General features: G+C 31.1%; 4 protein-coding genes and 1 long non-coding RNA gene across 9 annotated transcripts; 2 read left to right on the forward strand and 3 right to left on the reverse strand.

The window, feature by feature from the left end:
• Positions 1 to 1,851: 1,851 nt before the first annotated feature.
• On the reverse strand, positions 1,852 to 35,845 carry LOC134710239 (uncharacterized). Of its 3 annotated transcripts, none has more exons than XM_063570511.1 (5): positions 35,464 to 35,845; positions 27,550 to 27,616; positions 23,638 to 24,128; positions 20,081 to 20,164; positions 1,852 to 3,024 (listed from the first exon to the last, which is right to left on the reverse strand). In XM_063570511.1, exons 1-5 carry the CDS (start codon positions 35,569 to 35,571, stop codon positions 2,905 to 2,907), a joined length of 870 nt encoding a protein of 289 aa, XP_063426581.1. In that variant the 5' UTR covers positions 35,572 to 35,845; the 3' UTR covers positions 1,852 to 2,904. The 3 variants fall into 3 exon arrangements, with proteins under 3 accessions (XP_063426581.1, XP_063426583.1, XP_063426582.1); XM_063570512.1 differs by having other exon boundaries at positions 1,853 to 3,024; positions 20,081 to 20,143; positions 35,464 to 35,842; XM_063570513.1 differs by lacking the exon at positions 20,081 to 20,164.
• Positions 35,846 to 40,433: 4,588 nt separating this feature from the next.
• On the forward strand, positions 40,434 to 48,168 carry LOC134710240 (uncharacterized). Of its 2 annotated transcripts, none has more exons than XM_063570515.1 (2): positions 40,434 to 40,730; positions 47,383 to 48,168. In XM_063570515.1, exons 1-2 carry the CDS (start codon positions 40,723 to 40,725, stop codon positions 48,089 to 48,091), a joined length of 717 nt encoding a protein of 238 aa, XP_063426585.1. In that variant the 5' UTR covers positions 40,434 to 40,722; the 3' UTR covers positions 48,092 to 48,168. The 2 variants fall into 2 exon arrangements, with proteins under 2 accessions (XP_063426585.1, XP_063426584.1); XM_063570514.1 differs by lacking the exon at positions 40,434 to 40,730 and adding an exon at positions 45,727 to 45,877.
• Positions 48,169 to 51,678: 3,510 nt separating this feature from the next.
• On the forward strand, positions 51,679 to 86,588 carry LOC134710241 (mirror-image polydactyly gene 1 protein-like). Of its 2 annotated transcripts, none has more exons than XM_063570517.1 (12): positions 51,679 to 51,811; positions 56,502 to 56,744; positions 68,017 to 68,078; positions 68,741 to 69,333; positions 69,982 to 70,090; positions 72,419 to 72,548; positions 72,841 to 72,901; positions 75,109 to 75,273; positions 76,161 to 76,241; positions 82,033 to 82,127; positions 82,692 to 82,883; positions 84,592 to 86,588. In XM_063570517.1, the coding sequence occupies exons 2-12, from the start codon at positions 56,713 to 56,715 to the stop codon at positions 84,662 to 84,664; spliced, it is 1,593 nt and encodes a 530-aa protein (XP_063426587.1). In that variant the 5' UTR covers positions 51,679 to 51,811; positions 56,502 to 56,712; the 3' UTR covers positions 84,665 to 86,588. The 2 variants fall into 2 exon arrangements, with proteins under 2 accessions (XP_063426587.1, XP_063426586.1); XM_063570516.1 differs by lacking the exon at positions 51,679 to 51,811 and adding an exon at positions 53,306 to 53,511.
• Positions 86,589 to 111,640: 25,052 nt separating this feature from the next.
• LOC134709257 (uncharacterized) lies at positions 111,641 to 127,089 on the reverse strand. Its single transcript, XR_010105936.1, has 3 exons — positions 126,771 to 127,089; positions 116,715 to 116,797; positions 111,641 to 111,881 (listed from the first exon to the last, which is right to left on the reverse strand). It is a non-coding gene; the product is annotated as an uncharacterized LOC134709257 (long non-coding RNA).
• A 7,606-nt stretch (positions 127,090 to 134,695) lies between these two features.
• On the reverse strand, positions 134,696 to 136,363 carry LOC134710243 (hepatocyte nuclear factor 3-beta-like). Its single transcript, XM_063570518.1, has one exon. The coding sequence runs from the start codon at positions 136,290 to 136,292 to the stop codon at positions 135,063 to 135,065; it is 1,230 nt and encodes a 409-aa protein (XP_063426588.1). The 5' UTR covers positions 136,293 to 136,363; the 3' UTR covers positions 134,696 to 135,062.
• Between the last annotated feature and the right edge of the window lie 7,816 nt (positions 136,364 to 144,179).

Genomic DNA, 144,179 nt, shown 5'->3' on the forward strand with positions numbered 1-144,179 from the left:
CCCTTTCCCTTATTCCAAATTAATCTCAATTAAATTTCTAATGGAGTTTGCAACAATAACTACTCATTTAAATACATCATAAAATATTAAGATGTAAAAAAACTGCTTGTTATCACTGAATGGTAAAGATTATTTTAATTTATCAGTTGGTAGTAAAAAGTGAATATACATTGAATATAACAAAGATTTGAGTTGATTCTGGACAAAGAAAGATAACTCCAATTAAAAAATAATATTGCTATTTCACAATATTGGGCAATTAGATATTTCTTGCTTACTATTCTGGACAAAGAAAGATAACTCTAATTAAAAAAAAATATTGCTATTTCACAATATTGTGCAATTAGATATTTCTTGCCATTGTGCAATACTGTGCAATTGAAAAGACTTGCTATTGCACAATACTTAATATAATATTTTAGATCCTGATTTGGACCAACTTGAAAACTGGGCCCATAATCAAAAATCTAAGTACATGTTTGGATTCAGCATATCAAAGAACCCCAAGATTTCATTTTTTGTTAAAATCAAACTAAGTTTAATTTTGGACCCTTTGGACTTTAATGCAGACCAATTTGAAAACAGGACCAAAAATGAAGAATCTACATACACAGTTAGATTTGGCATATCAAAGAACCCCATTTATTCAATTTTTATTGAAATCAAACAATGTTTAATTTTAGACCCCGATTTGGACCAACTTGAAAACTGGGCCAATAATCAAGAATCTAAATACATTTTTTGATTCAGCATATCAAAGAACCCAACCGATTAATTTTTTGTCAAAATCAAACTAAGTTTAATTTTGGACCCTTTGGACCTTAATGTAGACCAATTTGAAAATGGGACCAAAAATTAAGAATCTACATACACAGATAGATTCCACATATCAAAGAACCCCAATTATTCAATTCTTGATGAAATCAAACAAAGTTTAATTTTGGACCCTTTGGGCCCCTTTTTCCTAAACTGTTAGGACCAAAACTCCCAAAATCAATACCAACCTTCCTTTTATGGTCATAAACCTTGTGTTTAAATTTCATAGATTTCTATTTACTTATACTAAAGTTATGGTGCGAAAACCAAGAAAATGCTTATTTGGGTCCCTTTTTGGCCCCTAATTCCTAAACTGTTGGGACCTAAACTCCCAAAATCAATACCAACCTTCCTTTTGTGGTCATAAACATTGTGTTTAAATTTCATTGATTTCTATTAACTTAAACTAAAGTTACTGTGCGAAAACCAAGAATAATGCTTATTTGGGCCCTTTTTTGGCCCCTAATTCCTAAACTGTTAGGACCAAAACTCCCATAATCAATCCCAACCTTTCTTTTGTGGTCATAAAGCTTGTGTCAAAATTTCATAGATTTCTATTAACTTAAACTAAAGTTATAGCGCGAAAACCAAGAAAATGCTTATTTGGGCCCTTTTTGGCCCCTAATTCCTAAAATGTTGGGACCAAAACTCCCAAAATCAATACCAACCTTCCTTTTGTGGTCATAAACCTTGTGTTAAAATTTCATAGATTTCTATTATTTTTTACTAAAGTTAGAGTGCGAAAACTAAAAGTATTCGGACGACGACGACGACGACGACGACGCCAACGTCATAGCAATATACGACGAAAATTTTTTCAAAATTTGCGGTCGTATAAAAATGTTATATTGTAAATTCAGAAATTATTGCGTGCATTTATGATTGCGATTTTGTCATTTTAGACTTAAATGCGATTTTAATTTTTACGATTTTGAGAAAAATCCTGTTAAATTCATGTAAAATATTATAAAATGAGAGTTTAAATTATTGCGTTTACAACTCAGTCGCATTTTTCGCAATAATAAAAACCTCGCATTAATTTCTGAATTTACAGTATGTCAAAAAATAGATTGTCTTCATTTCAAAAATGTAATATGTGAGAAAATAGACTCTCAGACTCTCATTAAAAAAAAAATCTTTGAACTTTTATCAGGTACTGACACACTATTGAAACTAGAACTTACAATATTATAAGATTGTATTGCTTATTAATTATTGAAAAATGTATCATATTTCTATACTGCCCAATTTCAATCATAGATTTTATCGTTTATAAAAGACTTTTTTTGGTGACATCAGCAAAGCTTGAAAACAGATATTTGTGATTATAGAATCTATGATTGACATTTGCCAGTATTAAAATACATTACTAATTCCTAATATAACGCACTTACTTTATCTGAAAGTTATTTAAATTTTAAATAACAAATGTCATCCGTGAATGTGTTCACTAATATTAAATTATAAAACTAAAGGACTCAGGCCTGTGCCATTAATTGATAAAAAGTTTTTATATTATTTCAAAACTTCCTCCCATAAAGGGGCCTCAAACAATTTTTATAGATGCTATCTCCCCTATGATATTTTTGAAATCAGTGTCCTAACTTTCATAAATCATTACCCTTTACTTTTGGTTGTAATGAAACATAAGAAATGATCTAGATTTAACAAATATTGAAATCCAATTTGATCATATTTACATATTTGAAGAATTTGACATACATTACAAATATGCCAAATAGACTGGAAATTGATGTTCTGAAATTAAATAATTTTTGAAAAGAGAACAATTGACCTTCCTCATGATTAGTCATATGATAATTGTAATGATGCTATGAAAATCTCGTGATTTGAAAAATTAAAACTATCACTAAATGTTTTCCTCCTCTGTACACAAGACAAATAACAAATAAATAGTTAATAAATAACACATTTGTTCATTGAAGGAGTAATTGTTTTAAGTTTATATCTGATCTTGAACTCTATCACAAGCCATTTTTCAGTCTGTAATCCTGAACTTCATCATTAGACATTATGATAATCTTGAACATCATACTGTTATTATGATAATCTTGAACTTCATAATGTTCAGTATGCACATGATGGTTCTTCCACAGGTGTCATGGAACTGTAAGAATTACTACTGATGGATTTAAATGTAAACATTCCAGGATCTGATTTGGCAGATTTGCTATTTGCATTTACCGTCTGAAACAGAAAATAAAGAATATTAATTTAATGTTACATACAATAATATAAACGTTCTATAGATACCTTTACATCATTACATGATCACAAAAATGTTGTGGCAACATTTGGTGTGGGTGTGTTTTGACATTTATAACCAAGGATTTGTATAGTAAGATTCTTACTATATATACAAATCTTTGCTATAACTCGTCTTCATGTTTTGCCATAACTTTGTTTCTATTTAATTCTGTCCATTTATTCAAATTTTCTTGAAAAATCTGTTATTATATATTTTTTGATTTAATGGTTTAATAGATTTTTATAATACACTTTTTTAATACTTTAATTTGTGTTGTAACTCTGTTACCCAAGACATCCATGAAAATAGTACACCATATAAAATGATGAATCCACAGTAAAACAACTTCAACATGATAAACAAAACATTTATATTACCACTACCCATGGAAGTATTATATATACAATGTATTGGCATTTGTAAATAAAATACTTCCACAACATTCATTTGCTTGTGCTGCTTTTCAATGTCACAGTCATAGTATCTTCTTTGACATATAATGAATCTTTTTCTATGAAAGCCTGTTGCCTGTTTAAATAGCTCTTGATACTTTTAAATGAAAAAATAAATAAAAAAATCTTCATTATTGCTGATATTTTCAAGTAAACAATAAAACACAGAGTACAGAAAATTGTTCAACTTGCGGAATTTAGCATAAAACAGTTTGTCTGGCAACATTTCAACAAGAAATTTACTGAGACAGATTTATGAAATGATTCAGAGAAATTCTACCAGGATTAATAACTGGGAAGATTAATAGAGATAAAATCATTATTGTAAATTACGAGTAAATCATTTAGGAAATATGTTAGTTATTAGAGCACTATTAACAGCTCTCTAATATTACATCATAAAACCTAACGACTCTCGGCTCTGTGCCATCAGTTAATATGTTCTGCAGGCGTTCTATCTATAGTAACAGAGATGTATCTCCGTGAGAAAGTTTGCTAAAACCACCTGGAGTTTACAGAGCACCTGTCAAAGAATTACCCAATCTTACCGAGAGAGATGAAAAACTAATGCATTGCTTATCATCAAAAGTCTTTAGAGATTCATCCTTCAGTTTGTTTTTGTTTGTCTTACAAATAATTTTGTGAAAGAAAAGAGTAGCATTTAGTTTCAATACATCAAAGAAAGTTTACTTTCTTTTTTTATTGAAGAAAATAAATTTCATAAAACTTATATCTCTCTATGATCCAATAAAAGCATAAATGGTTGGTTAACTAGAGGTCAAGTGTATGCTCAAGGTCGCAGAAGTCAGAGTGTCAAAATAAAATGCTTCCCCATAATAAATGACTCAAGTGGAGCTGGTGGTTTCACCTGCTCCCCAAGGGGCAGCCAACTTAAGTTCAACCAAATTTAATCTCAATTGTTTTTTTTTACAATATTGAAAACAAAAGCTAAAACCATGTTGATTCCAAGGTTAAAAACGTTGATAAAATAGAATTTCAATGTTCACTCTACAGAGTGGCCAGAGAGTATACTTATATCAAAGAAATCTTGTTCACTCAAAAGGATGAACAAAGAAGATAGTCATTGTCCACTCTGTCCTGAATCCACTGTGAAAAGGATTCACCTGGACTGTACTGTAGAGTAATTTGTACAGGTAGTTGTTCTTTGATCTCGGATGTCATTAAACAGGAAAAAGAATCATTTTGTATATCAAGTCTGTCAATTTCCACCAATTTTTTTTTTTTTTTTCTTCTTCTCAAAATATTGCTTTAACAATTCTCAATTAGCTCCAATAAATTGTAAAAATTAAAAGTTTAACAATTTCATTAAAGTATTGAAGTTTCTACAATCCCATTTTCTTCATTCTTCCTTTCTTTATATATTTTTTTAATTTTTGTTTTTGTTTTTCAACTATTTACTGCCTAAGTACTTCTTCTTCAAAGTGATAAGCACTGATGCAATCTAAATAATCATTTACCATAAAACTAATTATCACTAACACTAAACTCTCCTTTCCACAGGAGACTTCCTTTTGCACTTAACATCAACATCAGTTGATACAAGGACATTTGTTTATGACATGTTTTATTGCCAAACTAAGAGTACATGTCCATTTGCCGTTTCCCACTAACTGTGATTACCAATCTGACATTGAAAAATGGCTTAATTTGCCATTGTATGTATTCTTATTGTTAACAATTATTTTCACTAATGGCACCAAATTCAATTTTCAAAAGTACAATTTTCTTTTACATAACAATGGGTTAACAGTGCTACAGATTTATCACAATGAAATCCATAAAATTTACACAATTGTGGATTTTTGTATTTTGATGTTTACAAGTAAGATTGTACGTACATTACTAAATATGATAAACAAATACACAAGTTTCCATATTTATTTAAAATTTATTAATTTGTGTTGTAATATTTATGTGTTTTTTTTTTTTGTCGGCTCAAATCTTAATAAACTACAAATTTACATGTACAGTGTATCATTGGCATGTAATTTTGCTCTTCACAGCATGTTATCCCCTTTAAAAAATTACCCCCACTATTATGTATATTTGCAGCACACTATCATTTGTTTTGTTATTTTTGTACAAAATTGAAAATTACAGGAAACTTTTTTTCTTAAAGATAGGTGTCAAATCTATTTTACTAATTATCAGAACCAGGCTACTTGCAACAAAAATGGTAAAATATGAATTGATAACTTAATACAAAAGGCTAATATAAAAGTGCAAATTGAAAGTTTCAAGATGCATCATAGTGCATGCTACTAATCTACTACAAACTACTGGTAAATTAGAGACTGTGTATACTCCTAGTAACCGTATTATTTCAACATGTACTGCTGTGTTAATGAATACGAACTAATTCACATTCTGAGTATTACAGTGAGTAGCCTCCCCTTATATATACAGTACACTGCACAGTCAATTTACCAACAAACACAAGTATACTTCTGTACCATAAACATGTAGCTGTAGACCAATTATTGCAACTATTAATAAGTTAGAGGGATGTGAATGTTATGGTTTGCACTTTACAAATATAATCAGCATCAAGTAACATAAGTTCTGTAGAATATCTCAATTTTATTCAAAAACCATTGCCAGTTTGTAACATGGATTTGAGCAAAGGGAAAATAGTCATTGTATTAAACCTGATTTACTAAGATCTGTCAATAAATGATAATTAATTATGAGTACACAAAAGTAACAGACATGTATTGTGACATATATATATGAATAACTTATTTTTTTATCAAGGCTAAATATTTCTTCATTTGTTTGTTGTCATAACGGATGTCTTTCTTGCCAAAGCCTTGAAAAGTACAGAGATAGAGCATTGTTGCACTAATTGGTAACAGGCATTACAAATTTAAGGCAACTATTTTCCAAATGTTTCTCAGGGAACAAATGATTGAAACCAGTGGAATAGGCTAAACCGTAGCACTGTTTTAATTCTGTAAACTTTGTTATAAATCATGATGAAGTTCAAACCTATATTTATAACAACAGCTAGCCTGGACACCAAATCACAAAAGTACAAAATCTGACTGATTGGTTTTCTCCTCTAAATATGTTACACAGTTTGATATCCAGGGGTCTTTCCAGTGAATTTCAAACAATTGCTTGAACATGAGTCAACATCCAAGCACTTTTACACTTTTTCTACAGGAGTGTAAAACAGCAGACAGGAACTAGCATGTACAACAACAAAGATGGAGAAGATGACCTCTATCTGACATTTGCATGTGGGTATGCACTGACATGCCAAGTTCAGTGAGATTCAGACAAGTCTGTCTCACAAACAACACGAACATGTATTGTAATGAGCAGGAAACTAATGGAGAAATGTTTAGAGATTTATTTGATTAACATACAGGCAGATTGCCGACACAGATACCGATTTTTTGCTGTTCATAATTTTATAATAGTACTACAATGTCTATATTTTCAATTACTTATTTCCTGCCTTATTGATGATTTTTCAGCACTAAAACTTGATGATTTATCAATCTGCAATAAAATTACAGCAGGGATTAAAACCATGAACATAGACCATTTTGCAGACCATTTTTATTCTTTTTCCTAAGGTATATCCATTTCCAAATCTGCTTTTACATTGTAAGAATGAATGGGGAATTACATCTAATTGAAACCTATGAAAGATATTTCTGGTGTATATAAAATTGTATATTAGAATAAAAAGAGTATTCCTTTAGTTGTTTAAGGTTATCTTACATGATGCTCAAAAAGTAGCAAAGTTGCTGGCAGGCTATCTGGCTATAGGCTGTTAATTGCTATTGCTCCTTACTTGTTTATACTTTGGGCAAATAAACACTTAACAGTCTGTTAGCCTTGGACTGTTATCTGCTCTTTGTTTGGGTGTTGTCTCTTGGAAGCATTGCCCATTTCCATTCTCAATTTTTAATTTTTCAAGCAGATCAAATACATAACCTATACTGCGCTTATTGTTTGCATGCTCCCAGCAGAAAGCAGTGGTTTTGGTATCTGAAGCAGTGAGTCCTAATATTTACAGTTCCATTTATTCAATTTGCAGTCAGTTACAGACAAGATTATAATAAATCTGACATTAAAAAGCGTCAATTTAACATGTTTTAAGATTAAATGGATTATTTGGTTCAGATCTCCTTGACAAATAGGATACAGTTTTAAGATCAGCAGTTTTACAACATGGACCACTACTCCACATGTAACTTAATGAGCAGGAAGCTAATCTTAAATTAAGTTAATTTGGAAGGTTTATAGATTAACATACAGGCAGACAAACTCGACAGATAAAGACTGGTGTGTTTAGTGTGTAAGCTTATCCTTAGTCCTGACAACCTTTTTAGCTCTGACAACTATGCCACGGTTCATTTTAATATTCATTTTCTTAATGTAATCCAATTCTGATCTTATTTTAACACGCCACCGATCATTTGCGTAATAAATTTGACATTAGCTGCTGATGCTTATTGCTATTAGGAATGGCTATTTTTGAAAGAAATTGAATGTAACCTTGATTTAAATGATATATTCTTATCATGAATTTTCAATATATAAAATGTATTAATACTAAGTTTGCAGATCCATTAAGGATTTCTACATTGATCTTAGATGATTTTCATGCTTTTATATCTTTAATATTTGCCCTTTAAATCTTTTACTAATGAAGGTTATTCCACAAATACATCTAGTGTAGTCTGAAAATGATTGAAATACTCTATTAATTAAACAAAATGTACCAATTTCTATCAATAATTCCAATTTATTTATTCCTCACCATTTCTCGTATGCCAGTACTATCAAGAAAATAGTAATTGAAACATTATAAACTTGTATGTTGTTTGGCAGCAATGACAAATCTAAATTATTTTCTTGCTGTTTGTCCAATAATTGTTTCTAGCTGGTCAATTCTTTGTGGTCACTGGCTATGGCATTAACCTCATATTATTGTGCTATATCATCGTTAATAAGAGAAAAATCATTAACAAGTAAGACGTTCAGTTGTATATCAAAACTGTTTCCTGTCGATATCTAAATGAAGTACGTTAATGTACAAATATAAGAATAAATCACATTTTTGTTCCGTTGTTAGTAATCTGGCCCTAGATAGCGAATTCCCAGACAATGAACAGCATGTATCAAAGTACATGTAATAGCAGTTTTAATTACTATCAATAATGAATTCTCCATCTACATTTCCTTTGCTATGTGGAGGATGTAAACTGCACATGTTTCAATTCTTTGATTGATTCACTGTTGGAGTTTAATGCCACTAATACAACACCTTTAGCTATGATGCCTACATGTATGCCACCTTTTTTTAATAAAGAAAGCTGGTGAGCCCCGAGAAAACCTTTGGCAGGAAAACAAGCAATCTTAAGTTATAATTGGAATCAATGCATAAGCAACATGCAGGGTTTTCAACTATCAACCTCAGGCTAGATGGTGACCCACTTATACCAGTGGTCATCAAGGCCCTCAAATTTATTGAGACAATGGTATAAATTGCAGATCATGTCTATTTTATTCAGTCTTTTAGTTTTAATCATTAGATAATATGTCAAGGTTTAGCCTTGTGCATGTTACATATTCTCCTACATGTCTAGTAATCTTTTACATTTTGATGATCATGCATGCTTTCATTACAATTTGATGCAGGTTATCAATTCAATTTGATGCATGTTATAATTTCAATTTGATGCACTTTAGCATTTCAATTTGATGTATGATTGCAAATTTCAAATAATGATTGCACCACTGCAATATAAGCATGCTGAGAACAGTATATCTAACAATATATATGTTCCTGGTGCATGATATAAATATTCAAATCTCTCTGGGGGTTGATAAAACATTTAGAATTTTAAAATAAGTTTGATATATAATTTCACATGTTTTTGGGCTAAAAATCCATGTGTATTGTCTTTATGTCCAAAAATAGATACATTTGTAGATGCATAATAGAAATGTACAAATTTCAAGCCGAAAAATTTCTTCCATCCATTTTGAAATTGCACATACACTATTCATTTTCAAATTTCTTCCTACAATCACCCTTTACACTAACATTACATGAACAAAAAAATTGGTAACTTTTATGTGTGGATAATGTGCTCTTCCAGATTTTATATGAGGAGCTTTTCTATATATATAGTCAATCTTTATTAAAATACCCTAAATAAAACTTTCTAAATCTATACGGTACAAAATGCATTGAACATATATGTGAAAGTACCAGGTACCACCTCTTAAAGAAATGCCTTCAATAGGTACTAATTGTGCAAGCATCCAGAAAATCCGACTCCCCATGTTGATATATGTTTAATATTAAGCATGGATCATATTATATTATATCAACATGTTTTAATCCTTAAATATATAGTTGAAAGATTGCTTGATGTACCATATTTTAACATTCATCTATTTAATTTCATAAACCATGATATTAACAACTAAGCTACGTTAACTTAGTCCTAAAAATAAGTTTGATAATAACTTAAGGATGTTCGCTTGTCACATTTTGGAATTTTTGTCAAATATTCAGAATCCTCTGGTTTTATCCCTTTGAATCTATCAAGAAAGCTTAAGTCTGCCAAAGGGATGACTCCTGGCCCTGATAGTCTGACAACCAATTTACAAAACTGACTAGACCATCTGATTCATTTCTTGTAGGATAAGCAGTCTTTATATATTATCTTGTCCATTAATACTTTGAACTGACCCCCAGACTAAATATCCTTGACCATCTAATTTAAGCTAGCTATATTTTGTTTCTGGAAAATAATGGAACTGCCTATCAATTTTAGAAGGGAGGATTACAGCATTATTTCTACATCTTTTGTAGGATTAAGTTATATAACATGATCATTTTACTGATAACAGCAAATCAAGTGTCCAGTAGTAAAGACAATGGAAGTTTTTAACAACCTCAACTGGCTATGCAGCTCTTTCACGGGTCAGTCTAGTAGTGTAAAGACAATTCAGAGTCATTATTAAACGGGGTTGAAAACAGTGGACAGAAAGAAAATGCACCCACAAAAAAATAAAACTTAAAAAATCCATTTTATTTTGAATCGCAATGAATTATGATACGATATAATTCTGTTAGTGTGATCAATGACCACAATTTTTTTTATTTGATATAACTTTTAAAGAAAATAAATAGCTTGGTGATAATTTTTAATAATGGCCATTAACTTATTTTACACTTGTCAAATAAAACTCTATTAAATGTATTTCAAGACCATTTATTCATTATCTTTTTCTACACTTGTGGTCAAACATTTCAAAAATATACTGGACTACTTTGATGTTGACCATAACTCTTGACCAAAGCCATTAACTAGTTTTACACTTGTGGTCAATGGCAATATAATGCCTTCGATCAATATAAAGGTGCAAAGTTTAATTTATCAAGACCTAATCTCATGTCAATAATATTAGCTAGTTCATCAATATTCCAATTTTCTGCCAAAATCTTTCTGACCATCTAGATCTACATACAAAACTAAGATTCATGAATAACCAAACTTAAAGCATTCAGAGCCAAAATACCAGGGTTTATCTCTGTGGTCAGTTATCTCTTTGGTCAGTACCACGATAATATACCAGTTGAAAGCCAGATCATTTTATTCTGGGTGGTCAATGAAAAAGATCTGTTGATTGTTTATAGAAAACAAACAAATATCTGTGTACAACATCAAATTATATGAATAGCTATCCCCAGTGTAAATATACAATCGGGTCAATCTGTTTCAGGATGGTACTATCATATATACCATCATTATCATAGTGAGTTGTTGGCTCTACCAGTGATTATAATGATACTAAGGGTAAAAGCCACTTTTACAGTACTTTGCCATATCATCCTTTACAGCTAATTTCCTACTGCATGTAGAGCAAGACTTTGGTCAACTTGCTTGCTTTGTTGGTATTTTGTACAATTATATTAATAGGATAAAGTCCAATTAAATTTAAATATATAATATTTGAAGATATCAATCTTAATAACAAAGTTTGAATAAACATTTATACAAACAAAGCAAGCAAACCAAGCAAAGTTTTACTCTACAAGCATTATGAAATTAGCTGTAATATATGCATGAAATAGTTGCTACTAGATCTATAGTTAACAATAAATACTTTTTGAAAACCCACAATTTTGCATCCTTTCTCTTATTTACCACAATAGCAATATTGTTTACTGAGGTTGCCCCCTACATCAGGACAATTTACTTTTAATCCCTGACAATGCAATATTATAACTTGTCTAAAATTGTCACTAGCAAAAAAAAAACGTGAAGATTCAATAACACAAGACTTTCATCTATAGCTAACATCAGTACAAATGGCTTAAAGCAACGATTTTTTTCCCTGTGTTATAAATGACTCCATTGACCAAGCAAAACCTAATTAGTATTACCGGTCAGGAACAGATTAGAATATACATCATTGCTTTTTTCCCTTTACTGGATAAATAACAAAGAATATTAACTATTCCAATAGATCTTCCTTATTGAAAAAGAACTTAATTTTGTTCGGCTGGCCTGCTTCATTTAGAAAAAAAAAGATTTAGCACTAATACAAATGGCAAGGACTTGCACGAACATAGATTAAATTCTACACCATTGGGTTTTTTATATTGATAATAGCAACCTTATGGATATTACCCTTGGAACAAGATGTCTTGATTAAAAAAAAGACTGTTTGTTTCATATGTTTGCTTGACTGGCAAGGAAAATACAATTTATACTACTTTACAAAGGCTACAATATTGGTTTGTTCAGTTCATGGGGGAAAACAAAGAAAACAAATGTATTTATCCGTTGACTTGGGGACTGTACAAATTAGTTTTGTTTATGAAAAAAAGAAAACATTTTGTGCCATTTACTCAGCTTTTTTTATAACTGAGCCTACCGTATGTACATTCCATGTGGTGAGCAAATTGCAAAGTGGAGCTCATCCGTTCTAAACAAATTCTTGTTTCATTAATCATGTTAATTGGCAAAGGAAAAAAAAAAATTATTTTGATGGTTACAGTATATAATTGAATAGAAACTAATATTCCACAACATTTTAATAGTATATGTTTCATTTTCACACCATTTGACTTGTTTTTCATTTGGCCGAAAAATTCTAAACAGCATAGCTGCACAATTCTCATGCAGGATGCAAATGAAATGAAGATTTCAAGAATTCAAAACAAATACCTGGTGCACATGTAAACAACAAAACTATAAATAATAGTTTTGAAATGTAAATATCTAACCTTAACATTCAGAGATAGATAAAATAATATTTTTGTAATTGTTGAATCAGCCTTTCGTTCAGCCTTGGCAGTTATCCTACTAAAGTTGGCTTTCTATCAAATAGTGTAACAATCCTATAGTAAACTTATCTAAATATTTGTAAACCGATATAAAACGTAGTTCTCTTATTTAGCCCATACTTCTATACATAACTCTCTTGTTTTGGAAATATTTCTAAAAGTTCACCGACAAGTTGTTTTTTAATTTATCTACTGAATATGGAAATAACGTAATAATAGTTTGAAGTCTAGATAAAAGGCCAAAGGCAATGTGGAACGTTATTTGTATAAGATATTTGATTTCACGCTACGATAGTACTATTTTGAAAGCAGGACTATTTATATAAAGGTGATATTTAAGTTAAAAGTTTTCAAGTGCTTCATTTAATATTCTGATTTTTATTGCATTTTTTGAAGAATAGATTTGTAATAGAACTATAGGGTGATAAATACATTAAAGTGTTGTCATACATAACTAAAGTGACAGTGGTAACAAAAGTGCCGACTGCTGAGACCATAATACGTTACACAATTAGTGACAAAAGCGATCCTCTGGGACCATCGTACATTATACAATTAATAACAATAGTAAGGAAACAGAAGACTATTGAACCTAGGGACAGCTGCAGATACTCCGCAAACTGCAATTTACATTCTAATTAAAGTAGGCCCCTATACACTGACGACTTTATATGAAATTAATGACTGATGATTACTATGCAGTTTTACAAAGCCGAAATCAGCAGTTTCATTATTCATAGTCCTCACCAGCCTAAAGGCTGCTTGAACCAAGCTGTCATCAATTTCCGTTGATAACAGTTTCTGTCCGCTATTGTTACTTTTACAGGAGAAGATTAAAAATTATTTCTGTATAAAATTATGTGTCCCACGGGGAGTAAAAGTGTAAGACACTGCCGTGACAAATGATAATAACAGTACAATTCAGACAAATCTAGAAAAAAAATCTAATTACAGCCATTGATATTATTGTCAATGTAACACTATTGGTAAGGTACAGAACATGTATTACTAGAAAATAATCATAGATTAATATCTGATATAGAACTAATTCACTCCTTCTATTTAATTATATATCATATAGTACAGATAGACTTGACATGTAGTATAATTACTAATATATATCATTCTATTTATTGTCCCCATAATTATTTTTCTTTTTTCTCAAATTGTACATTAAGCAATTTCTTTTTTCTCAAATTGTATATTTCGCAATGACACCTATATATACAAAAGAATTTTAAGATCCCTTTTAAATTATTACCATTAGTTAAATTTTATCAATCAAATCTAATAAAGGTCTAAAAATAGGATTTTGTAAATTAAACATATGCATTATTGTAAAGAACAAACACATATGCTGATATGGTGCACCACAAAAGCTATAAGCACCCAATCAGATGATTTAACCTATGACCTTGATATCAAACATTAAACAAAATTCCTCCCCTTCTACTCAATTTGGAATCCCTTTACCATTATTGGCAAACACTGCATACAAGTTGCAATCGTTGTCCATCAGGTTTAAGAATATATGAAATTAGTAAATTGTTGACACAGACATATGCCTCACCTTAAGGCCTGTGAAACATATAAAAGTTTCACTCATTATGGCCCCATTAATCTCAATGGTAATGTGATGTGCCATTAGTTATGTAAAAATGCCCTACAATATATCATTGACTTAATTTACCATTAGTGGTTACCATTAAAATTGACTTAAAATAACAAAGAAACTCAAATTATTGTTGCAAGTTGAAACCACCAAGGCCAGAAACAGCAAGCCTAACTCGAAGGAACAAATCTGTCACAATAAACTACTGATTCAACTGTCATAAATTTCATTAAAATCTATACAAATCATGCTGTTTCTATTTTACACAGAACATAATAATTCAAATTGTGTAAACTTTTCAAACAAACCGGATACTTTTATCAATTAAGAGGATTTTTACAGTCTTAAATAATCATTAGGAAAATTGAATTTTATCAAAATATTGAAAAACTTTGGTAATGAGGTGATTTAAATGCATTGAAATAATCATCTCATTTTTCAACTGCAACAATGCATATTGAATTATACCAAACTATTGAACTTTAAAACAAAAAAGTTTTTCCTAAATTCGATTTTCTAAAAACTTAAAATACATGATATGTACAAGTATATGTATGAATGTCAATTAATAATATAATTGTATAATCTTTAACTGGCAACCTCTGAATTCAATATTTTTATCATATTACTGAATTTTTTTATGGGTGTACTTGTCTAAAGATAATTTGCATTAAGTTTATCATTTTATCATCTTTTTTTCTGCAAATATAGAATACAGTCAATAAAAGGTGTCCATGGACATGATGCAACAAAAGTCAAAAGCTTGAGACGAAGAATAGATAAAGGAAAATACTGAATTTTATCAATACTTATAAGAAATTAGGTCACCATCTTATTTAAATACTACATTATGTTTTTATCTCACTACTGTAACATTAAATTTTTATCAAATTATTGAATTTTATCAAAAATTCTAATCCGAACTGCACTCCATAAACCACTTCACTGATTGAATCCATATCAGACATTATCAAACCAGTATCAGTTAAGGTATCAGTCCGATCAAGGTGACATGGGAAAATTTCCAACTATCTTTTACCGAATGTAAACAAACACCTGATATTTTTTTACATATTGACCCAAGGTCTAAGGGAGATTAGAAAATATTTATATAACCATGTACCATCAGTAAAAGTAAGAATGATCGCTGGTTCTAAACAAAGCAAAGAATAATATGATCAATATAGAGAAATCTGTGGGGTAAAAGTGTCTTATACTAGTTAAACGATCTATTATTATTGAGTGACAAGCTATAATCTGCACATGGACTGGTATCTTAATCTCTCTCTCTCTCTCTTAAGTATACAAGTACATGAATTAGTATAAAAAAGTCTCCATTATGTTTACTAGTGTGCTCATGTTAATCTTGCTTTATACAGGCTCAATTCTATAATAACATGTACCATGATCTCTCTATCCCCAGGATACATGTACATGTAGTTAATCTGTTCACTTCAATAAGGTCTAATATATATATAAACCTATACAAAATACATGTACATGTATGTAATCTTTCACTCTATCCATGTTCTCATTTTTATAAATCTCTCTCTCTCTGCTTACCATGTACATTTTTCAAAGAAAAAATTCTTTGTAAGATTTTTGCATACATGTACTTCGGAAGTCTCTATCAAATGTTGACTATTCACTATAGACTTAATGTACAATTATGCAGAGAGGTTGAAACTTAAACCTGTTAAGGCTGACATCGCAAGTTTCAAATTCCATTTAACATGTTAATTCAACAATTCCACACACTTCCTATTTTGAGACTGGTCTCTAATATCAAATGTATCAAATGGCTTAGAAAATGACCTGCAAGTCCTAAAAAAGGTTATCAAAAGGCAAAGATATTTGCTTTTTCCACAGTGGGAGCACATATGTCAAAATGGGTTTGAACTCTAACTTATTATAGGTCTTCAACTGTAGGGAGCTATATTTAACCAGATTGGCAACCTGTAAGGGCAGAAAAAGCAACAAGAATGTATGTCAACCCCAAGATGACTTTGTTTTTTTGTGTGTATGTGTCTGACATTGACATACATGTATATACCCCATATCTTCAGTCTATCCGTCGTCTGTTAAGAGGGACAAAGGTTAATTCTTAACTATTTTATATCACTGAGTTACGCACATACATGGTATCAATATATGTAAAACAAAAACTCTTAACACTATTTGTGCGATAAAAGTCCGTTTATTTTTACGATATTAATCTTCTCTTGAAATACTTGACTGACAAGGGTAAGCCCACACAATCTTATACTGCTGTGTCGGTAAACAATTTAAATTAAAATTTCATGTTGAAATTTTAATAATGTTCCAAGGGTTTTATAAATGAAAACAAATTTAAAGGAGTCTTTAAATACATTTAACAGTACATGCCTACAAGTCTTTTGTCTCACACCCTTCTCTTTATTTCTTCACAATTTTCATGGCACCAATTTGATGTCTGTTGTAGAGGAGGTCTTGCATTTAAAAAAGTTGAGTGATAATCTTTATTTGCAATTTTACATGATAACTGTTTTGAATTGAGGTGTACTTAATTTTTTTTTTTATCATTGGCAGAACAATTTTTAACCAGAGATCAAGATTTTTTTTTTTGAAAGACTGCTATGCTTCCTTTACTAATAAAATGAACTGCCATGAAGGCTAAATATCATGTGCAATGCCCAAGAAGATTAACACCAGCATGCTCTTTATGGGAATACATTCCACACAAGGTGATTTCTTTAAAAGTCACTCACTGACTCACTCTTAGTGGTGAATTTTCACAGTGAATTCTGGTAATTGTTGGGTAATTGTTGGGTAATTGTTGGGTAATTGTTGGGTAATTATTGGGTGATACTATCATGAGGGTCTGGATGGGGGTTATAGAGTAGAGAAAAATCTCCCATCTTCTTTATGTTTTAAAGACCCACCCCCACCCCTTTTTCATGGGAAAAAAATTGGTTGATTATATAGGGAATGATGATTACTGAAGCATGACTGGAGCAGGCCCTACCATAGGTCAGTCAGTGGGCCCCCTTACAAAAAGTTCTAGATCCGCCACTGAGACCTTTAGGGTCCTCAAGTTATGTCCGATTAATATTTAAAATTTGAAGGCTGAAATTTGATGCAATAGGTATACCAGATCAGGAAGTAAAACATAATGTTGTCATATATCCTTTAATGCTTAAGCTTTGACATTTCAGGAATAATTTGATTTTGACTTATTTTTTCTTGCGCCATCAAAGTTGCACATAGGAAGAACAAGTTAAGTATTCAAATGTTTTACCAAAACCTGAGTAAAAATTTGATTGAGCAGAAGTTAATCGCCTAAAGTGGGCAGGTGGAAGATAACATTTGACTTAAGCTGTGCATTTCTTGTAAACTCATGAACAATACTTTTAATCAATATAATGGTAATCTATTTACATGTATGAACAATTCTTTAATATAATATTTGTAAGTTAATAATCATATTAATAAACCATTTTTCCTATTTATATTTGTTGAAGTGGCATCAAAAATGAAATTTTACACTTGCTTTATTCTAATTAATCAATATATCAGTAATCTATTTACATGTATGAACAATTTTTTAATAAAATATTTGTAAGTTAAAAATCATATTAATAAACATTTTTCCTCTTTTTATATTTGTTGAACTAGCATCAAAGATTAATTCTTACACTATAGAAATTCCCAGCTATTTTTACCCGCTGGCATGTCACTGACATATGTCATTCAATTAAAATTCAAAGCATGTTTCAAAACATTTTAAGTATTACATATTGACCATTTTTATTTGTCTACATATTTTTTTTCCATTTGTGACATCTTGTATGTGTATGTTTATACAGTATTTTCTCATCATGAAAATCCAAATGGATTTTTCTATTGAACAATGGGATTCAATTACAGATGTTAATATTCAATTTTATACTCTCTTCTTTATAATACATGCATTCAAAATCTCCTGCCAATAAATATTGGGATTAATAAAAGTCATCTAAGGCAACTACTATTTAATTTTTGTTCTCCAAGGAAGCACATACAGAATTTTCAATCCAAAAATAATTCTTTGCGTTGCCTTGTCCTACTAGAAAACATAGAAATTAAATTATGGTGCTCTTTACTATAGTGTACTATAATGATGTTATAAACAATTTCATTGCCAGATTGCAAAATTTCTTTTAAAATATATATACACCTTACTTTATATTTTCCAATTCATACCCGTAGCCAGGGGGGTTCGGACGAACCCCCCTTGAAAACAAATGATCATTGTTAAAGTCAATGTTCTGTTCGAATTGTGACTGTTAAAGTCGAGTTTGTGAGTCCAACGACCCCCCCCCACCCCCTTTGAAATTCCTGGCTACGGGCCTGCAATTGACTACTTTATTTGAAATTAAATATCAAACAGAATTTGTGCCTTTCAATTGTTCATACCACAATCTGAAAACAATGTCAAGTTTAATTTGCATTGTTTTGACCTTTTATGGAGAAAAAACATTTTTAAATAATAATATTTTTTTGCTTATTTGACAAATTTTGGAAAAAAAGTACTAAATGGAAGAGACACTTAGTTCATTTCCTTTTACACAATTCCCGATATTATACCGAAAGTATATTTGTTTCCTTTCCCCAATTGATTTATATATAATGTTCCATGATATATTTGTCATTTTAAAGTACCGTTAGATATAAGTATTTGTTGACTTCGACGTTGACTTCCACGGTAGGTGATTAAGTTCAATGACCAAGTTCTTTTACACCTCAACGAAACCATCCATAAAACTTAATTATCATATAAATCATACGAACAGACATTTAAAAAACAAACCGAAACCTGCCCATATTACCATACAAGTGTTCAACACTCTCCGCCTAAAGGATCAAAGATAGATCTAGAATAACTAAATATTAAAAAATCCCATTTATATAGCATACCAATATATTTTCTTTTTTCAACCTATAAATTCAATTTTCATGTCCAAAGTCAAAAACAATGGAGTAATATACATGATATATATAGTATGTTCAATCATACATCAATACAAGGAGAAGAGACAATTGCCTGTTTTTCATCGTAGTTTTTTTTTCAGTTATTGTATTTCAAATGTTTAAAGTACTGATGTTTACATCATTGTGAACTGAATATAGATTATTCTTACTTTGATCCGCATATAAAAAAAGAATTCTTCTTAAAAAACAACAACATGTGGAACTCATATGATAAAGACATGAATTCTATATTTCAAGAAAGTTGTGCATGGTCATTTCAAACAGAACTTTTGTCATGTGTGTTCTTTTAACACATAAATTGTACATTTTATCCATAATACTCTGAGTTTTTGTCTTGGTACCATAATTTGACACTGGCCATAGTCAATTTTCATGGAATTTCATCTCGGGTGATTTTGCTCTCTTGAACCCAATACCAAGGGAGTCAGATATACATGTACCAGTATACATGCAGACAGCAAAACATCTAGTTTGTCCATTCTGTAGAACATTAGGCTTCATGGACATGTACTCATTGGTTTTGTTCACATGGCAAAGTCTTGTAACATTTACTACATACATATTGAACTTACCTTAATTTTAACAATTTTTGCTCTACCTAAGCCATGAGTACACTGTTTTTTAACTGCATTTTTCTGAAGATAAAAATTTAACAACTGAAAAAGAAGTCATATTTTACATTGCTTTTATATAAATTGAACAACCCGGGAATTCTGAAAATGACTCGTTATTATATAATTGAAATAAAACTTCTTTAAACATGTCATGAGCATAAATATTGATTTGAACTTGTAAACTATTTTGATTCAAACACCACCGATGTGTCTAATGTAGACAAAACTTGTTTTAGGTGTAACGAATTATAAGCCTGGCATTTTTTATGAGTTTCTGCACTTATTGCTATTAGATGAATTAAATCTATATTTACAACAAGACATTCACGTTTTTTTCCCATTGTTTACTGAACCATCAAGAATAGAATTTTTAACAATTCGTTTGCTTCCTCTCAGAAAAAGGTCAGAAGGACATAAACTCGTTGAAAAGATTAACTATACTTAATCAATCTTGGAACAATGTTTGATATAAAACTGTTTCGTATTACTGAAAAATCCATTTTTATTTTACCCAGGAAAGTCATACATCAAACATGGCAAATTAAAGAACCACTTCAACTGCAATTTAACTGACTGCTGCTTTCCCAATGCCAAGGACTTGATAACGCAATGTTCAAAGATATTAAAGATATTAAAACGGCAGAGTTTCTAATTCTTCTAGCAAAAACATTAGATTGCAACCTTGGGAAAGTTGAAATACAATACGCAAAAGTTGGTCTAATTATTCGTTACATGTCAATTGTAGCGATTTTGCAGAGTGAATGTTAGTGATCATAGAGGATACACTCTGAAATTAATATCTCTCTTTACTCTCATATATATTAATTCAATGCATACAAAATAAAATTGAGAATGGAAATGGGGAATGTGTCAAAGAGACAACAACCAGACCAAAAAAAAAACAACAGCAGAAGGTCACCAACAGGTCTTCAATGTAGCAGGAAATTCCTGCATTATTTTGAGCTATTACTCACTACTGAAACCCCCCATTCAGCATTCAGTCCTAGAAAGGTTGAAGAAAATTAATCTGCCATAAATTCTTTACTGAGGGACAAACCGGGTTGAAACAGTTTACCCCTTTCTACATGTACAAAATCGTCTCTTTCTTGTATTTTTTATTACAAGTACATGTATTTCACACTTTGTTAGCTTGGATGTAAATTAGTTTTATAAGTGAAAGAAAACTAGACTGCCTTTTCTTCATTTTTACATGAACATTATGTACAACAAACACAATATTTAATTTTCTTGTTTACAAAATAAAGTAATAATCTATACTAAATCAGCAAAACTAACAACTATTTGAGAAATGCAAGAAATATTGAGTTATTTTTGTTTTGTACAGGAAACAATAAAGATTATTTGTAATTTATTAATGTGATGTAACTATTTGCCATAGGCTGAGGCAAATCATCTTTCTTCATGAAGACCACCATAAAAGATCAAAGCGGAAATTCATCCCTATTTTTTTAATTTTGATTGCAGAGAGAGGCATGCTAGCCAATCCAAATCCTTAGTTAGACAAAATTATAAAAAAACATAGATTTACATTCTTATTCTCATGTAAATTATAACACATCAAACTCAACAAAAAAAGGAGATTAATTCTTCTTTTTGGTAAGATATAGCATCAAGACCTAGAACTGAATAAAATGAGCATTTGAAAAAAATAAATTAAACCCAACAACTGCATATATATATTTATATATACTAATTATATATTTAATAGAGTCAATGAATACCCCCATAAAAAGATGATGTGCAAGTCAATTTCAACCAACATTTACTTTAGCTAAAATGTGTCTCGAATCCCCAAAACAAAATATTTAGAGTGTCATCTACTGTGACACAACAAAGAAATCTATTTATAGAAACAGAGTCAGGCTGCCTTCAGGTGACACACTGCCTTTAATTAAGACATAATGACCGGAGACTTTTATCTCAAATGATGGACAAAGCAAAGTGATAAAACGGATGTCACTGGTTCTCAAGTATTGACAACTGCCTCGGAAAAAAATCTGTAAATTACGAGCTGAGAATCGACTAATGTAAAAACTGGCAATGATTCAAGTACGGAATCAATAATATCCAATGAGAAGGTATCGTGTACTAAATTAATACTCCTACATAAAGGGATATCTATCGAAGCTTGTTGCTGATCTTATGGTATGTAAAAGAAATCTTGCCAAGGTCAATCAAACATCTACATACCACCCACTCAAGCCTTTTACAGTTATTTATAACCGACGTTGCATATACTTCTAAATTTATCAACTTCCTTTGAGGCCCAAGGGCAACATTCCATTATCTACATAAATAAAGAGGTAGTTACTTGTAATTTGTACCTATCTAAATAATAAATGTTTCCGTTCTCTTTGTTTGGGGGAGGTAAAGTTATTTGAAAACAAAGGCAATGCTTAAATCAAATTAATACACTATTCTATCCAAAGTTGAGAAAATAAACTGCTTTATAGAAAATGGTCCATGAGGACTTTTTAACCTCACTTCTTAGAACAATATTGATTGGTTGTTTTTCAATGTCCAGTGGCAAGTATTACATGCATTTGCAGAACCAAAACTACAGTTCAGCAAATAAACAAATACAAATAGTAAATAAAAGACTATGACCATATATAGAAATATTTAAGCTAGCAAAGTCAGTGAAAAAAGCTGAAGAGTTTTTAACTTTGCCTATCGAACAACAAATTTGTGTGGTCTCCAAATTAAAAGACTTATAAGTTATAATAATTGTTTCTATTATAATTTTTTAAAAAGCAATAATGCCACATTTGTAACAGTCACCTCCTTAAAATAACAGGGAGTTTTACTGTTTGATAATTCATTTAATATTTGTTAGTCAAGGCCATTGGCAAAATACAAATTAATTAAAATAGACAGGATATGTAAAACATACATGTGTCAAATGACTTAAATATAAATCCTCACATTACATCAGATCTATAAACAAATACAGAACCAAAACAAACTTGTAAAATTTGGTGGCAGTTGTCATTTAATGACTTTTAATGAGTTTAATTCTTCACCATAAAAATACGTTTTTTTGTTGTTATTTTTTGATAAATTAACAAGTTCCATTAAAGGCTTTTATAGCCTTATTTTCCAAAAAATAATTTGTTTACGAAAATGTTGTTATAAATGTTTATACTTTAAAGTATTACTGGTATTTATATAACACAAATGAAGTCTTACTAATAACGGTTTCTAAATAGATTTTTAAGTAAGACTTTAATTTGATATGTGTGATACTAGCGAAGGCATATATTGACATATTTGTATAACGTACTGACTTTTATTATCTATTCAGGCGCTTAGATATTTTAACTTGAAACTGATGGTGTGCATATATTGACGGAACAAATATAGATACAGATATAATTGAAGCAGAATAAAGACAAAGAAGCATCATTGGTGCCAGTCAATATGGCTTTAAGTATAATATGGAGCTAGATCTACAACATGATTCTAAATTTACTTATATGTAATTTCATTAGTACCTGCATTTTTTCAAAATCCAGAGAAGGTCGATGAAGAGAAGAGTCCATAGGTGAAGAATCAGAGGTAGTATTTTGACGATGTCTTTTCCGTGACGATATCGTCATAACTGTTACAGGAGTAATTTGTGTGTGAACAACTTTTGGTGGGGAAGAGCTGAAATTGATGGGCTGAGGTTGTAACATGAATTCTTTCACTTCTTCGTCTGACGCACTATCACAATGTCGATTTGGTTGTAAACGTTTTCGTTTTTCCGCTACGAATTCCTTATGAAGAATTTCTAATTCCTCTTCTGAGCTATGATGCTCAAAGTCTAAACTTTGTCTCTCGTAGTCAGATGTACAACTAATACTGTCCAAGTTGTAGTCAGACGTACAACTTATTCTGTCCAAATTATGCTCACTGATTTCATGTGTTGACCCCCATACTGTTGTTGAATTCTGGTTTACGGGTATTGGTAACGATCGTCTACATTTGTTATTATTAAATTCATCTGAAAACAAAAAATGTTTGAATAAATATCATTTTACTAAATATATTTGTACATTACAGCCAATTGCATTGAGTGTGTTGGCAATGGCAATGTCTTTGGTTAGCTTGCTTGCTAGCTGAACCGTGAAGTCATTATTACCTAGTCCAACAAATAACCAATCTGTCTGTAGGAATAGGCTACTTTGAAAGAAGGGTAGTATACCTTACCTAATAATGACTTCATGGTTCAGCTAGCCATCAAGCTAACCAAAGATATTACCTTAACCTACACACTCAATGCAATCAGCTATAATACATGTATATATATTGATTGAGGGCTGATTAGCAGTCAAATGTCAAATACTACCTGCATACAGGACATATATCAGACTGAAAACTTGATAATAAGATTATGCAATAATCTAGATCTGCTTAGTAGTAAACAAAGATGCTTAATCAGATTTTTAACATCTTAGGTCACAGTCAGGCTTAGTGAGTAATCTTCTCAGTGTTTTTGTGAAAAATAAAATAACACAAATGTAATAAAATAGCACTTTTTGTCATAAGATTATAGCATACATTCATAATTCATATTGAAGAGATACCAGATCAACAACTTTGAATGGATCTTCACACAAGAATCAAAATTTACTTCAAAACTTGAACTCAATTTTATTTTTTTTGGTACGAAAAAACAAAATATAACATAATAAAACAGAATCGAGCAGAACCAGAAGAATATTGTTACAAGATATGAAATGATTTTTACATTAGATTTTTATAAATCACATTTATAAGGACTGTTACTTTCACTACATTGTTTACATGTGTAATTTTAGATGTGTAAACAAAACAACTGTATTCTCTGATTATGTTTTGGTCCAAAGGGTTCATATAAAGACAGGGTTCACTGTTTTATGTATTTAACAATTTTTCTCTCCTTTTTGATTTTAAATGAATTCTTTCCCAATGAGGTATGCCGAAAAATTTCTAACTGTGAAGGTTAATTTTGCTGACACCTTTAATTATTATCAACAAAGTTCACTGTTTATGCATACATGTACATGTATTCAAGAATTGTTACTGATTTTTAACGAATTTCTTTATGATGAAAAAATTTGTTCTGACTAGTACTGTGAAGGTAAATATTGCTGACACATTTAATTATTATCAGGCCAAGATATCATCATACAAATGTATTGACTGCATATCTAAAGAATGTATTGATCGCTCGGCTAATTGATTTAACTGTGCAGGTTCATTGTATCACTTTGGTCAGTAGCAAGGACAAAGACTGGGGTCAAATCCTAGCGTGTCATGCCATCATTACCTCCCCTTCTCACTCAATAACCTGTTTGTCAGGTAATTTTATACTAGACAATAAAACCGTTATTGAACATTAATTTTTAATCAGTTAACGACTGATTTTTAACAAAATCTCAATACAATTCTTTATACAGAATGACAAATATATAACAGATGTGATTTTTTAGAAAAATGCCTGAAGGCCACACAGCTTCATTTTGTCCCTGCTCATTAGAAGTCAGAGCACTTTTATTCTGTCAACCATGAGCTTGGACCATTATCATAATTTCAAATTCAATATCCGTCTGCTGAGGAAAAGGAGGGATAATTAAGTGGGCTTGACATCAATGCCCTACAACAATGACATTTACCCATAATTCTTATAATTAAATGTCTGATTTAATGGCTGCACTTACAAACTCAACACCTGACTAGAATCAATTAAACATTGCATGTTCATTAGTGAAGTGAATTTAGCTTTTATTTGTCAAAATAAAGTAATTCATTATATTTCTTCATTTCGTTACATCAATCAATTTAAGAAAACATCATTTTGTAAATCATTTTGCATCCAACTTTATGAAAAGTTCACCATTCAATTCTGATTTATATCTTCAGTTCATATTAATGATTTACATTGTTCATTCTTATGATTTTTTGGGTTTTTTGTTATGCATCATAAATTGAAGTATATGCTCTACATGCACATTGTTGTCAATTTTAAATTAAAGACTAATGCACAGAGGCGGATTTAGGGGGGGAGGGCCCGGGCCCCCCCTTTTTTCGGAAAAAAATTGGTTGCTTATATAGGGAATCACTGAAGCGTGACTGGAGCAGGCCCACTCTTAGGTCAGTCAGTAGGCCCCCACTTGTGAAAATTCCTGGATTCGCCACTGATGCACATGAAAATAAAGTTTAGTGAATGTTGGTACAAATTGTTAAATCAAATAAAGTTAGGAGCAGAAGTAAATATAAAAGTTGGTAGGATTCTTAAACTTCCACATCACCGTAAACGTATACAACAAAAATTATAACGATTATAGAAAATTTATCATTTAAGCACATTGTACACCCACAGTTCAGGTGTACAATGTATATTGTTATTTCAACAGACTCACTGCCCACTCAAAATAAATTAAATATTTGTAGAAATATTGAAGCATACTTAGCCTAAACACTTTGCAATGTGTAATGTATGTGAAAATTTCATAATGAAAGAAAAAAAATTAAATATTTTCTCTGTAGGTTGGGTAATAAGGCTAACAGAAGTTTTGCTCTTTCTGGGGACAGTGAAAAATGATATAATCCACTTAGCTGCAGTTAAAATTAGTTTAAATTTATTCAATAACTTTAAACACCCAGATAAAAACAAATTGTGTAGATGAAGAGTGCAACAGACATATTTACACCTGTATGCAAATTTGACTGAATTATTTAAAGTCACACAAGTTCCCACAAATATTGCATCACAGATTAAATACATTTTAATCTGGTAATTGAAAAGCGATTGTTGCATGACTTAAAAGGTTATTCTGAGCTAGTCTCTAGAATCATTCATAGCAATGCAAATTCAGCTAAAAAAGTGTATATACATGTATGTATTTCTATTAATGAAAATAAGCTGCTACTTTCCCAGTCTGCGCCAAAAACATTTTCATCTACTTGTCCGGAAACTAAATATCAAACTTGTCCCTATATGACTATATAAAATTTCGAAAATTTTCAGAATCAATATTTACTAGTCAGCGGCATCAGACTAGTGGCTTACTGTGCCCCCACTATCCACTTCTGTTTGAAACAGTAACAAACGCAAGTGGATAGAAGGGGGACTGGTTTTAATCAACAAATGGAAGTTTTTAAAAACCTTGACTGGCTATACAGCCCTTGAACAGTCAGCAGGTTTTAATGGTGATGCAATTTAACCCCTTGCAAACATTTATGGGCCATATGTATAGTCCATCCATGAGTGTCTACCACATTTTTATAAAGTCGGTAAAGTATTTAATACAATTTTTATATTTTTGCAGTTTTTATATTTTTGCAATTTTTATATTTTAAAGACTGTTCCTTTCCTATTATATACAATTATATTATCTCCCCTTCTCTATTATATACAAAATTATCTCCCCTTTTCTTACCTGCTTCTATACAATCATCTTCGTTTTCTTCGTCCGATTCTGTACCTGAGTCTCGATCATCATCTTCCTGCAAAAATATAAAAATTGTACTTTACAGACTTTATAAAAATGTGGTAGACACTCATGGATGGACTATACATATGGCCCATAAATGTTTGCAAGGGGTTAAATTGCATCACCTTCAGAATCATTAAACACGATTAGAGTTAGAATTCATCAACTCTAGACTTTCTTTGGAACTAAGACATCCCTTAAACTCCTCACCTAAGAAAAATTGCCCCCCCCCTCCACCCCAACAAAAATAATTTGTTATTTCTTGCCTGATTATTGTCCCTGTTCATCAAGACAATCAATATCAAGGTTTTGGCAAGTCAACAAAGTCTGATAAACATACATACATATATAAACTAAATAAACAATTAAAGTTGTGTGGGTTTTTTATTTTATTATCTTAATTTGGCCAAGTAGTAAAACCACAGAAAACTTATTAAAGGATTGTCACTATCAAGGATTTGTATAACTTGTCACTATTAAAGTAAAAGTTTTATCTACAGTAGATATTTTTTCAGAATAATTTACAAAATTGAAAAACCTTGATATATATACTGTTTTCTTTGTCCAATAATGTCCAAAAGGTCATATGCAGGTCAAACTGAACATGCTGCTTCTCAAATTAAACAGTCATCAACTTTTTTTTATCTGTTACAGATACACTTTGTAAATTCCTCCATGCAGAAATAATTTTATTTACGACTTGGACCCTTGCCAGTTCTAATTCTAGTATTGCTACTGGTGATACATGTAGTATTTGTACTAAACTATACTGGAACATTGTAAAGATCTGTAATATGGATGATGTTCGAGAGCCTTTGGGGGTATAGTACTGATGTTTGGAGGGGCTCGAGAGCCTTTAGGGTATAGTTCTGATATTTGGAGGGGCTTGATACAGTGCAGGCTCTAAAATTCTTATAAGGAAATCTCTGTAAATTAAGTATTAATATTTTTTAATCGCTATTAAGAGGAATTTGATGGAATAACTATTATTTTAGGGAAACAGATGATAAGACAAGCCAACCTTCCCCCCTCCTCCCCCCCAATTATCATGGTTGCTTGGGAGTAAGTGTTGATGATTGATTGTTCATTGCTTAATACTAGTGGAATATATTTCATGCATATCAAAGACCCAAGAGGGTGAATAAAATCCATAAGGAGATTTAGCGTTTGGCCTCACCCTCTATGGAATTTACTAACCCTCTACAAATCAGTAGGGGTTAGTAGCGAAACCATATATAAATGTTACTTATAATATGTATATATTATAGTTTTCCCCTATTGGAAGTTGACCTAACCAAACTGTATTGATCATACATGTATATGTACATCATACATGTTTAAAGTAGGGTTCAAGGACTGATCAATGATATAATGACTGAAAAAGGTTGTTCCTGGTACTGCGGGGCAGTGTGCCATCTCTGAAGTGTTTGGATTTGTAACCATATTCACAAAGATATTCCTATATTCATATTACATGTATGATACAATACATGATGCACTGCAGATGCATTACTGCCCACACATTCAAACCCGATTACCGGCTATGTCAACAGCAGATGCACATATCATTTCAAACGCTGCTGCACATATTGGAAAAATCCTGCATGGTAATTGGAAACGTTGACAAAGATAGCCAAAACAATTGCGTTAAATAGCAGCAGCGTTAAATAGAAGTCCTACCAATGACTATTTATAGGGTCTTGACAAACTTGACAAAGAGCTAATTTGTATAAGTTTAATTGCTATTACTGGGCATATTTCAATACTTCATGACATTAAAAGGTTAAAATTGTTGCAGCAATATTAGATCACAATGTCAGTTAATAACAAAGGTTATTATATATATAAAATATTATTCATTTGCATGATCTTTTAGATATATCATGTATATATAAATAATATATGAAAATGTCTTTATTATTTTTTCTTGAGGTAATATTTCTTTTACCTGCCAGTGAATAAAGAATTGACTACATTAAAGCTTTAATTCAAAAATATAAACAAAAGAAGAGAAGAATGTATGATTTATGAGGGGAGGCGAGTACATGAAAGTTAAATTACACTTCATAACACCAAATATTTAAAGTATGGTGTTTCAAGATTTATGAGGGGAGGTACATTTGTACATGTTACTCAAATTAAACTTTTATAAGCTAAAGTATTTAAAGTACATGTATTGTGTTTCCAGTGCAATGTATTAAAATTGTCTTTTCTTTCTTAAAGAACCTTTTAAAATAACTGTTTCCTCAAATCAAATCTTTTTTATCTATTAGTTTTTTCCTAAATCCGATCATCAAATATATAAAATCCATGTTTTTCCTTGATTTAATTCACAAGAACTAAAGAAATTGGTTTTTAAGCTACCAGGGTATCAAACATATTATATATGATTTTCATGCTTTCTGTAACATTCCTTGGTCTCCAGCATATCTAGAACTGATTAAAGTTTTAATACAAGAAAACGTGTTGTGCACATGGACATAGGTGTGAATAGTTTTTTGGTCCAACTTGTCCAACCTAAGCTGAGGAGCCTAAACCTTATACACCAATTTAAGCCTTTTTATTTAAATTTTAGATTTTCGTATCACATGTACATTTTATACATGTAATTCATTTAAAACCAGTTACATGTACTCATTTAACAACCATACTTTGAATAATTAAAACTGAAGTCATTTCAGTAATCTTAAATTAAAATATAAACGGTATGTTTCAAAAAAGATATTCAGTAACAGTATCCTCGCCCTCAAAACACACATAACCTGGTGGTAAAAACTCTCGTTATCACAGAACCTCCTAGATACTTTGTTTACAATGATTATTTTAATATTTGCAGAGACTCTGTCCAAAATATACCCTATTTCCACTTCTGTATGCAAATATGTCAGCATTTACTTAACACACCCTAAGTTCCCAGAATTTTACTTCAAACTGATATTCAACTTTTAAATCTAATATTTGATGTCTAAATTTAAATAAAATGATTGTTGCACGATGAAAGAAGCTTATTAGGAGAGAGATCCTAGATCATATGGAGCATATACATGTATGGCTTAATACCCCACAGTGCAAATAAGTCTATATACATAAGTACATGTATGTGACATTCACGCTCAAGTTATGTATATTATGTAATTGATTTATAATACCTCTGAAAAGTACGTCCTTGGTTATGTGAATGTTTATTGACACTTTATAGTATAGCAAATACTTAGATCAATTTATAAGTTGGTTAATATGTGCTTTACTATACTGACTCATCCACTATAGTAATATACAATTATACATGTAGGCCAAACAAAATCAATTGGCTGTTTCTTTAGATTAACATGTATTTACATCTTGTTCATGTATAGTTACTCATGAAATATGGTTTCAAGCATGGCCTCTTTCTTTTTAACTCTGAAATTTTCAAAAAAAGTACTACCTAAGTAAAATCACTTGTTCTCTCCATCATTCAAGAAAACAAAGTAGCCTTTCCAAAAATAAAATAATGAATATTCTTCGCTCACATAACACATATCTTTAATGGGATCTTAAAAGTAGAAAATCTGTACATGTACATGTATAACCTTTGTTGCTGTTAACATTTATAATTTATTTACGAAATTGAATAATTTAATTTTGGATGTTACACGTCTTCTGATTGGCCGACGTTCTTTTGTTACCAGCCCATAGACACAATTTAGTCATATAACTGTGACGTCATCAATGTTTTTTCATGGTTTTCTACGGTTTAAAATGGAATTTAGAATTAAATTATAAGAAATGACTTAATATTTTTTCTTACTATTCGAAATAACATAAAAAATGTGGTGCACACTGTTAAATAACCCGCTACGCGCGTTATTCAGTGTAACTAATTTTTTTATGTTATTTCTTCATAAACAGAAAAAATATTACAGTCATTCCTTAAATATGAAAATATTTGTCCATGTACATGTAGGGGCGGGATAGAGACGAACATGCATCCGAAAGAATTAAATACAATTACAATTTTAAACAAAAAACAGAACTTCTGTGTTAAATTCTTTCAGCTTAATATTTCAGAACTAATTTTTCAGTCAAAAACTCACAACCCCCTGTAACTGAATTTCCTGGATTTGTAATTGTTTTAATGCCTTGGTAATGTTGGTTGAACTAAATACAAAGTACCAAGTCGCAGCCCCCTGCAACTTTATTTCCTGGATTTTGTAATGGGTTTTATATCTTAGAAAAACTAATTCAGGAGATATTTACATAATTCAAAATAAACTACAATTATATCTATCATCTTAAATGCAAAAAAAAATCTTTCCTTTATCTTTTCCCTGAATTGATTGACAACGAATACCAGGTAAGATAAAACAGCACTCAAATCAAAGAAATAAAAAGAGGTATGCCGCCCACCCAATCGTGAAATCCAGGATGTGACACGAAAAAAAATATTCAATTTCATCTGACAAATAAGAAGATTGAGAAATACTTGGCTTCTAAATTAATAAATCATAAGGGAGAAATATCATCTAACGTTTCTGATTATTATAGAATTGGTCAAAAAATGAGGATAATATGACGATAATATAAATGCCAGCGTAATCATAGCTTAAAAGTCTGGAAATTCCAGATTCATCTCATGTATTTCATTACTAGCTTCAAGGCAGAAATTTATCCAGTTGATTTCCGTCTATTGAGTTATTAAATCCTGTTTCTTCTGCCGTTTATCCTTAAAATAATCTACTTATAATTATGAGACTTCTTTGCACTGGAAACTATGGTCAGCTGAGTGACATCTACCTAAATGTCATTGTCTAATATAGGGTCAAATATATATGGTCAGTTTTATCCATATCTTTAGGTCTAATAGCATTTAGTGTGTATTGGTACTTATTGGCTTTCAAATTTTGGTTTGAGCATTCCTAATGAAAGTAAATCCTAGCAGAAAATAGATTGCTTCTAGTGAATAAAATGTATAAAGTTTTATTTCCATTTTTGAGAAAATATGTATGTACTGGCAATTGATTTGCCACTTTAGAATCAAAGGACAGGGTCTACAAGTAATTTCATTATTGAACACACAACACACCCTTTTACCCCAAATAATAACACATTTGGTAAGTTATTATTGTTGAGAGCATGGTCAACCAACTTGGTAAGCACAACATTTGGTGTATGCTTATGAATATATTTAAATTACCCAGAATACATTACTTTCTAAGATGGACTTGGTGTTTACAATGTTCCATGCAACATTAAATATTCTAATCATTTATCATCAAAACTTGCAGGTTTTGGCAATTAAACCATACAAAGACATGATTTAGTGAGTATCAATTCATCATCAATGTGATTTCAGTGACAATAAAATTAAAACAGTAGCAGGGTTTTCTTTCTAATTTCTGCATAATGGACCAAAAACACATTTAAGGAAGTCATAGGGCGGATCCAGGGGGCCTTGGGGGGCCCGGGCCCCCCTTTTTGTGGGAAAATTTGGTTGATTATGTAGGGAATCATTGAAGCATGACTGGAGCACCCCCTTGAGGAAAAGTTCTGGATCCACCCCTGGAAGTATAATCATTCCATCTGGGTATTTTTTCCACTGTTTTAAATATTTTGTGATAAGCAGATAACAAGGTTGGCAAAAAGAGTTTAAACAAGTATTGACCATACCACAATGATGATATTTAACTGGGCGTAAATACCTTGGAAATTATTGGGCAATACAGCTGGCATACAATAAAATTATATCTATCTACAGAAACAGGAGAAATAGCTGTAGAATTGGTTAAAGACACGGCCTTGATGTGAATGATTATCAAAGGGAAAATATAAGTAAATATAAATTAATAGTTTTCACTATGACCTAAAACTTAAATAAAATATGGATTTATAATAATGTAAATGTGTATCAAAGGACAATCTGTCAGAGTACTCAAAAAAAAGAAGGAAAAAACAAAAAATGTGAACATGACATGCCATTAAATGTAATGTTATATCAACATCTGCCATCTTACATGTATGTACATGTATGTAGTGCATTGAAATTCATGGCAACTTTCACACTGATTATACTGAAACATCCTGTTTATTGCATCATGACAACTAAAACATGCCACATAAACAGTGGAAAGGATTAAATTGTCTTATAAATACAATAATGAAATAACTTTAATCCACAAAGTTAATCCTTAAAAATTATCTCATCTTTCCTTCACTGTTGATCTTATACTTCAAGTGTTACCATGAATGCATTGTATTATTCAACCTCTTATTCAAATCTACAGGGTTTTTTTATTTGTTTTTCATTAAATTTATCTTTTTTCCCAATTTATAACAATAAACCCATAGCAAAATGCCAAACAAAACATTTATTTCATGTTATATTATTTCTTTCTTTCTATATTTTAATCATCAAGGCATTCAAGGGGCCCCTGTTCACAATACACCGCTATTAATACAAATGTATTGCTCTCAATTGGTCTTGACATTAAGGATTCTTACTTCAAAACAGAAGAATTACATCAGAAGAATTCACTGAACAATATACTTTACTGTATATTGGTCTGGTGTACAGTAAATTGCTATGTGAAAATAAAAGAACTATTAGTTGCCAGTAACCTGTGGTGTCAGAAGGACCACAAGAGCTATGCGATGAGTCTGCATCAAATCAGATATATCTACAATCTGGTCAAGTTCTTTGAATGACATAGACATTTGTTTGTATTTACAAATGACACTGAATATGGTAATTCCCTTTACTCTCATTTATTTCTCCAATTTGCATAAACATTGTACATGTACATGTACACCACAGAAACAGGTGATAAATAGATCACCTGTGACATATTTTTAATAATGTTTAGCACACTAACTTGATAAAGGCTTTTAACCTTTAAGCATTTTAGAAAATTCACACTTTTTGAAGTCTCCAATTGTAAAATTTGTTTCATCCCTTCAGAACTGGTTGAGGGATTTATAAGCACTAAAATGAATAAAGAACCATATTTTCAATCAATTTCCAGTCGATTTCCAACTACATATGGCAAAAAAGGTAAAAAAATAAATAAACCTACATCTTCTTACACTGGTAGATCTAGTATCAAACAGTTCTACATGATAATACATACATGTATTACAGTGTCAGCTACTCTCCCAATAAGATTCTGATTTGATATAATTTAGCAAAATGGAGAATTTTTTTATTTTAGTATATAAAATAATAGTTTTTAAACAAATATGAAAATGACTGATAAAAAATGAATGTGCACAACGAAAATTTAACTTTTGACAGAGTTTGTAATTCTTCACGTTTAATTGTTGATTTGTGAACTTACTATATAAAACCTGATAATTCTCATATTCTTATGTTTCCTAGTACAAATTTCCAAGTAAAGTTAGTGTCAACTCAAAATTCAAATGCGGAGTTCGAAAGTAGCCATTTCTAAACGAAAAATCAGGTGTGTCAGTATTGAATCGCTTCTTGGCTGCTAGTTATGGAGTTGTAATCTTTCTGACTGTGACAGGAGGAAGAGCAGAGACAGGAATAAGTTATCATTCCTGTAATTATTACTTGGTGTCCTGCTCCTTGTATTGAGTATACATGTGCATGCTTTCAACATCCATGAGAGAGAGAGAGAGAAAATAACATGTGGATCTCTTTCTTTTTGGGGAAAAAGGTTAGATATCAAAAAGGTAACAAAAAGTCCCCTTTCATTGACATGTATATGTGTGAGGAACCACTTCATTGACCATTGAACACATTCTGGTCACTTCTATAGAATGCACTTGAATGGGTGCACATAGCTAAAGGCAGTATGACATGTAAAAATGTACTATGTACTAAGCTAAGTTAGAATTTCTTTATTACATTTAACAGCTTACCTTTTCTGTGTAAGGTTGTACTTCATTTAATGTTTGAGATTTTAGTTTATGTGTCAGGAACTTAAGCATGTTCCGTTTGGTCGACATGTGAATATAATCTAGCACCATAAAAACCCTCAATACAATCCTCAACTCTTGGTTTAAAATGGGCCAATAGTCCAACTCTTTGCACCATTAAGATTAACTAATTTCTTTGTTAAATTGGTCCTCTCTTTCTCACTTTTCACTATCACATGTTTTCTGTTTGCTTCAGCAGATTCTCTGTCTATGAGAAGTTGTAAGATTTGACAATGTTTATTGGTAAACGGATCATTGCATTCATAGGGATAACAAGTTGTCCAAAATATAGGTCAAATAGAAATGCTCTTAATTGTTAATTAACCAGGACCGTTTATTACCTGTAATGTTATATCGTGTTAATTATCGAATATATTGATTATTGTAAGTTTTAATTATCGCGGTACTAATATTTCAAGTTAACACAGTTTACCTGTGTCAATAGAATCGTCCAAATATCTCCTAAATCTGATTGGTTGCCAAATACGCATGGAAATAGTTGGCTGCTAGCCAACTACGAGGTCGCGTATTGAATGAACATTTGTAATAAAAACATTTGTAGTATGCAGTAGTGATTTACCGTTTTAAATTTCAAACTAACAGCAAATAAAATGATTTTAAATATTTTAACTGAAAAAGAAGTGGGAATACTTCATTTAAGGAGTAAATTAAAAATCCTTGTTCTATTTTCATTTTCATTTGTGAGTTGAAATAAAACATATTGACCTCTTTTCACGTTCAAACAACCGGTTGTTGTTTTTTTGCTTGTACAAGACAAATAGACAAACCACGAAAACAATGTTAACTTTCTTTTAAAAACAGGTTGAGTTTCTATACAACTTATTAATTCCCCTTTGTCTGTATTCTTGATATGACACATCCCAGTACTGAAAACTGACAGATTTTTTTTTCTTTTTTTTTTAAACTTTTTTTTTTTTCTTTTTTTTTTTTTTTTTTATAAAGTTTTGTAAAAAATATTACATTGTAACTTTTGTCATTTACAGTCTAATATTTTAGGGTGATTTGTGGATTAAAGAAAGAATAAAATGTTGGTCAAATTCTAAAGATTGTTCCGGATCGTTGTAGATCTATGTTCTGACGATACTTTTACAAATTACATCCACCGATATTAGAGTGCAATATGGAGCAGTTTCATATTGGAAAGTAAAGAACTGTAATTTGAGCCTGTTTCCAGCGAGTCTGAGCTCGGTACGGTATACGGTATAACTAAGGTTTTATAATAGTTTTTTTTTTTTATAACATTTTGATTTTACTGTTATTTTATAAAGTTTAGCCACACCTTTCTTATGCTCAATTGATTGTATGTAACTTTATTACTAAGAATACCAGGCTTTTCAATGAAACCACTGATCGAGACGAAAAACGAAGGGCATATTTCTGGAGAAAAAAAACGTAAAACCCACTGCAAGGTTCGCATGGTGTGTTTTTCCAAGTGAAAAACCACAATATTGGTATAGTATCCCATATGTTTTTTTTTTTTTTTTCAAGGAGTTGTTTTAGTAGAAGCACATTTGTTATTTTTGTTTTTTTCAAGGAGTTGTTTTAGTAGGGGCACATTTGTTATTTTTGTTTTCGATATTTAGTTGTCTCTTGAGAATTTAGATTTTTATAAAAACTCGCCCAACTTGGCAGTCTCCGTCAAATATGAAAATGAGAATATCAAGGTGGTATGATTGCCAATGAGACAAATCTCCACCAGACTCCAAAACCAGTGTCGTGACGTAAAGGGTTATAGCTACTATAGGTCATCGTATGACCTTCAACAAAGAAATAAAAAAAATGATGCATAGTTAGACTGTTTACCCTTTCAGTTTAATACAATGGATACAGGCCGTTTGGGCATTCGCAATGAATGCCAACTGAACCTTTGATCGCATAATGTTTGGGCATTTCTTATCACGCATGATTACTTAGCGAGGAGAAGCCGAGTATGGACAAGCATAGTTTATTACACTATGCCCTTTCAAAATATACTACTATTCACAGTTGAGTAAAAGGGATTAGGAGAAAGAAAAACTGTTATTTAGTTGACATTTGACCAAGGATTTTTCGCAGTTTGACGAAAGTGGGTGTAAAAAATTTGTAAAATATCAATTTACACCTTATGTCTCAGTAATTAACTGCATGGATAAAAAAATCCATAGACGCAAGTAACATTTGTAAATAAAGTCATTTATGTTTATAACTGTAAAAGCGATAAGGACATTTATAAAGTTTATACTAATAAATTTCCGATTAACACTTTTTTTCTCTAAAAGTCTTCTGTTAGATCGTCATATGTCATATATATAAAAATAAGAAGATTACCAATGAGACACCTATCCACAGAGTTCAATTCAGTAAACGTAAACAAGGATTTATATAGTACTATACAAAGTCTTGATGCATTTAAATAGTTATAGGCCTTTAATAGTACGACCTTCAGCAATGAGAACAACCATATATATATATATATATATAGTCGGCTATAAGAAGCCCCGACCTGCAATATGTGAAATAATTCTTACGAGAAAACTAACGGTCCAATTCATAACAATACAACTAAAACTAACAGGATAGACATGAACCAATTTGGAAAAAAACATAAACAACAATGTAGCGAGATAAACATGTGTATGATCGCTCAAATTTCCCCTAACCTGGGATACGATGTAACGGCCAAACACAAGAACAAACTGCAAAAGTCAGTGGCAAGTGTCTTCACTCGAAAGATCCGTACAAGGCACAACACCAACAACCATAACAACAATAGACAAAGAGCACCGATATAAGACAGTTCTTGAAAGCTTACTGTATTCGTTTTTTTGCGGAGGCAGCAGAATTTTTATAAACAATCAGCCTGCATGGTAGAGCTTAAAATCAGCAATCTTTCGATAGACAGGATGAACATGAATATTATTTGACAACTGAAAATACAGGACTGAAATGTGTATATAACTGAAAATAAATATTCAGTTCATAACGAATATCCAATCCGCAATTAAAATCCCCCCTCTCCCAATAGAATATCAAAAGGCCCCGGCGTCCCCTTACACACAAACTTTACTATTCTATTAAGGTATAATACATTTAAAATATAACAGTAATCACAAGAAATATTGTACAGTATAAAACACCTCATCCAACAAAATTCTACTCGACTGCTCAGAAGAGAAAAAATAGTCAGACAAACAAAATAAAACCGGTCGTTACAGAAAAACAACACATGTCCCCCTCCCCCATCTCCCAATGAATAACATTCAGAACTATATTCAACTTTTATCAAGCAGGGTTCATCATTTAAAAAAAAAAGCATGACACATAACGAAAAAAAAAGAAGAAACAAATAATTTTTGGAGGTTTGAAATAAGAAATGATAACCTCTGAAATACAAGTATTCAATTGTGAAGTAAGAGAGATAACTCAAACAGCTCAAATGCAACCGCTTTCTTCGTTTGGTTTAAATATGACCTAAACGGAGTTTGAGCCACTAACCATTTACTTCATTTTCCATTAAATTACGAATTTCCGTTTTCTAACACCATTTGTGCTAAGCATTATAGGTGTCAGACCACCAATTATAAATCCCTATCTGTTCAACCAAATTTTGCAATTTTCACAGCTTTCTAAATTTTTTACCTTAAGTTTAACTTCATAGAAACCAGGTATATCCTGAATTGTGCATGTTTCAGCTTTCTACATGCCAATTTTCAGCATACCTTTAAAGCCTTCTAACAAAATAACTGACCTTTAAATAGAAGTACTCCAAAACAAAAACCTGGTTTTCTGGAAATCTAAAATTAGCATACTATGGAGCGCATTAATCCTCAATTTTTAATGCAAACTCATAGACAAGTAAATTTTGGCTCAAAATGATCTAGATATATTTATCTTTCACCAAAAGTTTAATTTCTGCAAATTTGTTTGTTAGTTTAAGTAAACAAGGACATCAAAAGCACTATTTTGTGTCAGAGTAGGTCTACTTTTACATACGTTCTAAATTGGACGGAGTATTTGGTGGTCTGACACCTTATAAGAATCAGCACTACCACAATTTAGTAATCTCATTCCAAACATCGAACAGTTACAAAACCATAAAAACGCAGAACAAAAAACTAAAAGTTAGCGTGAAACTGCGAGGTAGAGTTGACGTTAGGATTAAAACTTTGCATGAAAGCATTATAACTATAGTATTTCGATGCAACAATATAAAGGCATAGTTCGATTCTTTGGCTCTTTCTATTTTTTCCTCAACTTTGTAGTGTAATGTCACTCATATTTTGGCTTTAAGAAGAGATATGTATTTGCTTTCATATGATCTTATATGAATAGGTCTACTATATACATCATTTCACGTAAATGAGAAATTAAGAATATTGCTATTTTAATGTATATGGTAATTTCGTTTCTTTCAAGTCATATCTTAACACATTCGTAAGAAGATGTGGTGTGAGTGTTTGCAATGAGACTGCAACTCTCCATTCAAGTCGCAATTTTTAAAAGTACCATTAAATGTCGATGTACGGCCTTCAACACGGAGCCTTGACTCACACCAAACAGCAAGCTATAAAGGGTCCCAAAATCGCCGAAGTGGATTATTATGTTGAACTAGGAATTAGTTCGATTATGCTGTAATTTGTTGAGAAAGGACACATTCTGGAATCATTTTCCTTATCCTATAATTTCATGCAATTTTGTTTTCCTTTTCATCTATTATTAACTATGTATATGTCTAATTGAGTTATTATGCCAATCAATCGAATTACGTGGATATTTTAGTTAACAAATAATAAGGTATAATTAATAAGAAAATAACTGTAATTGGAATTAGCCACCAAAACAATAGTTTAAGTACAATTAAGACAATAAGCCATATACGCTTAATCCATTGTATTTCAGTCAAACACACGTTCTTATCTTGTTTCAAGTTATAAAACTGAAGAAAACAAATGTTACTTCTTTATCCGAATTTGTACGTTTTTGCATGGCGTTAATTACTACATTTGCCAAAAAATCAAAAAAATCTATTGTCCTTCCAAAATTAAAACTTGATGTGAACGTATAAAAATCCAGAGCACTATTGCATTTCATTCAGTCAAATGAATTCATCTAGCTACAGTGACGTAACATGTTAGTACTTGACAACGAACAACGTTCCAACACAGCCCGTGAACAAGATACGATGTCCTACTCTCCACCACGATGTCAAGGTAAGAATTCACGTTCTCCTCTTGTCATACAAACAGTTTAAATATACAATTGAAATTATTAAAAAGAATATACAAAAGAGGTTGTAAGAACCACAAGTTGAAAGTAGACAGTTGTGTTTATATACCGCTTGCAGTTATTGGTTATAACATATAACAGAAGGGGGTTTAAGATGTTTTAAGATGTTTAAAGTTTTTTGTATTTTATTTTCCGTTTTGACATATGTTATCCAATTCTCTACCTCTGGCTAGCATTGATAATTTGGAAACAGGACCAGCATGTCTAATCCTCCATATTTTACTTTGTAGAACACAAAACTAGCTAATGTATCCATATGATAGTTTATAAAATAAAGACTTTATTTCAATTATTTATAAAAGTAATATAAAAATTTGTTCTACCAGCAGTCAGTTTGTTTACATTTTTTCAAAATAAGCCAAATAACATCGCTGATAAATTATTCTTTTGTAAATAAATAATTCGACCTCATCGAATCCGTATTCATGTGAATTTTTATTTAACACTTAACTTACGATGAGTTACGCATAAGCTTGGTGTGTTCAGCAATTAACAAGAAAGATGTAAACCATTTGGTTCGATCCATTAAATCTCATTCTTATATACTTAAAAACAATGGTTAACATATCTTTTTAAAACATGATATTATATTAAACCAAGCATACAAAGAAAAATAGAATCGCACGAGTTCACCATCTATATTTATCTATATTTATGTTTATATCTGGTTATTTGACCTTCACTAGTCTATTTTTCCGATGTTAACTCGATAGCTTATATACTGATACAAATTATTGAGTGTATGCATCTCAAATTGTTTATTCTACACTTTTCATAATTATGATGTACTTGTACTTGTACTTGTTACAATGTCCTAAATCAAATATAAGAATTTGAGTCAAATCAGTGAACATGAATGTGGCAGCTTGTGTCCTTTCTTTGAAAGATGAAAGCATTGGAATGTAAAGCAGGTACAATTTCACATACATTGCAAGGATGTATACGTCATACTTAATTTGAAAATTAAACAGAAGATTTAGATGCACCAATTAGACAAAATAATGTCATTTATTCTCTACGTTAAGTAAAAAAAAGTCTATATAAAAAACCAAGGACCATGCTCTGGCCTTTGTTAGTCTTGTATTATTCTAATTTTAGTTTCTTGTGTACAGTTTGGAAATTAGTATGGAGTTCATTATCACTGGACTAGTACCGGTATATATTTGTTAAGGGGCCAGCTGAAGGACGCCTCCGGGTGCGGGAATTTCTCGCTACATTGAAGACCTGTTGGTGACCTTCTGCTGTTGTTTTTTATTTGGTCGGGCTGTTGTCTCTTTGACACATTCCCCATTTCCATTCTCAATTTTATTACTATACAAATCATTGATAAAACCAGAGAGCTCTTCATAAAATGTGTAATGATACATCTACAAATACACAAAGAAGGAAAGTTTTGTATGGATCATAGATAAACGTATAGGAGAAGAAAAAAATGTCAAAATAGGTGCAATTTGGGTACCCTCAAGTTACAAAATTATACGTCTAGTACCTTTGATCAGTGTGACTGTCAAAATCAGAGAGTGAGAACCCTTTAAGGACATCCTACTCTTAGCTGACTTGTATGAAAGAATATAACACGGGTTAAATTCATTACGGCCGATGTAAGCCAGCATTCATAAATCTATAATTTATTTTCTAATTTAATAACGGTGAAGCGGTACAAAATAGTTTAATACGACATTACACTATGGCTTACTTTCTTTAAATTAATTATAGTGAAAGTAAAAAGTCAAACGGATATGGGAAGTTAATACTCCGTGGTATAGCGTAGTTATACAACACACGCAGACACTATAGAAATAAATAAATGAAGTCCCTATGCAGTATATAAAGACATTTTACATACTGACGACTTCAAATTAAATAATAAATTACTTGACATGGTGATCCCCAAGATGATGATTATTTTTCTACCAATTTATCAATAGTTCTTTATTATTTTTCAACATTTTGTAAGAAACTTATTATAATACCTTATTATTTAAGAGTATGTGTATTTAACTGAAATAACAAAAACATCGTTAAATAGATGATAAATTCTTAATAAAACATCTATAATAGAGTCCCTATATATACAGGTAGTTTTTAAAAGAAAACTTAACGTTTGAAGTGGTAAGTCTCAATTATATATTTTTTTCCTCTTCCGATCTGCATTTCTTTTTACTTTCCATATTTAATTTGCATTTTTATGTTTCTGAAAGAAGGACATTGAAGATTTAATTCAATTTTGCATCTGAAAATCACGAAATTAATGTTTCATCCTATGGTTCATTCCGATGGTTTCTTTTATGTACATCTTTTCAATATTTCATTTTGCAAATTTATAATTTTTTTTTACCAGAATATTTTAATAATTGAAACAATTTTAATCGAATTACTGTATATTAAGTGCAAAACGAAATCAAAAATCGATTGGATCCTGTATCATATTATTTTTTCCTTGTGAGATTTTAATTTAAATGGATCAGTTTTAAGAGAATGGCAATACATTTTTAACTGAATAATATTAATTTCATTTTGTTTATGTTTAATATGGAATGAACAGTGAACAATTTGTAAAAAGACAGTAACGAGCACCGAATGAGTTTTTTTTGAAAGTAATAACAACTGAAGATAAAAACTCCATTGAATTTTATATTTGGTCAGTTTTTCCAAAAGCGTTATCAGAAGAATGGGTATTACTTAAGTTTTTCCAGTGTAATTTTAGGTTGCAGTCACTTTCTTTTGGAATAGGAGTTTTTAATCCGATACGTAGTAGTGTAAAAAAAGTCGACATATAACGCTCTCTGTATGAAAAGAACCTTTGCAATAACTCATTTGAGGGATCCCTATAGGTGGTTTGTTGCAAGATGAAGTATGCCCCTATCGGCCAACATTCTTAGTATCCTATCAATTGAAATGACATTCTGATTGTCACAACCATCATTCTGATCAAGTCCTGCCTCGTTCACACGTGTGAACGCAGCATCAGTTTACAGAACTTGATTCGAGCGTCACTGATGAGTACTTCTGTAGACGAAACACGCGTTTGGCGTATATACTAAATTAAGTCCTGGCCTTGAAGGCATAAAACTTTGCTCAGTCCTCCGAGCACAATAATCATGCTCGAAACATGAAATCCAGCAAATTGATTGGTTGATTTTCGAGTCTGAGTACAAAAAACATGCTATCATGTATCTATGATGAGTTTATTAGATATTCCCCACTAAACGTTATACCCACATCGATAAAATCAAACTAAAATAGAATAAGAATAGTACGACATCATGATTTGTCATCTTCGTGAATTCGAAACATGTACTCTAATAGATAAACAAAGGATACGTGTTATCCTTCAATGACATAAAATATTTACTAGCACAGCAAAATCTTATAAGCTCGTTCAGGATAGTATCTAAGATCGATTGGCGTCCGGCGTCGTCCGTCGTCGTTAACTTTTACAAAAATCCTCTGAAACTACTTCGCCAAATTTAACCAGACTTGGACACAATCATAATTGGGGTATTGAGTTTAAAAATGTGTCCAGTGACCCAGCCAACTAACCAAGACGGCCGCCATGGCTAAAAATGAAACATAAGGATAAAATGTAGATTTTGGCTTATATCTCTGAAACCAAAGCATTTAGAGCAAATCTGACATGGGGTAAAATTGTTAATCAGATCAAGGTCTATCTGCCATACAGGTTGCTGTCCCTGAATTGGTAATTTAATAGTCAATTTTAACCATTTTCATAAATTTGGTAAATTTTTACAAAATATTTTCCACTGTAACTACTGGGCCAAGTTCATCATAGATAGAGTTAATTGTAAGCAGCAAGAATGTTCAGTAAAGTAAGATCTACAAACACATCACCATTACCAAAGCACAATTTTGTCATGAATCCATCTGTGTCCTTTGTTTAATATACAGATACCAAGGTGAGCGACACAGGCTCTTTAGTGCCTCTAGTTTAATAAAGTTAACGATTTGTGGTATTCCTGAGGTCGGAACATCTCCTTTTCTATAGTGGATAGATCCGCACCTGCTGTATGAGGTTACCCATGTATTATGTTGATATCTGCTAAAATTATAACCTTTCCCACCAAACCGGCCAAATTTGCTCTTTGCGATTAATATCAAAATATATCATACGAGGCAAAATATTCGCATTGCTTAGTCTTTATTTTTCTATGTTATGTTTTGTGTATTATATTGTTTTTGTCGGTTTATTTTTTATTTATGAGTTTGAAAGTTGATCTGGTATCTTTTGCCCCTCTTTGATATTAGTCACAAAAATTTCAAGATAATTTTCGACCATTTCGAGTTACTGTTGGTTCACTTCATGAATTAAGACGTTCAGGCCTACGTATGTTTCAAAACAAAGTTCTGTTTTTTGTTCCTTCAGGAAAAATCAGACAAAAAATGAGAGTTCACAGAACATGAATACTTATCAGTTATGAGTTAATACGTATTTAGTCATCTACGTCAATTTAAGATCTGACAATGCATTCTTTGCAATGTGTAAGAACTAAGTCTGGACTCCGCATTACAAGTAACACAAAAGATAAATATATATTAATGCAAAAATCAGATATAAAAGTAGAATATTTTTTTTCAAATCTTAAAACTATTGGGTATGGTAATGATTAAACGAAAGATTACATAATGCGTAGGAATGACAAACTCCAGTCACCATTAATCACCAACAAAGCACATCGGTTGTTTTGTAAACAGATCTTTATCTTGATTTTGCTGCAAACATGTTAGATAAGATTATTTTTGCAATGGTTGCCTTTACATAATAAGATCAAAGTCCGTCACGTGGGGTTGTAAACAATACAAACAAAATAACATTAAATCTTTTCTTTTACAGTCCAATACACATCTTTAAAGTCAGGTTTTTACACTATGTAAACATTCATAATAACTAATTATTTTGTGTAAACAAAATGACAATCAATCTAATTTTTTAATTGTTGTTAATGTATGTAACTGTCACACTCGAACAAAAACATATATATTATATACATACATTCATTACTGGATCAACAATATAAACTGAAATGAATTCCAGGGGTAAACTGCAATATGAGTAAGTCATTTTGTTATTATATTTTATCCTGTTTTACAATCCATACATGTTAACGATATACTTCCCTTCAACTTTATTCTTGTCGCAAGTTATAACTAATTGAATTTATACAGCCTCTTATAGTTCTTATTTAGAAAAAAAAACAGCTTTCTTAACCAGTTAACGTGCAGACCATTTTGAAATGTGGAAAGTAAAATGACTTGAAATAACAATTTATAATGTGTCGTATCCGAGGTGCTTTTTTGGATAGTCCTTTATTGTATACGCTCAAACCAAACACTTGAAAGTATACCAAAAGGAATCTAAAAGGATTAGCAAAATCTATCTTAGTTCAATTTACCTGATAGCATTTTAAAGCAACTCTAAAGAAGATGGAATATTGATTAGATGTATTTGAAAATTCACCTTTAGATGATTCTTGTCAAACAAATCAAATAGGATATCAAAAAATGAAGAAATATATAGATGTTTGGTATGTGTCGACAAGACAGAAACTCAAAGTCTAAAACAAAACAAAAACAAACAAAAAAGCAAAATCAAAAAAACAAAAAAACACAAGCAAACGACACGTGCGTATAGAAGTCAACATATGGGTCTTTTAAAGGGGCCAGCTAAAGACCGCCTTTATATATAGGTGCTGGATTTTCAGGCTCGTCGTTTTGAAGATCCATTGGTGATTCGGGCTGTTATCTCCGCTTTGGTCGGGTTGTTGTCTCTTTGACACATTTTCAGATTCCATTCTCATTTTTCCAACAAGCGACCAATGTCTATTCAATATGCCATTATATGGCAAAAATCTTAATCGGGGTCTGAATTATTATACAGAGACTATTAAAAATTCCACTATGCACACGAAAAACATTAAAACAGCTCCCCCATTTAAAATCTTTTAAAACATATCTAGAACATACAATTTAAAATTAGATTAGCCATTTTATTCTATAATACTAATATAAAAAACATAGGTATATATATAGGAAAAATTACAATGAGTAAAAACGAATACCCAAAAATCTCTAAATGAGAGGCAAAATATACCAAAGGGACATTGCAACTTATAAATCGAAAATAAACTCACAACGCCATGGCTAAAAAAGAAAAAAAAACATACAATAGTACACAATACACAACAAAGTTAAGTAAAGATTCAGCAACACGAACCCCACAATGTAGGGTTTAATGTTAATTACCAAAAAGTACAAGACACAATGAATGCTTAACTTCAGCATATTCATTGTGTCCTTCAAATCAGAACGAAAGAGGGGAATACAAATTTCCCCACTTGTCTGCTTTATAAATAATTCCATTGTTAAAAGGTGTCCTTTATACTTTTTAAAAATAATTCTGTGGTAAAAAGCTGTCCTTTATACTTTTTAAAAATAATTCTTGACCGGTTAGAACGCTTCCTCGTCACGTCGTTTTTGTTTCAGGTGTTCTTTATTTTTCTCAAATTTTTGACAGAAAACTTAGTTCTTTATATCATTCCCAAATGTTTTCTTTTTCAGCTCCCCACCTAGTACAGCCGTTTCCTCTGTCTCCATTGCCTCTGGGGACATGGAAATATCAAAACAGAGAAAGAGGCATGAGGCCATCATGAAAGCCAGGAAAAGAAACATGGTAGCAAAAAGTTTACTTCAAGATAAAATTCATCGTATTCATCAAAACCAAAAACTACAATTCAAACAGTTAACAAAAGAGAAGAGGTTACTCGAAGAAGAGCTGGATAAAACTGAAGCCAAAAATACAGCGGTGTCCTATCTACCGTCCATTTTCCCTGGCTCATCATTAACGTCGACTGTTTCTACCGCATCAATCAACACCGTGGACCCATGCTCAAGTTGTATGTTCGGAACAACTAAAACAATTCGATGTCAAAACTTCCCATGTTGTCTTCCACACACATATCACACCATTGGAGGACAAAATCTGACAAGATCTTACTCTAAACTAAGCAACTACCGTGAATTACAGAGACGGAGCAGTGATATACGACCTCCGACATCACATCGGCGTAGGGTTCATACAACGGAAAATAACGAAGATATCCGATCTCCAAGAAAATCGGTCGATGATAAAATACGTGGTTTGAACTATCTTATCCGTGAGTTGAGGGAAGAGCATGAGAAAAATAAACCTATAAACTGGTCTACAAACTATGGTGAACCTTTTCCAAAAAGACTTTTGTTGAGACCAGCTATTCCATTATCATTGTAACAATCAATAAATTATTGACTATTGAGAACGTTTTAAAAAATATTATAGCATTTGATTAATAAATTAACTGTTATTTACTAGTGCATTTTTTTAATCTCTCTGTTTAGACCTGCTTCTAGTCAATTATTTGGTCTACAATTTCTCTTATCAACTCCCTACTTGTATTTTATATATAGTTGCTACAAAAAAGCCTAGTGTCCTTTGAAAGAAACCAAATCTCACTTCAGCAAACACCAAACGTAATTTGTGTTTTGTCATGTTTAGTTAGATATGTTACACATCTTTATATAATGGTATTAAAAAAAAAGACATGGACCGCTGTCTTTGACTTTTCTACAACAGTCCACACGAGTCCATGTTATTTTACTTTATAATAGAAGACTTGTGTTTTAATTTCCTATACATGCCATAATCAGCTTGACGTATATCGATTGATGAAATTCATTGTGCTTAACGTCCAGTGGCAAATATCAAATTATTATTCCGGTTTCAGCAAATTATGCTGCGATGACAGTAAGACACGTCCTCCTACTCGGACACATTGTTCTGACATGCATGGAACCGATAGTGTTTTTTTTCTGTTTTCTTATTCCTAAATGCAAGAAAAGGAGCAAATACAAATGTTCAGCATCGTGACACAGGCGGTGATTCATTGTCATTTTTTTCGTGTGTAAGTTTTTCGCCAAGACGGTACCAGCGTGAAGCAATGCTTCGTTTACTCAATTAATTTCGTGGTGTAGGCTTTTCAACGGCTCCTCATACCATGTCATTTTAGATCGAGCCTCGGAAAATACAAAATTATATAAATATAGTGTAGCTACTATAGAACATATAACTTAACTATTGGTACATGGTACATATGCAAAATAGATTGTGAGCGCCACTTTTCAGTATCTAATGCATTGTTATAGTTAAACTCGATTCCCTCTTCAAAGCAATAATTTCGCTCAAACCGGTGAATTTGCAGTGATCAAGCTTGAGTGTTCACGTTGTCTCATTGTGAATTGGCAATGAGGAACAGTAATGAATCATTAAAGTTTGGTTTTGGTTTGTCGAGTGCATGTGCAATGAAATTAATTGAAACACTGCCTACATGTCCAATCATTTTCTTGTTCCTTTGCTGTCATGTTTAGTGGTACTCGAAATTACCGCGAAATCACGGTACAATTCAGCACGTGCATGTTGAAACAAAAAGTTTTTAAATTTTGCCGTCTGTACGTCGACTAAGTATGCGCGAAAGCGTATATAACACGGATCAGATAACGGTCTCCGAATTGGGTTATTTTCTGGAAAATTCGGCGTGTTCTTTGGAATAAAGATTGATTCAAAGACAAATTTCTGAAGTACATAACACTACATTGATCGGTCATATTACAAATATTTCCGACTTTGTAAGGCATCGGAGGATATGCGGGCTCAATGAAAGAGGTCTCCAGTGGCGGATTCAGAAATTTTCATGAAGTGGGGCCCACTCACTGCCTAAGAGGGGACCGGCTCCAGTCACGCTTCAGTGATTCTCTATATAAGCAACCGAAGTTTTTCCAAAAAAAGGGGGGCTCCTGTCCCCCTTAATTCCGCATCTGGTCTCTTCTATTAGTAGTATAAATACTCCATTAGGTCGAATACATTATCTACAATGTATGTATCTATTTCGATAAACTTGCAGGTGCTTGACATTTTTGCTTATAGATAATGCTATGGTATATGTTAAGACGTGAAGGTAAGTAAAGATGATATAACAACTGTATTTGTGAAAATAATGTGCTATTGTCAAAAATATACGATATTATAAATATTTTCCTCTTAAATAAGCTGCTTAATTATTTAAACACAACATGTGGTCTTATTTTTTATGATACCGACAGACGGTATCCGAACATATACCCCATGTGCTATAATATAACTTAAAATATAACGGAACAATTGAAGGATTGTACAAAGCAGTGTGTTTACATCAAAAAGTTCTGATTAGATTGTTCCTACTCTTATGTGGACGGGGCCTTTTATAGCTGACTGTGCGGTATGGGCTTTGTTCATTGTTTAAGGCCGTACGGTTACCTATAGTTGTTTTAAATGTCTGTGTCATTTTAGTCTTTTGTGGATAGTTGTCTCATTGGCAATCATACCACATCTTCTTTTTTATAAGTTACTTAAGAGGAGAATACGTGACTATATGGGCCCATGAAAATCTCATATATTACGGCTGCTTGTCACTATTATTACTAATATCAAATTTTACAGACCGTGGAATACCCTTTTCAGTATAATAAGTTCATGAACTATTTCTAAAGTATAAAAATAGTATCATTCCAATTCCGTGTTTATTGGACTGTTAAACATTTTAATATGTTGTGCCAATTCTTTTGTATATATACTGGAACACAAATTTCCCTTTTCTTCTCATACTTCAACTGATCGATCAATTTTTTTTTATCACATCGAAACTTAGCATTAACTGCGACTTTTATAAATATTTATATGTAATAGAAAATCCCGCAGTGGAACTAACTGTATGCTATAAACTGCATAATGTCTATAGATTTTGGTCGCTAGTCCAAAAATAACGTATGCTTTTGGGGTTTATTTTATTTGTATATGTTTTTTTATATATATATATATTCAAATATGCAATTTCTTAGTCGAACTCATATATATATATATATATAAATTGAGCCTCTTCAAACATGCAGATTTTTACTGTTTGTGTTTATGTTGTGTTGTTATGTCTCTCTCCCGTATGAAGGATGAGTGGTAACGAATGTGTTTAACCATGTCACATTCTTTAATTTTGCCTCGATTTCAAGTCTTGGTCCTGTAATTGAGTGCCGGTTGTCTGTCATACAAAGTATTTGTTTTAATTGAATATGCTATTAGCCGTGATTAATCAGGCTGTTGAATTGTTTCCCATATTGTCAGGTCGGACCCTTTCAAAACTTACTATAAGGGATGTACATGGTTTGCTCATTGTTGAAGGTATTACGTTAAACTGTTTATAGTTATTTGCATTCTATTCATTTTGATCTATGGTGGAGAGTTGTCTCATTGGCAATCATACCATATCTCCTAATTTTTTTAATGATAGCAACTTACTAAAAAGCAAAGTACAGTACACAAGCTAGCCAGTGGGTTACAAGAACGTATATGATATCCAGTCTTAACTTAAACAAGAATCCCTATTTTTACAAACTAGCTTAACAGTATAAATGATAGCTATTTAAAAAAGTACATATGCTAACAATTCGGAAAAAGCTGCCATCTAAATGCTTAAGCATGTTTTATGAACAAAATAAATTTACAGTTATTTAAAAAGAATCTCTTTCATTTCGTAAAATGCACAGGTGCATATCGCTTTCAATCATCGAGCTAATAACATGCATTCTTAACAAACAAGGGTGTAATATATCATTAAAAAATGAATTAAGTATTTAAATGTCTTTTTAAACTCTTAAGAAACTTAAACAAAACGGCGTTAAAAAGGCAGAGGTAAACCTATTGTACAAATCCTATACAACTTTTCTTTAGACATTTGTTTAGCACAATAATGGTTGCCAAAATCGGCGGAAAACAATCACTTTATTCCAGATGATTAAGCATGAATTAGAAAGTAAAAAAGTGAGACATAAGCTTGTGTTGGTCATGCACACTGTTTACCAATAATAGAAACAATATAGCATATAAAGACACGTTTGAAGTTTGAAAGAAATGGACTGACTTGTCAAGGTAGGTATATTTTATATTACTACATGTAAATTGCAGCGGTCAGCATTTGTAATAATTATATAAAATGATAAAAATTTAAAGGACAGTTGGCGCAGGTATATAATCTGATAACTTTAGAAGTAAGTAAAGTTGAATTTAAAAGACGGGTTCTTTTATATATTTACTTTCTATTTTAATTTTTGATATGTTTGAAACTTCTTCAATTTACATCATAACCCAGGCTTGTCATTCATATATATGTGACTTCTGGTGCCGGAAAATTTGTACCGTTAATCTTATTACTACCACTGGGTCGATGCCTCTGCTGGTGGACTATTAGTACCCGAGGGTATCACCAGCCCAGTAGCCAGTCATGACTTCGGTACTGGCATGAACATACGTTTTTTTGTGTTATTAAATTTTGCTGTTACAAAATATTAGAAATTATTATAAATTAAGGAATGTATCTCCCTCATGCAAAGCTCTGATTCCTTTCACGGATTTGGCTGTACCTTTTGGGTTATAGATCTTCATCTTTTATATAAGCTTTGGATTTCAAATATTTAGGCCACGAGCATCACTGAAGAGACATGTATTGTCGAAATGCGCATCTGGTGCAGGAAAATTGGTACCGTTAATTTTATCATCAGACCACGCAGTCAATATTTTAGATATTATTTGCATACTAATTTTACTGGATACTAATAGTGCAGATATTTGTACAATAGCAAATAGTTAGCTCCGGCTCACTGTTAATATAACTGATTTAATAAAATGATCATATCAACTTTAGCTCACCTATCACATCAGCTGGTTCTCATCTGACTTTGTGGAAGTCCTAGCTACGCCAGATATTATAGTATTCAACGGGGATTAATATAACCCTTTATACACAGGTACTTGGCTTTAAAATAATCTCACAAACATGTACCTCATTTTTAATTTATAACAGACATGTTTTGTCAGTTCTTATATATAATGTCGAAGTATATCTATAAGAATTCTTGTCCACAGACATTAACTATCAATCAGTATTGAAATAAATTAAGTAAAACTGGTCTGATCTCATCACATTTTATGTCAAGTTATCTGCATAAGGTAGTGTTCGGTGGTATTTGCCTTCGTTCGTACGTCTGTTCTTTTCCTGGGACTGTTATAAAAGTAGTAAGTATAATAGTCCAAGTCTTTTCTTAGAAGTCGACAGTGATGTGCTCTTTCTAAGTAGTCTAAAAAGTCCCTGTATAAGTAATGTTCCGTGTCTTTTGGCGATTCCTTATGTATAACACGTAAATAGACTTATTGACACTTTTAAATATGCAATGAATAGTCATTACCGTTTGTTTCAATCTATTTTTGAAACGATTTTGTAATTCTTAAAATCCCCTCGACTCTGTCTTGTAAAAGATTTTAATCCAGTTTGAGTTATCTTTCTTTGAATAGGTTTCTTAAAAATAAAAATTGCGGAAACTAATTTCAGTGTTTAGTTCAAAATTTAGTTTATGAGTTTCCTGTACCCAAAATGCACCATTAGTTTACATGTAGGCAAGTATGACTGAAAATGAGTGTACCGTTATCCAATATCACAGGAGAAACGATAGAACGCCAGAGAAAGATTTCGATAGGAGAGAGGAGACCAATAAAAAATTGACCAGTGAAGTGCGGCGAGCGGTAGAACGCGCTCGAAGCAAAATCACAGACTTGCAGGATGATGTTGATGAAAGGTGCAGACTCTTTTTTGGTTTATTTACTTTATTTAGATCAGTATCTCACACACCAATGTACTGTTCCTAATATTCAAGGTTTACTCAAGTGTTCAATTAAAAAAAGGTATATTGTGGTAAAGTATTGCCCCGGCCCAATTGTGTTTTGATACATGCTTCTGCATTTCTATTCCAAAAAATAATGATATCTTGAAACTCAATGATAGGCTACTTTATTTTTTCCTTTGACGCCTTACAGCGATGTGTCTCGTCAAAGGAAAATAAAGTAGCTTCTCAAGATATCATAATTATTTGGACTAAAACAGTGCATGGACATGATCATATACTATGTTAGGAGTGGAGCTTAGGAGGTGTCACAAAATGGTTCCATAGATTTGAGCCCTGGTACATATATAGCTTTAGACTAGTCCAGATAACTCTGACGTCCAACAGCTGTTTTGCCAGACAAGCTGGGGCCATGGGACGTCAGAGCTGGTCCCATATCAAAAAGTGGATATTTGCCTGTCCAAAATTACCCTATTTTGTCTGGCAAAAGCTGTTGGAGGTCAGAGTTATCTCCACTAATATAGCTTGATTTTCATTGTAAATGCCATATAGGGATAAGAAGAAAGTGTTTATTCAATGCAGTCATGGTCTTTGGGTTACATAAATTTATGAAATTCTCAGATACATGTGTAAGTAAAAAAAAAACTGATCTGCATGCTATCTACTTACCACTGTAAAGTGTTACAACCCGAAATAAAGCAGATATCATGGGGAAAGGAATTGTTTAACTAAAACACTTGTTTTTATATGAGGGTCAGATATCATCAAAACATTTTTTTGGGGTCACCATTAGCATCAAATGAGCCTTACTTTTTATTGTCATTCTTGTATGCTTCAAAATCAAATGGTCCAGGAGTAAAATGTTTATCGTAAAGGTTATTTTAACAAATATTTTAATGTCATTTGTCATCTTACATGTAGGTACCTACCGGGGTAACCCTATTCTAATCCTTTTATATAGCCTACAATGTAGCTGATCAAGAGGTCTAGGAGGCTATATATATAGCATTGTGTCAAAAAAGAAAGGGTTCCAATCCTGCTGAGGGAAGAAACATTTTTGCAAATGAAAATCTGCATACATCTAACATTGTTTGGCTTTAATAGAGATGATGTGCATGTACACATGATGTATATACTATATATTCTTAGACATTGACTCATCTTGCACATGGCAAGTGTCAGAGCCTTACACACATCTTAATTAGCTTAGATTGGCTGTTTTCTTGTCAAAGGTTTCTGGTTTGTGGTTTTCTCTGGATTACTTCACACTGAAAAATGACTGCCATGAAATAGTCATTTACTGTCAATATTAAATGCTGAAGTTGGTGTTAAACTCCAATCATTCAATGTAAATGAAAGCAACCTGTTGCATGAATGCTGTTAAAATTTATACTTAATATTATGTATTTTGTACTACATGTACAAACGTATATATGCATACTATGTTCTTCTTCATTTTAAAATATGCAGTTTATATTAGAAACCTGAAAGTTTTTCACAGCATTTACTATTAATTACTGTATAACATAAATATTCTTTTTATTATGCAGTAAGAGATATAAACTGCATTTGATAATTAGGCCTTCTTATCTTGACAGTAAAAAACAAATCTACAATAGCAAGAGAATAATAACAATATAAATGGAAAATGATGTCATTTGTTATAAATAAAGATATTGATTATTGAAATGTATATCAATGACTCAGGATGATGAGACAAGCTGTTTCGCCCTTCACATAATCTTTTTTTTTTTAAATAATATTGATTAATCTTACTTTATTATTGGTAATTAAATCTTTAATAACTTATAACGAACAAAAATCACTTATCTTAATTTATTATTCTTTCTTTTATCCATTTGTCTTTTAAGGGGTATGTACAATGTATAATATGGTATAAATTGTCTTAGATATTTATTATAAGAAGGGTTGAGGTTATATAATGCTCTTGGAAGTGGTATTGTTATTAAATATGAGTTACGAAAAATATTTAGTTTTGGTATTGTCTGATTGAAAATAAATGAATATAATTTACTGTTGAAAAAGACCTGTTGGTGACCTTCTGCTGCTGTCTGCTCTATGGTCGGGTTGTTGTCTCTTTGACAAATTTCCCATTTCCATTCTTAATTTTATTTCAAACTGTTATGGAGATGTACAAAAGAAATTGTGCAGATGCCAGTTAAACTATAAATTTGTATGAGGGTTGGAATAAACATCTTTTATAAACTGGAATAGGTGCTGAGGTGTTGATCTTTGGTTTAGGGAGTGACTAACCTTCTTTTCCTTGGATTGGTTTACTTTATAACAAATTGAGAAGAGAGTATTATTCAAAATAATTGCATAGTTTAGATAGGTTCATTGAATTTTCCTATTATATTGCCTACCACAGTGGTAATCTGACTTATTATTATTATTATAACAATACTATGACATACAAAAAAATAAACATCATACAGTTTACTTGGCAAATATAATTTGTGTTTTACCAATAAATGGAAAGCTTGAAGACTGAAAGCAGACAAGAATATTTCGTGATGTTGGATGAACGGTTTGAACAAAAATGTTTCTGTATTAATGATGAAATTATTGGACAATATCTGTGCCACAGTGGTATTATTTTATTCCATAGTCTATGAAACAGGCTCTACTTTGTTGAAAATGTCACTTAATACTTATAATTCACAAAGCATAACTTTTGAATTCCTTAGCTTTTATTTTTTTTTTTTGGGGGGGGGGGGTTTAAGAATGCTTGATGAAAGTAAATCCAGAAAAGGTCTTTGAACACAGAAAGTTTAAAAAGTGGCCTTTTCATTTTCAGTTCCTGTTACTGAGGTACATTTATAGACATATAAATAAATAAAATTATATAAACATGATAAATGTCATTGCCAAAAAAAATCTGAATCCATATTGAAACTTATATAATATATAATTGTGTATTGCAGGGATGTTGTTGTAGAAACTGAGAGATCTCTGAGAATAGCCGCAGAAAACAGACTTCAAGAACATTTAGTGGATCCATATAAAAGTCCAGAGGTAAACCATGAACTGAGACAGAGGCTTCCAAGATCTAAAAAAGATGATCCAAAACTGTCAAGATCAGATCAAGATCAAGAAGATGATTTAATAGAAAATCCAGGGGAGATAATCGAAGATATGGAATCACAGCAAGTTACCAAAACAGACAGGTAAATTTGCATATTAACGTGATCAGTTTCTGACAACTATGATCATTCTGACTCAAACTTGTCACTGTGGTAACTAGTTGCACTATTCTTAGCAGATTTCACGAGTTTCTCTCAAGCTACCAGGCTGATTGAATAGAGACCCCTATAGATGTGAATTTTATAGCACTTGCAATTAGTAATAAGGACTAAAATTAGGTAAAATATGTGCTTTATGTCTAGTGGTTTATAAATCAGAAGTCATTTTGTTATGAACTGATAATTTATGCACTTTAAATGCTTCTAAATGATCAAAATGGGAGGATATGTAAAAGATGTAAATCATTGTTTTATTTTAGTTTTATGAATATGACAAAAATTTCTCAAAGAATACAAGTAAAAAAAGCATATACATTTGTTTTTCGATCCTTTTTATCACTCCATATATATTTATATATATTCCACAGAGTGATATTAAGGTTTGAAAACAATTAAGTATCATTGGTATTTGATACAATTGTATGTACAATTGTATCAAATAGCAAAAGTTAGGTATACCTTTACAAAGGGAGAATACTCTAGGACCACTTGAATATGAGATACTTTTACCCATTTATACTGAAATACTGCAACTTCTGAAATTGGCAATATGATTATAGCAGTAAAAAATGTACATTAAATACACAAATTGTATACAATGGCATTGTCAAGAATATTTTTGTTTTGGATATCCATATTATTGAAATAATGAAGATTCAATACATGTATAAGTTTTTCAGATTTTATATACATATGTTTTCCCTATTGAGATGATATTGACCCACTTCACACAATAACAAAACTCTAAAAGCAAGACCATTTATCCCTTTTTTGGTTACAACAGTTCCCAGCGCGATGATAAGAATACTATCAGTTATTTTCCAAAAGATTTACAGAAGTTACTTCCCTTAGGTTAGGTTCTAGCTGAAAAAAAAAATTGCAGATATTTATATATTAACAACTCTATTTCAGTATCAAATAATTTATTTTCAATATGATTTTAAAAGGTTCTTTTTAATAGTCAGAAAAAAAATCGTTTAGATATTAAGTAGTTTTATAATATCTACTTGCAACCCTCAGTAAAAATTTAAATAGTATCATTTCGATTTTTTTGTGTGAAAATAATAACAATATTTTACAACGTCCCGTTTTACTCTTGAAGAATTTAAAAACATATATAAGTAGAGATAACGAGTTTGCAGAAAAAAAGAACTATCACTCTTAAGGAAGTGACTGTAAAAATATTATGTTTGGGGTGTCGATCAAAACATCAATTGTTGTCTAGGCTTAAATAGGGTCAGACAAGAAGATCGAGTAATTATTACAAATAATCATTAAGAAAAGTGCATTTTGAATGCTTAAATTTTTTGCAATTCCAACGGGATGAATAGCTCCCTGACTTACAATCAATACCCCTACTGTGTAAACAAATAGTTTTAAAGGTTTTATTATTTAGTTTTACATTGTAGAGAGCAGTGGCGTAAAAAAAAATTGTTCAAAAAAATTACGTACAATGAGGTGATATCGCGTTTTCATTTTAAATACTTAACAAGACTTTGGTATTAAATACTGTTCAATATTGATGATTGGGAGGTTTTGTGCCGAGTATAATAGTTTACAGCTTGATATTGTCGGTATAACATTCTATAAGTACCGTGGGACATAATCATTCGCTTCGCAGAAGGTGGAGATTTTCGTTCATTATATTCTCAAAATGCATTTAATTTTACATGTGTAATTTGAAGTCTTATGTCAAAAACATCAAAGTTTTAAAATAAAAATATAGAGTTTTAAAACTTCAAAGATCATGAAGCAGTTATTGGATTTAATAGAAATATAAAATATTTCACACTTTATGTCAGACGATCCTAGTTTGATATATAGACTAAGAAGAGTGTGTAACACACTGAATATTTAATAATCATTATCCTTAAGAAACCTAAATCAATGATTTGACCAGTCTTTTTCAAAACTATTTTCTAGTAAAATTCAATCCTTTCGAATTTCTTCTGTTGTCAAACAGTCAAAGGAGAAAATATTTTAATAATGAAATTAAATGTGCCAAAACTAGATTTGATAAAAAAAAAATCTGAGGCTAGATTTTAATGTTTTAATATTTTTTTCTGGAATAATTTTGACCAGGTATGTATGATGGCAAATACTAAAGCATAAATAGGAAACCTGAATCAATCCATTTAAATAATGGAAGCAAATGAACTGTTTAAAAGTTTGGGTTTTTTTTAAATTTTTTTTTCTTGTTTTCTTCTTCTATTTTTATACGACTGCAAATTTTGAAAAAATTTTCGTCGTATATTGCTATCACGTTGGCGTCATCGTCGTCGTCGTCGTCGTCCGAATACTTTTAGTTTTCGCACTCTAACTTTAGTAAAAGTGAATAGAAATCTATGAAATTTTAACACAAGGTTTATGACCATAAAAGGAAGGCTGGTATTGATTTTGGGAGTTTTGGTCTCAACATTTTAGGAATTAGGGGCCAAAAAGGGCCCAAATAAGCATTTTCTTGGTTTTCGCACTATAACTTTAGTTTAAGTTAATAGAAATCTATGAAATTTTGACACAAGGTTTATGACCACAAAAGAAAAGTTGGTATTGATTTTGGGAGTTTTGGTTTCAACAGTTTAGGAATTAGGGGCCAAAAAAGGGCCCAAATAAGCATTATTCTTGGTTTTCGCACCATAACTTTAGTTAAAGTAAATAGAAATCAATGAAATTTAAACACAATGTTTATGACCACAAAAGGAAGGTTGGTATTGATTTTGGTAGTTTAGGTCCCAACAGTTTAGGAATTAGGGGCCAAAAAGGGACCCAAATAAGCATTTTTCTTGGTTTTCGCACCATAGCGTTAGTATAAGTAAATAGAAATCTATGAAATTTAAACACAAGGTTTATGACTATAAAAGGAAGGTTGGTATTGATTTTGGGAGTTTTGGTCCCAACAGTTAAGGAAAAAGGGGCCCAAAGGGTCCAAAATTAAACTTTGTTTGATTTCATCAAAATTGAATAATTGGGGTTCTTTAATATGCCGAATCTAACTGTGTATGTAGATTCTTAATTTTTGGTCCCGTTTTCAAATTGGTCTACATTAAGGTCCAAAGGGTCCAAAATTAAACTTAGTTTGATTTTAACAAAAATTGAAACCTTGGGGTTCTTTGATATGCTGAATCTAAAAATGTACTTAGATTTTTGATTATTGGCCCAGTTTTCAAGTTGGCCCAAATCGAGGTCCAAAATTAAATATTGTTTGATTTCATCAAAAATTGAATAATTGGGGTTCTTTGATATGCCAAATCTAACTGTGTATGTAGATTCTTAATTTTTGGTCCATTTTTAAAATTGGTCTAAATTAAAGTGCAAAGGGTCCAAAATTAAACTAAGTTTGATTTTAACAAAAATTAAATTCTTGGGCCTCTTTGATATGCTGAATCTAAACATGTACTTAGATTTTTGATTATGGGCCCAGTTTTCAAGTTGGTCCAAATCAGGATCTAAAATTATTATATTATGTTTTGTGCAATAGCAAGTCTTTTCAATTGCACAGTATTGTGCAATGGCAAGAAATATCTAATTTCACAATATTGTGAAATAGCAATTTTTTTTTTAATTAAGAGTTATCTTTCTTTGTCCAGTATAGAAAGCAAGAAATATCTGCAAGAATTTTTTTTTAATTGGAGTTATCTTTCTTTGTCCAGAATCAACTTAAATCTTTGTTATATACAATATACAATGTATATTCACTTTTTACTACCAACTGATAAATTTAAATAATCTTTACCATTCAGTGATAACAAGCAGTTTTTTTACATCTTACTATTTTATGATGTATTTAAATGAGTAGTAATTGTTGCAAACTCCATTAGAATATTTTAATTGAAATTAGTTTTGGAATAAGGGAAAGGGGGATGTGAATAAAAAATTGGGTTCAATTTTTCTCATTTGAAATTTCATAAATAAAAAGAAAATTTCTTCAAACATTTTTTTGAGAGGATTAATATTCAACAGCATAGTGAATTGCTCTAAGAGAAAACAAAAATTTTAAGTTCATTTGAATACATTCATTCTGTGTCAGAAACCTATGCTGTGTCAACTATTTAATCACAATCCAAATTTAGAGCGGAATCCAGCTTGAATGTTGTGTCCATACTTGCCCCAACCGTTCAGGGTTCAACCTCTGCGGTCGTATAAAGCTACGCCCTGCGGAGCATCTGGTTCAACTTTGAAAATATATTTATTATTTTTTACCAACTTAAACTAATATTACAGTCCTATATTCCAATCTCTGCCATGATCCAGTTCCTGTTCTTATTCCTGACTATTTTTGCATTTATTTTGACAGTCAACAGAAATCCAGAGTGATACTTTATTTAGCTAAAGATATATATATGCCAAAAAAGGAATATATTTATACATGTAATTGAATGAATTGTTTGAAATAACATATACAGCATCAGACTTTATAGACAAATGTTATAAAACCATGTCGATTTCCTAGAAATTAACATCATATATGACATGTTTCAGCATGTAAATTCATAGACAATAGGTAAACAGATGTGTTTGTTTATTTTGTCAACACATTAACTTATTTTCATTAAATTCTTTAGTAATCCTTCAGAAACGAATGCAGTGTTTATAGCCGAATAATTGTAATTAAACTCTGTTTAAACATAATAAACTGAAGTAATACTTTCGTTGCTTGGTGATTGCAAGGTTTGTAATTTGTTGTGTGGTGTGACGATGTATTTTTCTGATATAATAAAATTGTTTTTTTTCCGTCAGCGCTGTATTGAGAGGTACCATAATAATTTATATTGTGTCACATTTTATTTCTTCACGGCAGTAAATTGTGGCCACACTTTATATTGTTTAGACCCTAATTTATACACGTCTAATTTTATTTCCTCACGACAATAAATTGTGACCACATATTGAATGTTATCTGTAATAATTCAGCAATAATTATTTAGGATTGGGTGTTTGTTGCTGTTTGACAAAGTTCTAAATTTTAATTTTCAATTTTCACATCTTTGAAAATTGTGTTTGTTTGATGTTTTGCTTATTTGTTGAGTTGAAATCAATTTAATATGCTCAAAAGACTCTTCTTTTTAAGTCTGAGTGTAGCTGTTTCTCTTGGATTTTTTTGTGATATACAAATATTATATATAAAATTAACATGTGTTTTTTTTATAGTTAAAAGGTTGCTGATGTTATTAAAATGGTGTTACCTTTGATAAATCAATAAATTGTAATATTTGTTTTTAGAAGAATATGGGGAAGCCAATTTTAATTCCTAGTTCTTCTTTTCAAACCCTGTAAATGTTGCTGTGTTTATTTTTAATCTTCAATACTGCTTCATTGCTGCTCTTTGTTTCAAAATATTTTCAGTGTTTTCTTCCAAATTAAGTGATTTAAATGGAGACCTTTCTGGAAATAAATTTCTTTTTCATGGTTTCATTACCTTTTTTTCACAAATTCATAACTTTTTCTGCAACTCTCTGGGACACAAAATAAAAAAAAATGGAAATATGATTGAAGTTTGTTTATGAAAAATAAAATTGTTTGTTTTCTCCCTTATTTTTGAAAAAAAAAAATGAAATTTGAATATTGTTGCCCCTATGCTCCTGAATGTTCTTATTAGTCAAATAAAACAGTCATTGAGAAAAAAGTTTTTAGAAAAAATTTAAATATTAAAAGAATTGTCTAATATTTCCATACAAACAAAAAAAGAAATAGACATTTGTGGAAATAATTACAGTAATGCACCATCTGAATAAATATATTAAATAAAACTTGTTATTTTCAAATTTTAATTAAAATGTTTCTACCATTTACTGTTTACTTTAATTTAATTAATTGGATTTGTATATTTCTCGTAAAGAAAAATCATGGTGAGTCGAACAGAAAAAAAGCAGATGAACAAATTGTTATTTTTCTGATAAAAGCATTGTAATTATATTTTACATTAGAGTAATAATTCTATCTTACAAGTTTTAATTGCTGTCGTCCAATCTATACTCTTATGATATTCCCGTCGGTTTTTGATTAATAGTGAAATATTTGATGGAAGTAATTGTCGAGAAATGTTTTAATAGAGTACAGGACTACAGAGACCTGACAATGAATATATGCTCGCTGATGATCCTCTTTTTGAGTCTGATTGTATATTGATCTCTTTATTTCATCCTGAAAGGTAAACGATGGACAGAAATGGAAAATACAACAGTTTAAAAGATCTTTTCATGCATAGATTATTGAACAAGTCACGACGGAACAATAGGAGCGAGGACCCGGAGAATTACCCATAGTGCACAATGAATGGATTGTTAAACATTTGAATGATGCTGAATGCGATTTGTTTACACATCTTCTTCAGACCTAGAGATGTGATCATATTTCTTCGATTCTTCTCCTTCAATCAGCTGATCACAGCATTTCAAAGCGATTATTATTGAGGGTAAAAAAATTTGACAATTTGAGATCTTTTTTATACGTTAGTGATTGATTTACTCATTAACTCGATTCTCTCGGGACAATAGATTATTTTAATTGCAAACTGAAAAAAAGAAGTTTTTTTCTCGGTAGATTGTAATTTATGCTGCCGAGCTAGTAAGTAAACATTGAGAGAAGTGCTATGGAAGCATGAAGCGATTAGAATTGATTGTCTGGTTGGCTGTAATTCCCTCTAGGTTTAGATCGGTAGGGTAGCAATGAAACCAGGGGAAATGATCTAGTAGCGTTTGTTTGATCTGTCAGGGGTGTCGGAGAAAACAAACACAAACTTATTCAATTATGTTTGATGAAATTTGTGCAATTTTTACAATGTAAATACACTCTAATTCAGTTTTGTTTGAAGAGGTAAATTTGGTCCCATACTTTAATTAACCTCCACATAGAAGATTTCTTTGACTTTAGACAAAATAATTCATTGACAGGGGTCAAATGTGATGGGATATTAGCCGTGTATTCTATCATTGCTGTCTAAATGTTTATGATCAAGGATTGATAGGTTGTTTATTAAGGTTTGAATATTAGCACCACAATAAGGGATTCATAGTCTCTAAATTGTTTAATGAATATTTTAAGATGAAGTTTTTAAGCTAAAGAATCTTTACTATAAATTAAGGTTCGTTTTGCCCTTGTTAATATAAATATGGTGTTGGTCAAATATAAAATTATTATTATTTTAAAATAATTCATCTAGAAGGGCAAGTATTTTGTATACTTACTCCAAAGTAAATTCTGTTTGGTTTTTAAATTTCCAAAGACAAACTTTTCCTAATTTTTTGTTGAAAAAAAATGCAATAATTGAATCTACAAGATTTATCACAGAAACAATACATTTTCAATAAAGACCTAAAGTGGAATATTAGTCTCTAAAAAACATACTGATTTTATTCAGATGAATTACATATTTGATGTATATACATTTGAGGGTAATGGTATTTTTCTTTTCATTTCATGCCAAATGTAGTTTTGATGAATAGTCTCAACAAATCTTTCTAAGAAATTGATATGACATCACAGGCAGAGATGAAAAAGGATGATATACTACATAAATGCAGTGATATTGTTGGCTTTTTCCAAAATTACCTCAGTACCCTTTTTGTCGAGCCTTCGACTTTAGTCGAAAAAGCGAGACTAAGCGATCCTACTTTCCGTCGGCGGCGGCGGCGTCCACAAATATTCACTCTGTGGTTAAAGTTTTTGAAATTTTAATAACTTTCTTAAGCTATACTGGATTTCTACCAAACTTGGACAGAAGCTTGTTTATGATCATAAGATAGTATCCAGAAGTAAATTTTGTAAAAATCAAATTCCATTTTTTCCGTATTTTACTTATAAATGGACTTAGTTTTTTCTGCGGGGAAACATTATATTCACTCTGTGGTTAAAGTTTTTAGAATTTTAATAACTTTCATAAACAAACCTTGGTTTGAACCAAATTTTGACAGAAGCTTGTTTATGATCATAAGATAGTATCCAGAAGTAAATTTTGTAAAAAAATAAATCCATTTTTTCTGTAGTTTACTTTTAAATGGACTTAGTTTTTCTGCGGGGAAACATTACATTCACTCTGTGGTTAAAGTTTTTAAAATTTTAATTACTTTCTTAAACTATCCTGGGTTTGTACCAAACTTGGACAGAAGCTTATTTATGACCATAAGATAGTATCCAGAAGTAAATATTGTAAAAAGATAACTCCATTTTTTCTGTATTTTACTTTTAAATGGACTTAGATTTTCTTCCAGTTAACATTACATACAGTCGGCAGTTTAAGTTTTCAAAACATTAATTAGATTCATTAACTATCCTAGATTTTTACCAAACTTGGACAGAAGCTTCTTTCAATCAAAAGATAGTATCAAGAGGAATTTTTTTATTGATTTTTTTCCTCATTTTATGTTGAGCCTGTGATTTACAGCAAAAGTAGGCGAGACACTGGGTTCCGTGGAACCCTTACACATTTTTTATTGGGAAAATATGCGTCATTTTCATCAAATTGGGAAATTTAAAATTAACCATGAATTTGACTGAAACTTCAATTTACAGAGCCATTTTCAAGAGTCAAACCCTGCTTTAAAATAAGACCTCATTTTGTCAGTGATGATCCATAAATAGACCCTCAAATCTGCAAATATAGTCATTTTAGGCGTGAAAAATGTTTAAATGAGTGTTTTTCAGTTTATATTCATGCACAATTTCTACTGAGACAGCACTGTTTGGGAAAAAAATTGTCTTTATGGGAATAATTTTAAGCCATTTTTTTTTCAAATTGGGATTCTTCTCCAGGGGAAAAAGCCTTTATTCTCCCCTTATTTAAGGCAAACAATATCACTGAAATGAATGACATTACAGAGGATCTTGATGGGATTAAAAATTACAGATTGATGAACAAATACAAAAAAAGTAAAGGAAAGAAAAAAAGTGGCATTAAAAAATGAATTGTGGAAAATTAAAGTTGCTAAATTACAAAGGAAAAGAGAATAATGGATTTTTTTTATTAAATAGGTTTATAATATTAAAAAAAAATCAAAAGTGAAGACCATTATAACTCTACTTGTAATACATTTAATATTTTGTACTGTCCATCAGACAAATGTACCAATATCTATGGAATGAATGTTATGGGTGAATGGCAAAGAATATGGCTTTTGATGATTTATTTGGTTATATGCAACCAGAGACATATAACTGATGCAACTGTATAGAGATATTTAAGGCCATAATAAAATTTAAAAAAAATTCCAAGATATTATATTTTATATTTTGATTTTTGTCATAATTTGCAAAAACCTCATAGAAAATAAAATAGAAGAAATGAAAAAAAATGTTTTCAGATGACATCTAGGAATTTTGTACAATAACAATAAATCTATTACAAAACAAAATATATTAGTAAATACAAATTTTCTTGTATCAGATATTCTCCGTATAGACTGTATATCCATTTTGGATTGGACCAAAGTTCATCCTGTATGTTGCAGCACTTACATGTACAGTCACCTTTGCTTAGTGTCATCAAACATTGTTTTTATGTGACATCAGATTTTGATCATTTGTGATGGCCTGTAAAAATGATATTCTAGAAAAATTATTTTTGAAAATTATTGTTTTTCATTTATTTTTGAACTTGCAATTTAAAAACAAATTCAGTGGAGAAAAATATTCTTGCTATATTTTCACTGAGATACCTTGTTAAATTAATCACAGATTATTAAAAGCGCTGAATGTGTTTTTATTTTATTTACTCTTTCGAAATTATTGTCCCCATGTTTAGTTTTGAATTGTTCTCTGCCAGACACAAAAAGCATTCTAATATTTGGATTCCATCCATGCATGAAAAATCTCAAATTGATTTGTAAGTGATTATATTCAAGATATTTATCTCTCATACATTTAATATCTTGTTTTGAATACAAATGGGTTAGCTCCCCTTAGTATTTACACAAAAACAATATTGTAATGATTATAAGCACTTCAGAGTGTTTGTTATGTAAGCAATAGAAAGATCATCTCACTGATTATTTTCCCCAAACAAATATTTCTACTAATACAATTTTTATATGTGCAAATGTTGTTATATAAACATTGACAAAATCTCGTCCAAATAGACACAGTGGTAACAAGATGACAAAATGATTGTTTAATCCCGTCACTTTACACTATATTATCATCATTGACTTTAGGTTTTATGCATACAGAGAATTGTTGAAATTTCTAATCAAGCAGTAGTTGATAGATAAACGATTTTAAACACTGATAACACTAAATACACAATTTGATAGTTTGCTGTGCAAATGATTTCTGTTTATTTTCCGATAGTAATGTATGAGTTCTCATCTTCTCTTGTAAATATGCATTTCATTTTCAAACATTCTTAGCCCCGTCGCAAGTAAACATGTCCGTCATTAATAAATCTTACGTGTAAATATGCACTTCATTTATAAAACATATAAATTCTATTTACAAATCTGTTATTTTGTATTAAATAGATAAATATTATATTTGGTAACTGTTATTCAGACGTGTGTTATTCTGCTTACGAGTAAATAGTCAAATATTGAAATAACCGTCTTGTTGTCTCGTCAGCTTGAATATGAATTTATTACAAATGTAAATAGAATTCGATTAAAATAAATAAATTAATGTTATTTATATAGAAATTAAAATAAACACTTGTAATTTCAGGTATATTAACTTAACCATGTTTAGCATGTTTAATTTGTTTTTTAATTTTCAGATATGAAAGTGGGATACAAATATACTTTATTATAGCACAAGGAATATATACTATAAGCCAATTAATATTTAGATAAATAATTATTGATTTTTTTATTCTTTTTAGATTTGTACTGAGAATTCGTAATTTTCGTACAGCAATTTTTTTGAATGAATATTTTAATTGGGTCAAATAATATTTTTTGAAATTGACAACCATATAATCTTAGTACATGTTGTAAGGCTGTATTTTTATTAACGATTTTCACGGAACATTTGAACATTTGTACCATAAGGTGTATTCAAACAAATTTTTAAATAAAGAACCAAATTTTAATACTTGTACAAATAAATTCGATATAATGAATGTAATTTTGAAAGAATCGTAAATTATGTTTTCTGTGCTAAGGACTTTGATATTATTATATGGTGGTTTAGTTTGACCACATTTTAAAACTTTTAACAATCAATTTTATTTGAATTGGCTGTGATTAAAATAAATATTGATTTACACTTTCAGACCACCCAGTCCTGACCAAGTTGGACACAACAAAACAGCAAGCCAAGTAAAACGAGCTTTGGGTAGGTTGCTTTTAACACCATAAACAAGATATTGAAATAAGGAGATGTGGTATGATTGCCAATGAGACAACTATCAACTAAGTGGATGTAATAAGCATTTATAGGCAACCATACCGCTTTCAACAATGAGAAAAACCATTACAGTATAGTCTGCTGTAAAAGGCCCAGAAATGAGAAATATAAAAGAAATCAATTTTTACAACAGCCTCAATAATTTATAACAAAACAATTTACAAAAAACAAAATGACAAACATGAACCAACAACAACCACTGAATAATAGGCTTCTGATTTGGGACAAGCACATATAGAATAGCAGGGTTATCTTTGTGAGTTCTTAACCCTCCAGATAGCTTATTTTATATATAGTATAGTAGGAAACATGGTAAATTTATTGAAATTTGCTTTTATAAAATTTTTGAAACCATTTTAAAATCAGGGGATGTATCTTTGTCACCAATAGAACCCTGTATGGAATGGGTTTTCCTCCTCCTGGTTCTATCAGCGCTTCATCCAATAACCAGTAGATTTGGATTAGACAATTCACACATCTGTTTGTCTATACACACTTGTATTGTCATATACAGTGAATAATTTGTTAATTTTCAGAATATCATACAGCAAAATGAAAATTAAATTTATTTGTTTTGTCTTTTTTTGCAGATTTTAAGGGTGCTGAAAGGCTAAGAAATGATAACAGTGTCAGTGACTCAAGCAAATCCTTTATCAATAAAAACAGCATTCCTCTTACTCATTCTAATATAGTGGGATTTCCACAATATGTCAGCATGCCACAGACCCCTGTGTTATACAGACCTGGTCTGAACTCATCCTTTAGTCCCGCTGGTGCTTACTCTTACAATCTGACCTCTCCACGGAATCCATTACGAACCCCTACTGGTGCGCCAAAGGTACAAAATAATGACCAACCTGACGATCAGTCAGAAAAAATGGACACGTCTTTAAGTGTTAGTGAATTACACACGGAAGAACTACCTCCTCAAGAGACTGCACGATCACAACAACCTCAGCCTCAACAACCATTCTTTAGACTGCCCTCACATACAATGAATGGTTACCCTTCGCCTATTAGGTCATCGTCATTTTTACAACATCAGTCACCTATGTATCAACCGACATCAATTACAGAATCAGTGCTTCCATCATATTCCAGTCACCTTAGTCCATCTGACCAAAATAGACAGGTGGCGCTACTGTTGTCAGAATTAGATGCTGCAAAATCTCAAAACAAAAAGGTAACATTGCAGTTAGTCTCGTTAAAAATCTCTAATGTAGAATGCACTTTTATGCATAAAATGTGATTTAAATCTAATAATCAAATGTACCTGTATTCAGTATGCATAGTATGTACAAATCACTCCTTCGTTGCTTAGGTTTAATCTTTTGTTTAATAATGGTGTTATCAACAGTTTGCATAGAACAATTTGGGAAAAAAATCAAACTGCATGCATAAAAACCTAATTTGAATGTGTATTCTTTAAGCAAATGTCATAAATAATAATGAATGGATTTTTGGAAGTTTTTCATATTAAAAAAAATCTAATACATTGTTTATAATACTCACAACCCGCTAATAGTAAATTGATCATACTGAAAGTCTATCCAATTAAGGAACTATTTTTCAATGTAGTTATGGTGATATCCTGCAGTAGATGTTTTGAGTCTTGCAGATTTACAATTACCAATTATTGCAAACAACTATTTATTATTTATGACCGCAAATTGGTAGAAATTTATAAAAAGTGTTCATAAAATTGAGAATTGAAATGGGGAATGTGTCAAAGAGACAACAACCCGACCATAGAAAAAACAACAGCAGAAGGTCACCAACAGGTTTTTAATGTAGCGAGACATACATATTTGAATATCTTCTTATTTTTTAGTTAATGGAGAAAATGATAAATATAGAACTAGATTTGGAGACCGAGAGGTTGAAGGCCAAAGTTCGTGAGGCAGATGAAAAAGGTCATACAGATGCTTCTGTGGCTGCAGGTAGGATAAAAACACACAGTATTTTCATTGTAAGAATTGAACAGTTGAAAAATGTCAGATATTCAAATATACATGTGACTGTTTTGTGTAAATAACAATTAATTCATTTGGAAGAAAGGAAGTTTACAGAAGTTCTGAGATCAAATGCATTGTGTCAGAGATGAGGAAAATACTCAGATCAGAAACCTTGTATTTAAGATTAGGAAACTCATTGAGATCAGATACCTTGTCAAAGATAAGGAAACTCTCTCTGATAAATACCATTGTTTAAAGATGTGTAAAGTCACTCACTGAGATCAGATACCTTGAGACAAAGATGAGGAAACTCTTTCAGATCACATATCTTGGTTCATAGATTAGGAAACTATCTAAGATCAGATACCTTTTGTAAAAGATAAGAAAATTCTTTGAAATCAGAATCTTGGGTTAAAGGAACAGTCTGAGGTCAGTGTCTAAAGGTTAAAGATTAGAACACTTTTTGAGATCAGAATCATGGTTTAAAAAATTTAGAAACTCATTCAGGTGAGATAAAAAGATTAATAAAATCACTTAGATCAGTGGTTCTTTTCCAAAAAATATCTTACAACTAAAATTGATTTAAAGCTATACTGAAATATTCATGAATCTTAATTTTTTTTTCCACATAGATGTTTTGTGAAATGAGTGCAGAATCTTGAATTAAAGGTTAAGAAATTCTCTGATGGGTTAATGATGAAGTTTTGAAATAGACAAGCTTTCTAAGTTTTTTATGCAAATTATGGCATTAACTTCAATTTGATTTCAGACAAATTAATTACAATTTCTGACATTTCATGAGAATTATTGTTTTAGTGCCTAATGCATGTTTTAGTCAACTGTAAAGAATAATTTTGTAAAAGGATATTTCAGATGAATTTATTTCTAATTATGTTCAATTTAAATAAAATAACTTTTCTAATTTTATTTCCCCTGACCAGGTAACATTACAATACAATTGAGGTAATCTATCAAGGATCTAATGTTCCCATTAAGGCTACTGTAGGTAGGGAATTCGGATATCGATCATACAATCACGATTTATTCCGTTTCATTTTTCCTTTTAGTTATTTTGATTGATCTGTGAGAATTAATTGCCTTGCAACAGTTCCTATTAAAGGAGACTGTAATTTACGGAGATGCGTCTCAATCGTGATCAACTCGTCGTAATGAGTTTGGCACGTCGCTCAAATAAAACACGGTATCTCATTTCCTTTTTATCTTTTTATTTTAATCTTTATTACAACAAATTGATAATAATATAGAATGTTTACACCATATTAATGGTAAAATAGGAAAGCCCAAATGAATTAACATGGAGAGACAGTAATGGTTTGGGTCATATATAATTGGACAATTATTAGTGTCAAACGGAAGATCAAATTATTCGGTAAAATAATCCATCCCATACTCTGCAGGTATTTGACATAATGAAATTTTTGCATCAAAAAGAGATGTAAATGTATAAATGGGATCCTTTCATTAGTCGGTAGAAAATGTAGAAATGCATTTGTCAAATTTAGTTAAATTATTATCAAGACTGATCAATCTACTAAACGAAACTTGAGAAAAAACCTTATGATTTTGTAATACATGTATTTTTTTCACATTTAAAAGATTTTTGAAGTCTTCTTTTTCACAGTTGAAATTATATATGTGTAAACCATCTTTTTAGCAAGTGATAAGTTTTGGTCTTATTTTTATGAAGAGTTCTTTAAAGAAAAAATCAGATTGTAATCATACAGCTCTGATGAAAATCACAGAAAATCTAAGGTGCAGTCACCTGACTTAAGATGTTTTACCTAGGTGGCATGGATTTCAATGCGTAACATATGGTTAAATTGCTTCAGGTAAATTTCAAATTCACAACGAACCAGTTGCATGAAAATACATTACCACTTGCATGCGTTTGGATTTAAACAGATAAATAGAAAAAAACATGTAGGAACATTTCTGTACTATTTCAAAATAATTAAATAATTTATCATGGAGCTTTAATAAATGCAATTCCGTTGATAAATTAAGATTTCTGATTCAATAAGAAGTATCGTTTGGTTCCTCGTTTTACTGGTCCACATATTCTAACATGTAGGGGAATTTTCTGGTCTTAAGTTATTTCAATATTTAAGATTATGATTTTTTACAAGACGCCTTAAAACATAACTTTGATATATCAGTTAATTAGTACAAAGTGTGTGCACCTGTTTAGGATTCATCTAATAATCCTGCCATTGAATTATTTCAGTAAATTGGTGCAAACCATGTACACCTGTATAGGATCCATCTAATAACCATGCCATTGAATTATTTCAGGTATGGTTCAAGAAGTCCATAAAGCCCAGAGGAGAAAAGAGGAGGCCATGATGGGCAGAATTAAAGTAGCCAATCAAGAGAGAGATGAGTCCATGTTCCGTCTGTCTGAAATGGAAAGACGATATGAAGAGTATGTTTCTTATCTTTACATTTTACTTAACGAATTAACAGAACTGCCTTAAGTCTGCTTGTCACAAAAAAGATTTCACAATTGCTAAAAATATTTTGAAAAGTAATGATTTGAAAAAAAAGAATCCAGTGAACTGTATTGAAAAAATACTAAAAATCTCTAAGCTGGAAAATGATTCAGAAAATGAGAACATAAATCCTCCTTAATACATTCTCTCAAATTAAAAAAGTCTCATAATGTGGTAAAGACTAATGGTATTTTTTGTTTTAAACAGATTTTTGTTTTATTCCAGAAGTTTCAGTAGAGACAGATCAGATAGTGGTGACATGGAGGATGAATTAGACTTAGAGGAGGTGAGTAAACCTCCCAACTCCCCCTAAACATCAATAATATTCACACTTGCTACTCAATTCAAGAGTAACATTCCACCATCCTCAATAATATTCTGGGCCTCAGCGGCTTAGTGATCAAAGTAATTATTACTGTAATCACTACCCATTAAATACTGATGTTGGGAGTTGGAACCCTAGTTGTGTGGGAGCACGACTCCAATCTTAATTGTCTAAGGTTGTCAGCTTCCCTTTCAAAGGTCTGGTTTTCTCAAGGCACAACGGCTTCCTCCACCAATAAAAACTGGCCGCCACAAAATAGCCCCCAAAAAAGTAGAGCTTAAAATTGGCGTTAAAATAGCAGCAAACAATCAATATTCACACTTGCTGCATAAACCCCAGGAGTTTTTATTAGAGTTATTTACCTTTGCCAAAGAAATGGTCTTTTATCTAATGTGCATCACTCAGACTGGAGAAGTCCATCTTAAAATAAGTAAGTCCCAAATAGCTCATATCAAACAGCTAAGTGGCAGGCTTACTAACTTGCTACATTTGTATATTATCATCTTTGTATATATATATTACTTATTTTAATTAAGAAGTCTTCACAATTTGTGGTTCAATGTAATTTTATTGTCTGTATTCTTATATTAAAATGATTTTTTAATGAAGTTCAAAACCATTTGTGTCATCTTCACTTAGTAAAAATGTGAACTGGGAGATAGCTTGTGACATATTTATATAAGTAGATTTTTACCTAATCTGAACTACTCCATGTAGATGTAACAATTTTTTTTTCTGTTAAAGTAAAAATTGACCTCCCTCCTAGCAAACAATTTAGTAACTGACTTATGTTCTGATATTTACAGATAATTTATCTATTGTTTGAAAAATATGGTTTAAAATATTAAATTTTTAAGATACTTATATCATGATCTACCAGAAACCGTAATCAGTCTGTTATTCTTAAGGATATCATATTGATCTTCAAAATTCCAACTGATTTAAGCAGGATTGGAGAAATATGATGTTCCTTGACCGGGGATTGTATGTGATTAAGACGAAGTTCTGCCGATGTAATTTGCTGAGTTCCCACTCGACCCCACAGTAAAATAATGATTGATCTTTATTATTTCACCTTATATCTTCATTCTGACGATTGCTTGTCAGATCCACTGACTTATTTCATGTTATTTAAAGTTGAAGAGAAATTTCATCCTTTGCAGAACTAATTACTCTTGCTTGGAATGTCTTTAAACTGCTCAATATCCATGACAAAGATTTATAAGGTACATCCCTGTTATAGATTAAAATCGGCAAAATATGAGCATTACTCAAGAGCAATTTATGAAATGTATTGATTTGCCGTTGCTTTTTAATTCAAGATGAGAATGAAATATGGCGTTGAAATGAGAAAATTGAAGACAAAGATCACAGACCAATGATATTTACGATTTATCCCAGATGCCTTTGATATGGAAGATTGTTACGTTTTTATTTGTCAGTCGTATTTCACATAAAAGGAAATGGTGACAATTCGCAGTGTAATAAGCTCTTCAAAAATCTATAAACAAATGTTTTATCTTCAGCCAAGCTGTTAAATTCTCCCAAGGTTTTTTAATCTCTGTTATAGAGATCTACCTCATACAAGCTCGTCTCAGGAGAAAGTCGACTTTAAAGCATTCATATGTTCTAGATCTTACTTGCTTTCTTACAAAACATTTTTTGAATTTTTAGTTGCTGTGTTAATTGTGTCAGATTTTTTAGTCCCTAATTTTGTTTGGGCGAAAGGAGAAATTTATTATTTTTAAAGTTGTCAGTTCTTTAAAAACATTCCTCTTAATCTAGCGTGTACCAAGGTCATGAAGAGCTTTTGACCTGCATTATTTATGAGGCCAAAATAAATGTCTCCTAATAATGTTAATTCATAAACATGATGACTTTTAGATAAATTGTTATGTTTGGTAAAACAAAATTAGAATTATATAATAGGCTCTGACATCATATTTGTGTATATTTTATACATCATATTTGATTTATATTTTTCCTAAAGTTTGTTTATTTCATTATCAAATTGTGGTCTCAGCTCTCAGTTTTCTTTGCCTTCTACTGGTTTGTTTATTATGATGAACTTGCTTTTCATTTATATTTTAAATTGTGTTAAAAAGACCTTTGTCAAACCAGTAAAACATTTTCTGTAATTAAAAAGAAATCTTGTTTATTTTTTTCAGAATTTTGACCATTTAATGTCCCGAGTTGGTCAGTATGACTTCCCAAATGTACATGAATACAACTCCTTAGCACAGAAACTAGAACAGATGAAACAGAGACAGAGAGAGATAGCTTCTGATGAGATGCAGGCAATATTGGAGCAAAGAGATCTGGCTCTTGCTAAGGTATTATGACATCTAAAAAATATTTCAAACGATTAAAATATATGTTAAATTGTTTACATATGAATAAATAATAGATTTAGAATGTTGGAATCAAAAGTGCTAAAATACATATTCAATTCAATATTTTTTTGGTAGGGTTGTGCCATTTTTGCCTCAAAAAACGTACCCATTTTAATATAACATTCACTGAAATTCAGTACCTATAGTTATATAAATATTTAAGAAAGAATGACCTATACTTATATACAATATTTAAAATATGACCCATGCTTATATATTTTGAATGAATTGATTTAATTTAATATAATAATTGACCATTAATAATGTAAGATTCTCAATAGCATATTTATATATGATATGTAGATCATACCCCAAATCAATATACAGTTATCAAACGTAAATGCATTTTAATATAGGATGTCATTAAAGAGGAGGGTCATTTTTATATAAAATCTCGCAAAATTATGACCCATATTTTTGGCACATCCTGTTATACCCAATAATAGGAAGTTACCCCAGTGAGTATACTAACAATCTACTTTAGACATAAGATTTTTTGTTCAACTGATCACAGCTGTTTAAAAGAATAAAATTGTTTCACTTTTTAATGGTTGACAATCTTCATTAAAGAGAGCTCTCCCATGAAAACATGTTTAAAAATTAATAAGTGTTGTAATTTATACTCTTATATCAGAAAAGGTGTTCCTGTTCATAGGGATCTAAAAAAATCTTATACAAAAAAGAAAAAGAAAAAAATTTAACAATTGAATGTCTTCTGTTAAAAGGGTTCAGCTTTTTGGGGCTGGATGAAAATTTGTTAAATAAGAAGGAACTGTTGTACTTTTTCAATGTAAATGACATGCTATATCTTCATTTTCATGTTTTAGGCTAGAAAGTTAGAAGAAGAATTAATGAAAAGACAAAGAGAAGATACATTCAACAATTCAAACTCAGAACAAAATCTTTTGGTAAGTATAAATTCAACAGGAATTTTTACAAAAAGAAACCAAAGTTTTATCAGGAAGAAACAGAAAGTTTAACTTGAGGAAGACATTATTGGAAGATCTCTAAAATGGAGGAAGATTTTCAGGGTTGAATTTGAATTTGTCAAAACATTCAGAATTTGATGGATTAGTGAAAGTGATCTATCACTGAATCTGATGAAAATAAATCTGGTTAAACCTGAAAAGTATTACGTGTATTAGATATAGAAACTCACACGTGTTTTCAAGTGTTAAATTAAAAATTTAATAAAATAAAAGATTTGCACACCTTTCTTTCATTTCCTTAACTGATCTTGTAAATTTGTCATAGAAATCCACCAAAACACATGTTTCCATTATTTAGACAATCATAAAAAATCTTAGATTGGAATAGATTTGTATTCCGTAGAGAAGTTAAACCCTCTGTAAATCATTAGCTTATTTACTCCAAATAAATTTGTTTTATGAACAATTCTTTAACAATGCAGAAAATGTCAGCCGTTTACTACCTAATCCTCTGCAAATATCAGAGATTTGGGGAAGATTATGTTATTGGATCGGTCGCTGTTTTCGTATTCACATTAAATTGAATTTGGATATTTAATGCCCGGTGAAAAGGCTTTGGTATAAGCTAAAACAAATAATTTTTTCTTCTGTACAATGTGTAAATAAAAAAACTTGTCAAAATTTCTCCATTTAAAACCAATCCAAAGTATGAATATAAGTATTTGCCTATCAATCTTGTGCCGTTTAGGGTTTCCATGCAAAAATGAAGGAAACTTGCTTTTTTTCTAGTTTAAGGTTTCAATGCAAAATGAAGGATACTAGCTTTTTTTCCAGAAAGGGTTGCTTCCTTCTTCCTAAACTATAATTAATTGCTATACTTGAAATTTCATTTTACAGAATATTTATTATCAATGCTGTTTTCCATTTTTTCGGTACTTTTGCTTCCTTAGTTTTGATGTTTTTCCTCATGTCCACCTGTCATTTAAATCATTGTTTCATTGTTTTCTAAAAAGTCGAGTTAGACATTGTTACGATGATAAATTGATTAATTATTGAATTTTTACTGCCATATCGTCACATCATAGCTAGGTAGAGACAATAAATTGTGGATTTACTAAGCAAAATCTTTATCTGTAAAAACAGGAAATTTTAACCAAAACAAAAATTATCTAATTGAAGTTTCCAAAAAAAGTCATAAGGTAGCAGTATTTTTGAAATTCACAATTTTTGCCCTTTATGAAACAAAATATCTAAAAAATATGAGCAATGGTAATGTCCTGTCTTCCTCATACAATTGAGGGGGGGGCAGGGGTTCTAAGTTGTGCCCAAACTTATGCATTTTTAGCAGTTATTTCAGAGTTTTGATCTCTTTTAGTCCAATTTTTTTAAAAAGCCTAATTTTTCCTGGATCCCCCCTTTTTATAAGTTCTGGTCTGTTACTGTCTCTAAATTAACTCAGTTCATCTGTTACACAACTCAATATGTTATCCATAATGAATAAAACAAACCTGAGTGATGTAACAAAATAATTAAAGTATCATACAAAACAAACATCTTATCTTAAACCCAGCTTAGTCCTAATACCAAAAAGACCTGTGTTCAAGTCTGATGTCAACATTTATTTTTGCACCCTGTATAAAAATGTAAAAAAATAAAATTGAATGAAAGTTTCTAGATTTTTTTATTTTTTTTTAAATATAAATGAGTTGCAAACATGCATGGCTTTTTAGTCATGTTTTCCTAATTTTAAATTCTTACGATTTTTTTTCTTCTAAAATCTCTTTCTCAAATAGGACAGATGTTAGTAACTATATCTTGGTCATATTACCAAAATGTGGATTATCTTTAAAAGTCATTTGGTGGGTACTTTGAAATTATTATAGAAAATTTGGACCCCAGGAATAATAATAAATCCTCAGTAATTTGTATGTGTTATATTTTACTGATTCAATGTATATGTTGAAATTGCAGCATAAAATATCATCATAAATCTGAAGAAAATATCTTATAAAGCTGTAAGAATAAACACTCAATCTTTTTTCATTTCAAGTGTTTGCCACAACCCTTTCAAAGTGTTATAAATAAATCTGTTCTTTTACTTTTATACGAGATATTATAAAGATAAAAGCAGATAATTTGTAAAATTGAAAATATTGAAATTTGATAAAAGGAGAATTTTGTTGAGAAATCTTTGACAAGATAGATAAAGAGAGACATTGATTACGTGATTGTGGTGGTTTTACCTGAAGATTTACCTGAGATAATAAATGGTCATCTATCAAATGACAGCTTTATTAACTCAATAAATATTGATAGATTTAGTTATTTATGACAGGGTTTTGTTTTATCAAACTATTTAACGTGTCATCTGGACCAAGCTTTTATTTTTATATGATTCCTTATCAGTAATTATGGAGGGATAAAATCATCAATGAGAAATTTAAAGCCTCAATATGCTGCTGAAATTCATTTTGAGGGTGAGATGAAATATGAAGAAATTTATTATAAAATTTTACATGAGAATTTCCTGCTATCGATTTGAATCTACAGATTTTTGTGTACAGGTTTTAAATAGAAATTTGTTTTCTGAAATTTGAGAAAAAATTCACAACCAGTATATTTTAAAAAGATATGCACGAAATTACGTAATTCCCAAGTTATTTATAGGCTCGGAACTCTGTCGCATTAGTAGTGTTAATTTTATTTCGTATTATTATCAATGTGGAAAATTTCCTGCAAATGAAATCTAGTGTCGAAAGTACAAAACTCTTTGTCAAATCCCTCAAAAATGTGAAATACTTAAAATTTGCAGTGCACGAGAACTATGGAATAGCATTCTGGTTGAAAACTGTGAGTCAAACAGAATTATAGTAAACAGAGACATAAATAAATGTTAAAATAAAAATCTATAATTTAAAATCGATATTTAAGTGTAATATCAAAATATTGTAGTCAGTTAGTGTGTTTTGATTATGAAGAATTACTAGGAGATTATAATGTTTTATTTCTAACATAGTCTTCTGCCTCTGACCAGCCAGTGCGACTTCCCACGCCCCCACCTTCCCCACGGTAAGTTTTTTTGGGGTCAGGCTTCTGTGTGATTGATTTTCATAGATTTGTGTGAATCAGGTTTTTAGAAATAATCACAGGACTGAGGTATTTTGTATTTTGGAGGTCATGGTATCTTGAAGTTATTTTTGGAGATAGCAGTAGAATTTACTAACATTAAAAATGGTAGTTTGCACTTTCCTTCAAAAAGATTGGAAATAAATTAATAATTGATAAAGGTATGCTGATTAAAGAATTTCACGTCCAAGCGATCAAGTGATGCATTTTACAGTTTAAATTTAACTATGGTTCTATTTTAATAGAAATTCTTTCATTTGAATTTCATTTCATTTATTTTTCAAATAAAAAAAACAATTTTAATTCTCAGGTTTTAGTTTAATTTTACCTTTTTATATGAATTAATGAGATGAGAAACATTTAATTAAAGAAAGAAAAAAGGAGGATAAAAAATAGCCTGAAGATAGTTTCTTGTCAGAGGGATTATATCAAATTTAAATGTAGAATTAACAAATATCATGTTATATCATTAAAATGACAGAAGAACCATAATATGTAAATTATATGAGAATTAATGACAACTTTGTTTAACGGTATTTCACGACACAATTGAAAAGTAAATAAAACTTTTAGAGGCCATTATCATGTTGTCTATACTCGAGGAGCAATGAATGAAGTTTGTTTGCCGAATGTTTAAGGCAGTGTTTGCCAATAGATCGTAGTACAAGCTAACGAGTGTTGACACAAATTGGCCTTCCATACACGTTAGGTAAATATGTTTTGTATATAACTTGTGAACACATCTCACTAGCAAACAGAACAAGTAAATAACATTGATGACTTAAATAATCATCTGAGATAAAGTAAAAGTATCATGTTAACGAACTTCTCTTATGTTGGTGGTCCAATTGTTTACATATCATCACTTTTACTTTTCATTTTGTCCCGTCATATGATTTTTAATGAAGTTTAAAATTCCTGGGAAAACTTGTTATGAAGGTGGTGATCGCTCTCGTTTGTCATTGCCGAGTGTTTGTTAAATCTACCTTATGTAAATTTGTTTTACCGAGCTTTTTATCAAATTCATCATGTTCGAATTGTTGTATTTTTGTTTGCGTAAACTAACAGGGCTTGACCCAAACCACTTGTTTAGGTCTGACAATCTGCTCGATACTGATTGGACGAGAGACAGGTGATTTATAATGCTAGACAAATGATTTGTTAATAGACAGACATATATATTGTTAAAACCATTGCACAATACGTTTCCAAGTTTTAATACTTAACCAAATGCAGATAGACCCAATATTATCAGATGTAAATAAAAGTTGTAAATTCTTTATGATGCCATTTAATCTATAGAAACCATTTAATTTGAGGCATGGATTAGTGGCCATTGATTGGCCTTTTTACGATCGGTAATGTAGGGATCTACCTGCCATAATTATCATGGCCGTCTTACATAATGGAATGAAATGGACATTGGATGGGATTTTCGACTATATACCTCGTTGTTATGGTGGTCACCTGACACTAGTATTAATAGATTAGCTAAATTATATCACAAGATAGTTAATAACACTCTGTTATTATCTATAAACTTCATTATTATTCATCATAAAAATTCCATTTTACAAAACATTGGTGGCAGTGAGTCATATACGTTACTTTATTAATGAAGAAAATGTTAAGAAAGTGGTTAATTAAATGTGCATTTCCCATCAAACTTGGTATGCTGATTTCCACCCAAAAAATCTTCTTACTAATATTAATGCTCACATTATAAAAGTATGGTATACATTTGTAGTTGAATGTTTATTGTTTAAAGTGTGCTAAATTCATATGTACTTCAAAAAGCTTTTATAAAGTCATTGAGATATTAATTCCAATATATATATAGTTAAATTATAGCTTTCATTCAGCAACATTGATTTGTGTTGGATAAGAAATAAGAACTTTAAAGTGACCTGACCTCTAAACAAAACCAACAATATAGGATCTTTGTTTTCTTTTTTATATTAATCCTTTCTTCACAATTTCAAAGCTAACATCTGGACTATTATAAGAGTTATAACATTGAACTTGTTTTATATTGAGTGCCAACAGTGGTCTAAAACCAAGAAAGGATCAAAATTGAAAGAGTCCTAGTTCATCCGCCCACATATTTCTTTTTTTTTGCGTCTAGAACCAAAATTTTCTTTTAAAGTACATTGCATGTTATATTATATATAAATATTGTATGGTTTATAGATCTACCTTTTTACTACTCCAAAAATCTTTTGAAAATCAATAAGATATAGGTGATAATTAGACATTTAATTGATTTTTTCTTTCGCCTGTTGAAAAGTTGAAATCATTAAAATAATTCTCTTTCTTTTCTTTCTCTTTTCACTGAGTACAGAAAAGATTTTTTTTGCAGGACATAGAGTTATTATTAAATTTTTGAAAGACTTATTCTGCTGTAGCATAAATGATACTTAGAAAGGTATTAACAGTTTAAAAAAAAAAATTTCAAGCTTTTAAACTTTCATTGTAAATGTACTTCAAATGGAACAACAAAAATCTAAAAAAATATCCTTGTTATACAATTTACCAAATCAACAGCCAACACCCGTCTCCATTGAATAACACAACTTGATCTAAACAAAATCTTAAATAACTAAATGTATGCCATCTTTGATTTAAATATTGTTTTGGTTTACAGGCAGAATTGGACATTGTTAAAAAAGAGCGCGAACTGGCACTTGCGAAAGTTAGACAGCTCAAGGATGAAAATGAGACAATACGCATTTACTACAGGTAGGATCTTTTTTCTATAAGAATTACTCGATCCTTCCTTTTAAATATATATATTTTTAAGGGATCCAGTCCTCTGATAAGGGACTATTGATGATGCAAAGATCTATTTGGAGGGTATTAGATTCTCATTTTACAGTTGTCCCTTTATTTTGTGGAAAGATTTTAAATGATTTTTAAAAATGAAATTTTGCACTGATATCATCTCTATATTTATTTATTCAACAGTATTTTTTCTTCAAGCCATTCAATTCAAGAGTGAACATGTAACTGTTGTTTGTTCTATGGTTGGGTTGTTGTCTCTTTGACACATTCCCTTTTTTCCATTCTCAATTTTATGTAACCTTTGATTTTGATAAAAAAAAAAAATAATATTTGTTGGAATAAGAAGATGGGTTCTTTATGTATGGTTGAAAATATTGAAATGAAAATTTTAGGGACTTAAAAGTCATGCTATTTAGTTCTGGAAACCACTTTGACTGAAATTAATGAATCAATTAATCAGAAAAAAAATCCCATCAATTGATGAAGCAGTTAGTCATATTTCCTATTTTATATTTTTTGTAGCCTCCACAAGTCCCTCTCCCAGGAATCCATTCATCAGGTCAACAACACACTCCATGTCAACCAATCAAAACTAAAGGAAAATAACACATTAGTGGCAGAGTTACAGGATGCCACTGTACACCGGGACCAACTTCAGGCAGATCTTGATAAACGGGACAGAAAACTGGAAGAGACAGCGGCACAAATTAAAAAGTAAGCAGCGTTTTGTAGCTGTATGGTATAACCTTATCATAACTTTAATATTTCAACTGTTTGGTTTCATTAACAATTTTATTTTGATCAAAACTTGAGAAAGGTATATCTATAAATTAAAGGACATGTAAATTCATACATGTAACGAAACTGTTTCATTTTCCTCTTTTTTTTTCTCTTTGAAGTGCAATGGTTCCCAACTCAAGCACCTCTTTGAACCTGATGCAAGATCAATGATATGATTTATTAGGAGCAAAAAAATTCCAAATAGTTAAGATTTATTATTAACCTTAAAACTCTAGATCTTGAAAAACTGTGTCTTGAAACTTGCATAGATTAAAAACTATTGTATAAAATATCGGAGCCCTTACACTTAGCCTCTACTCAAGAAGCCCAAGTAATAATGTCACGGTCCTCTGTAATGTTATTTTTTTTTTTTTATAAATGACCATTTATAATCATTTGATTGAATGGTAGCTTGATCTTTAAATGGCAATATTTTACGATTGTTTGGTGGCTAATGGTATCGGTAATGGGAGGCTTTTAACAACAATAGGTGATTTATTCTGCAAGAGTTATATTGTTATCTCCCTTTAAAACTATAATTACCCCCAACAATTGTCCAGCTGTGAATGAAGTTCGTAAGTCATCACGGAGACACGATAGAGGTGTAACCTTAAACACTGGATGATATCCTCATTTCAATCCAATTGTATGCCGAAACATCCTCTTCAAAAACAGATGTCAATTAACTTTTAAAATGTTACCTTTCTTTAAAACGAAATAATAAGTATTTTTGTAAAGGAGGCTATTGACCTTTCTAATTGACCAAATTTATTATGTACTAAAAAATTAAATGTAATTGTCGAAATTATAACCAAAATTTTTCCTACTCAGATATTGATGAGTTTCAAACTTGTAAATGTTACAATTTTTTACTATTTACTTTAAATATTTGTGGTTTAGTTTCCATTTCACTTCAAAAGTATCAAACCATAGATGACAAACAGTTTTTTTCAAAAATTTTGTTGTCTCATGGTTAAAATTTGTCATCTGTTGAAAAAAAGCATTTTACACAGTTTTATCTGTGAATATCATTTAGCAAACTTATGCAAAGTTTAAAATTTAGAAGCCCTCTATGAGCACTGAAGCCTACTTTTCATAATTTTAGAATAAAATTTTCATTTTTTATACTGGTTGTTTGACAATGAACTTGAACTAGGCATGGTTACCAGTGATGTTTTTATTGCAATATATTCTAAAACACATATTTAAAGGATACTTTCATCTGACATTTAAGAGTGGTCTCTCAAGCCAATATATCCAGGGGACTTTTGTCCGATATTCCATTAACACAAAATGTATAGTGCTTATTGTGAAAAGGTATTACATTGTGAGTTTGACACCAAAAGATGGCAGTGTTTAAAGAGATTCTACTGTATATTATCATATGAAGAGTTATTTCTTTGTGAGCTTGTTTTCTGATTCTACTCTACACAGTGAAGAGTTAGACTTTGTCAAAAGGTGTTGAGGCCACACCATGATTAGCGACATAAGTGGGATTGTCAATATTACTTCAGCTTTTATTTTCGAATGATATATTCTTCTTACCATTGAATTGAGATGAATTGTTGCTTCATGACTGTGAGAAATACTGGTACTTTTCTACAATGTCATGTAAAATGTTCTATATCTGTTGTATTTTCAGACTTGAAAGATTGGTAACAGTGTTAAGGAAGAAACTCAGACATACAGACTTATCAGAAGATATTACTTCATAAAGAAAAGGAGGGACACAATTTTTTTTAAATAAATGAGGGCCAAAAAATTATGCATCAGGAAGTTGGGACTACATTTCATGTATTTCATAATAAGGGTGAAACAAAGCAGGAGAACAAAAATTGATGAAGAATAACAATAAAAATAATCCAAGAAGAAGCAGATGGGGATAGTCTGACTTCACTGGGGCACTGCATATTGCAACATTTTTGTATGCAAGCACAAAAAGTGGCTCCAACATGGTTGAATAAGACCTGTTACCTTGGAAAATATGTCGTGCAACCTTGTGACCTGAAGAACAATAATGATCATGTATATGTGTACATGTGTATGATTTGTACTGTTTACTATTTTTATATCAGTGAACTTTGTGTTCTAAGTTTCATGTTTCTTGAAAATAGATGCAATATATTTAATTGCAATATGTGATTTATCTTTTCATAACATTTTGGAAGAAGGGTATATTTTTATATTTCAAAATTGCAGTATTTTCTTTATGCTGTTAGTTTTAATTTCAAATTTATTTTTCTTGTGTGCTGTACATTATATTGTCTAATTGAGATCTTCAGTTTTCATCTTTTACAACAGAAACCCCACATGTGCTCATCAGTTTTTTCTCAACTGATCAATTCTATTTTAGTTGAAACATGGAAGTATTATTGACCAGTTGCGAGAAATCTGGTCAAGAAATGTATGTATGGCCAGCTGAAGGACGCCTTAGGGTGCGGGAATTTCTCGCTACATTGAAGACTTGTTGGTGACCTTCTGCTGTTGTGTTTTTTTATTTGGTCGGGTTGTTGTCTCTTTGACACATTCCCCATTTCCATTCTCAATTTTATTTAGTATGTAAAATTTACATGCCCATGTCAACTATATTTAAATAGAAATAATAATGACCTTTAATATTTTTCCAATGTCTGTATTTATTTCTTCATGTTTTTACATAACCTATTCTATATAATTATCTACAAGATAAATTATTATTTCTATAGGTATAAAGGGCTGGCCACCCTAAGAAATGCCAGTTTTAAAATTATCATAGAATAAACCTTTTCTCTCTTTTGTAATTTTCATTAATGTCTACAAGGTGCTATTGTCCCCATTCTTTTTTCGTCCCATATCATTGATATAATGTTATTTTATTTTGATTGAAGGAACTAAGAATATTTTTCTTTAATTTCATTGCTATTTGTGCTGATTCCAAATGTTTACTGCCTTATATATTTTTGGTTGTGAATTTATTTTTGTTAATTTGTTGTAGAAATATTTACTTGCCTTATGTGATATTATCTTATTGCTATTTTATTGTTAATTGTCTTTATTTTTTAAATATTTAAAGAGTCTTTTTTTTTTTTTTTACATATATTTAAATTGCAATACATGTATATATTATATATATATAATTGTTTATATCTGTCTTCTTGAACTGCAATCCAAACCCTTTTTGGTCAATTATATTGTTTTGACGTTTGTCGTTTTACCTGCTTTATTATGTCACAAATTTTTCATTACATTCTTGAAAGAAGATTATTATTTACCAGTATTTATATAGGTAACCGAATTCTTTTAAAATATCTTTTGAAAATATTGTTCGCAGATATTTAATCCAACAATTAAATGTTTTATATATTAGCTTAAATTTAATTTGAATAACCAGTAAGCATATTTATTTAAATTAATTATTCTGTAAACTAAATTATATCAAGTAGCCTCCCTTTAGCAACCTGAATGGGAGATAATTCAAATTGTCTCCCATAGCTAATTTCTCAAAGGGAGATAACTATTATTTGTTACTTTTATTCTGTAGAAAAAATATATTTACATCAGAAATCCTAAATTTATGTTTATCCTAACATTCCGTCCCCATATACAACCTAAAGATATACCAGTGTGAAATAGGAATCAGAAATAAAATATTACAAATTATTTTTGTTTCTTTATGAATTGCAGAGTTTCAGTAACTATCAATTTAAGGCATGGTACTGCATGATTGAGTTTATTATTCTGTGGGATAATGTTAAAAGAGACATATTTCTTCAGGAAAATTCAAAAGTCCATTAGAAACTGACCACTCCATGGCCATAAAAAGAAAAACAAGTCGATGAAATTCTGCATAGAAAATTAAACAAGAATGTGTCCAAAGTACACAGATGCCCCACTCGCACTATCATTTTCCATGTTCAATGGACTGTGAAATTTGGTAAAAAATCTCAAGTTGTTTGTACTTCAATTTCTACAAAAACTACCTTGACCAAAAACTTTAACTTAAAACTTGCATTTTCATTTTCTATGTTCAGTGGACCGTGAAATAGGGGTCAAAAGTCTAATTTGGCTTTAAGATTAGAAAGATCATATCCTAAACAACATGTGTACTAAGTTTCAAGTTGATTGGACTTCAGTGTCATCAAAAACTACCTTGATCAAAATCTTTAACCTGAAAAGGGACAGACGGGCGGACGAACAATCAAATGGTATGATGGTCTGACAGACGCACAGACCAGAAAACAAAATGTAGAGGGCATAAAAACCCTGATTAACATGAATCCCACCACCTTTGTGTCATCTCAGGTGTTACAGTAGGGTGAACAAATCTTGCTCCATAGTCGGGCATCAATCATGTTGCTCATGATAACTAAAAAAATCTCATTCATCAGTGATTTAACAATCAAAGGACTGGAATGTTGTTACAACGATTAGAACATTCATGCAAATGCAGATATTATATAACAGTCAACCAATGCATAAAGAAATTTGTATAACTTTCAATGGAATGATTAAAACCTTTCCACTCAAAACCTCTTTGGAAATCATAGGAAATCTTGACCAGAACTGCAAGCTCTGAAACATACTCTATATGGAGTAGCTGCTGTACTATTGCTACATAGAAATGGAAAGTTCATGATTAAGAAACTGAAAGCATCCCTTTTGTTGTAAAGTTAGTTCTTTATAGACTGAGAGGATATCCTTTATAGTGGGATGTGAAGTTAAAAGATAATGATAGCTTCTTTTATTGGTCCCCAGAAGCTCTTCTTATGAATTCATGTATAGAAATAAATGGACAAGGAGGGGAGCACAGTTTGATCCCATAGTGATGCTAATTGTTTGTTGAAAAGATGTCATTCAAATGTACTAAATATGTATCTCTACAAATACCTTTTCAGAGAATTTGTTTTTACCAGATTCCTTTTTAATCATTTTACAATTTACGTAACAAATATGTGATTTTTTGTGAATGTATGTAACTTGTAATTGGTTTTTTTTAAAGAACAAGTCTTATTTCCATTGGCATCTGCTTAATAATTTTGAGGAAAAGCTGAGGTTGTCATAGATACTTTAATTTAAAAGCTTTAAAAAAGTTGCTCCATGATTCTTTACAACTTTGTTTTCCTGGCCAAACCGACAGTTTTAGATTTTTGAAATACCAGTGCATAATTTATTGTCTGTAGTCTGACAAAAAAACATAACTTATCTGATGCCACTGGAACAAATGAAAATAACTTGGTTTCAGTCAATCACAGATTAGAAGTTTCTTTATTGTAAATTTTACAGAACAATTAAGGGGAAATAATCGGAAATTCACGGCTTTGACATTATAATTGTCATATATCAAGGAATCCAGCTAACAGATACTTAGTCCCTAGTCTCCAGCCAATGCATTTGATTTTTTAGTCCCTAGTCTCCAGCCACTGTATTTGATTTATTAGTCCCTAGTCTCCAGCCACTGTATTTGATTTTTTAGTCCCTAGTCTCCAGCCACTGTATTTGATGTTTTAGTCCCTAGTCTCCAGCCACTGCATTTGATTTTTTAGTCCCTAGTCTCCAGCCACTGTATTTGATTTTTTAGTCCCTAGTCTCCAGCCACTGTATTTGATTTTTTAGTCCCTAGTCTCCAGCCACTGTATTTGATTTTTTAGTCCCTAGTCTCCAGCCACTGTATTTGATGTTTTAGTCCCTAGTCTCCAGCCACTGTATTTGATTTTTATACTTTTTTCAATGTATTGTTGATGCGTTCAATTATATAGATGTGATCAACATAACCACCAAACTTTAGTGACTATAACTGTGGTACGTTTATATGAGATAGATTCGATCAACATTGTCATAGTCATGGAACTTCAAAACCGTAATCACAGTTTAGATGAAAAGAGGAAGTATGTTAAGAAATTGAGAATGGAAATTGAAAATGTGTCAAAGGGATAAAAACCCGACCAATAATGGAAGAGAAAACAGCAAAGGCCACCAATCATCACAGTGAGAAAATCCCGCATCCGGAGGCGGACTTCAGTTGACCGTCATTGTCAATTATAGATTTAAGTCAAAATATGAGGCTGACTTAATTGTATCTATTGTATCCTTTATCTCTAGTTCGATGGAATAGATGCGTTCAACATAGTCACCAAGTTTTAATTATTTAGTGAGAGAACATCTTTATAGCGGAAAGTAAAGTTAAAGAATATAGCTGAAGTATGAAGTCAGACTCGTAAGAATAAAGGAATAAGTCGGCTAGAAGAGAGGGGCACAATTGGTTTCCATGGAAATGCCGATAATTTGTTGAAAATCTTCCTCTAAACGTAACAAATAGGTTTTCAATCAAGAAATCAAGCATCTTGGTAATTTCAGTTCGGAGATTTTTTTGTTTGAATCAGTGATTCAAAGATTATAAAGATATTTTGAAAAGAAAAAGGTTTTTATACTTCTTTTTAAAGGCAATTAATAATTGTTCTTTTGTGCAAGAAATAAAGAATAAAAAAATGTATTTAACAAAAAAATAATAAAGATTAGGGTGTCTATCCCCACTTAAGCGGGACCTCAGAATATGACAAAAACATTTTTAAGAGGAAGTGTAGCCTGATAGAGGTATTATTTAGTGGTAAAAAGGATAGTGACACATTTTTTCTGCTCTGCAAATTTGACGGTCAATGCGAAAGTACATTCTAAACGTGACAACCATTCGTGGTCCACAAGTTGTAACGGTCGTCTTGAGAGACTAGCACGTAAATGCATATTTTAGATACATATCTAAATTCAATGACTTCTTTCTTCAATGATGAGTGTCAAACCATTGGAGAATATTTAGATGGAAATTCTGTACTTTTAATGCGTTGTACCTTAATTACAAAAATTACTTTTGATCACAGAATATTCATCAGTCACCTGTGCGAAAAAAATAATTCAATTACAATTAAAACAAAATCATCAATCACCAATTTCAATGTATTTTTCATATTATTTCAGGTTTCATTGACACTTATTTTAATCAAATTAAAAGTATGAAATGAAAATGAAACCACAAGTGATTTTTACCGATCTCGGGTGAGATTTGGTCAAACTATTTCTTTTTCTCAATAACAAATTTAATTTTCATATTACAGATAATATTCTCAAGGGAAGAATTAGTACCAGAATTTATTACTAGTAAAACGTAATATAGAAAAGGTAAAAAGTAATATAAATGACGATTCCGAAAGCAGCTGATGAGCGTAGACGACAAACGTTTACCATTCGGTGTCCCTCTGGGTAACAATGTTTGTCGATCTGATTGGAAAAAGTGTTGCAGTTATTGTACAAAATGAAAATTCGTGAGGATTAATTAATATAGTTTCGCCTTTCAGCAATATTTGACAATGATGAAGTTCAAATTGTGAGTGCAAGCAATGCAATAAACTGAACTAAACTTCGATTGTATGATTTAGCTACATTGAATAAGCCGGCGGCGGACATTGAAGACTTTATTAGCAGACGTATCAATAAACAAGTTTGTGACAAGCTTCATTGGAAGGCAAAATGACAGCGGATATTATTATTTGTGGATGACGTTTTATTGCTGTTTTTAATATGATCGAATGTTTTATCTTCTATTATGAATTTTGTCAACTCATTTTAATGGTTCATTTGCGGTTTTAAAGAAGCTAATTTAACACATTTGCATTGTTAATTTTTTGCCCTTTAAGTTGACAACTTTATTGTAAAAATATTTTAATAAAGTAACAGAATTGCTTCAAGATATATTTCTTTCATCAAAAGAAATTTGAGATGTTATATTCTTTTATTGTTAAAAGAAACAGATCATTTTGAACGGTTGCGATCCCGAGAAGAACTACTAGAATGAGTGATTGTTGGTCACTTAACGTCCAGTGGCAAATATTATGGAAAGAAATACGAGAATAATTATATTGAGACAGCAATTCAATGGCGAAATGTTTGAACTGATCTAAACCTCTCCTTTCTCTTATTGTTTCACAAAGTCGAGTAATATTAGAAGAAAAATGATAACAGGCCGAACCATCACCGGAATCCTCATACAAAATACGCCTAATAACTGAGACAACAACAAATAAGACTTTGTATAGTTTAATAGCATGTCTTAGAAAAAGCATATTAAGTGGGATGTGTGAGCCAAGGCTCCGTGTTGAAGACCGTACCTTGACCTATAATGGTTTAGTTTTATAAGTTGTGATTTTGATGGAGAGTTGTCTCGTTGGCACTTATATACCGCATCTTCCTTAATATCTATTTAATCTCGATTTATGTGCTCAATTTATATACATTTTATTTTTGAAACGTATGTATTCGTGCAAAAATCTTCTTTTTAAAAGTGATTTATGGTAATTAGAGCCAGCAGATCACCGTAATAATCTGTTGTAACATTTTATTTTTGTTTTCTTAAAAATCAGAACACACAAAGTAAGCTTTTATTGTCATCATACGAACCGTTCTGAATTGTTGTTTTATGAGTTTAGAGACAGTTTTTCCTTTAAGTGGATAATATTTTCATTTAGTTAAAATGTTGACTTTGTCAAGACAATGTTTACAAAACGATGTTTTCACAGTCAAATAATTATTTAGAAGGTTCTTCTTTTTATTACAGAATGGCTCTCTATTCAGAAATTTAAAGTGTTAACGAAACACTTATTTCTTTATTAGAGTTTTCTTAAGCCCCACTATAGGTAACGCCTTTTTCGAATGCTTTCAAAACAAAACATGCTCTAATTGATCTACTTATACCGTCCTATAAAATTAGCGAAAAATTTTGACCCATTTTAGGTTTTTTGTATTATAATTTTGCCAGCAAGCAGAAAAGCTTTTTTGAAAATTTCTTAATAATTATTTGAATAAACTGTATAATGGGAAGGATCTTTATCGGTACTAAAATTGATTTTCTTCTTTATAAATTAAAACATAACTTAACATTTATCATCTATACAATAATGAACAATTTTGGTTTTACATCCCTTCAAAACTTATATTTTGGCATTAGACAAGACCATTCTTTTCATACTGTTTATAGTCACATTACACTTTTTACAATGGATGTATACTGATTTAAATTGTAGTCTGGGGAAAATATGGTTTATAAACGTATTGAAATTGGACTTCAGCTAGATTTTACAAAGTGCAAGTACTCTTAAGCTGGGGTCACACATTCACGATTTTTACTACCGTTCTTGATAGGACCATTCCCGATTAAAATTTATTAAAAGTCTGATCAAGATCCTGTGAATCGTGGATGGAAATTCAAACTTAAATTAAAATTTGTAAAAAAAATAATTTGATCACGACAACAATCAGATAGTATTCAGGAAGCACCGATATTCAACCGTTTCTAAGCGAATTAGTCCCGATAATACCGTTCTGAATCCGCTTCTAATCCGATTTGTATTTTTCGCCAGGTAAAATTCGACCGAGTCTGTCACGACTGCGTCCCGACTCTACCGAATGTTATCCGACTGAGATCAGACAGTGACCGGACAGTGAACCGACGCTAACGGAAGTTATCCGTTCGAAAACTGTCGGCATATTCGGGATGATCAAGTACTGTCGGAACGTAATCCTATCATAGTCCGCTCTATCGCATTGCAAACGGCTTTGTCTGGTCTCAGTCGTATTGTATTCTGTAATTGTCGGGACTCTGACGTGGGTATCATTGACGAATTTCGTATTAATAACGGGACTGTTTCGGAACGGTTTCGGCAAAAAACGGTTCGCAATCGACAAGATCTGGATGCAATCTGGACTCAATCGGCAGAAAAACAACTATGAAAAATTACTCCGGATCATTCCCGTTCCACAGGACACCGTCCAGAATACACAAGACATTGTTCGGAATTCGATCCGATACAGCAGAATCTGTCACGACATAGCCACGATTGTAATCCGACTAGACAAATCGGCTGAGTTGCCCCGAATGTTACGGGACGCACCTAACTGTCGGGATGCTTTGCCGAACTATTCGGACCCTTCCCGATCCGTAGGAATCTGTTACGAAATAAAACGAATGCGTTCAGACAATGATAGGACATTCAAGATAATTGAGGATACTAATCCGACTTTTTCACTTTTCGTGTCGTATTGCTGTCTGATCTCAATCGGGAGCAATAATCGGCAATGTGTGAACCCCGCATTAGATTGGTACTTTGTGGTTTTTTTTCTTTCTATTGTCAGGGTTTCTTGTATATACTTAGTGCCAAAGATTTTCTTGTTGATTTCAATACTTTTGGTTCTAATCGTGTGATGTATATGTTACAGTAAATAGGTTAAATTAGGAATTACATGTAATTACTAAAATTTAGGAATTACAGGTAATTCCCGGTGCGCTTAGTTAATACAAGTAATTCCTGAAACGGCCCAGTAATTACCAGTAATTACTAATTTTAAAATGAGTTTTTACGCCTATTTACTGACTGCTAAAACAATGTTGTGTTATGGTCAGATGATCAAAAGGTATGGTAATACTTACTAGAAGATCAGTTAGTACTCTTAAAATATTGAATGGTTGATTTGTATTCAAAATATCTTGAATAAATATAGACTTTCAAATATTTGGTTAAATCAGGGTAACTTTAGTTTGAATCCAAAATGGTTAAAGTTGAGCATTATACAGATAATGTTTGACCAATTTCAGCAGACATGGAAATCAGATATGGAAAATTCTCCCAAAGCATTATGTTTTAACTTTTTTCAAAAAAATCTTTGAGTTTGAAGAATATTTAGACTTATTACCTTATAAAGATCAGATAACGTTGTGAAGGTTAGGAACTGGAATGAACTGTTATGTGCATTAGCTTCGAGATAATTTTTTGTTTGTTAAATCATTTATAAAAATGATATAGTGAAATTATAATTCACTGTTAGTAGCCAATCTAGTTCTATTTTGTTAAATTAGCTGAGAAACAAGGTTAATGAGTTGTGCACTTGAGAGTGAATATTTGGACCTCATTGAATATGATTGTATTCATGTGACCTTCAATTCAACACCTAGCTGAAGATGGGTAATCGATGTATTAAGCTATTAAAATTGTAAGGGTTTTGCAGAACAAATAGTCTCGCCTACTTTTGCTGTTAATCGCATGCTCAACAAAATTAAGGAAAACATATTAAAATTTTCCTCTAGATACTATCTTTTGACTAATACTATAAGAAGCTTCTGTCAAAATTGGGTAAAAATCCAGGATAGTTTATAAAATCTAATGTTTTAAAAACTTTAACTGCAGAGTGTATGTTATGATAACTGGGGAAAAAAACTAGTCTATTTATCATGTTTATAAGTAATATAGGGAAAAAAGGATTTTTTTTACAATCTTTACTTTCGGATATTATCTTATGATCATAAACATTTAGCTTCTGTCCAAGTTTGATAGAAATCCAAGATATTTGGAGAAAGTTATTTTAAAGTTTTAAACCACAGTGCATGATTGAGATTTAGTTTAACAAAATTATGAAAATCAATTTTGAATTGATATCATTGTCTTGCATGCATATATTTACTGAGTTTAAAGACCTATAAAACAACCATTTTCCAGTTTCAATTCACAAACACTAAAGAGTATGTACTTTTGATGTGCCTTCTATTCCTACATCCCCAAGTAAGCTCCCTTAAAAGCCCTACCTCTTTACTTTCTTATTTGGTATCTTGAGTTATGTTTTTTTCAATTTTAAAACAAAAACATCAAGTTAGTAAATAGCTGTAAAAATGACAAAAAAAATCAGTAATTACCAGTAATCACTGAAACAACTAGTAAATACATGTAATTACTAAATTGGCTAGTAATTACAGGTATTTACTGAAATGTTTAGTAATTACGTGTAATTCCTAATTTCACCTATTTACTGTAACATATACACCTATTAAACGTTAGGGTTGGGCGATATATATATACAAATTGTCCCATGTCAGAGATCTGAACTTCCCTGTGTTTTTCGTTGATTATCTATATGTCTTATATCTTTATTTAGCATACATCAGGCCGAAGTCATCTCGTAGAATACTATGTGGCATGATTGCTGCTCTAAAATTGTTAAATGATACAATTTATTCACAGATGACTGCTTAACTTACAGCTGCAAACATTTCATGCATTTCAGGAAGATAAATATGTCATGTTTTGTTGGAACACGAGCTACTGAGTCAGATGTTAACACGCTACCGCACAATGCTATAGTCCAAACGAAGGAATGCCAATCTACACATTATTTGTCACTGGACGTTTTAAACAAGCAATACTCAATCAATTTGACTTAATATAATAAGAGTTAAAAAAAAAAAAACTATAAAGACGCAGTTGCATTCAACGAATAACTGTTTTGCTCCTGGTCTTTGTTTTTTTGTGGGTTATCTTCTCATAGGCAATAATTCAACCGCCGAATAGAATATCCGTTTTTTTTATATACAGAAGTCAATTTAAATCATTTATTTACCGAAACACAAGACAATTATTGTTTTATTCTATTTAATGTCAACTTTTTAACAAAACCAATAGTACATTAAAAATTTAATCATAATTGTACATTTAAGAGAATGTGACGTTAAGTGCGATGTATATTATCTTTCTTCATGACAAAATACTGTTTTATTCAAAATCAGATCCAAAAACAAACAATTTTGTTCTCTTTAAGGCAGTGTAAACCTTATACCGTAAACGGACTATGTTGGTCTTATTGTCTGCTAGATTCCATAACACTGAAAACGATTAGTCATTTGAACAACATTTTACCGCGACTATATGGCAGAAGCATTCCACAAGAATTACATTGAACTGTTTTATGCATTTCATCCCGTGATTTTTGTGTTTTTTTGGACAATAAAGTGAAGTTACAAGCTACTACATATAATAATTTGGGAAGTATTCCCAAGCAGCAGCAGTAAGAAGAAGATATGTTTCAGAAAAGGAAATATTTGCCGGTTCTATGTCAGATTAAAGGTGGAGGGAAGTCATTTGTCTTCTAATTGGCACAATCGTATGTTTTATTTTTGGCGCAAATGATACCATGTAATTTTAAAACAGGTGGCGCAAACGTAGCATTGAAGAGAAAAAGTTGTGGCGCATAAGGACGCATTTATGGCGCAAACGGATTTCTCCCGACTATATAGGGAACCTTGATCATGCATCAATTCCAGATATATTTGCAAGTACTTTGCATACTTTCTGATATGTTACCTACAAACAGAACACAAAACATATCTAAGGCAACGAATGTGATCTGATTGATGTGGAATTTGACCTGCTTTGATTGGATACAAAAGAGGAAAACAATTTGACTACCAATTATACAGAAGCTTCGCGTGTCTGGTTTTTCTCGCACAACCACAGGCGCTCCTTGAAGATGAAGGGAGTCGTTCAAACCTCATTTTGAGATAATTGGGCAAATTTATATAGCCTGGTGTCTCTCGGGGAATCATGTGTTTAATCAAGCCCACGATTCATGAAAAAAGCTCAAGTTATTCATTTTTTTTATATGACGATGAAAAATCGGTACAGCAGTTCTGACTTGGTTTTTTTATATTACTTATATACCCTACTTTTAACTGAATGTAATGTTAGATAAATATTGTAATAACATTTATTAAAGCAGTGTCCCACTTTCTACCTCCAACACCAATCTGTATGACTGGAGATTTAAAAGTCTACCAGGTGCAGAGAAATAACCCTAGGCATATTATTGTTCTTTAAACACCTCCATGACCTCTTGACAATATAAGGAAACCACAGTTGACGTCAAGGACTATAGCCTACTTGTGGTATACCATTTCCGGATAGCCCACCCAATTTGGAACGACCGAATTCTACGTACCTTTGCCTTTGATCAAATCAAACTTGATTTGGAGTTAAGTTTTACTTATGTTTGCCTATTTTGATAATTGGACCAAGCCCATAGCTTCTGCCGGTCGATGCCCCAAATTCGGAGTTCAATAAGTATGTGTAATCACTTTTTGAAAGCAATAATTCAAATATACAAAAGCATCATGCATTTTTTCCAATTACCGTATCCTAAAAGGGAGAGAGATCCGTTTGCGCCAAAAATGCGTCCGTTTGCACATTTTTTCTCTCTCTCCAATTGCGTTTGTGCCATCTCTTTAAAAATTACATGGTATCATTTGCGCCAAAAATAAAACAAACGATTGCGCCAAAAATAAAACAAACGATTGCGCCAAAAAAATGACTTCCCTCAGTCCTCCTTTATTCAGACTTGAAACCGGCAGTTTACACGGCAAATGTTTCTTTTTCTGAAACATATCTTCTTCTTTTGCTGCTGCTGCATGGGTACTTCCCAAATTAATGTATGTAGTACCTGGTTACTTCACTTAATATTGTCCAAAAATACAATTATTGAAGGATCATGCATTAAACAGTTCATAATAATTCCTGTGTTATGCTTCTGCTCCATTACTGGTACGTCTTGCGGTAGATAGAGCTTCAGCCCATACGGATGGTGGGAACAAAGCAATGTGTCATCAACATGTGGCTAAAACATTATCAGCAAAAGCTTCTATTTTCTTCTCTTTTGGCTCTTGTATTTAATATTCAGCAAGGCAATAAGTTTATTATCAGGCTCTCTGTACATTGACTGTCTACTACATTTTAAGTCAAAAATAAGAATAAATATGTATTAATCATTAATATTTATGATAGATATGTGTACAGATAAATTGACTCAAATGAGTTCCGAATATTGTCAAAATTGTTTCATTTGGAAAACAAAATTAGGCGCAAATGATACCCCTGAAAAAAATAATTGGCGCAAAAGGACTGCTGCCTCCTAAAAATAACAATTTTTTATACTTATCCGCGTCTTTCAAGCTCTGTTCGATTGGTTGTCTCTTTTTTTTTTTTTACTTTATCACTATCAATATTAATAAATCTTGATGCCCTCACTTACATAATTTATGAAATATGTACTAGAAAGAAAAGAAATAGTAAGGAAGTTAAATATGTTTTAACAGAATTGTTTCCTTATTTAGTTGAATATTTCCATTCCATTCCATCTATCAGTATAAAATGATGGACATTCTACTTTATTCGGGTTCTAAAACGTGTATAGTCACCATTCAATCTATAGAGCATTTGATCTACATATATTCTGAAGTCCTAGAGAGTCACCGAACCTTTCTGTTCAGTATAGGCGTATGAAGCACAGACGGTCGGCACTATACACACCCTTGTATAACTAGCGTTTAAATCAGTGCACTAATAAAAATGATTGTACCATAAACATTGATTGCGCATAGTGCATAATAAAATGATCAAATCTTAATTCTAGCTTTCGAAAACAAACAACCAAACTACATTATTAGATGTTAAACTTTACAAAGCAGAGGAGGCTGAAGTGAACAACAATATGTTATTCTTGTTAGTTCACGTCCAAACTATTACTCTATAGAAAGACATTTTACCAACCCTGTCAAAGTATCCTAACTAGAGGCTGGCCAGTTTATTTGCCAACTACTAAATGGGTGTATACAACAAAAAACGGAAACTTCTACCTTTATTGGGTTTGGTTTTTGAATCGCTCGGGGATCGAACTTAAGACCTCACACAACTTAGACGAACAGACTAACATAAGACCACCGATGCGGCGGTCTAAGATCGTCTTAGTTACGATAGAAATATATTGATAACCGTGTAGTAATCTGGATCAACCATATCAATCTATGTTCTAACAATGTAAATTGAAGAAAAAAAAATATTTATCAAACAAAGTGTTACCCTTTTATTTTACTACAATAAAAAGAGGGATTAACAACACTTTTAGATGTAGTGTTGTCCATTTCTGTTTAGATAAATCATAGAAAATATTAAATCTTTGATAAAGAAAGGTTGACGCGCGTGTCAAATTAGTCTTTTAATCTTCGGATAGATTTTCAGTGAAGCCCTCATACAAAAGTTTAGTAAATGAAGTAGTTAAATCTACTATGACGTGTTTGCGTAAGGATTAAACAGCAAAAGTGAAATGGCGACAGCGCCACAAGGTCTAATACAAGACCTACCAAGTAGAATTAAAGGGTGGCACTAATTCCTACTGGAACTTACACGTAATAAAAGTGCATATTGTATCAAATATCCACTTCACATCTGTACTCTGGACTCTAGAGGGAATTCGGTAGTGTTCTTCAGTGTTAAAGATTCCACCCCTAACACCTGTTTTAAAACATCGATAATCCTTAAAAAAGTGTCAAATTCATTCCAACAAATTTATCTAAAATAACATTTATAAGAGTTCATTCAAGGAGATTGTTTAGCCTTCATTTTTTTAAATCGTATCTTTGTTTGGATCAAACCTAATTAAAAATGATAAAAGTTTTCCGTGCGTGTATTTTGAAGGTTAGAGTGGCCATTGTAAATTTCTCTCGCTGACGTTGGTTTGTGACAAGATTTGGACACTTGAGCAGCGGGATTGTACCGTGTTTGACAGTTTAACGGTCATCTTATATATCAAACTTAAAATACAACGGATAGGCGAAACTTGAAAATAAGTTGTTTTTACTTGAATTTATTTGATATACTATAAGTATACCATATATCATCAATATCATTCAAACTGTTTGTACTTTATACTCTTCTGTGTTGTTTTTCCTTAACTGACCGTATAGCCTGTCAAGGCCGTTAAAAACACCCATCATCGTGTTGTTTTTAAAAAAGTTTTTTTTTTTATTCGTTTGGTTGTTGTGGGTTGTTGCATTTGCCAGATAATGTTCTATGCTTTTTATAGCCTATTTGAAGAAAGATGATACATATTTGATACTTTTAAGTTTACTTTTATCTTAAAATTTCACCCCTCATTACGAAGCGTGTTAAAACTTCATCTACCGGTCACTACTGAAGATTTTAGTAAGAAAGAATGACAAATTCCAACCAATCTAAGAAGGTATACACGCCAATTCTTTTCTCTCTAGTGTACGAGAACCTCGCGCCTCTCAACAAAGACAAATAGTCTTTGTAGCTCGACATGCGTAATCCGCAAATCTCTTTCATCGAGGAAGACAAACTCCAAACAAAGGAAGACTTTTACTAGGCTTGTCTTGCCTATAAATTTATACGTCATTCAAAATTAACAGGCTGTTGACAAGCTCTAGATTAGTGCATGATGATATGCGGAAAATATATTTTAGATCAGCTAACATTCCTTCGTTTGACATTTTTTCAAGTTTTATATTCTAAATTCAAAATGGTATCGATCACTCAATGATAGAAATGTATTTATTTTAATAAAGTTTTTGTTGAAATTCGACTTTTTAAAGTTTTTTACCATTGTACTTCAGAACTTTGATTTCACCATTTATTAAAAGATGTGAAATTGTATGCGTGAACCCTCGTTTGCTTTGATTTGTTTATTGGTTGTTTGTTGTTGTTTATTTATTTTTTTGTTGTTGTTTGGTCTTGTCAGTTTTTTATATTGGCAGTGTCTTAAATTATCCTTGTTCTATCAAAAGAATTAATTTTCTTTGAAAAATGTTCCAGATGACAAATAAATACTCGTAAGGTAACATCTCAAACATATAAAAAAAAACCAAAAAAAAACGACTCTATTTCCCCTATATATACAACTACTTTCTATATATGTGGAAAATTGCTCGTCGTTCAGGCATTTCTTAATTGCTCTGTCCATCTCAAATTCTTCTTCGAGACCAAAAAACGTTGAGTTGTAATTTTAAATCTATTTTTTATCCACGTGAACATGTCTTAATTACGTACCAGCTATCTCTGTGTTAATAGCTTTGTAAATATTGTCAGTTTCCTGCACTATGTCCGCCATAATTTTTACCTAAATATAGAATATTTTAATTGAGATTTGACAGAGATAATTAATCTTCGTTGAGTTTTTGTCATCTACAACCACGTATTGTAACATGATACATTGTTGGTTCAAAGTCGGAACTTAGAAACGCATAAGATGTTTCTCCGGGATGAACACATCATGAATATTCATGAGGACTGGACCCTTAAGTAGTGCCAAGAAACGAGCACCTTTGTAACTGTATGTCATTAGGGTTTTTGAAGATGTAAACATATACTGAAATTGATATACATAGTGCTTAGGAAGACTGACAGCTACCGTTGAATTTGTTGTTTAATATGCATGGTTTAGTTACAAACCTCGCAAGTATCAAGAAGCTGGATGGACCGTAAATTCTCGTATTTGTCCTTAATAATTGCGAATAAAACACAAACAAGCAAATGACAAAGCAGCAAATTTCCTCTATTTATTAAAAACAGACCATTCTATATGCAATGTTAAAACCATAGTTAAATGATTTTTAGAATCAAGTAACTAATAAAACATAGTTAAATGTTTACTTCAATTTGACACTCATTTCGTGAGATCTGAAGACAGTGTCTCAGTGCTCTACAGTCATATTGTTGTTGGTGTTCCAAATTGCATTTTCACATGTTTTTGTGTTTCTCCGAACCGCTTTCATGTAGAGAAATACAGTCAAAGAGAACTCTGAACATCATGAATTTATTGTATATATTTACAGAAATGTTCTATTCTGGCAAATGCAGATGTTTTATTGGCCGAAAGACGAATCATTTGAATACATACTTCAATTTCGCCTAAAAGCAATGTTCGTGTACTTCGTGCAAACTGTCATGCTGTTTTTTTTTTTTTATAAAATCGTCAACTTAATTTATTTGAATAAAGCAGTTGACAATGTATTGTATAAATAAGGATACTAAACATAAAACAATAAATCTTTATCATTATCATACGATATATATACATGTAAAATAATGATTGAAATTTGTCAAATACTTTACGAGCTACACAGACATCTTTATTATGCCAATTTCAGCTATATGACGTATTATACAATTGATATGACGTAGAATGCTTATGCTTTTTTCTCATAGCCAAAGACATTTTGCATTCATATTTATAATGTGAAGACAAGGTTGGTTTTTTTTGCCAAGTTTCGAAAAACTGTAAATATAAGAAATGCTGTGTTTTGTTGTTTTTTCTGTTTTTTCTGTTCAAACACAATATTTTTGGTTACGGATACCATTCTTTAAAGTGAAGATTTAAGGAAAATGCCGATTTTATTACAAATGTATTGCAAAGGCACATGACTGTTCAAAGTTTGAATAGAGTAAGACCACTTGTTTAATGTCCACTCCTTGACTGAGGACGTTGAAATTTCTTTTTTTATGAAATCTACAAAAAATCTGCTGTTTACAAATTTTGTAATGCAACATGCAGCAACTTCTCCGCGTATACAAGAGAGTATAATGACTGAGACAAACCTGGTTGATATCCGGCTTGACTAATGACTTGGAGCTTTGGTTATTATACAATTTATATGAAGTTAGGCCTTATCCTAAAAGTTCTTTGCGTGTGCGGGTTTGTTTATTAGATTGTTCGGATGTTTGCTTATAAAAGATGTATTTGCTTTTTTTTTATTCGTTTTGTATCAAAGCATGTAGAACATAAGGACATAAGTTAATAGGAATATTTTGTATTAATTGCAGAAACAATATCAACTTGAAAATCATATAAAACTGGAAACACGAATTTGATTCAAAAGTGAAATATAATATTTCATTATTTATCGAACAAATAAAAGCGATTTAGATCATCTTTCATGTCGATGTAATTGTTTGAATGCCAAGTATTTTGTTCAATATTGATATTGTATTTTATCACAGTTTCCATCTGTAATTGACAAGAACCATCCAAAGACCACGCAGGTGATTTGTTTGCGATGTGCAATAATTCCATAAAATCAGGATACCATATCGCTTTGATCAATGCTAAAAGTGTCATAAAGATCCGGTCGTTGACAATTAAAATGGGCGTGGCTTAAACAGGTGCGAGATCGTCGCAGAAACATCACTTCCACTCTGATGGCGATTTGTAATGGCTTGAAACCTTGAATGGAATCACTATTCAATATCACTTTAAAAATCATAATGTTTCCTATTATGTGTTTTTTAGGTTAATGATGCGAGCAAAATTCTCTTATTATTAAGTATGCACATGGACGAAGTTGTTATTTTGTTTTGCGATTAAATAAAAAATTAATTAAGAAGAGAAAATCAAACTAAAAAAAAAAAGAGAATTTCATAATGGCTTAATCAAAATCGTGATATAAAACATAAAAACATAGACAAGCAGACACAAACAAAAAAGACGAAAAAACAAACAGACAAACACGGAAAAAGATAAAGACACTAATGAACAAAAGATACAACATTGAAAAGACTTTGCTTTGAACTACAAAAACGAAAATTTGCATATCGTCTTGTAGCTATATACTTCGGTCTTTTGAAATTTGGCTTCATCGTGACGTCGAACTGACAACCTAAAACTAAATGCGTTCTAATGATCTTGATTTATCTGTGTATGTGCTTTGATTTATTTTCATGATTTTTCCTGACACTTTTGTTTGATAACAAAATCCTCCTATAGTTACAATCTTTGATGAAAAAATTCACGTTCAGGAACTGCGAGTACACTACTTTAAGATCTTTACTAATTGTCTTTGTTTTATTGTGGGGATGTATAAATACGCAGCCACGTCCGGTCTTAGTGGCGGATCCAGAACTTTTTCTTAGGTGGGGGGAGGGCCTCTGATTGGCCTAAGGGGGGGGGGGGGTACCAGTCATGCTTCAGTGATTCCCTATAATCAACCAAATTTTTCCCACGATAGGGGGCCCGGGCCCCTGGATCCGCCTATGGGTGTGATTGCTTTTCAGCTTCAATCTGATGAATTAAGCTCTTTGAAATTGTTTTTTTATAGTTTTTTTGTTTGTTTTGTTTTGTTACCTTGCTGTAACAGGTTTTTGGAGGGTTTAACGCTAGCCTGTCAACTTACCCCGCCACTTTCTGTGTCTGGGATGATTTTGACTGTTACTTATTACACATTTTACTTTAACATAGAAAAACACTTTCGACGACTAAATTGATAAAGATTTCTTTTCATTTACAAACAATATTATCACAAAATAAATTGATGGATTGTTTCTTGATTATGTTCAGTGGCAATTATTTCATTCTTATTCCAGATTTTTTATGAAAAGTTTTAGGTTATACAACAGCTCATGTATCCATAATATTTCAATACCATTGCCAATTGAGCCTTTGAACGCAATGTTCTTTGAAGGTTTTGGTTTGATTGTTTTGGTTTTGACCATGATTGGTGTCTATTTTCTTTGACATACAACAGTTTCTTTCTTTTATGTTTTTATATATATCTTACATATCTATTTATTTTGGTTTGTTTGTTCTCGTAGTGATAAATTAAACACTATTACTAATTGCTTCTATTTACAGTTTTTAAAGCAGTTTATGCATGACATACATTTTGTTTAACCACCAAGTATATCTATGGAGAGATCTCGAGTTTCTAAAATAAAGATCAAACCGCTTTCCTGGATAATAACACCGAATAGTGGTAACCATGCATACATTTCGAAAGAAACATTGGATGCAATGTAAAAATACACACGATGAAAACTTGAAAGGACCTAAACAAGTTTGCATAAAGCCTCCAAGGTCAACTTGGTCGTAGAGTAAAGTCCCATCTATGTTAAGATTAATCAAAATATTTGTTTTGAACTTGTATCTTAGTTATATGCAACAAATGAAACAAAACAGAAGAAAGTAAAACGTATCATTAACTGTTGTCGTATTCTACTTATTATATAGAATATAAACGTATATAATTAAAATAAATTAAATAAACTCAGCAGGTTTCATCTCCTCCTCTTGTTAATTACCATTTGAAGCTGAATTTGTTTAGAATATAATTCTGAGGTTAATAACTTAACACATATTGATTGCAAGCGAATGACGCAAGTCTGTTTCTATGGTCTAAGTATGGTCACTCAGTAAATATTTTGTAACATATTGCATTTTCCCTGAGTAAGTATTATATTATTATATATTTGAATATGATATGCTTAAAAAGAAAGAAAAAAAAAAAGAAGAAAAATAGACAGAAAATAAATCCCTTTATTTTAACAGGGTGCAGACGTTATGTTCAAACTGATCTACCTCTTTGTCGTTCGGTCATTGATGGGTAGTTGTCTCATTGGCAACAATACCACAACTCTTTATTTGTACCAAATCAACAGAAAATGCTGACACATTATTTTGTCATTAGGTAAAAAAAGAGTCAAAGAATGGACGAAATCATTCCGAACCAAAATTACGCAAAATGAAAGAAAAAACAATGCTTCATTGTCGTTTGTTGATGTGTTACATAATTGTTTTTCGTTCATTTTTGTACATAAATAAGACGTTAATTTTTCTAGTTTGAATTGTTTTAAATTTGTCATTTCAGAACCTTTTATAGCTGACTGCGGTATGGGCTTTGCTCATTTGTGAAGGCCGTACGGTGACATATAGTTTATAATGTCTGTGTCAATTGGTCTCTTGTGGAGAGCTGTTTCATTGGCACTTATAGTAAACCACATCTTTTATCTATATTCATGATAAAAAAAACAACAACATTGAAGCGACGATTAAAGCAACACGAAACCAAGTTAAAACAGAGGCGCACTCTTGTAGTTAAAAATATCGCCAGTTTCTACCCCAAACTTAACCCGAATAATTCAGTCGTTATATTCCGCTGATCTACGAAGGCTACATTAACGCCTGAACGTCTTCCTTGATCAAGACCGTCAACCGGAAAGTTCACACCGCTTTGCAATATGGGAATTTTGATGTAAATTGGCAGCTAAGGAAGGAGGAGTTCCAGATGTTAATTGATGTTAAATGATGTTAACTGATGTTAATTGATGTTAATTAATTATTATCGGATTTGTGTTAATTGAACACACGTGTTTGGTAAGACAATGACAGGACAGTTGCGCAGACTCATTATCCTGATCGCCGCCGATTGGCTCTCTCTCACAGAGAGCATGCGACGCGGCCAATGATCATAAGGAGTTCAAGCCCTCGTGTGGGAGAAAATCGGACACGGAAAGGGCTTGAATTATTCGAGTTACCCCAAACTCGTAATTAGACTGGATTTGATCTGATATGTTCCAGAAGGGCCAAACAAGCAACGATAATGACTGCACACTTGAGTTAACTCGACCACATAAGGCCTTGTAGTTTCCTATAGTAAGCTATCACTTCCGCATAAACCTTAATACCAGGGTTGGATAAAAACTCTGAGTTTTGTACAGGTCTGGAACCAATTTGCGTTCTATACCTATTTTTGGCGATTTCAGAAAAGTGAACTGTACTTTAGACCTCGAACTTATTGGTCGTAATTTTTTTTATTCATTATAATTCTCTTAATTGTTGTAAATGTTGTTTTTTTTTAGAAAAGCGAATTCACGATTAACTACAGAAGTAAATAATGATTGTGAATCAATTTCATCATAAGAAAAAAATAGACGGCTGATTCAGATGGGAAAAAAGGATATGTGTTGATGTTTTAGCTTCACAAGATCTCTCGTATAATATAATACAACTGACAATTCTTTGATTTTTTAATGATTTTTGATGGTTTCAATATAAATTTTATAATTATCATTTCGAATTCCCTCTGACAAAAACAAAAAACAAAATTAAAACAACAAATTCAAAACCAAAACCAAATTCAACCAATAAATGAACTCGTATTTAAGAGAGTTCACCTCGGTTTACTCGGAGATATACATGTAATAGAGTACATATATAGTCTTATTTCTTGAATATATAACAGGCAGTAAATAGAATTCCACTCAAAAAACAGACTCATTCGACAAAATAAAATAAAAATGGATGTTAGATGCGAGATGCACACTTTATACGGTTATAAATATTCTTTCCAATTTTCGTATCATTTTCTTGGCCTATTTTTACTGATTGACAAAAAAAACCAACTAAAATAAAATCTTCTTGCAAGGACCAAATATTCAGAATTAATTTTTCAAAATGTTTCATTCAATTTTTGTGATTTTTCCTCTCCTTTTGTCAAGTGAAGGTCTTTTATTATTTGCTTTTGCTTGGTTTTAATTTTTCGGATTTTTGTTGGTAGAACTCTGAACAGATTATAGTTTCCATCATTTTTGGTAGCAATATATATAAACACATATTTTTTTTAATTTTATAGTTGATCGCGATGGAAAAATAATAGACTATATCGAAGGCAAATAGCTAAAACTATAAGTAAATTTAACTCAGAAAAAAAACCCACCCCCTGGCCATCCTGAAGTTAAATTGTTGCTTTACTCTTAAAAAAAACACCGCTGCCTAGAATATGTAGGCTATACATGCGTATGTGTGTTATTCTTTTCATTATGGAAAAGAAACTAAACTTTTCTTAAGCGGAATTTTTGAAACTATCAGCAGCTTAATTAATGAATTCATTCTCGATGCTATGTATTTAATATGACCAAATAGACCGACGATGTCTTTTTCTATGTACAATAAAACAATTAAAATAATATAAGTTTACCTTAAGATGTAAATATGAATAAAATTTCAGTGAAGCAATTAATAATTATTCATGTAACTTTCGATAAATAAAAAATATTTTGTATTTACCGTTTTTAATTGGCAGTGTTTTTTACACAACAGTGTGTGTGGGCTGGTAAGAAGGAATACTTTGCATAAATAAGTACTTGTGAAATTTTGTCAAGTACTCGTCGAAGCTCTGTGGCTTACCCAAGGCTCTCCGAAACTATATATATAGTTGTAATAAAAGTCCACCAAAAAACCCCAACAACTCTCAAAAAACAATAACAAGAAAAATATCAAACTTGGTTCTACAGTGTAACCTGTATTATCCGTCACCTGAGTATTCCAACATCCTGCTTTAACCGACACTTGAATATTCCAACATCCTGCTTTAACCGACACCTGAGTATTCCAACACATTTTCATGGTCCCAAAATATACCTATTCTTGCAGAAAAAACTTGACGGTATTCCCACACCCTGCTTAATCCGACACTTTTTGCCCTGGTCCTCCAGTGTGACGACAGGTTTCACTTTAGTATTGTTTTATTCATTCTATCCTATATATGGTCGTTTGATAGAGCTGGCAGTGATTATTTTGTAGATACTTTTGTAACATTAAAAACTGAGTGGGGATGGTGCCATTCAAATGCATTCTTAAAATTTCCCAAAAAAGAAAAGAAATTGTAAAATTTCGAGCAATGATCAGCAGTGCTCTTTTCCTGGTACTTGCGGGGTCCCTGTTTCATTATTCCCAACATATATACGATAACAAATGGTCCATTAGAGATCAAATGAGCGTTACGCCATCAACAACAAAACTGAAGCAGTGTCGTAAATTAAGCTTTTAAAAGCACCAGAATGCAAAACTTGCAATTAATTTAAACAAGAAAATCCAACAGCATGACTTATATTAAAACAATTAAATACGCCAAAATTTTGACTAAAGCAACAAGCATTGAATTTAAAATTTCTAACTTGGCGTAACAACACAACTAAATATATATATAAAAGATCTCGCTGTAAAACTCAGTTGGAAAGGACTTGACTCGTCAAATCGACAAGAAATTCAAAAAAAATGACAAAAGACAAAAGACTCAGGTTACCGATTCAAGAGTATTTGTAACATTAAGTTTTCGTCTTAATAAAGGAATAGGGTGGACATTTATTTGAAACCAGAGATTCGAAACAAAATCCGCCGTGCAAACTAAAGAAAATGAAGATGCGCATGGTCTTGGTTTCAACGTTTTTCATTGAAAAAGTGTTTAGAGGTGTTACTAATTTTAAAACTTGTGTCTGATTTTACTGAACTAAACATATTTTTGAACAAATTTGTAAAAGTAGATATTGTTATATTTCAATACAATGTCAAATTTCAAATAAAATTAATAGCATTTCGATTTCAATTATTTTTTTGTAAAAAGAAATCCTAAATGTGAATACAAATTTCTGAGTTCTGAATGCATCATGTTTCCGAAACCAATAGATATAAAACGATGTGGTATAAGTTCAAATGAGACAACTCTCCATCTTAGTTCCAATTTGTAAAAGTAAACCATTATAGGTCAAAGTACGGCTTTAAACAAGGAGCATTGGCTCGCACCTAGTTTGCATGTGAGTTTATGAAATGTCAAAACTGTTCGTTGATACATGTTTACTCTATCTGACAATTGTTTTAATTTTTATTATACAGTTTTGAAATTTATGAAAATCCAGTTTAAACAAATGTTGATGAAATTCAAAACGTAATAGAATCATTAAATGTCTTTGAATTTGAACTAAACGTGTTGAAAGACTTTCTTTGTGAAATGAAATTCCATTTTCAATTTTTATAATTTACGAAAATGCAGCACTGTTGTTAATTTGTTCAAATTTGGTTGTATATTCTGAAACTTTATAATTATGTTGGTAAACACGATTGTAATTTTTGTAGTTTGCAATTTTTGCATTTATGGCCATTTCTGTCTTGTGAATTTGTAATTTAAGAATGACTGTCTGGTTACTTTAGGATTTAGAAATTACTATCAAGCGTAATTTTTGTGTTTAGTCTGTCGTGTAATTTTTTTGTTTTTACTTCTAGAAAGAGACTGTCTTGTAATTTTTGTTTTATAGACAATGAATGTCTTGAATTTTTGTATTCAGACTTGACCATCTATTAATTTTGATATATAGACTTAACTGTCTTTTAATTTTGGTATCTAGATATTACTGTTTATAATGTTTGTATGCATATAATAGCTGTCTTGTATTTCAACTTGACTGTCTTGTTATTTTTGTATTTATTTAGATGATTATTTTTCTCAGATAATATCCGGAAATTGTAATACTTATAAATATACGGACGGTTCTCTCTGCATGTTGTGCCACGGCATTCAGTCTAGAATTTTTTTTCTTTTCAATTCCGTATAAAATATCAAAATACACAGTATATTATAACATGTGAACTAAAGATCATACGTACATTCATATCATTCATAAAATAAATGTTTTTTTTCAAATGATATATATGACATTGACAAAAAATCAGTCAAGAAAATGAAGAAAAAAATGCATAACAAATTAATACTAAGAAAATATCAACAGCTTATTTAAATAAAGATATTTCACAAAAACAGCTTTATCTCTATTTTTGCAATCACATACGTCATCGGCCTTGTGTTAAGGGAATACCAATAAATTAAATCTGCATTGCCACGTTTGCTTAACAAACTTGCACAATAAAGCAAAAGTGCACAACAATTAGGCAAAAGTGCACAATTGTTATATGCGAAATCCGTTGCATGCAATGTCAAACACAGTTCTACTCTAGGCTTTGTTAATATATATATATATATATATCTTACACATTAATAGACATAATAAAATGTGGTATGAGTGCCATTTACTGTTTTTCGGGGGTATCATTTGCGCCAAATTTTGTTTTCCGAATTTGTCAATTGCGCCAATATTTGAAACTCATTTGCGCCAATTTATCTGTACTTATCTATCATATAAAATAGTAATGATTAATATGTATGTATTCTTATTTTTGGTTTAAAAAGTATCATATGTTCAGAGGTATTTCACCATTAAGATGAGAATCTGGAGTGAATTGACTTAAAATGCATTAGACAGCCAATGTACAGAAAGAGATTAAAAACGTATTGCTTTGCTGAATATTTAATAAAGATATACCAATAGAGAAGAAAATAGAAGCTTTTGCTGACTATGTTTTAGCCACATATGTTGTTGACACGGTGCTTTGTTCCCACCATGCGAATGGGCTGTATGATTAGGAATTATTATGAACTGTTTTATGCATTTCATTATTCAATGTTTGTGTTTTTGGACAATAATCATCTGCTACATACATTAAAATTGGGAAGTACATGTACCCATGCAGCAGCAGTAAGAAAAAAAAATATGTTTCAGAAAAGGAAATATTTTCCGTGTAATCTGCCGGTTCCAAGTCCAAAGAAAGGAGTAATGAAATCCTTTGTTCTTATTGGCGCAATTGTATGTTTTATTTCTTGGCGCAAATGATACCATGTTATTTTAAAACATGTGACGCAAACGTAGTTGTCCGAATGTTTACACATATTTTTTTTTTATATATACCATTTTTGATGTATCTGAATAATGTATGTAACCCACGTTTTTAATTGATACTGGTATATTTGTTGGTAGATTAAACTTCCAATTTATCTAAAATCTTGAATTGCATGTATATGACAAAAATAAAATAACAAAAAAAAACGAACTCAAAAGTAAAATTCAAAAAGGAAAGTCCCTTACCAAATGACAAAATCAAAACCTCAGTCAAACACATCAAATGAATGGAAAACAATTGTCATATTCATAACTTGGTACGCTATATGAATAAACGTCAAACGAACTAAATACTTGCTATACTCTTAAGTAAGATAAACGGGAGATAAGTGTATAGTACAACAAAGAAACAGCAACCCAACAGCACACAAAAAAAATAACACATCTACAGGTCAACATTTTGTCATCAAACTTTTGTCTTTACAATAAGTTAAGATTTCAAACTAAGATAAATTAATCAGGGACTGTGATATATTTCAAATAAATGTTTTATTTATTCACAAAGATGCTTGTTGTAGTGTCTAAAGGTTGTTTAATATTTTAATCAGTTGATCACCTTTAGCCTATGGAGGTGAATACGCATGAACTATTTGCCACTGGACAATTAGCAGAAATCGATTATTGATGGTACTTTACAAGAGAATTATAATCGATATAAAATAAAGAAGAAAATTGATGACATTCTTTTTACATTTTTTCATGGAAAAAAGACAGAATTGCAAATAAATGTTCAACATTTTTTATTTCATTATTCCAAACGACATTAACTACTTCTAACACGATACAAACCATTTTTATTGAAACGTATGTAATCCACACATATCATAAATCCTTAACTTGGTAAATATTTTTTCCATTCGCAAACGAGAATTAATATTCTTTCATCACAGTTGCATGTAGAAACCCAAACAGAACCACCTGAATTTAGGCATTCGACTCAGAGCTCACCATTCAAACAAAAACTCTGTAAAAAATAATATATATGTTATAATAAGCACTAAAACAGTTAGTTCTTGTATCCTCATTTAGACAAATTATGACAAAAAGAACATAAAGTGAACATTTATATCTGCACACTTCAGCTAAAGTCTATAGGAATAAGTTTTTATTAAACAAAAATAATGAAATAAGCAAATGATTGGATTGTTTACTATTTAATCTGGTGTATTTACAACGGACAAATATTTTATGTGTATATGATAACTTCAATAAAAGCACAGTCTGTAGACACAGCCGGCTTTCGGTTTATTTTTTAGAATCTGTTAATGAAATAACACATAACACTCAGAGTCAATAACGGTTGTATGAATAATTTATGTTTTATAACCTCTAATCATCTAAGCTTTATATAATTCATTCGTAATAGGTTATTGTTAAAAAAAAATTGAAGCATTGGAAAAGTAGAATAATAATTAATCAAAATCAAATTTTATCTAGAACTCTTTAATGATATATATTGTTTTAAAACGGAATTTTCTTAAAAAAATAAATTTATTGTTTGAAAGCGATTAAACGCTGCGTCAGTACCTCCGTCGTTGGCTATGGGTCACGACGAGACTGAACTTGAGAAAATTAAAGTGTAATGCTTAATTGACATATTGTGTAGATTCAGATTCAAATTCAGATTCAATATTTTATTAAAGTCTCACTACTTGCAATACATAAATATACAGTACATACAGAGTATATACACAATATAAAACAGACAATACACAAATATAAATTACAAGTACCATTCTATTAAGAATTATGAGAGACTATAAAACCATTTCTATATAAAACTAGTTAAAATACATACGATTATTAAAATCGAATCACTATGGTTTTAGTTAACCTTTGTATTAGTTGCCTTTGTCGCAATAGAATACCTTTCGAGATTTTTGGTTTTATTTGTCCTCAAATCGTATTTGTTTTGGCCTTCCTTTATACTGTTTTGATACGAGCGCCACTGACGAGTCATGTGTATAGACGAAAGATGTGTCTGACGAGCCAAATTACTAGCTTGGTATCATTTAATGAGTTTTTACTTGTTTTTTCTTTCTTTAAGTGTATTGAAAATTCACATGGACTATTACTAATATAGTAATGCATCGACCATTAGTTTTTTGACAGGATCTTTGTGAATAATCAATGTTATTTTTGATTATTTTACAAATTTTCAATATACACAAATTATGTATTTTTTTCGCTTATCTTTTAAAAATATTTTTTTCTCAAGAAATTTTATCAAAATCTTATTTTAAAAAAGGAAACGCAGTCTCGGTTTATAGTTTTGCCTTTCTGAAAAGATTGCTATGGATTTGTGTTGCTGTTAAAATTACGTTTGTTGTATGACTACTTTTATTCATATGCCCGTAACAGATAGAGGATTCCCCTCTTCCTGGTAAAAAAAAATCCTGTGTTATCTTTGCTATTGTTCCTTACATGCCTTTTAATATTAATGTATATAGGGACTAAAAAGTCGGAGACAAGTGCCCGTGTGCTTATATGCTGGAACAAGCTACTTGCGGGAAATGATAGACACATGCATATCTAATTTCTTTTTTCTTAAAGGGCACTGGATTGCACATTGTCTAAATTCGTTTCGACTATCTGCAACTAACTGTATAAAATAAAGGATGCCATATATATTTATTGTGAAGCATGCATTCGAAAGAACGGCTTGCAAGTTGCTAATAAGTACCTTTAAAGTGAGATAAACGTGATTTATGTACAAGATAAAGGCATCAAGCAAACATGAAGTTTCAATTAACGTGAACATAGATCATAAATAGAAACAAAATTGTTCTGAAGAAAGGGGACAGGATATGTAAAGCTATATTTGTGGGCATGATAAGAATGCTTTTTCTATATAGAAATTTTGAAAAATTCATGAGAAAAAAAGCTACAACTTTGTTTTGTCTATTTAATTCGTATTAATCTGTAATATTTGTGGAATTTTATCACTTTTGTGTAATTTTAACACCTTTTTGTATGAAAACATTTATAGGTGACAGACTTATTTTAGTAAATTCTTCCAAAAGTTCGAAGTTTATTCAGCATTTAGCACATGTTTATTTTGTGATGTTTGTTGTAAAGATGTTTTTGTTTGTATATCCCTAACGTCTTAATAAGCCTTCAATCAATTCACTAACACCGCGTTAATAAGCAAACATACATTATAAAAGTCCATGTAAACTAATGCGGTCCTAATTGGTTTTCAAAAAAGTCCCAAGATGAAAGATATGAACTTGGACCGTCCATTGATTTCGTGTAATAAGTAAACATGGTCGTTTTCCGGGTAAATATTTGTCGACATGGACAACCTCTTTATGGAGACACAGGCACCAATTACTTATATATTTACTTAAGACTGGCATTTGTTCTCGTGGCAAAAATTTCTCATGTACTTTTGATTAAAACTTTCATTTTTGAAACTTTCACTTGCTAATATATAAATTTGCTTTATAATAGAATTGAATAGGTTTGTTTGTTGTCCATTTATTAATTACAAACAAAAGTAATTATTTGCTTTATAAAAAAAGAACAGGTACATTAAAAAGGACAAAATGAAATGTACCCATTGTGTAATCTTGTAAACGTCTTTTAATTGTTATTTCATTTTTTAATTGGTAGAACAATTTCAAACAATTTATTTTGTAATATTACGATTTTTTTCTACTTTGGTAATTGTCAAAGGAATAACCCCTATTAAGAATTTCCAAAATAAAAAGAACTGCAAACAAGTGAATATTTTCTTTTGGTTTCCAGTGAAAATAAAAGGAAATTTTTCGTAACTCCACAAACTGATAAACCGACAAAAAAATATTCTTTTGATTTTCTGCAAAACGACAATTAAAAATCTTCTTGAATGGATATTTCAAAAACCCATAAGTACACATATAAAAGATTAAAATAGAATAATAATAATCACCGAATAAAAATAAAAAATAATAATATAATTAATGCTTTGATAAAGGAATAATAATTTGATTAGATTATGGCAAGGATTTTTATAGTTAGACTATACTATACAAATCCTTGATTATGGTAAAATAAAAACCGAAAATTGGAGCGGTTTCCGTATATGACTGACAAGATAATCCGAAAATCATTTTGAGAACAAATTAATTTGTAAGTATTCGACTTTAAAATCCGAAACAACTATATAATTTCAAAAGCAAGTCAGCCAATCCTTAGAGTTGATATGATAAATGTATGATAATATGATCAAAGACATATATTATATGTCTCTCACATGACACGGCTACAAATCTGAATTTACGGGTTTTACGTCTTCTGTTTTTTTGGGGTAAATTAACACATTTTGACAAACTCTTGACGAAAAATACAATTATGGTTTTACTGGGTATAGTTAATTTGCGGACTTGAGATCCGACATTTATTTTTGTGTTGTTTTGAGGACATCGGAAGATAATAACATAGAATGAGAGCAGGGATTTGAAGAAGAAAATATATTTAGTTGTTTTCAGACACCAATGGATAATAATTTTGAAATTAAGATAAAGTCGTATATATATTCGTTTTCATTTTGGTAAAAATGAGTTATTCATTAAACAAAGTAAATTAATTTAAACAAAATACGGGCCGTGCTAACTTGTTTTTCCATTATTTGTTTGTTGTTTAGATGTCTTGGCAACAATTATTTTGGACAGAAAGAACTTATGTTTTAAAAGAAATCAGGGAACAGTATATCTATGTTCCTGATAAAATATAACGCAAAATTAATATTTAGAAAATGAAATCTAAAATTATATGCACTTTGTTTGCCCTAGATGAAAAGTCATAAAGTATTATGTTTACGAATCCTCATTTATAAACTTGTGTCCGCAGGACTAAAAATTACGGAATATTAGTGTTTTGAGGATCAAAATCTGGGCCACTTTTTAAGGGAAAATAGTTCAATTTGAAAACTGTGACTACAACACTATGACAAACAAAAGTATAGTCGGGTGGTATTGTGTTAGAGTCTAGATCATTTTGATGTAAAAACGCCTCCTTTTCACACATAGATTAGATATTAGACACAGTTAAAACATGTTTTGTCAATTCTAATTAGAGTCTAGATCATGTCTTGCACCTATTAAAAAAAATCACAAAATACCTCATATCATGCTATTACAAATATGATAATCCCCGAATACCATGCCGGAATTTAGTTACCTTGCTATTTCTCGGACGTGTTTTGAAGAATTATATAAATAGATTTATCTTTGAATTGAAACACAAGCCAATTGCCCGTACCCCCAAAAAATAAGCATTCAAAAACAAGTTATCAAGACTTTAAGCTGGCTAATTAAAGAGGACATTCCATGGACGAAGTTATACTTACAAAATAAGGAATGCAGAAATCACAAAGTCCAACGAGCACAAATTTGCTAATAGAAGTTTTAAAAGTTTCCTACAGAATGTAAAAAACGGATAATAAAAAACAAAATAAAAACTCCGTATTTTTGCCTACTTTTAGACTATCTTAAGCCTATGGTTTTTCATTAAACATGTGTTCTGTGCCAATCTGTACAGAGTACAAATAGAAATTCATATTTACCCAAGACAAACAGCTATAAACAGTTTAAACAATATGATTTAAAATTGTTGTAAAATTCATCTTATACAAATTTGTTTGAAATTAACTCTCTGAAAGCAATATTCATTTTTTTCTCATGTAAGTGCATAAAAAACCCTGTTAAGTTTGAGACATTGAGCAAATATGAATTAAATTACATATTATATATTCATATTTACAGTACACAAGAGAGTTGAAATGGTTAAACATATTTATTTTAATAAGTTTTACCTCTATATTTGCAGTCTTTCTGAGGCCAACCAGGATAGCTGCCACGTTCATACAAGAAACCAAAGGAGCAAAACAGTCCTCATCTAAAAATAATAATAACAAATAGGAATGCATAAAGCATGTACAGTCAAGAACAAACAACTACCTAAAACATAATATTTTCGATCATGATATTTTGAAAAAATACTTTTACTTTCAAATTTCTACGTCACAGTTTCGTGAACATAAAAACAAAAATAAACCAACAATTGAAAAAATCTTATTGCAATCGGGTTTTTTTTGACACAAGCTTTTCTTAAAACGTTAATATTGCATAAAAACTCTCTATAAATATTTCCAAAATAAAAAGATAGAAAAAGGCAATGACATTTATGAAACACATTTATGTGATGGAAACCAAAGAAACCAAAAGAATATGCCAAGACTGTCTCGAGACCACACTGAACTTATATTTTTTGGTAGACTGGAATCCGCTAATATTTACGATACACTTCTGGGTGTATCAAGTTATCTTTTCATACGAAATCATACATTCTGTATGTATCATAAAAGGAACCTTAATTTACTTGTAAAATAAATGCGCAAATGAAATGTTTATTTGTGCGACTCTGTTATGATACACAGTCTATGTGCAAATTAAGATATTTTTATGCGCAAATGCGATAATAGTTCACATATATATGTAATATTAATGTGCCGGCACAAATGTTAAGGTAATGCGCGAAACTTTAGGCCCTAAGTAAACAGATACTACCGTTACATTTATGTATTATATGGTGACATGTTATATAGTTTGAATATGAAGATTGAACAGGATGGCTTGATAGACAAAATATGGTGCAAGGAGATTGGACATGATGGCCTGAGAGACAAATGATGGTGCCAATAGTGGACAAACACCACTAGAATTGTACCAAATTTCTTTCGAAGTTGTAAAAAAAAAACCCGAGAATATAAAAGCTGCAAAGAATTTAGATTCTATGTTGAAAGCCAGAATGTACAACGTGGTATAAAAAAAATGCAATTCTTACATTGTCCAGACATGACCTTTTTTAATTGAAAAGTCAAACAATTTCCAAAACATCAAAGCAGTTTTAACATGTAAGCGACAAGGGCCGTTTTTCGTCTTTCCTTTGAATCGTCTGCGAGTGCTCAAGTGGTAATCCTTACGATCACGAAAACAACCAGAACGCAGACGACATTACGTATTATAATAATTCTTTCAATTGTGCATTTTCTCTTAATACATATAATTGTCCTGTTATATTGATAATATTTACAGTTGTAAGTGTATATGAAGAACAAATAGCTAAAATCATTTTACTTCTTGTTTTCTTTTATTTTGACTATATTGTACCGAAGTGGCGAGATATACTATTCTTGTGAAAGTCATTAGAAAAACATTCAACTGATCTATTATACAAATAATTATTTTCTTCTATTTATTAATGTGTTATTTGGATAATAAAAAGGCAGGTTTAATACTTTTAAATGAATAAAGGTCATCGACCAAAGGAGCCGCCATGTTGAATAGGACAGGGATAAATCACTGTTTTTATATCAGGACCGTTATTTTCAAAATAAGATAAAGATCAAATCAAAGGTGATAATAGGTCTTTATTGGTTAATAACAAAATCTTATTACCCTGTATCATGTAACTTTAACGTGTTTGCTATCATAAGTATAATCTCGTTTTGAACGAGATGTAACAAGAAATGTTGATTTCAAATAAGCCTATAAGTTGATTGATAAGTTCAGACGACGATTATGTAGAAATTAACAAATCTATATATAGTGAGAAAGTTTTTTTTAGATATATTTTGATCATTGTCCATTATTGCCGATGATGTCCATCCTAAACAGTGAGAAGCAGCTATCTTGTCTATCAGGGATCTAACAATTGGCACATTTTGGGGTCATTTATTTCAACTAGTTAAAAAAAAAGTTATTTCCAGATTTTCCAATAAATGTTTTTTGTATTATTTCAGATTTGACAATGCTTGTCCATTTCGTATTTTTCTGGAACCTGACAATGGATGTTTTGTCATAGTCTCATTGGTGTTAAGAGCTTATTAGAATAGTCAATGTGATCAAAAGTCATAGAATTTTCGTATCCCCCAATCTCGAGTTTTTCGGCGATATCGAATGAGCTTAATGTTTAATCTTAAAGTGAAATTTTAGCCAAGGAAATTTGATTGTTTTTACATTCTGTCTATTAAAAACTTTTTTCAAAGCAGCAAATAAAAACTAAAAAAAGGGTGTTATTGTTAACCAAAAGTCGGATTATTTGTTGACAATGTTTTCTAAAACTATAAACCTTAGAAAGAAATAATGCAATCTCCTTTGTCATAACATGTAGAAAATTTCTTGCTATCAAATAAATGTATGCAACCGGAAACTGCTTTCTTCTTTAGAGCATTCGATAATGTGTTGTTGTCACGTCCGGAATCGAAGTTTATCCCTATAAAATATGCTTTCGGATGGTTTATTGTGTTTCAACTTGCAATTGGCTTTGTGACTTCTTTTATGACATGATGCTTATGGCTTCTAGTAGTTTTGTACCATTGGCTGCTCTTTAAATACAACGCTATATGATTTCTGCTGTTGGACGTGCAAATGATGCCATGCGTGTTTTAAACCACTCCAATGGCTTTTATTTGTTTTCTTTAAATTGTCAAACACCATCTTGAATATATCACCACCCAATTCATGGCTGCATGGTCTTTTTGATTTGACAAACGATCAATTTGTTTGAATTGTTTACAGCTTCTAGTCTTTTTGCTGATTTATATAATCACTTACTAGTAAAGAACGTTTGACGCTTTTTTTCTGATCACGATATTCCTGAACACCACATTCGATACCGTGAGACCAATATTGATATTGCAGCAACTATATATTGTCAACTAAAGAACACCTGTCTTATTTACTTAAAGGACTATATAATTCATAAAGCTCTCTATTAAATTTTCAAACAGAGTAATGATGCTAAGGGTCAGAATCAGAAGAAAGACGTCGTGCGGATAGACGATACGTGTTTACGTCCAGTAAGAAATTTGCAAACATGTCAAAGCGAGTATATCAATATATATAGAACTGATTTGAATAGATTTTTTGCTGAATGTGTAAAAGTTAGTTTCGTTAAGTTGGATGTTTTAATTTCTGGTTTCTACAGGAAGACATGTCACCAACACGGACTCGAGCTGACCAGACTTTGCTTTTGTTTCTTTTAAATACAACGTATTTTTTAAAGAAAAAAACGGAAGAATTTTACGTCTTTCCATGTTTTGGCATGACCAGTGATCGGATTCACAACCTCACGGACTCGTGATAATTCACTACCAATGAAGACTCTAAACGCGGTTGAATTGACTTTGTTTGTAAAAAGGTCAACAGACATAAGTTTAAATTTCACAACACTTTTTTGGCTGTAATATACCAGTTCGTTACTGTTTTATTTTGATGTATACAAGGACTCAAAGAACGCATATTAATGGAATGGCGTCTGACCTTTATCTTCTGACCCTTCGCATCTTTTGCAGTTCAAATTTAATCAAATGTTTAAATTGAATAACTTTATATTTTATTGTTTAATCCAATGATTTAGAATAAAACTTCAACGAGATAGATTAAACTCCAAATTCATCATGTCAAATATGGGCATCTGGAAGGTGCTAACTTCCTTATAGTAAAACAAAAGACCGCGACATTTGAAAGCAGACGATACGTGACTTGCAATGACCGTTGAGATTTAAATCCGAGGATGCCCCATAATTCGTCTGTTCACAAATGTTGTACAGGAAGAAATTACAATGCAGTGACAATACTTAATAGATCTTTTTATGCACATCTTTAATGTTGACCATCTCTCCTTAAAATATATAATGGAAATCTGACATTTTCTACGTGAATTAAATTCATTTCTTCTTTGTTCACAAATGGTCATCAATGTTCACCAACATCAACTTTGTCTTTTTATCTTTTTCTTCCCTTTTAGCAGCAAACATATTAATAATACTTAAGTTAAGCTTTACACCTATCGTAAGAAATTGCAGTAACAATGCTTTTGCAAATATCTTTCGACCGTCTTTTCGATTTTCTGTTCACATAGATAACTCAAATATCTTGCTCATAGATTTATTTTCCTATATGTTTTATTCAAGTTTGTTCATTTTTTGGTAATCGACCAATTAAAAAAATGTAATGAAAAAAAGTAGTCTAATTGAAAACACGTGCTGACATAATAGATATTTGCTGTCAAAGCTGTTGGTCAAATAGCTTACAACAAAAATAACAGCATTCGGAAATCAAATTATTTGTCTTTACCTTACTACGATGGTTACAAAACAGTCACAAATATGTCACATCTTGTTAAATCATTTGCCTCTGCACTTAATAAATTGTCGTTCAAGCCATAATGCAATTTACATTTGTTTTTTTTTTACTTTATATTTTGTAGGTAACTGCAGGTGACATAGATTGAGTGGATGCGCAAGCGGAAACAGAAGGAGAAATAATGAAGAAAATTATCCTACATTCGAAAGAAATGTTTTTTACATTACTATACCCGCATAACACAACTTGTTTATTTTATAGAACAAAAAATCAAAAAGCAATTAAAGCAAAGGTACATTTGAGCTTGAATGAAAAACTCTTAATCAACATTAAACCATCAACAATAAAATGAATGATTCCTTTTAATCTTTAATGGATAGAAGAATGGAATAAGATTAAACATTAGTTTTACTTCGTTAACCTACACCCCATGCCGTGTTATAAAGTATATTAATTCATCCTTTCTATTTTGTAATTACCAATTTTAGCCACATTACAAATATAAAAGATCATTTCTTTGAGATTTATCGGTTAACTCTCTCTATACACGTGCATGGGAATCGACGTTCCATGAAATTAAACGATCGCACGTGCCCTCAACATCGACAGTCAATTCAAATCGATGATACATTGTTCTGGTTCCTGTTTTACATCATCGAACAATAGTGTAAATTAAACGATCAGAAACCAGATAAATAGTAACAAATGATTACTTCCGGTTCCTGTCATAACTTTGACATGGTTCCCAGTTAAGTAAGCAGAGGAACCAGATTAAATATACATGAGACCTCACTTCCGAGCGCTGTCATCGGTTTGATTGAACGCCCAGGTAAAGCGAGTCCGATTGATAAACTTGTTATTTAAAATGATATATACCGAACACTTGAAACAAGACAACACAAATACGTCTTCATATCTTTACAAAATAGGGTCAAACTAAGATTTACAACGATCAGGTGTTTCTAATTTTTCTAGATAAATACTTCTTCTACCTGGAAAACAGAGATTCTTTTATGAATTTATTGTTTCAAGTTTTAAATAGCTTAGATGTCAGACATAAACGACTCCCAAAAGAAGAAAACTATCACTGACTGACTAAATGTAAAACTTTCGAATAAAAATGTCTACTTAAACACACCAAAAAGCAATAAATCGATTAAAAATAACTAGTTCTATATGGGACATTATACTTTTGAATTTACTATGTTGTATAAGTAACATGCCTGTATAAAAAAGAAGATGTGGTATGATTGCAAATGAGACAAATATCCACAAAAGACCAAAATGACACAAACATTAACAACTATAGGTCACCGTACGGCCATCCACAATGAGCAAAGCCCATACCGCATAGTAAGCTATAAAAGGCCCCGATAAGACAATTTAAAACAATTCCAAAAAATGTCTGTCAATTGTAAAGGCAAAAGATAGCAAAAGTGAACTTTGAATGGGAAATTCCTGTTTTTCGAAATACTAAATGATGGAAAAAACAAAACTCAGAAATAAATGGAAGTGCTCCTTAATGGTTTAGATTTCCCTAATTCTAATATTAATCTTTGACTTTCGACATTTAAAATTGCCCACTTGGTTTTGTTAGAGATTGTTCTGTTCGAAACTTATTCTTAGTATTGTATATGTATGTTATTGTTTTGGAAGTTCAAATTTTTACGTTTATTCTATTGTCCTTGCTTTTATTCATGCATGCATTTTGGTATCTTTTTAAAAGTGTATCTTAGATTTTTGTCTTCCTTGCGATATAGTTGCTTCGGTATTAACCTCTAAATCCACCCAGTTCTCGGTGGTTTCAGCGATAACATTGCCATGCCGTATCTCAGATGGCAAATTTGACTAAAAATCGCTTTAATGGGGTTTCAGTCTGTGTTAAGACTTATTAGTTTCTGCATAATTTATCACATTTAGATAAATGTTTTGAGTGACTTTACATTTCCGACATAACAAAGATGGCGATGTTAAGCTTCCTACGATCTAATCACTGACAACGAATTATCCGTATTTCCCGTCACGAACCCGAGAAAACATCGTGTTTAGTCTAAAGCTATTTAATTATCGTTGAGTGTTATTGTGATTGTGCGCTGATATTAGCTTGATTGAAGAACAGACTTTTAATGGCGTTCCTCATTTGTAAACTTGGTAATTTTAACATTATCACGAGGATTTCCGGTATCTTTGTTGATCGATAATATTTTTAAACATTTTTGTTTTATTTTTCTTCTCTTAAAATAGTTATAAAGTTTTGTTTTGCTCTCGTTTAAGTCTGTTTTGCTGATTGTTTGACGATTGAGTGATGATACATGCTTCTAAACATGGAGAAATAATCACAAGCTAGGTTTTACTCATTTTGACCACGATTGCTTTTGTTGACCACAACAAATCATGAACTGTTTTTTTTTTGTCGGTGACGTGTGCTATTCAAATATATGTATAAAGTAAAGGTCAGTCTTCAGGAAAGATATGCACAAATCAGATTTCCTAAAATTGCCGACTGCCAAGCAAAATTGAACATTGTTCTATTTTTCATTTTTTTCATCCAATAAGATACTCTCATTTCAAGGTATGTGTCACGTGCACAAATTGCTAGCATCCATGCACATGTCTTACTTTCTCATAAGTTTTACCATTATTCTTTTATTTTCTTTCAATTTTCCACTTGCATCGTTTGAATCTAATATAGTAATAAATAATTAAGAAATATCAGAATTACTTTTTCATATTTAATGAATTTGAATCCTTAAAAATAGCGAATAAAGAAATTAATGAAAAAGTGATATTATGAATATTTAAAGGTAGCCATATATTTCTTAGGATAAAAACTTGACGACCTGATACTTCATCTTTTATTGAAAAACCATGTAATTGTAATGCATGATGTAAAACTGGATAGTCAGATGTCATGTTTTATTGAATGAAAATGGTTCATTTTCTATAAATAATACCCCTATATCAATGTAAATGCAGTGACTACTAGTTTAAGTTCGAAAATCTTATCGACTATGCAGTAGGAAGGATTTGAAAGTTGGACATCTTATCGAAAAACGCAACAACTACAGTTAATTAACTGAGAAATCTGCTAAAAGGGTCAAGGTCGAAGCATATCGAAAAAGCCAGTCACCGTTTCAGTTCGATACAATCGGATTACTGACCAATTTGGATTTTTATGAGTTCCCATAAAAGTAATAACATAATATGTTCTTATATTAAAACAAATATGATCTATTTTTTTTAATGGTTAAAATACTCTAAGAATCAGAGTTTACATTCACATATGTGTGTGTTATTGAAGAAAGAGCGTGCTTGTCAAATAGCAAAGTCCGAAGGCCCTTGAACTTAAAGTGGAACGAAATGTCATTATCAAAATGCATCTGACAAGTTTTAATGGTAACCATGTAAACTGTTATTGTTAAAATGAAAACAAACTTATTGAGTCCAATCATCCTATCGTATAGATTCATCCGTTAATGGCGGTTAAGTGGAGTACTTAGGTTTGACAGATGAATATAGCGTAGGTTTCTCTCACCTGGCTAAAGGTCATTGTACGTTTTACTTTTATAGGCCGTCTGCTTTATTTTTTCATCGTTTCATATCACTGTTTTCCTTGGTGATAAAAAAGGGGAGATTGGTCTGTTAGACAGACTTTAGCAAGAATGAAAGACCACCACTAATTCTTTGCAAAGAAACTAGAATGTAACGCCAAATTGGAAACATTTACAAAAGAGACAACCGACGGCTTAGTTTATGATAAAATACGAAATCAAAACATGACAGACAGCAACCAACACAAACCAACAAATAGAAGCATTAACAAAGGAGGAAACTGGTGGCTTGCTTTGTGAATAGTCTATGATACAAAAAACGAAAAACAAAATATTATAAGACAGCACACAACCAACATCAACCATTGAATTACAGGCTTCTGACGTAAGACACACACATAAAGGATGTGACGTGATTAAACATTCGTGTGAGCGCTCAACACTCTCCCTAGAACTGACAGACGTATGAGAAACGACACAAGAACTGACTTTAAAAAAAGCATCTACTAGTATTCTATATTTACAAAGAAATAAAAGGAACTATTTCTAACACAGCATTGTATAAAAAATAAAAATAAAAAAAATTAGATAATTCCGGCATGCAAGACAAATACGAATTTTTAGCACTTTATAATTATTTGTCATGGCATTTTATACGTACATTAATAATAAGTACTTCAATAAATCATTTACAGAATTAAAAAAATGTATTCCATGGAGTTGCAGTTAAAAGAATGGAGGAGTTTTGGTGTAACGGCAACTATAAACACTAAATAGTTCTGAAAGTACACAAATCAATATCACCAAAAGGATGTACGAGTTCTAAATAGTTCTGGAATACACAAATCAAAACCACATAAAGGGATGTACGAGTTCCGTGTTTGTACAAAAGTGCATGATGTTTACAAACATAGGTATTTAAGGTAAATCAAAAATAATAAATTACATCTTGTTTAAAAATATATTGTTTCATACAAAACACGGATGGGAGTTGCACGAGCATCTATAGCAGCGTACGAAAAAAAGATGAAGAAATTTATACATTTATTGTTGTTTACGCCTAAACTGGTATCGTGATAAAACAGAATGACGCATAACCAGCATTCCATGCATTATACATAAAAGAATAGTTCTTTGTAAAATTTCACTTGTACTTTTATGCATGCTAAAAGCCCAGTAACACATTGATATAACAGGAATTTTAGGGATGAGTGATTTACCAAAGTTAGCTTATATTTTGTTATAATTTAATATTTCAGTTTTGAAGAATTGTTCTCAAATTCTTATGCATTATACTCCTTAATAAAAGTTTAAACAAGTTCTAAGCTTTGTGGATAAGGAATTTTTCTGTACTTCTATTCGCCTCTTTTTCCTGCGTGTCAGCACTGTTCTTCCTAAATTACAGGGCTCCATCGCCCTTTAACCTGTTGGATTGTCATGAGACAATGCCAGGAATTAGAAATCCCAGTTTTGAAATTTTTAATTCCCCTATAATTTATTTCTGTATTTGACTTACTTAAGCCTTCTCTCACTTTTTTTTATATTAATTGGGCTCACTTGCATTGTCATATTTTGCCAGTTATCTTAAGACCTTGGTCTTTTGAGCTCTAGTCTATTTTCAACTCCTTATTTTCTGCAATAACTGTACGAACGTTTCCCCCACAACTAATTATTATTTTGTTCAAAATAAAATGAAAACAAATTAATATTTGAACTTAGATTGCATCAATATATCGTTCCTATAATTTCTTAATGCAATAGTAAAAGTTACCAGCTTTTTTTCCAGATGTTGAAGTTTGTAGCAGACAAAGCCATTTTGATTGGTTAATAATAAAAAAAAACTTCCGCTTGTAATTTCCAGTGAATTTTTTTTTAGCAAACATCCCATTGGGTATTATTATCGAATTATTCCAGAGAAAAAGCAATACACATAATATAATAAAAATAGAATGTCAAAATTTCTATAATCTGACTTAAGCCAATTTGTCACATGTTAAACACGGAATTGTTTGTGGGCTATTTAATTAGAGCGACAGCAATATTATTGAGGATCGTGGTTCGTCTCACCAATTTAATAATCTTGTAAAAAATCGCATAAAAGGTCAAATGAATTCATTAATTTAAACAGCAATTTCCCCTCTTCTCGAGCAATTTTGTTAGACTTCTAACCTTGTTTATTCAATAACAACTGTGAAAACTTTATATTCACTTCCCGCTTGAAGGTGTCACTAAGCATGGCTGTTTGGTCTGGTCGCAGTCTGTTCTTCACATTGCACCCGTTTTAAAACCATACAAATTAAAATAATCCTTCGAACATTCTATAGCAAAGTTGTTAATTGTCGGACTTTCTAACGGACAGAGGCATAATATGATTTATATTCCCACAATCTTAAATCTTAAATCCAAGGAAACATTTTAAGAAATTAAAGAATAAAAGACAGATCTCAATATAATTCCCCAAAGAGTCAAACTTAAACAACTGAATGAGTTAAACAGACTACATAAGGATAGAATATAGGAGAGGGGCGATAAAATTATATACAAAACAAACTAAGACAAAAATCACAGCCAGTCAAATGTACAGGTTTTATTTGTAAAACAATGTTTATATACACACAAAATATTGACTAACTATATTGATCTGACAATAAATTTATTAACGACGCACCTCGGCAAAGATAGAGAAGTTAGAGAATGTGGTATGTTGAGTACAAAGATAACGACATAGTCATATAACTAACCTTACTACCCCTTCACAAAGGATTACCCATGTCCGACCAACCCAGGGACACCGGATGGAGACTTAGATATGACCGATATAAAAATTCTAAATTACTCTGAAACCATGAGCTGCCTGCTTTTTATAAGTTTTTGAGATTTCCTGTCACGGATATAGAGCCCATATGTCATTTGACAAGTTATATATCCCTTCCAATAAAGGCAGTACTTGAGATCTTGTAAAACCCACCATAAAACCACGGTGTAAATATTGTCCGTTCTTGTTTATTGTTTGTTTATTGCCGTCTTTGGTTTACAACATCTTATCATCTGACGGTTAGGTAATAAATATTAGAATATTAAAAAGACTTTAAAAATCTTTGTTTCTTGTTAAGAATTCGTGTTTTACAATATTGTTCAGATAAGGAGGTCTTCAATCATTAGTTAATGCGCGTCATTTTCGTATTTTTTAAGGCAAATATTACAAAAAATAAAGAAATATTTTAAGTTTCGCATTTCTGTTAGTCAGATGGGTGTGGAAACCTCAACTCGTCAATCATGATATTGCAGAAAGAAAACTTTAACTTGAATTCAGTCGTCTAAATTTCTTGGTTGTGCTTTCAAAAAGTTGATAATCCTTAGTAATTAATATATTTCTGATTGTCTATTTAAAATCTAGTAACTCTGTTATCATATAACCAAGACGTGAACTTTGTATAAAGGTGCAGATTAGAAACCTGCCAAATAGATATGGCATATCAACTCTGTTCTCAATGCATTTTATATACCCTTAGATAGCGTGGTTTTGTGAACGGAAATTAAGTCTATGTAGATATAGTTTATAACAGCCATATTGTAATAATATCACTGACACGTTGCTTGGCAGTATAACGTACGTAGTTATGATCGCGCGGGTAATATAAGTCAAGGGTAAAGCAATGAATTTATTACCCAGGGAAGGGCCAGTATAACGTTCAAAAGGATTTAAATGGAGAAAATTGGGACAAAATCTAAACAGCGGTATTATAGGAGGAAGACATTATCAGTAAAGATTTATCACGAGAGCAAAGTTTTACTGCTATCTTAACGTAGAATGAGATTACAGAACCACCCGGCTGAAGTCCATGTTGTAAATTTGTTAATACTCCGTCTAAAGTACACAGATATAAACGAGTTCAAACTTCACAAAAATAGAAATTTTAAAATTTTCTCAGGCTTGTCGGATTTTTATCCCTTTTCCATGATTAAATAAATCCTTCCCAAATGAATCACAAGTCTCAAATGAAACAACATGGCTGACGGTAAAATACATTTTAAGAACATAACAGAAAAACACTCAAAACAATTTTACGACTATTCTGTTCGTTCTATCCGCCGCAGTTTTATTATGTAAAAATAGAATAGCTTCATCCGATTATAAAATGATTCCAATATCATGCACAATGTTAGCGTAAAACGGAACTCGTGCCATCGTTGTTCCTGAAACGTTTTGTCTATTCAATATGACGTTGTTAGAGCCACTCTGCTAACCTTAAAATATTAATTGATGAAGTTCGAGATTACACGATTGACACAAGCGTACTTCTAGTAATGTGCTTCTCTGATTGTTTGTCTATTGTAAATACTGAGAATCCTCACGTTGTTATGTACATAGGGTTTCAAGGGCTGTTTACACCAAGCTGTTTCATCATATCGCAAATTATTAATTTGTCTATTTTTTATCGAAACAACAAATTTATTTAAGATTGCTTCAATATGACCTTTGACGGTTATTCTGTTGTAAAATGTTTGCTCCTATTCCCTAAATCCACAGAATTATCGCCGTTTTTGTGTATTCTAGTTAACAAATACTTGTCACGCGAAATTATTGACTTTTTGCTATTAATCCAAGTTAAATTATACATATAAACAGTGAGATGTGTGCTCTGAACAGATAAGATAGAATAAATACAAAAACAGTTTGTGCAAAGTTTTCTCATTTGATTTACAATGTTTAGCTGTCTTAAACAGGTGAAAATCAAAACGTCAACAGAATAGATATTTTAAACTAAATACAAATACAACGATATCTTGTTCACACAATCATATTAAACATGCAAACACAAATTATATATACACAGATCATTCTAATGTATACATAAATGTTTGAATATTATATGGAATGCTTCCGTGAAAAAACTATATTTACATAATGAAAACTCAGTTAAATTGCACAGTCTAAACACCCAAAGATGTGCCCTATACGGGTATACGACAAGCTATACTTCCTAACGACAGTCTTCGCTTTATCCGGGTTTATGTTGACGATAAATAAATGGTTTTAAGTAACATAGAACCAATAGAACAGATTAGGGAAATCCTGCAACCCAAAGCCGTAAGTGTGAAATAAAGACGTCCCTTTCTTTTGATGTTTCCGGTGTTCTTTTTTCTTTTCTTCACGGTGTTGTCGGTCTTCGTATGACTCATTGTTTTTGTTTGTCGCTTGGTATCTTATTTCTCTTTAAATAACAGTATGTTCAACCTCATTATGATATCAATAAATGACATATAAGAAAAAAAATAATTACAATCCAACAAGCATTTTAGAAAACATCCTAACCTCATCTAAAAAAAAATTCTTCCGGTTACATATGAAAAACACATACATAACCGGAACTGACGTCAATTCTATCGGCACCACGTGAAGGTCAAAAATAATTGCTTTGAAAGAAAAAAAAAACGTTACTGCCAAAGAACAGTGTGTTGCCTCTGATGAATGTTACAAATTGCAGAGAATGTTCGCGAATCCATTTTCATTTTTTTTTATAAATAACCGTGTTATAACTCCTTTCAGGTTTCCCATTTTTGAAGTATTACACGCCTTTGTATATTAATCATTTTGAAACTGTTCCCACGCAGTGTAAAATATGGGACATAAGCGTTATTAATCATGCAATTTAAAAAAAAGAGAGAGAGAATAAATCGTCAATATACATGTACCAACACCAAATTAATTATCATGTCTTAAGTTTTGGATCTAAAAAAAAATCCTTTCCGATTTTTAAACTACAAAGTTTTTGAATGAAATTTTGTATTCTCTTGAATGTCAGTATTGATGAATGTTCTATACCTGGAATAAAACCTGTTCAGAAACACGTCCATTGATTTTCAAATTAATGTTCCAGATTTTGAACCCTTCAAAAATTAAAGTAATGCGACAGCATTTAATATGAATTTCGCAATCAGTTTGTATGATGATTACTAGCTAAAAATTCAGTATGAAAATATAAAAACAGGAGAAGTAAAAATGACCGTTATCCTCGTATATCTTCATTTCCTTCTTAACTTTGATATAAGGGAACGCCTGACCAAAATTTCTACAACAAAAACGTGACCGATGCAACCAAACTGTGAAAGTATCATATACCTTTATATAACTAATATATAAAGGAGAAATGGAAAGCCGGAAGTTTTGATAGTTGATTCCGATATTGGTACTACTTTTCTTTTACTTTTGAAAATTTTGTAAAGACATTTTGCTTATTATATCAAGGAAATATATATCTAAATATACAATTCCTTGATAATATGCAGTATAGAATTTTCCAACCCTCACTGAAACTTAAGTTTGTGCTCCGTCATCGTCTCATGAAGTTATATTCAAGGATTAATGTATTTTGTTTTGTGTATTTCTTTATACAGCCTAACTTTTTTATATGACCATAAAACAGCAAGATGCAAGTGTAATTTGATTTCATTTTATAATATTGAAACAATTTAGATCTTGAAAACCTCGGCATCATGAATAAAAACAACAATTTAGTTATCTGACTATTTTGATCATACATGTTGTCGGTTCTTTGGATGGTTTGTTCTCTCTTTGACATATTCCCCATTTCAATTCTCAATTTCAGATTTTATATTTTTATTTTTTAGCTAGCATTATGTCCTTTTGAACGTTGTCATGATTTGGACCCCGTGAGATTATCTTGCATTTATTTATCAGATACAATGACCATTAGTTGTAAAATGTCAATAAATTTAACGTTATCTTATTAGTGACGGGAACAACTATAAATAACAGAAATTGTGGTAACCTGTGAAAAGGATTGGGTCCAGATTTGTCCCTATCTAAAACATGTACGAGACCGGAATGGTCCTTGTAAACATGCTGTATCTACAAACGCGACGATAACATAAGACACGGTGAAATAGAATCAAAACAAGAATTGAAAATTGTAAGACTACGACAATAAGTCAGCAACCCAACAACAAACACAAACATAAAGACACATACGCAAATTTTGTATTACACACTTTTCTTATAGACTTAGTCTTGCTAATTGTTCTTTGTTACATGAATTTTCGTTAGGTATAGTAAGTGAATAATTTTGAATGTGTTCTAAAGTCTTTGACTTAATTTTATCGTTGGATATGATGTATTTTTATAATTATGTGTCATTTCGTAGTTCATTTTTGTTATTGTACATGTATAACCTTTTTCTGATTCGTGTTGTTTTAAAATATTATTCTTTGTTGTCTAAATTTCGTATGTACGTTATCAATTTCAGACAATTTCTTTTTATAATTGCAGCATTCGATGCATAGCAGCCACCGATGTTTTACTGTTTGCATCCCCTTTTAAAATTATATAATACACTCCATTCACTTCAGACATATAAAACAATAAAAGCGATGTTGCTTTGCTTTGGGTTTGACAAAACCATGTTTAGTGAAGGAACATTTTTACATGTCAAATTGTCAATACACCATAGTCCTTCTTTCTCATTGAAGTGAAACTTGACTTATAAACCGTTTCATGACCATTCCATAATGTAAATTGTGTAGACAATGTAAAACGTCTGCTGCAATGCAGTCATAACCAGGTAAAAAGGTCATCTGATATTGAAAATCCGTGCTGACCAGAGGACATATATTCAAGTAATGAAAATAAAATCGAGAATGGAAATGGGGAATGTGTCAAAGAGACAACAACCCGACCAAATAAAAAAACACAACAGCAGAAGGTCACCAACAGGTGAAAAGTCTACATATATCTGGTGTTTTACCAGTAGTCTCCCCGAATCATGAAACTAAAGCTCACGAATTATAAAACTGAGGCTCACGATACAAGTGTCTTAACAAGAAAACAATTGGGTTATCATTAAAGACATTGTTTGAGATCGAGAACAGCCAATAATTTTTTAGACAGCATGTTGTTTCTCAATATTTTCTTTGACATGTGTTTTTTTTATATGTGAATAATAATGGTGTAGACTATAAGTATTGAGAATACAAGAATGAAAAGGAAACAAATCAACAATGTCACAAACATACACCTCTAGAGTAAAACCAAGGATTCGTATAGTGAAACCAAACGAACCAAAAGAAACAAATATTGCAAAAGTATACCAAATATTTTTTTTCCATACAATGTAGGACGAAACCCAAATAACGTATACCTTCAAAATATAAAGAATCGAATGACAAACCAGAGAAAAAAGACTGGACGCTAGTCTCATAAAACCGTAATAGTTTTCTTGTTGAAGACCGCATGTTGACATCTATATATCTTGATTGGTGTGTGTCTCTGTTTTGTTGCGTCATTGGTGTATACCCAATATACCTCTAATCATGGAAGTATTATATTGTCAATATAATACTTCCATGCTCTAATCATATAGAAGATTTTTGCAGAAGTGTATACTGTTACATTTCCATTTTGTACTGTCATACAAGGAGTGAAATATCAATGACAACCTATCTATCAAATTACTTATGCATATATTTAAAAAAAATACGTATCACATGGTAAAATAATCGGCTATTAAATTGATATTTTTAAAATACAAAACTATTGTGAATTAAACCTTATAAATCCATATTTTGAAATTTCAGATAATCAATTTTCAGTTTAAATAATTTCTTAATTTTTTAAAAGTGCTTGAAACTGAAATTGTATTCATTTATGTAACCGCTTTAAGATTTTTGTTTTTATTTGCTGTTGAAAAAATAGTAATGATTATAAACTTCATTTTCTTGTTGGTAGACCTATTTAAAATTTAACTTATTACATGAAATAAAATATGAATTATAACTAGTACATGCAATATTCAGTAAATAATCTAAAATATTTGAATATCTGCAAAATTTATTTTATACAAAATTGTATTTTAGCACTGGTCCATATTTGAATTAATAATTGACCAAAAATAAAATGAATTAAATGAAGAATTTTGTTTCTATAAAAATAAAAGTCCTTTCTCACTAAAGCAGGATAGGAGCTAAAATTTCCTGTAACATTATATCAAAATAAAACATGTTTAGATTTTTATAAATATTTCTTTAAGAAATTTTATGTCACTGACAAAAATCGGTTTCTCATCGTGGTTAAAGTTTAAATTTTAATATAAACATCGTGAAATTAGAGAATTATTTTATTGTCAAATAAATGATTAAATTTCCAATGTCATTTAAAAGAAGAATGATAGTTTTGACAACATTAAAGTATAACACATACAAAAACTTTCACCTAATCACACCTCATGTAATACATTCAACACCTGTAAAATCTAACTAAAGACCGAAAATCCGCCCATAGTGCCCTGAAGTTAGTTTTTTCTATGTATATCTATACAGTTTGACCAGGTGTACGGCAACTTAAGTAATTTTAAAGCAAACAGTACATTAAAACAGCTTAAAACTAATGGTAAAGGATCTATGTTCCGATGCAGATGTGAGAAAATATTTATCTAATTGGAAAGAAATTTCTTGTATTGTCGAAAATTCAAAACATATCAAATACCTTTTTCCGAATGGAAACAGAAGTATGACAGAGTTTGCTTTTTCTTAAGTGGAAGATGTTGTATAAGACGAAAATATTTTCCCGTTTTTTAACAACAAAATGATTAAATTTAAAACTTGTGGCAGGTACGTGAATTAATGACGAAACTCCTATCTCCTTCTAACGGAGATAAAATATCAAACGTCTTAGTGTGCGTAGCAACGATATCCCGCTAGTCGCCAGTAACTGATATTACGGACGGGTACATGACAAATCGTAGCGTGGATAGATAGGCCTTGGACATAGCTTGGATTCACACAAAGTGGCGCCATTCTGTGAAGTTTTTCGTTGGAAAGAAATTGAAATATTTCTAAAGTTGTAAAATTTGAAACAAGTTGTAAACAGGAAGTTAAGAGATAAATTTCCAATGATAATTTCCTTTCTATTCAATTTTTTTTTTATAAATAAGCTACGAAATATAATTTCAAATTAAATTATTATTTATTTTTTATATCTAAACGTTTTAAATTCTTATGTATTCTTTAAGAAATATTTCCATATCTTTCCAACTTGATATATATAAGTATGTGTGTTTCAAATAAATAAATAGCAATCAAGTTTCAATAATATATTTCAACATCTACATGAAAATATCTTTTTCTACATTTAATAATTTTACAAAATAACTTACGAAACGATATTCTGTGTCACTGTTCAATAAATAATATCATTTTCTACATTAATAAAATATCACTTTTCCATCAAATAGTTATTTTATAGTTAAGAGAAAAAGCACTCTATCTCTTTAGTCTCTGAATAGTTCCTCTACTTCTTAAAGGACAAAAAGCAAAAATATACAAACTTTTGTTCACCGGCGGCTCGCTATGTTCAAGAAAAAACAAGAAGCACACATCGCTAACGCAGAACACAAATTGTTGATAAATCTTTGGTTAACAGCTATAAAATTGAATGTTATTTCTCTATAAACTACCCACACTATGAGGTGCATATGTCTTGTAATAGCCATTATTGTCCGGTCCAGGCATATGTGATAAGTCTTTAGTCATTGGCGGTAGCGCCATAGCATGGGGATTGTAACCTCCATATCCCTGCATTTCGTACATTTTCATGTCCATTTTGGCACTGTCTGTGATTAAACTATTTATAGAGAACGGATGATTAAATGAGTGAGGATGATTTAAGTGTCCGGCGGGATGTCCGGCTGGATGATTGTACCCCTGCGAAACTATATCATGCTGCATATGTCGAATGTTCGGGGTCATATCGTGGCGTTCATGTTGCTGGACGGGTGTTGGCGCACTATGTTCATTACTCAATGGTTCCGATTTAGTTTCCGGAATCTCATGTCCTGACGGTACGTGATTTTGTGGTGGTGGTGGTGGTGGTGATGGGGAACATCCATCTCTACTGTCGGGCGATTTACAACTGTCATCGTCATCTCCTGAACATGACTGCCTCATCATTTCTTTCTTTACACATTTGAAGCGTTTCTGGCGTCGGAGGTAACATCCATTTTCAAACATATTACCTGAGTCGGGATGAAGAGCCCAGTAGCTGCCTTTTCCAGGACGGTCTGGTGTTCTCGGAACTTTGACAAAACAGTCATTAAAAGATAAACTATGTCTGATAGAATTCTGCCATCTCTGTTGATTCTGACGGTAAAACGGAAATAAGTCCATAATAAACTGGTATATTTCACTAAGCGTACACATTTTGTTCGGTGACTGTTGAATAGCCATAGTGATCAGAGATATGTAAGAATATGGCGGCTTTGCATGTGTATAACTTCTACGATACGTTTTGTCCCGTGCCCTGTTAATAGCCTGGGCCCTGTTAAACGATTCCATTCTCATAGGGCTCGTCATGCCGTTCATTGGTGGTAGACTTCCCATTCCATTCACTGAAGCTATTGAATTCATAGAATTCATACCGGGTGGCATGGATGCTGCATGCATACCCATACCCATGCTGGACATTGCTTGCGGTGGCATACCTCCCATGTTCGGAGGAGAATAGTTCATATTGCTCATAGCCATAGATCCCATAGACATAGTCCCATAACTGTTCATATTTGGCATTGATGTCATAGTATATCCACTGCTGCAACTGGGGTCGTATGGAGACTTAGTTGACAACATTGTCAAATAGTCTCCCGACTGCGGGCAATCCAAACTTTGTTTCTCGTACATAATTACCAACAAATAGTTGTAAAACACTCTTGGTTATATCTGTAAACTGAATTGACCCTGGGTAAATATACCTGGTTCTAGTCAAATTTCCACTACGCCCACTTATGCAAATTAGTTGATAAGTGTCAACTGTTATAGAGGAACGTTATAAGCCCCGCCCACTTATTGAACTCAATATTGGTTCTTATCACTCGAAAATGTCCATCATCTATTTTAGTGGAAAAATATTAACAATGTCTCGCGACCAATCTTTGTTCAGGTAAAGTATTTTTTTGTTTAACCGATGCTAGAAAATAAAATTCAAAAAGTACTAAAAATCGCTTCAAATTTTTTGAATTGTATATTTTCTATGGACAAAAAATTTTAATTAAATATTTGGTTTGAGTAAGGTGAATTTACTTATTCTTTAATGAATTATTTTTATAAGTAGAATTATAGATTTTAATTGTTACAAAGTTTATTTTAATTGTTGTAAATAGTTTTTTTATAATATCATGTTAATCTATCAGTTTACTCGTCGCTTATCAATAAATTGAATGTGATTGTTAAACATTTCAAGTGCTGCACCTGGGATTATGCAGAATTTACCTTTTATGGTTCGGACACAAGGGTTTTACAACTTTAACACCTTGATAAAATATTGTATTCATCAATAAAAAATTAAATTTGATCATCAGTAAATAATTCAACGATAAGAAAAATATAAAAAGTGAAATTTTCATGTCGTTTTCAATAAAACAATGATAAAAATATGATAAGCACAGGTAGGTTTCTTTTGGGCAATTTACGGAAAAAATATAAGATTCCGCGCAGGAGCTAGTTAATGATTTAATTAATTCATTAGTCAATTAACATGTAAAATTTCATCTCTAGGATTTTAATACAATGTAAAAGAGTAATTTAATACAGTTTTTTTACTCAATCCAAACGATTTCCGATTAAAAATATAAATGAAGGCCGAGAGCATTATGGTACGGAAAAGGCTTTTATTCTAATCTGATCATTTATGAAATATTGTAATCAATTAGAACTTGATGAAACGGTTTCTAGGTAGCCTTGTAGATTGTCCAGGTGCTACGCTCTTATCTTGTCAGTTAAATTCAATAACATTCCAAATAAAGCAAAAATTATAGGTCTTCCATCATTTTTGATTGTCATAGTTTTCCCAGAAATATTGGTAAATTGTCCTGGAACTAAACTGAATTTGTTTAGAGGATTTCATTGCTGAGTTTTCAGAACGAATAAATATATATAAATTGCCAACCGTAATGAAATAATAATAAAAAAATAGTTTAAAAAAGGGTCATTAAATAAATCAATCAGCAAATATCTTATAATAATATTCCAATTCCAAGAATTATTCGGACAATCAGTATTAAAAAGGAGGTATTTTCAATTATATCTCTTTTCTTTTTTTGACACATATAATTTTGATTCTTGCTAATTTTCTCTTAGCAGAATCCAAAAAGTTACAGACATATTTAACAAAAGAGGTATGATGTTTAATATAATAGTAGTACTTCAATAGTTTGAGGAAAATATCGGAAGTCACCAAGACATCTTTCGATATTAGACCATGACAGCCATAGTTTATTCTAATTTCTAAATTTCTTTGAATTCATTTTCTAAATTTCTTTGCATAAGAATTGCATGCCTTTTTATAAATTCTCTAACTTTAAACAAACAATAAATAAGAACTTAATTTGTCAACAAAGGGGCACAACAAAGTTCCCAGAACCAGTAAAAGTGCCAAATATAAACACACACCTGTGTTTCAGGTATACACATACCAGTCCTACTTATCTTCAGAGTGCTAATTAGTCGGCATCTATAAACTAGTCAATTTCTTTATGAGGGTTGTTATAAACCCCCCTTCTTTTATCTTTATTAATCACCACTTATGTGGTAAATTTTCTTTATTTTACAGCAGAAATTAACACACAATGCAATGTCCTAAACGATGTCCAAACACCGTAAAAATAAACAAAAGCAGACAGCATTTGGGCAATTAGTGCAAAGCAGTATTTATTTATCCTGATAATATAACGTGCTTTTTTAACAATTATTATGCATTATTGCTTTTGCATCACTTTTATTATAACTTTTAATCAACAAAAGTACGATCTGATGATTGTGACAAATGCAATTAAGAACTTCAAAGAGGGATGCCGAAATAGGAGGAATATAGACAGGTAGATTATTGCAACTTCTTCTCGGTACCTCTCTAGAGAGTTTTAATAAATGAAATTTACTTAATATAAAATTGTCATGAAGCATATTTCTACAAGTGCCGATAAACCCTTGGGATGGAACAAATGAAACGTATGCCATCGAGCAGACGATAATGAAAAATCACGCCGTTTACCTGCGGTCCCTGACGTACAGGTAATCTGATTGTAGGACGATGTGATTTTTACACGTCAATGAAGATTCACTGAAATGAATAAATTTCAGAATATGAATTCCTGTTATATGTTTTTTATTGGTCCCAATCATTAATTTAGTTTGAAAAGGTTTCGTAGGCAAATAAATAAAACTTCTCTTGAAAAAAAGCATGTATGGAACATCTATGAAAGAAAGAAAAGAGAAAGAGAGAGAGAGAGAGAAAGGAAAGGAGAGAGAGAAAGAGTTGTTAACACCACTATAATCATTGTCAAACAGTAAGGTAAACAGTCATTCAAACTTGGTAAACATACAGGAAAACAGTTTCTGAGGCCATCTTGTTTGTATACCTAATATTGGAAACCCTGAGTAAATAAAAACTAAAAAAAGAGATTTCTTGTCAGCTTGTTTGTTTGTGTTGTACTTCTCGTAGATATAGAGGGGTTAGCTCACAACATACATTTTAGCAAATATCTTTTTTTTTCTGTTTCCATTTTCAAATTTCATTTTCAAACAGATTCAGCTACATACGATTTATATCAGAAACAATTCCAGGAACCTTAAAGGATTAACATTACTTCATAAAAACTTTAGTAGACATACATTTCTTTAGCTGTCGTCCTGAATATGCATGAAATATTTGCAACTGGACGTTAAGCAAACAACAATCAATATATATATAGCTGAAACAGAATACAAAATATATAAGATCTAACAAATGAAATTCTTATTGTGATATAGTACAAAGCAACTGTGCCATCGATCATCATATGATGGCACTCATATATAATTGTTTCAAACCCCGGTCCGCAGCTCTCCAGTAAAGAGATTTTCAAGTTATCATTCCACGTGCCATAACTAACATAAAAAGAAACAAATGAGTCCCATATTCATTATTTATAAATAAAATTGTTAATTTGAACCTCAACCACGAGTCCGATGTCATCTACTGTTTACTTAGTCTTAGATCATCCTTCTGTGGTGGTGTCAGACACTGGTCCCCTATCCTCAGACACTTCGTTCTGAGATACAAAATCTAATTTACTGTTTACCCAAGACTTATGAAGAAAGAGTGGTATTTTGTTCGAATTTTTATACATTCAAATTGCTAATGGATTCTTGTCAATCTCGTTAACATTATAAAAAAAAGTCTCCGATACATATGTTTGTTGGTGGAGTATGAATGACACTTTACATCACGTCATGTGATTATGGCATACAAATTGATGTGTCCAAATACCACCCAGATATAACAATAGCAAAGCACACCTGGCCAAGGACTTTTAACAATGCCCAAAACTTTCAGGTATTCCTTCGTTTCTACATTTCTTGTTATTTTCCATTCTTTTTTAAAATTAAGACGTATCCTTGGCAACAAATTTAGGTGAAATTACAAAACATAAGCACCTGGGATTGAGCAATAGTAGTCCATAGAACGTTTTAAAGGATAGGTTATGAAGGACATGCTTTTCAGTTTGTGTCAAAATACAAGTATTATTGTCAAACAGTTTAGATGGCCTAACATGGATTGAAATTTATTGCATGCATTTATTTTTTGAGAAGTCTGTTAAAACATTATAGGTAGGAAACCGTTATGAAGCTTTGGGCTTGATTTAACACCAAGGACAAAGTGTCAACACTTCACCTTACTTGTGAAACTGTTACATTTTCTGTTAAAACGGAAGAAAGCAACAATAACAGCTAAGTGTTGTAACACGATTTGTATTGATATAATGATATATGCAACTGAAATAAACAAAAGTATGACCTAATAATAAGTACAGAGATTTTTAACATATGAGTGTCAGTCTTAATTTGTTATGTCAAGTTGCTTTTTAAAAAGAAAGAAAATGAAAGCGATGAAAAAAGCTAGAAAAAAACCAAAAGAGAAGTTTTGTATCAACTTATAATGTATGAAAAATGTTCCAAACTTTATGGCACCTTTGTTGTTCTGACTTTTTCTGTTGGCAAGGAGGGAAAAAAACCACAGAAAGAATAGGGAACAAAAGTCTTTAAAAGTTCAATATCCCCAACGATGAGATATATTATAAAAAAGCACAACCTTTAATATTTCTTTTTTTGTATTTCTGTTAATGATACCTCACAGAATTATTCAATATTTTAATATTTGTGACCATGCAAGAGTACAAAATTCTGCCAATATCACCATAGATATTGACCAGTAGATTTCAACACGATAAAATTTAATAAAAATCTCAATATGTGTTATAAAATGATAAACAATAATTAAAAGATAAAAACCTTCTTAAGAGATTAGAGCGAGATACGACATCTGTTACTTAGAATTTAATGGTTGTTAAGTTTTAATTTTAGTAATTCATAAACATTCACTCAACATATTGCAATGGATTATGATGTTCTTAAATCATATTTCGACAGTTATTGAGTATATGATTTGATTAAGCAAACAATGTCTTGGAAAATAAAATAGTATGCTAATTTTTCACGAATGTGGGCGCCCCTTTGTTTTGTTTTTTGCATCACAATCATCATTAACATCATTGCAAAAAGGAAAATTAGGAAGTTATATCTGATCTAAATAGTAAAAAAAGATTAATAAATAAATAATAATAAAAAAAATAATTAAAAAAAGATTAAAAAAAAAATAATAAAAAAAAATAAATAAATAAATAAATAAATAAATAAATAAATAAATAAATAAATAAATAAATAAATAAATAAATAAATAAATAAATAAATAAATAAATAAATAAATAAATAAATAAATAAATAAATAAATAAATAAAATAGATAAATTAATAAATATTAAAATAAAAATATATATGTATATATTTTATGAATCAAAATTGATGATAATGATTATGATATTCTTAAGCTACAAAATTGAAGAATTTATATGTGTTATCAAGTCTCTTTCCGTAATCCGAATAAATAGAATTGAACTTGTTCAAATACTAAACAGTGAAGAGTTGTAAAAAATCAGATTTCGAACATTCTTATTTACATTTCTCCCACTATTTCAACATCGTCTGCGTTCGAATGTTTGCTGTGTATTTCATATGATTTGTTACTGCGTTCGAATGTTTACAGTGTGTTTCATATGTTTTTTTTATATTTATTTTTCATTGTTCTTTTCATATGTTGCATCTCCAGAAATGAGCAAAGCCACGATTCAGGCCTAACCAGGGAGCAGTTATTGTTGTTATAGTTTAATACTTAAACATTATGCATGCTTGTTTAAATTTAATTGATCACAACAAAAGACAGAAAGAGAACAAAATAAACAACTATATGTGGACTGTCAATGTAAACATCCTCACTGATTTAGTTATTGAAATGTCTAAAAAAATTAAACAATAAAATCAATTTGAGGTTACAGTGTCAGCTTAACTGTACCGTGTGTACCCAATAAAGGGAACAAAAGGGCTATTACAAGCCACTTTACTCGTCCATTTATACCGTGTTAAAATATTATAGGTACTGACACTACAGGACAATAGATTTAATACCTTAGGGTCTCAAAGTTTATCTTAGGTGGTATGAAGTAACGGATTATATATAAAAAATAAAATTAGAGAAGTTTTAGAGCACCATTGACGAATGTTGACATCTTGATCGCAAGCTGACACGTGCTAAGTGTGGACAAATCCCTTCCGCGTAGCCTTTCCATTTTAGATTTTATTTTCAAAACAGGAAATCTTTTCAAAATTTCAATTTACTAACACTAAAGATATATATTACCATTTTGTTATTCTACCTTTCTGCAGGCACCTAAACGTTTTAACTATATATGCATTTGATGAATGTATTGCATATTTCTGTTACAAAATATATTTAATTAAAAAAATCACGCGAAATTAATCAGCTCCAATTAGTACTGCTGACAGAAACAGCTGAAATTGCGATTGTTTTTCACCCTTTCATTTCTATGTATTTACCCAATAATTCATGTTTGTTTTGTGTTGAATTAATAATTTGTTTCGAAAATTCAACGTGTTTAAATGACAATAAAGATATTTAATATTGATTTGTTATAAATGACATACACAAATTAAAAAATAAAAGTGTAACTATATACCCTTGTCTGACAAATACTGGATCAAATTGTACAATTTATCTTTTAAAAAACATTTGAACGCAAATATGCCAGTTATCTCTTACAAAAAACGCATGCTAAAGTTATCAAAGATGTATATATGTAAAATTTATATTAAAACATGATTTATTGGGCCGTAATGAAAAAAAAACACCTTTTGTCGTGGTTGTTTTTCACATCTTTTTGTGTTGTATTTTCACTGCTTTTTGCCTTTCTTATCATTGACAATGATGGTTGCCAATCTTTCTTGTTTAGCTTTTATTTACTCCTTGATATCTCTGAATTTTCGTAAAGTCAGTAATTCATCGATGTATATTCATATATGAACGTTGCATTTTGTTTATTGTATAAACTCTAAAAGAATATATAAGTATCTACGTATATGTAATACAACTATCAACAGTCTTTTTCAATTAATTAAAAACTTGGTAATGGTAAATTATACTATACAAATTCTTGGTAACAAGTCTGTGGAGTGAACATGGACATAATCATTGTTCAATGAACCAATTATAATATAACATACAGGAGCAAAGCATAAAATTTAAAAAAACAGAGGTTGCAGACGACACAACATGCTTACTGACAACAATATAGGTCAATGCTGTCATAGTTTAGAATTAGTAAATATAATACATATAAAAAAACCCAGATATTACAAAACAAATAACAGACATTTTAATCTGACACTTACTATACGTCGTACACCAAACATTGCGAACGGTACAAGTGGATTTATACCACATATTCTTATTTTCTAAGAGACAAAAAGAACGACCAATACTGGCCCAGAAAGTCAGAATTTGTATAGGTACAACATGGTTGGAGAAAACCAGTATAAAGTGTGCGCAAACTGCCTACATTGACTATATAGAAATGTATCCAGATCATATATATGACTTCAAATTAAAAAAAGAACCATGTACTGTCCAGCATTCATAGATCTAAATTATCAGTCTGAGATTGTGAAACATTCGATCTGCTGCTAGCCGCATCAGCGTAAACGGCTTTATGGTGGCGGTTTGAATATTTGAACATAATAACTTTGTTTTTAGCCATTGTGAAAAGTGATTAGTTAAAACGTCTTAAGTTCGACATTTTTGTACCAAATTCTTATGGTCAAAAGGCAAGATAGACTTTCATTCCGTTCAAATGTCCTTGTCATGAGGAGTACCTATACTATAGCGATCAAACCTGAAGTTACATGGTCCACTAAAGCGGGTTTGATTCTCATTATGTTTTATGTTTTATGTTTTGCATGGCACCAATTTTGGTAAGCTTTCCAGGTATTCTCCTTGTGATAATTTTTGTTTGTATCTTTTTTTTCAAAATAGATCATTAAAATAGAGACTTGAAGTATAATTTTCTCTTCACAGTAAATGAGCATTCCTCTTTCGTAATGAATTAGCAATGTAAAGAAATCTTAA

The sequence above is a fragment of the Mytilus trossulus genome, chromosome 3, assembly GCF_036588685.1.
Source record: "Mytilus trossulus isolate FHL-02 chromosome 3, PNRI_Mtr1.1.1.hap1, whole genome shotgun sequence".
Lineage (NCBI taxonomy): Eukaryota > Metazoa > Mollusca > Bivalvia > Mytilida > Mytilidae > Mytilus > Mytilus trossulus.

Excerpts from the sequence above, each read along its gene's own strand:
- LOC134710243 (XM_063570518.1), bottom strand. The coding sequence starts at position 136,292 with ATGTACGAGAAACAAAGTTTGGATTGCCCGCAGTCGGGAGACTATTTG.
- LOC134710241 (XM_063570516.1), top strand. The coding sequence starts at position 53,339 with ATGACTGAAAATGAGTGTACCGTTATCCAATATCACAGGAGAAACGAT. Across the intron at positions 68,079-68,740 it reads CCAAGTAAAACGAGCTTTGG|ATTTTAAGGGTGCTGAAAGG; the intron begins GTAGGTTGCTTT and ends CTTTTTTTGCAG. Across the intron at positions 69,334-69,981 it reads CAAAATCTCAAAACAAAAAG|TTAATGGAGAAAATGATAAA; the intron begins GTAACATTGCAG and ends CTTATTTTTTAG.
- LOC134710239 (XM_063570511.1), bottom strand. The coding sequence starts at position 35,571 with ATGGTGCTAGATTATATTCACATGTCGACCAAACGGAACATGCTTAAG. Across the intron at positions 24,129-27,549 it reads AGATGATTGTATAGAAGCAG|ATGAATTTAATAATAACAAA; the intron begins GTAAGAAAAGGG and ends TTTTGTTTTCAG. Across the intron at positions 20,165-23,637 it reads TGGATTTTGAAAAAATGCAG|TTGTTAAATTTTTATCTTCA; the intron begins GTACTAATGAAA and ends CTTCTTTTTCAG.
- LOC134710240 (XM_063570514.1), top strand. The coding sequence starts at position 45,849 with ATGAATTCCAGGGGTAAACTGCAATATGA. Across the intron at positions 45,878-47,382 it reads AGGGGTAAACTGCAATATGA|CTCCCCACCTAGTACAGCCG; the intron begins GTAAGTCATTTT and ends TTTCTTTTTCAG.